This window comes from Equus quagga, chromosome 13 (assembly GCF_021613505.1).
Source record: "Equus quagga isolate Etosha38 chromosome 13, UCLA_HA_Equagga_1.0, whole genome shotgun sequence".
Lineage (NCBI taxonomy): Eukaryota > Metazoa > Chordata > Mammalia > Perissodactyla > Equidae > Equus > Equus quagga.
This window is the reverse complement of record NC_060279.1, coordinates 54,235,017-54,379,195: the sequence shown is the minus strand read 5'-3', so window position 1 is coordinate 54,379,195 and position 144,179 is coordinate 54,235,017. Positions and strand designations below refer to the sequence as shown.

The window sequence follows — 144,179 nt, the reverse complement described above, 5'->3', positions numbered from 1 at the left end:
TAAGTGCGCACATTCTGCTTCAGCAGCCCGGGGTTCGCCAGCTCAGATCCCAGGTGCAGACATGGCACCGCTTGGCAAGCCATGCTGTAGCAGGCGTCCCACATATAAAGTAGAGGAAGATGGGCACGGATGTTAGCTCAGGGCCAGTCTTCCTCAGCAAAAAGAGGAGGATGAGCAGCAGATGTTAGCTCAGGGCTAATCTTCCTCAAAAAAAAAAAAAAGCTATCTGAAAATAATGAATCCAACAATTAAATAATATGCTTTTCTCACTCTGACTATGAACTGCCTCCGGGGGCCCTGGCCATATGTCAATGCTGGGACAGCAGCAACGGAAGTCCCACTGTTCTGGGACACAGAGCATTCCTACAGAGAATGAACCTCATATTTATGAGTAGTGTGCAAACAAAAGAGCAGCTGCTAAACATGGATTTATTTGGGCATTATTGTCAAATATGATCAAAACCAAAACTCTCTGATGCTTCACCTGACCTCTGTAGTACTCGAGCCAAGAAATAGTACTTGTACAGAATGTACTCATGTGCAAAGCGGGTCATTTATTTAGCACCACGATCAAATTTTAAAAACATCGATTCCATCTTAAAACAGGCATTTTAAAAGCATTTCTGACGTTCTAAGTTTGCCTGGAGACACGTGCACCACCTGGATGGCTGAGCCCCTCTGTAACTTCCATGGCAAAGGCAATCTTCCCTGATGGTGGGAAGGTGGGAGGGCAGCAGTGGGTGCGGAGCAAGATGCCCTTCGAACGGTCCTGGGCGGCCTGGCGAACGCCCTTTCCACGTAGCCTGACCTCGAGGAGAAGCGTTTTCTGCTTGTTTAAACAGATTCTCCAGAAACAGTCAGGAATCCTCTATGTAACGATGTTGCAAACTTTACTGAAGAGAGAGCAAGCATAATCAAGGTCTCTTGCCCACCGGCATCTGTCATGTTGAGTTTCTCAAACAGGGCCCTTCATAACCAGCAACCCAAAGCCCTGCTCTCCGGATGTAACAAGGGCTGGTTAACACCCTTTAATAACTACTTTGCAACTCCAAACGACTCGCTGACAGCTTTTCTAGGGTGGGAATGGAGTAACTGCGCAGGTGCTCCAAAGATCTCGGAGACAACAACAAGCTCAGTTTAACCATTTCCATCTAGGTTAACTGCAGAGTTATATGAATTCCAGCTCATTAAGCCGAGGATTACAGACGAGGAAAGCAACGTCTTCTCTTTAGGAAAACCATGCCATTCGGCTGCCTTTCCCTGTTCCTTCTTTACGCTTGATTGTTTTTGGGAAGTGGGGTTACTCCCCACAGGCAGGTGGCAGGAGGTATTTACAGGTAAGACCAGGATCCTGCGAACGCTGTCCTTTGTGCGACCACAAGGAAGGTAAGGCAATTAAGCTCAAGAGAACATTTTGTGAACAGGCTAAGACGGCCCAATTTGTCCCTGTCCCTTGGAGCTAGTGAAACTGGACATCTGAGGCTGTCCAAACTCCCAGGCACAAGGAATCCCAGTCCAACTCTCTTGCGACGTATGTGCTAATGATCCTTATCCAGGAAGGGCTTCGATTTATCCTCTGCTGTGGGTTCCTGGGTTACGAGGCCTGGGCTGTGGGTCAGCAGGGTGGGAGCATCCTGGAAGACTCACAGGGCCAGGGACACCTTCCGGCATGTCCTTTCCTAAGCAGATGGTACCACTCCTGAGACGGCTGCAGGAAATAAGCCTCGAGAGGGAACGGGATTCTGGCCCTCTGCACGGCCAACCAGGCTCTTATCAAGGGCGCACAGGGGAAAGTCTACAAACGGAAATTCTGTGCTCGTCGGGCCTTCAGTCTTCCATGTCAGTGAATTTTCTCTTCTTGTAGTTCTGAACGAGGCTGGAAGCTGTGATCTGAGAAGCCTGCCCCTTCTCCCAGCCCTGAAAGTCATTCAGTCCTTTCTGCCCTGTCTGAAACAAGCCCCTCTCCATCTCGTCGAGCCTGGCTACCAGGGCCGAGGTGTCTTCGTTGTAAGCATTCTGGGAGGAGTCCATGATGCGGCGAAAACGTCCAATAAATGTCTGAAGAAGAAGAGAGTGAGAGAAAGCAGATCCATTTTTATCCCTCAACATTTAAATGGCACAAAAGGAGAGAATTTGGTCTCAGGACTCCATCAGGAGGACATCTGAGTCTACTCTACCACTCGAATAAATCATTTCACACTGCCAAGGCTCGATTCCCTTGTCTGTGAAATGGACTATTGTGAAAATCTGAGCAAGTGATATGTGTCGATCACCTAGCAAATGGCTGGCACAGTAAGCTCCTCAGAAAGTGCTACCCATTATTGTTATTAGTAACAAAGGCCACAATAATGTGCTGTGGTCACATGCAGACAGGTTTCAACCGAAGACTCCTGGCTGAATTGAATGCAGTTTCTGTTTTTTTCAGTCTGAGAGCAGGATGGAGACACATATGATCTAGGGGTGTCCACAGGTCTCAGAGCCCAGGCCACAAACCCCTGCTTCAGTTTCTTCAACTATCTCACAGTAACGTCACCTCATATATAAGCAACCCTAATCTACAGCACTTCAAAACAGAGATGGAAAAAGAAAACATATAACTCATTAAAAAAGGGCAGTATTCCAACTCAAGAACACGTCCTGGCAACGTTATAAGACAAATGGATTTTCCTCAGTTTTAGCTTGCTGTCCAAAAGAGTTTCCTAAGCTCAGACTGCCTACAGTCTGTGTACTGACTTCTTTTTCTGAATGGATACGACAAAGTTTTTCTTTACTATCTACATTAAAAGCAGCAGTATGTGTTAGGCCAAACAACCCTTGAAGCTGATAGAGGGTGTTTGCAAGGTCTGGGGAGCAAATGGGTTTTAAGCCAAAAGTTCTTATAAAGCTAAAAATGAAGAAGTAAAACAAGAGGTGGAGAGGACAGTTTCTTCTCTTATCAACAGAATAAAAAATGATTACCAAAAGTTAAAATAAGGTTATACTGTAAGGGATGGTAATATATGCATAACATTGTTTGGTCCATGGAAAATAATAGTAATAGTTACCATTCATTAAATGGCACTACATAATCTCACTACGACTCTAGAGTCCGGCACTATTATCACTTCCAGTTTACAGGGGAAGATTGATGCAGAGTGAGGTCAAGGAGGTTGACCAAGTCACACAGCTACTGCCTGGCAGAGCCAGCTCTCAACCCCGCAGCAAGGGAAAGGAGGAAATAACACATATATTTCCAAGAGGAACCCTCAGACCAGTCCTGGGGCTGGGCTGAGACTGTGTATCTAAGCGCCTGACACCTGTAATCAACCATCACTCCTTTCTTACTTCCAGGACTTCCTGCTGGTCCCAGCTCTTCGCCAGAATATATGAAGAGCAGCAGACAAGTCATACTTAAGTCTACATATGATTGGCAAATACAGTGTGACTGTAGACTGCCTGGGAATAATCATAAAGTAATTGTATAAATTATACAATTCCCTGGTAAGAGTGACGTCTGTGGCTGCCACGGCAGGCTCCCGAGACACGTGCAGTCCCACAGGTTCTCACATCAACTACTTGCCTGCAGGAGAGACTGGGAAATATCAGCATTCTCCGGGCTGTCAAAATGCAGGAGCTGGGAGCCAAACCCGTAGAAATGTGGCCCCATTTTGTGGAGGTCCACCACGTTGGCATCTGCACTGAACACGGTCCGCCAACCCTCTTGGTAGATCTTGGGAAGTTCCACAGAAAGGATCCGCCGCTTGTTGTCAAAAAGTCCTTTAGCCAGCCACAAGGGGAGTTCAAGCTTTGAGCCCTGCATCAGACAAGAGTGTAGATTTTAAAAACAAATAACATAGGGGCCGGCCCCATGGCCGAGTGGTTAAGTTCATGCACTACGCTTTGGCGGCCCAGGGTTTCACCAGTTCGGATCCTGGGTACGGACATGGCATTGCTCATCAGGCCATGCTGAGGTGGCGTCCCACATAGCACAATCAGAAGGATCTCAACTAGAATATTACAACTATGTAATGGGGGGCTTTGGGGAGACAGAAAAGACCAAGAAAAAGAAGACTGGCAATAGATGTGCCAATCTTTAAAATAAATAAATAACATAGCATGTGTGTGACAAAACGGAAATACACCTCGCCTCAGCAACACTGCCTGTTCTCTTTGGGAGACTGACTGACAAAGGCAGGAGATGTGGTTGTGATCTGAAGAAATGAATAGCTAGTGGGCTGAAGTTTTGTGTCATGAGGGAATGAAGAGAGAAAATGGATTTGTACAACAAAAACATGGTAGACAACAAAAATGTAATATAATGGGAAAGTTTTCTAACTAACACAAATAAAAACTGTCCAACTGTAGATACTTCAGAGGTATAATAAACATTTCTACTTTCTTTGAATATTCGATATCTATTCCACATATACACTGAGTGCCCACTGTGTGCTAAGCACCACCCTGGGTGCTGGTGGAACATGAAGAAAAATAGGATCAGCCCGAGCTCAGGCTGCAGCCCCTCCCCATCCCCCTGCACAGCTTCAGAGATGACAGAAAAGCAAAATGTCTCTCTATATTTTTAAAGCCTTAATAGAACTGAAAAGATGAGATGGCCATGACACCAGAAATTAAAATATCCAAAAAAATAAAAGGTAAACATAACTGGGTTGGAGGAGAGAACAAAAGCATAAAACTCACAGGAGAGAATGGCTGCAAAAGGTGGGAATGGCTTTAGGATGTGTGTGAGCAGAGCTTTTGGAAAACTCACAGGACTGGGAAGATGAATGTTGAGTTCAAAGCTGCCAAAGCAGCCAGGACATGAAGGGCCAAGATCTGAGAAAGAAGAGAGGTAAGTCCAATATTTGGCACCAAATATCCATAGTAATTAGGCACCAACTTTAAAATAAATAAAAAACCAAATGGAAATTCCAGAACTGAAAAATACAATAATTGAACTTAAGAACTCAATAGAGTAAGTCAAATTTAACAGGTTTCCCAGATTTGACATAGATGAAGAGAGGGTCATGAACTGGAAAAAAGGTCAATAGAAAATATCCAGACTAAAGCATGGAGAGAAATACAGAAAAGAGCCTAAGAGACATACGGAATACAGTTAAAAGAAAAAAAAAGAAAGGTCTAACGTGGATTTAATTTAAATCTCAGAAGGGGAAGAGGGATAGATTGAGGCAAAGGAAATATCTGAAGAGATAAAGACCATGAATTTTCCAAAATTAAAAAGGAGTATCAAATTATAGACTCAAGGAACATTATGAACACCAAGTAGGATAAATATTAATAAAAGCACCACTAGGCACATCTTGTTCAAATTGCTGATAAATAAAGACATAAAGAAAAGCAGCTACTGGTGGGGAGAGGAGCACATGCCTTTAAAGAAGAAACAGTAAGAGTTAAATCCGACTTCTCAACAGAAACTATGGAAACCGTGAGACAGTGGAAATGGAACGACATCTTTCAAAAAGCGCTGAAAGAAAATAACTGCTAATCTAAAATTCTATACCCAGTGAAAATATCCCTTAAAGGCAGAGGTGAAATAAAGGCATCTGCAGATAGAAAATGTACAGATGAGAGTTAACACAGCAGGCCTGAGACTGCCGTCTTTAGAACGGCCTGCTTGCAAGGCTGGCCCTTGGCTGGCATCTGGGAACTTGGATTTCAGAAGGGTTCTTGCCACTCCCGGAACTGATCAGAGCGCCTCACTGTTCCCGCATTGTTTGTACAAACAACATGGTTTATGCTGAACCCCAGCCTTCCTTCTGGGAGTCTGGAATTTTGGTATGCGCTAGGTAGAGGGGGCCTCTGTGACCAGCCCCCAGTGAAACATTGGCCACTGAGGCTCTAATGAGCTTCCTTGGTAGACGATATTTCACACATGTTGTCACAGTTCATTATTGGAGAAATTAAGTGCGTCCTGTGTGACTCTGCTGGAGAGGACTCCTGGAGGCTTGTGTCTGGTTTCCTCCAAACGTCATCTCAGGCACTCTTTCCCTTTGCTGATTTCGCTCTGTATCCTTTCATTGTAATAAATCTTAACTCTGTGTATGACTACATGCCAAGTCCTCTGAGTACTCTTAGTGAATCAGCAAACCTGGGACTGGTCGTGGGGACTCCTTATAGAGACAGAAACAGAAATCTTATCCCCAGAAGACCCAGAGTAAAGAAATCGTGGAGGGAGAATGAAAACTATCCCAGAAAGAAATATGGAAAGGGAAGAAGGAAAAAAAGAGTAATGGAAAGAGCAAATAAGTGGGTAAATATAACAATAACAATAATAATATAATAATACCAACAACAATGTTTTATAGGGTTTAAAATGAGTCAAATTAGAATACATAACAACAAGAATACCAAAGAAAGGAGGGAAAAAACAGAGTTAAACTGTTCAAAGATTCTAGCACTGTCTGTGAAGAGGTGAAAGTAGTAATTCACAAAACATTCCTATTAGTCAAAAGTGATTATGTAATATTTAAGGTAGCCACTAAAATAATAGAAGAATAAATGACTAACTAAGCTAATAAAAAGGTAAACGGACAACAAAAAATCTGATTAATCCAAAGGAAGTCAAGAAAGAAAACAGAACCTAAAAGAGATGGGATACAAAGAAAATATAGGAAGGTAAAAATAAACACAATTATATCAATAATTACATTAAATGTAAAGGAATTAAAATTACACCAATTAAAAAATTGTCAAACTGAATAAAAACAAAATCCAGCCATCTGCTGCTTAACAGAGACACATCTGAAATATAAAGACACAGACAGGTGGAAGACAGAGGATGGAGAAAATGGTATGCAAGCAGTAATCAAAAGAAAGAAGCATTATTAGAGCTAAAGAGGGACATCTGACAATAATAAAAGGGTCATTCTATCCACCAGAAAAATATAAATCTGTCTACACTGACAGAAGTAAAAGGAGAAACAGACAAATCTATAATCATAGTGGAGACTTTAACATATCTCTTCAGATAGATGAGAAGTAGCAAACAAAAAATCAGTAAGAATATGGATCTCAACAAAACAAATAAACTTGACCCAATTTACAGATATAGATTATTTATTGTACACTATGACTTCAAAATCCACATCTTTTCAAGTACATAAAGAATAGTTAAATTGGGGGCTGGCCCAGTGGCACAGCAGTTAAGTTTGTATGTTCTGCTTTGGTGTCCTGGGGTTCGCCGGTTCGGATCCCGGGTGCGGACATGGCACCGCTTATCAAGCCATGCTGTGGCAGACGTCCCACATAAAATAGAGAAAAATGGGCACAGATGTTAGCTCAGGGCCAGTCTTCCTCAGTGAAAAGAGGAGGATTGGCGGTAGATATTAGCTCAGGGTTAATCTTCCTCAAAAAAAAAAAAGAATAGTTAAATTGATCTTATGCTGGGGCTTAAAGCAAATGTTAACTTTCAAAAGACTGAAATCATTCAGACTATGTTCTTTGGCCACAGTGGAATTAAGCAAGAAATCAAAAAAAAATAAATAGCAAAATCACAAAATATTTGGACTTAAGCACTAATCTTCTAAATTATCCATAAGTCAAAGAAGAAATCACAATGAAAATCAAAATATTGTGAACTCATTTATAATGAAAACTTGTGAAATGCAACTGAAGCTATGCTTAGAGGAAATTTACAGCTAAAATGCACAAAGGAAGGTTGCAAAACCAATGACTTAGGTACCCACCTTAAAACGTAAGGGGGAAAGAACAACAGAAAATTAAGTCCAAAGAAACTAGAAAGAAAAAACTAACTTCAGAACTTCAATGACCTAAAAAACAAAAGTAGAAAAGAGAAAACTGACAGAGCCATAAGTTAATTCTTTTTTTTCTTTTTTAGATTTTTTTATTTTTTCCTTTTTCTGCCCAAAGCCCCCCGGTACATAGCTGTACATTCTTCGCTGTGGGTCCTTCTAGTTGTGGCATGTGGGACGCTGCCCCAGTGTGGCTTGATGAGCAGTGCCATGTCCGCGCCCAGGATTCGAACCAACGAAACACCGGCCTGCCTGCAGCGGAGTGCACGAACTTAACCACTCGGCCACGGGCCAGCCCCCATAAGTTAATTCTTTTAAAAGACTAATAAAAAGGATAAATGCATAGCAGGACTAATTAAGAAAGAGAGCATAATTTCTTAATATCAAGAATAAAAATCAGGACACTGCTATAATCCTACAGATGTAAAAAGATGGTAAACAGATATGTTGAACGTTATACCACTAAATTTGAAAATTTAGATGAAATAGTCAAATTCCTAGGGGGGGAAATCCAATCTACCAAGTGTAACACAAGAAGAAATAGAAAATCTGAATAGTCCTGTATCTATGAATGAAATTAAATACGTCATTAAAACCTTCCTACACGGGGTCAGCCCGTGGCCGAGTGGTTAAGTTTACACGCTCTGCTTTGGTGGCCCAGGGTTTCACTGGTTCAGGTCCTAGATGTGGACCTAGCAACGCTCATCAAGCCACGCTGAGGCTTGCCACAACCAGAAGGACCCACAACTAGAATATACAACTATGTACTGAGGAGCTTGGGGGAGAGGAAGAAAAAAAAAGAAGATTGGCAACAGATGTTAGCTCAGGTGCCAATCTTTAAAAAAAAAAAACAAGGCCCAGTATCTTTAAAAAAAAAAAAAAAAAAAAACCAAAAAGACCCCTTCCTACACAAATCTCCCATCAGAAGAATTCCAAATAACTTAGGTAGACACTCCACCCTCAAAGAAGTGGAGCATAACTCCCATTCCTTTAGTGCGGCTGAGTATAATGACTTCCTTCCAAAGAGCACAGCATGGAAGGGTGGAAGAAAGAGTAACGTTATAATGAAGAATCCTGACAAATGCTACCTCAGCCAGGTGATCAAGGGTCACATCCCCGCAATAAGCTGCGTTGGCAGCACGTACCCTTGATCTGACGTGATGTAAAAGGCACTTTACTTCTGTGATCTTCCTCCCCAAAACTCATAACTGTAGTCAAGTCACGAGAAAAACAGGAGACAGACCCCCACCGAGGAACACACTTCAAAATATGTGAGCAGCACTCCACAAAACTGTCACAGTCATTACAAACAAGGGAAGTCTGAGAAACTGTCACAGCCAACAGGTGCCTAATGAGACACGACCGCTAAATGCAATGTGGTATCTTGATGGGATCCTGGAACAGAAAAGGACGGCAGGGAAAAACGAAGGAAAGACCAATCAAGTATGGGCAGCAGGTCTCTTGTTTCCCACTGTGTGAGAGAACCAAATCCTTACCCACTATACTGGAAAGTCGTAAATAATGTCTCCATTTGTAAAAAAATCAAGAAGACAAGTTTAAGAGTATTATTTCGAAACAAGAAGATGAATCTTCAAGAAACTACTGAAAAGGTAGACAGCCCCTGTGGAGCTGGAAAGGGACGTTGGAGAAAGCGAGGCAGGGCCTGCTATTTTTCGTTATAAATCTTTTTGGCACTATTTGACTTTTAAAACTTTGTATATGTATTACTTTGATAAAAATGAGCTTAAGCAGATCAAACAAAAACACCCTTCCAAATAAAATTCAGGCTAAACAGGAAATAAAAAATACAAGCCGTGCTCCTGGGACAAACTTGTATTTGAAGCCACACAGCCCTAAGTTCGAATCCCAGCTCACCACTTCACAGTGGGACCCTGTCAAGTTACACTGGGCTTCAGTTTCCTTGTATGTCACAATCCCTAACTATGGGGTTGTTGAAGGATTACAGGGGTAATCCACGGAAACGTTTACTCCCCCCACCCCATCCGTGCGGGCACTAAACTCTCTGTAAGTGGTTGCTGATACCGTCACACTATGCAGGGTGAACTTGGCAATTGGTGGTTCCCAGACTTATCACAAGCTCGTAGAACAAAAGCTGCTGTTCTGTTTTAAGGCAAACGTGATCAGAACCCAGATCCTGAAGTATTCAGTAGGAGCCAATCCTTAAGCATTCAACACATGGGGGAGGGGGAAGACAATGCGGATCTGGACAGTTTCACATATGAAGTCAGTGTTGAGGGGAGCCTGACGACCCAGGACACATTTACCTCCTCTCTCCAGCGGGCTAAGGACAGGCAGCGAACCCGCTTCGCGCTGAGCCCCGCGGGTACAACTCGGCAGCGCACGTGGCTCCGCCTCCTGGAAAACGACCAATCGCAGAGGACAGCGCGCCCGGTGACGCGGCGCCCCGAGGCCGCGGGGCCCACTGGGAGTTGTAGTCTTTCTGGCGGGAATCCGCGCCAAAAGGCTCACCTCAGGGATAGCGTTGTCACTCTCAGCCCCTCCGCTCCGGTCCAGGAAGAAAGTGCCGAGGCGAGGTATGGGGGTCTCGGTGCGCACCGGGAGCTTCTCGTGAGACATCAGGATGTCGTCCAAGGAAAGGAAGTTCTCCTCAGGCCCCAGCGCACCCGACTCCACCCGGAAATAAGCCTCGGACATGGTGGCGGCTTGAGCTTCTCCGCATCCGCTCGGGTGAATCGGGCGACCTCGGGGAGTCAGGGATGTAAAAGGAGGAGGCAGCACAGGCTGCTTAGGATTGTAGGGTCGTTGCGGCCGCCAGACTGGATTGAAACGCTTTTCCCGCGCTGGGGGACGGGCCAGACGGGAGCAGTTGATCCAGGAGGGGCTGCCCAGGCAGAAGCAATCGATAAAGTCGGCGGACTTGGTCCAGCGCAACCTGGGGCGCGGGAGCAGTAGGTGGGGCCACAGGAAGTTTTCCTCCCGCAGAGTGTAGCCCAGTGTAGCCCGCCAGCATTAAAAAGAGCCTGGAAATGCCCGTTGAAGCTGCAGGATGCATTGCACTGGATTGTGTTTGTGTGGTCCTTTAAATGTACATATGTGAAATGAAAAACTTCTCAACACGTTTGGGGGCTTCAGAAAAGGCATCATTGTGCCCTCCATCGCAGGCCTGAGCAAGGCAGACCTATTTACTAGACTTTTGTCACTGTGCGTCTCTGTTAATCTTAGTACTTGAAAGAAGCATTGAAAAACAACAACACTCCACCACTAGCTCCAGATAGTGGACTCTAGCACTTTGGAGGAGGAATGGGGTGAAACGGGACAAAGCGTGGAGTGCTAGACTGCACGTGGCTTGCAAAGGTCCTGAGTCTAATTCAGGAACCTCCAGCTCACTTTACCATCAACTGGCAATCTCCTTTTGTGGCTATTAATTTAAATCCTTAAAAGAGGAAAGGAAATCTGATTGGTCCAGTTCATCTTTTGAGGCAGGCCACAAGGGTCATAGGTGGCCAGCCACCCTATAGATTGGGTACCTGTGTCTAGGTGCCATCAGTGGTCTGGTGGGGTGGGAGGGGAGAGAAGGGATCATGGTTAGTGATACTGGAGTTGGGGGTGCTACCCTATCAGGGCTATGGGTGATGGCAGAGTGTTGAGAGAGACGCTACACAACATTTTTTATATAAAAGGGCATTTTGGGGGGCTCCTAGAGCTGTGAGCAAAGAGTTCATGGGAAGGGAGATGTATATTAATCATGTTTTTTATTTTCTGTATTTTATGATACTTTGACATCTTGGGGCCTAGGAGCCCCGGGGAGGAACTGCCCCTCCCAGGTGAGCTCATTCCTAGAGATAACAAACAACTCTGCCAACACTTTCCATATACAAACCAAGCAAAGCACAGCCCATGTTCCCAACCACTTCCTTTATCTAACTCTCACAGCCAGCCAACAGTTCCGCCCTAAATCACCCCCGGGCCCAGTATTGGACAATTAGGGACCACTCTTAGAGCCCAGAGCCCACCAGCGATACTCAGACTGTCCAGTCCCAAGCTTGTTCCGACTTGCCTATTCTGCCTCACCCATTCCTTCCCACAGAAACCGCAGTGAAGGCTCTGGGCCATGTTTTCCCCTCACTCCTGCCTCCTGACTGACCCTGGTCCTGCCCATGTGGCCCTGCATGACATGACATGGCTTCTTCTCTTGGGAACTGTGAGCAATAAAACTTCTTTTAATGGCACTGACCACTCTGTGTCATCACTCAGTCACCTCTATAAATTAAATCCTGGGTATAATCAAAACAAGAGGCAGTTGGGGAGTCAGGGCCAAATTGTGGAAAGCCTTGGGTGCTGGTCTAAGGAGTGTAGGCTATTCCATAGGAAATGAGAGAAAAAGGGTAAGGTTTCTGAGCAAATGATAACAAACCTGAGCTTTAAGAAGAGAATTCTGGCAGTGGGGTGAGAAGGGAGACACTAGATGCAGGGAACCCAGCTTGGAAGCTGTGCAGTGGGCAGGACCTGGCAACTGATTGGATGGAGGAAGTGAAGGATGGAGAAGGGGCAAGGATGATTCAAGTTCTTAACCTGGTTGACCAGGAGGATGGAGATGTCACTAGCAGATACACAGAGCACAGGAATATGGGCAGTTTGCGGTGAAAGATGAGTTTGGTGTGGCGATCATGGAGTCCAGGAGCTGCTAGACAGGCTGGTCTGCAGCCCAGTGGAGACACCAGCTTCAAACCTTTACTTAGGCATCTATAGATACATGAGCATCTTTTCCTTTATCATATTTTAAATGTTCAGTTTGCTATACTATCCAATACAAAAGTAAACATAATTCACAGCCAAAATTTATAATTCCTCTGATGAAATGGACGTAGGGTACTGGATATAGTTTGGAGCAGAAATATAAGTTAATTTGTCTAATGGAAGGCAAGGCAGGTTATTTACTGACAAGGATAGTAAGCTATTTTTTATGTTGAAACAGTTAAGATGAATGCTTAATGATTTATCAGTGCCAAAGAAAGGCATTATTTTTGTACAGAGATCAGAATATTGGCTCTGAATGCAAATACCACAGTTATTTTAATACTAAAGTAAAAAGCCAGTGTTTAAGATAAAATCAGATTACCTTGTTTTTCTTATTTAATGTCTTGGCTCACCATGAAACTATTATTCACTGCTTGCATATTTTTACTCCATTTAAATCTATCCTCTCCTTGAACTAATAAATGGATACACCAGCAAAAGTGAAGCTAGTTAAAATTTGAGCTTATGATGTTAAACAGTTGACATTAATTCATTTGACAAAAATGGCACATAATTTATCACATATAGATCTGTTTATCGCCCAAATTTTAAGAGCCAGGGATGCCGCTTTTCTCTGAGAAAGCTTGTGTCCCTTAGTACCCTGCCAATCCAATCAAGCTATTTACCAGAATTACACTAAACAGAATTTCAGCATCTTTATGACATTCAGAGTATGTTTGATATATTTGTAATATACAGAATTTCGGCATTCTGAAAGGAGTCTGCTGGATCTCTGAAAAATGGAGTGATTTTTCCACTGTAATCATTTCAAGATTGCAGAATCATAGGTCTGTGTAGCACACACAGACTTTAGATAAGTAAAACCACAAGCAGCTTTAAATCTGTTCTTTTGAATACTAGTGCTTTCTAAATTTCTCCCATTGAGTGGGGAGGCTGTGACGCAAGACACAGAAATCCGGATCGGGGGATGGGGAGGACCTATAGAGGGAAAAAAGAAAGAAAAAAAGAAATGTATTGGACTGCATCGTTCTCGTTGCTTGCTTAGCCAAAAGTTTTAGGGTTTCCCTTGGTCCCTCTCCCCTTACACTCTGTAACTGGTCCATCAGCAAATGTTGGATCTACCTTCATCGTAGTTCCAGAATCTGACCACTTATCACCGTGGTCCAGGCCACCATCATCTCTTGCCTGGATTTTTGCAGTAGCTTCCTATGTAGTCTTGCTTCTTCCCATGACCTCCTCCTTGTTCCTTGAACACCCAGGCACTGGTAGCTCGGGGCCTCACACTGTCTGTTCTCACTGCCTGTCCCCGTTGCCGCTCTCTTGGATGTCCACATGGCTGGCCCTTTTCACGTCTTTACTCAAAGGTCACCTTCTCAACGAGGGCTTCCCTAGCCACCTTATCTAAAATTTTAACCCTCTCCCACTGATACTTGATCTCCCTCTCCCCTTTGTTCCCTCGGCACTGACTACTCTCTGGTGTACTGTATATTTGATTTATTTATCGTGTTTATGTCTGTCACCCCTTGGAGAACATTAACTCCATGAGGGCAGGAATTCTCTTTGATGTCTTTTTCACTGCTGTATCCTCACTGCCTGGTGCTCATTAGCCATCTCATAAATATTTGTTGAAGGAATTAGTGGCTCTTTATTTATAGTAGTGATATAGTTTTACTTTAAAACATTAAGTAAAAACAGTCAATTTTAAGTAAATGATAGTACCAGTGCTGTGCAGATATTACAAGAGTCACAAAGGGTAGCAGTGAAACATTGAAAACACTGAATTTAGTGGTTAAAAATAGTGTGCCAAGGTACAGGTTAGGTCACATGTAATTTTCTAGATCCATGGCCTTAACTCACTAATAATGCCATGATGAAAGCTCATTGGTTGTGCTCCACCAATTTAAATTTGTTGACATTTTGGCAGAACTATACTGAATTTTACCTTTACTCCAGCTGTAAAAATGGAATGCTTAAGCAAAAAGAGTGAATAGGATTGAAAATCGCCCTACCTATGAAACGTTTCCAGCAGCCATTTATACTCAGTTGCTGTGTTACTTCTGGAATCCGAAAGGCCTGGGTGGAATCCAGCTTCCACCGTTTTAATTGGCTTTGTGACCTTGGGTGAGTTACCTCTTGGAAGCTTAGTTTCTGCGTCTGTAAAATGGGGATAATGTGATAGTGGCTGAAGTGTTGTGGTGAGAGTGGAATGAACGAGTCAATAAACGTAGGATACTTAGCTCCAGGCGGGCTCAGTTAACATCCTTCTTGTCATCATCATTCATGTGTGTTTGTTCACTGCTGGATCCTCAGGACCTCAAACAATGCCTGGCACATAGCAGGCACTCCCTGAACATTAGTTAAATCACTCTCATCATTCATTTCCATCATCACTGGTCCAGGCTTGGCTACACTTTTCTCCCCCCAATTCAAGTCCTAACTGTACTTGAAGGTGATAAGTTATTATTCTTCAATTCAACTTTTTCCTATGAAAAGTCAGGTAGAATTTATCTCCTCTGAGTTCAAACTATTAAAGGGTGGGGTTTTTTTGGTATTTTGAAATGACAGTACTGTGTTTGAAATCTTATTATGTAAGGTTAATGGATTGAAATCATTGCAATTCATTTTTACATAAATTAACTGTTCTTTTGGTTGAGCTATATCTTGAGCACTGCGCCAAACGCCTTCAATGAGATCAAAATAAATTGATGGGCATGTTGCGACCTTCTGTGTGGGCAGTGCCGATTTTAGATTCTTCCCACAGTCTTCGACAGTATGAACAGGAATTGTAAACCCGTCTTATATATTCTGAGAGATTCTGTACGTGTGTGTGTCACCCTCAGAATTTGGCAAAGGAGCAGCTATCGCATCATTATAATGGATAATATATAATTCAGCTTTTTTTTGTGTGTGTTCCCAGATCCATAACAGTACCCTTTCCTCTCATTCTATATTTTCATCTTTTTCTGGTACTCTATAATATAATTTAATCTATGATCTGATAGCCAGAGTTTCTCTCAGTCCAAAGTGGGTGGAGTGGCAGGGAAATTCATGAGTTTGAGGAGAATATGGGGGAAGAAACACTGTCATTTATTCATCGAGATGTGCAGATGCCTATTAGATGCCCTGGGGCTGCAGACGTGGACTCAAAGAAGACGACTTGTCTGGACTGTTCAGGAGGTTGGCACCCAGTGGAGGAAATAGTAACATGAGATACGATTGAGCCAAGTCCAGAATGTGATAGAAACTCAGAAGGAATGGTGACTTCTGACCTGGAGAGAAGAGGGGTGTACAAAGGCTTTCCAGAGGAAAAGGCATCAGCATGGGGCCTTTGAGTGTGAGGTGGACATTTTCATCAGGCCCACAAATGTGAGGAGGGATCATTCCAGACCCAAGGATCAACTTCAAGCAAAGATGTGGGACTGTGACAGTTCAGGAAGAAACTTATTTCCTTTCAGACCAGCCCCTCCTTTTGCCTTGCATACTCTGGCTAAAGGCTCCAGCATCCACCTGAACACCTGTATCTTTCTATGGCAAATACCAGGAAATCCAATTCAAACCACTTAAATGACAACACGATTTCTAGACTCCATAACTGGAGAGTCCAGGACTTCATGGTCAGTTGACCCAGCAGCCCAAGGATGTCACTGAGGATCTATCTTTGCTTTGCTCTGCACATGGTCAGCTCCAGTCTATGGTCCATTCCCCTGGGCTCACAAGATGTGTGCCGATTAAGTCAAGTCTACAAGCTTCCTTGTTCTTTTGCAGTGGGGGAGAGCCTTCAGTCCCAGCATTCCAATCTAGAGTTCTGACATTCACCTTCTTGGCAGGTTTGGGTCACGTGCTCACCCCTGACCCAAAATCTATAGCCAGAGCAATGGAATGTGCTGGTTAGTGTAAGTCAGTCAAGACCCACCTTTAAGGCTGGGAGAGCAGTCAGCTTCTGTAAAGCACCTGGGCTGCACAACAGGGAAGATTGGGGGTCAATTCTTGACCAACAATCTAGGTGCTTTCAAGAAGGAAGCTGGGTAGAAAACCAATAGATGTCCACTACAATCACTACCCAATTCGGGAACCCGGGAAGAATTCAGTATTGCCTCCTCTCTCACCTCCCCATATCCAACTGGTCAATAAATTCTGCTGATTTGACCTTCTCATTGTTCTTTTGTCTGTCCAACTGCCTTTGTTCAAGCCTCATCATTTCTCACCATACTCTGAAAATGTGTCCAGACTGGTTTTCTCCGCCTCTCTCCCTCCTCGCTCCACAGTTCCTTTGTGCTTCTCTCAAAGTGATCATCCTACCCAAAAGATCCAATCCTGTTACTCCTCTGCTTATAACCCAGATGGCTCCCCATTGGTTACAGAATAAATTCTATGCTCCTTGGTAAGTCACGTGTGTCTTCCGAGATCTATGTATTAGTTTGCTAGGGTGCCATAACAAAACGCCACAGACTGGGTGGCTTAAACAGTAGAAATTTTCTCACCGTTCTAGAGGCGGAAAGACCAGGATGAAGGTGTCTGCAGGGTTGGTTTCTCCTGAGGCCTCTCTTTGGCACACACCTTCTTGCTGTGTCCTCACATGGCCGTTCCTCTGCTCATGCCCATCTCTGGTGTTTCTCTCTCTTTGTATAAGGACTTCAGTTGTATTGGATTAGAGCCCACCCTTATGAACTCATTTCATCTTAATTACCTTTTTAACGGCCCTATTTCCAAATACAGTCACGTCACGGGTTAGGGCTTCAGCGTAGGAATTTGGGGGGGACACAATCCAGTCCATGGTAATCTGATTTCCATCTTCATCCTCTGACACTTGCTCATGGTTACCCTACAGTAGTTTCGCATGAGCAAAGATTGGCTAGCGATGTCTGACGGAACACAACCACACACACCAGCCTTCCTACTTCCTGCCTCAAATCTCCTGAAACTACACATTCTGTCTCTTCCTGGGTACTTCATATGTATACATGAAACCCATAAAAATGCAGGAAGACAAGGAAGAGTGCCACTGAAGCCCAGAAATAGACAGGAATTCCTGTAAGATAGAAGGCAGATGGGGTCAGATTGATAGAAAAACTGGAGCAAAGAAGAACACAATTTAAACAGATAGGAAAAAACCACTGCTAAGGAAAGTTGAGCAGTTCAGGGACAGTCTAAGCTCACTCGGCAGATCCCTGGAGCAGGAGGAGGCGCTGGGGCAAGAGGAAGAAGAGATGCAAAAGATTCATGAGAGCCACATCAGGGCTTGCTCCCATAGCACAGAGAAAATTGGGAGGGTGTCAGAAAGATTAGCATGGCCCCTGCACAAGGATGATGTGAATTTGTGAAGCATTCCATTTTTTTATAGTATCACCCCACAGATAACATGCTAATCACAAAGAAGAATGGAGAGAGCTGGAGGTCAGCTCCCTAAGGAAGTGATCCAACCTAACACACTAATGGTGGGACAACCTGCTATTAGGTGCCGAATCACCTATGAAGTATTCTTCAAAATATTTAACCTAAATCCGATCAAGCCTCTAGACTTAACTTTACAGGAAATACAGGAGTGAGGGAGGGAGGTTTGAGAAAAAGTTAAATGACACCAAGAGGAAACAAGCAGACAAAATCAGAATGTGGAACATTCTACAAGGGCACCGCTCGTAAAATATCGTCTAAGGAAGTCCGGTGCGTGACTGTAAGACATATGTTTATGACTTCAGAGAGACTTAAGATGGTGCTTCACAACCCCCTCAGGTATACAAAAAGCTCTCTAAGAATCTTAAGGGCATGCCTCATAGCTCCTCTCAGCTGGACAGTAGTGCTCCTAATATTCTTAAGGGTGTGGTCCAACAGCAGCTTCATGGGAGCCCAAGATGGAGAAAGGGTATCTCAAAGAGCCTGATCCTGGTGTCACAATGGGATGAGACTTTGGAGGAGTCTTGGAAAAGGGTGTGTGTATCTTGCATGTGAGAGAAAGGCAAATAATTTGTGGCCAGAGAGCAGACCATGGCAGTTTTTAAAACATAGCTTCAAATTCTTTGAATCTGGTGGGCTTTGTGACTAGTACAAACAGTAGAGCATGATGGAAATGACACTATGTGACTTCTGAGGCTAGGTCACAAAAGGCAGTGCAGCTTCTGTCCTGTTCACCAGAACCTCATTCTCAGATCCCTGAGCAATTATACAAGAAAACTGACTACTCTGAGGCCGCCGTGCTGGCGAGGCTGCATGGACACGCCCAGCCCAGCCCAGCCTTCTAGCTATTCCAACCAAGGGCCAGACATGAGAGAGATGCCATCGTGAACCCTCCAGACCAGTCCGTTTGAATCTAGGCACTAGATATATATGTTCTTTATCCAATTATTTTAACTTTTCTATATGTGAAAATTTTGTAATAAAAAGCTTAGAAAAAAGATCAGAGAAAATTAGCTTATGAAAATATTCCCAACTTTATTAGTCATCAAGGAAATGCAAATTAAAACCAAAATGCAATACCATCCACCAGAACAGCCACAATGAAAAGTACAGAAAAGTGTTAGCAAGGCTGTGAAGCAGCGGAACTCCCTCACAGACCACTGGTGGAAGTGTGACATGGTACAACCACTCTGGAAAACCATTGGCAGTATCTACTAAAGCCAACATATATCTACCCCATGACTCAGCATTTCAAAAGAAATCCATATACATGTTCACCAAAGATATACACATGCACTATTGATAATAGCCTCAAACTGAAAACTACCCAAATACAGAGCAACAGGAGAACAAATAGATAAATATATACTCATGAAATGAAATGTTATACATCAACAAGAATGAACAAACCACAATCACACAGGACAATGTGGACGAATCTCGCTGACATGCTACGGGAAACAAGGCAGACACAAAAAAGTATGTTTTGTATGATTCCATTGATATAACACTTTAATAAAGATAACAGAAATCTAAAATGATAGAAGTCAGGATAGTGATACTGTTGGAGGTATAGTGATTAGAAGGGGACACAAGGCTCCTGGAATTTGGTAATGTTCTCTTTCTTGATCTGGGTGCTGTTTACAAGGATTGTTAAGTTTGAGCAATTTTCTGAATATATGTTCCATTTTGATAAAAAGTTAAAGAAAGGAAGGGAAGAAGGGAAGAAAGGAAGGAAGAAAAGGAAAGAAGGAAGCAAGAAAGGAAAAAAAAAAAGAGCCAGGCCAGTCAGGCCTCTTCTCCTGCAAATATTGAACACTCAGCAGCTACGTCATTTGTCCCCAGGATAAAGCCTTGACTGGAGCTCTCTGAAGCAGGACTTCTGAAACTGGGACTAAGGAAGGAGGGCAGCGTTCCACACGAGTTATGACCCTGACAACTCCTCTCACTCAGAAGACACACTGCTTGCATATCATCCTACCCTGTCCCAGTTGATGGTCTGTGATTAGGAGGCCCAACATTTACTTTTGAGCTACAAAACTAGATAGATAGATAAGATATTCAATTCTGACTCCCAATTGTAAGTATGGACAGATAGCTAAGAATCACCAACAGTTGGAAAAAAGCAATACAAAAAAAAAAGCACCAAACTCAACAAACAGAAAAACTAATACCCAAAGAAACAGAATTAATAAAGCAATCAGAAGACTTTAAAATAATTCCCAGAGAGAAGAAGCTGCTAAGGAAAAAAAACACTCAGTTTTTGGAATTAAAAATATTATTACCGCACACAGACACACACACCTTAATAGGTAGGCTGTGTAGCAGACTAGACTCCGGTGACGGTGAGCCAGAAGAGCAAGCTGAGCTGTTCTCCCAGAGGGTCTCATCAAGGTGCAGCAAGATGGGACCTAGGAAAGAAATGCTGAGATGTGTAGGATAGATCTAGAAGTATCCATACCCAACTAACAGGAATTCTAGAAAGAGATCAGAGAGAATGGAGAAGAAGTAATAAAATAAGTAATAAAAGAAAATTTCCCTTGACTGAAGGAAAGAACCCTTAGGTTGAAAGGTCTCACTCAGCCCCAAGCAGGGTAAATGATAAGATTATCAACACCCAGACACATGAGCTGACAACTGGTAAACCCGAGGGTAAAAAGAAAACCCAAAACGTTTCCAGAGAGGACATATAGGTTCCTGACAAAGGAACTCCCTGGAACTGGACCGATCGCAGACTTCTCACCAGGAACCGGACGTTGGAAGACAGAGCAATGCATCCGAAGTTCTGAGGGAAAATCATTTCGAACTTAGGATACTATACCTGGTCAAAATAGCATTCAAGTGTGAGGCCAAAATATAGGAACCTCTAGATAGTCTAGGCCTCACAGAGTTGGCTACCCATGGACTCTCTATGAATAATTACTCAAGGCTGTACTTTATCAAAAAGCCTAATTAAAATGGATCCAAGAAAGAGGTAGATGTAGGATACAAATAATGAAGCTCAAACTAAAGTCTATGCTAAGACCCCAAACAGTACTCGACACACACAATAAGCCCACAGCAGCTGGAAAGGTGGTCTCAAGTCCTGACGGCGCAGGACTGTGCAGGTGTGAAAGGAGCTGGGGCTGAGAGCTGGAGGCAAAGAGGAGACACTACGTGCTTAAGTCTACCTATTTTTTCCTGCCTTGATAGAATTTTTTGACTAGGAACCATGTCTTTTTTTCATCTTTGGTTCCCTAGTTCATGACAGGATAATTAGCACATAGTAAATATTCAATAAATGTTGGCTGAAATACTTAGAATAGTCAAATTCATACAGACAGAAAATAAAATGGTGGTTGCCAAGGGCTGGCGGGAGGGGAAGCATGGGGAGCTATTATTTAATGTACATGATACTGAGCAGTGGGCTGGCTCTGCTCATTGTGATCCGAGCCAATTAATCACAACGAGATAGAGATTGAGAAAGGAAACGTAATCAGATTAGCCGGCAAACGGAAGACGGGTGACTAATGTCTCAAAAACACATCTTCAAGGATTACAGAGTCTTGAGGCAGTCACATAGGGAAAATGGGCAGTAAGGAGATGTCCAGGGATGTTGGTCTCCAGGCGTGACGGGCTCCAGGCATCACATTGTTCCATTCTCCTGTCAGCTGTGATGGATGCCTTGTGGGTGTGTTTCCCACCTGTAGTCAGCCTTTTCCTGGAGAGAAACTCGTAGAACAAAGCGTTAATTTAGCAAGCTATCGGGGAGTACATACATAAGCAGAGGCCATAGATCAGGAGAGCACGTGAATGTTTTAGAGGACGTGCAGAGCAGCAAGCAGTCACCCAGAGGAGAGGTTGAGGCCATTTAGCAAAACAAGATGGCCTCACTTATGCTCACTTACATACAGAGTCTCAGTTTGGGAAGATGAAAAAGTTCTGGAGACGGATGATAGTAATGGTTTCACAACAATGTGAATGTACTTAATGCCACTAAACCGCACTCTTAAAAATGGTTAAAATGGTAAATTTTATGTTACATATCATTTATCACAATTTGAAAAAAAAATTTTTAATGTTGGATGAATGGTATGGTAAGCAGAATAATGGACCCCCGAAAGATGTCCAAGTTCTAATTCCTGGAACCTGGAAATATGTTACACTACATGGAAAGGGAGAATTAAGGTTGTAGATGGAATTAAGCTTGCTAATCAGCTGACCTTGAGATGGGGAGATTATGCTGGATTATTTGGGTTAGCCCAGTGTAATCACAAGGATCTTTATAAGGGAAAGGGGGAGTCAAGAGAGGGAGTCAGAGAGGGATTTGAAGATGCTGCATTGCTGGCCTTGAAGATGGAGGAAGGGGCGGTAAGTCAAAGAGTCCAGAAACTGGAAAAGGCAAGGAAATGGATTCTCCTCCCCTGGAGGCTTCAGAAGTAATGCTGACATCTTGATTCCAGCCCAGCGAGACCCATTTCAGACTTCTGGCCTCCAGAACTGTAAGATAATTAATTTATGTACTTGTAAGCCACTAATTTTGTGGTAATTTGTTACAGCAGTAATAGGAAATGGACACAAATAGCAATGACATGATTGGAAAAAATTTTAATGTATAACCAACATTCAGTTTTTATCACTCTGAACTATTTCAGGTACATCAAAAAGGCATAATTATCTGATTACTAATATATCCAGGCCTGCACAACATGGAAAGAGTAAGCAATTAAAATGCAAATCTGATCATTTTCTCCTTAAACCATCAATGGTTCCCATAGCCTGCAGGAGCAAGCCTAAATCTTTGCTTGTGTCTGGGCTCCGGCTTGCAGCTTTGGCCTAATGCTCTGCCTGTCCCCCTGGAAATGCTGAATTTCTGGCATTCTCATTCCTCAAGTTCGTTCATGCCTCAAGGTCTTTGTCCATGCTGTTCCCTCTGCTTGGGTTGCCTTTTCCTCCTCTCTCCACGTGGCTAGCCTCTACTTCTCAGCTCAGATGTTCTCTCTCTCTCCCCGACAAAGCCTTCCCCAACCTCCAGATTCAACTAAGTGCCTTTTTCATCTGTACTATAGAGACAGCATCCACTCGAGACAGTTATACTAATACTGTATTACAATGAAATTAACTGGACTCCCCGAGAGACCACAAGCTCCTTGAAGACAGTAGCTTTATTCATTGCCATATACGGGTGTCTGGTGACTGTTAGCTGAAGCCTCAAAAAAGCTGGCCCGATACACACGAAGGAAATGTGTAACCAGCCCTACGTTGTTTTAAAAATACAGCCTGGAGAATCGGACTGAATAAAAAATAGCCATTGTATCTACTTTGATATATGAAAAGGCAATGTACTCTTCTATTTTTAGAAAGTCACTTTTTAGTTTTATAAATTTTATTGCATTTTAAGCAAAGTTTAGCCTTTTCACCTTGAAATTCAGCAACTGTAACAAAAAGATATCCTTTTTTTCACCTATCAGATTGACAAATATTTAACAAATTTAAGAAGACACTATGTTGGATAAGACCATAAATTGGTTCAATCTCTTTGGAGGGCAATTCAGCTGCTCTCAAAATATAAAGTGAACATACTTTTTGCTGCAGTAATTCTATTTTAGGTGATAGATTAAGTACAATTAGTGATTAAAGCCAAATGATACAGCAATCAAATTCAATGTGTATAATGCTCTTGATGGCATCAAAAGAACTAAGAAATTCTTTGAAGAAAACCAGTGATTATGTTTACTAAACATCTGTCACTAATGCTAAACAAACTGTAGACTCTCTTGATTTTGACACCAACTTTTCCACCATTAAAAAATAAATTAAAAGAAGGAAGATCTTCAACTGAAAATCCCATGATCAGAAAGTTATATTCTTAAGTGAAAAGCATCCACTGCAATAAGGCAAGAAAAGATATAAAGGAAAGAAATAAAAGGACAGGAAGAAATAAAACTGCCCCTATTTGCAGAAAAAATAATGACAACAACAAATGCTGGTGAAGATGCAAATAAACTGGATTGCTCGTGGTAAATGGTAATTTAAAAAAATCTTTGACAGTTTCTTATAAAATTAAACATACAATTACCAATTGTACTCTTTGGCATTTTATCCAAGAGAAATGAAAACTTATGTTGACACAAAAACTTGTACATGAATATTCATAGTAGCTTTATTCATAATAGCCCCAAACTGGAAACAACCCAGGGGTCCTTCAACAGGTTAATGGCTAAACAAACTGTAGTACATCCATACTATGCAATACGACTCAGCAATAAAAAGGAATGAAGTGGGGCTGGCCTGGTGGCACAGTGGTTAAGTTTGTGCACTCCTTTTTGGCAGCCCATGGTTTGCCGTTTCACTGATCCTGGGCATGGACCTATGCATCGCATATCAAACCATGCTGTGGTGGCATCCCACATATAAAGTAGAGGAAGATGGGGATGGATGTTGGCTCAGGACCAATCTTCCTCAGCAAGAAGAGGAGGATTGGTGGTGGATGTTAGCTCAGGGCTAGTCTTCCTAAAAAAAAAAGGAATGAACCATTTGATACATGCAACAACTTGGAGGAATCGCCAGGAAATTATGCTTAGAGAAAAAAGCCAATACCAAAAGGTTGCATACTGCTTTTTTCCATTTATATAACATTTTTTAAAAGACAAAATTTTAGAAATTAATAATAGATTAGTGGTTGCCAGGGGTTCAGGACTGGAGAGCAGATAGAAGGGAGTTGGGTATGATTATAAAAGGGCAACGTGAGAGGTCCTTGCAGTGATGGAACTGTTCTGTATCCTGACTGTGGTGTCGGATACATGAACCTACACATGATAAAATTGTATGAAGCTAAATCACATAAAGGAGTGCAAGGAAAAGTGGAGAAATCTGAATAAGGTGGGTGGAGTGTATCAATGTCAATATCCTGGTTGGGACATTGCACAACAGTTTTGTAAGATGTTACCATCGGGGGAAACTGGGTACTGGGTACATGGATCTCTCTGTATCATTTCTTATAATTGCATGTGAACCTGCAATTATCTAAAAAAGTTTAATTAAAAAAAAGCAAGATGAAAAACAATGTATGTAGCATGCTACCATTTTTGTAAAAATGGGAGCTATCTGTTTATAGATATGCTTGTCTTTGCATAGAATATTCTAGGAAGATATTACTAAAAATGGTAACTGGTTTCCTCCAGGAAGGAGGACTAGGGGACCGAGGGCCAAGGGGAGGAGGGAGACTTATTTTTCACTGTCTAATCTTTTGCACAGTTTGACATTTTAAACCTGTGCATGTATTACTTTTATGTTAAAAACTCCAAGAAATTTAAAAATAAAGCAAATGTGAAATTTAAATAAATATATATTTTTGTAATGAAAGTAAAGATGAGCCCTTCTAAACCATCACCTTTTTTTTTTTTTTTTTGAGGAAGATTAGCCCTGAGCTAACATCTGCCACCAATCCTCTTCTTTTTGCTGAGGAAGACTGGCCCTGAGCTAACATCCTTGCCCATCTTCCTCTACTTTACATGTGGGACACCTGCCACAGCATAGCTTGACAAGCTGTGTGTAGGTCCACACCCCGGATCCAATCCGGTGAACCCAGGCCACTGAAGTGGAAGGTGCAATCTTAACCGCTGCACCACCGGGCCGGCCCCTAAACCATGACTTTTTACACTGTAAAGATCCTATATCCCCTTTCAATGGGGGAAATCAGGACTTCTGCGAGGAGAGGGATCCTGGGCAACTTCCAGCAGCACGCACCCCCTCAGAAGGCCACCGGCGGCTCCTAGCTTAGAAGTTCCGGGTGGGGAAGGGTGTCACTGCATCCCGCGGACTGACAAAGGCACTATTTGCCAACATTCTGCTGCTGGCTGTGTAGACAGCCCCGTGACTCTGCTGCAAGCCACACGGCTCAGCCCTAGAGGATGCTTTTATGGTCTGAAATATCGCTACACACAACTTAAAATTTAAAATCAATCGTCACTCACTCCCAGCCACATAGATGTTCTTAGGATTAACATATCTAGTCGGGGGTGCGGTGCGCGCGCAGGAGGAAGGCCCGCGCTGCCGGCGGACCCAGGCACGCCTCTCGCGATGCTGATCCCCAGAGTGAAGCTGTAGTGGCTGCCGGATCCTTAGAAATGGGTTCAGTTGGCTGTTTACTCAGTTTAACATGACCGGTGTCATTTCATCTTTACTGAGTTCTTTTAACTTTCTTACACATGATCCTGTTCACCTACTATTTGTTGGTGAAACCTCTTTTTAGGAGATAAAGATTTTTATTTAACAAAAATAGGCAAACTAACTGAAGCATCTATAAAAATACACTTAAAAAAATCCTGCGTCCCACACTACGAAGAGACAAAAGACAGCATCACACAGTTGAAATTTAAAAGGTAAGATTTAAAGTACAAAAAGTGTGGTTTGATTCCATGACGAACAGATCCAAGTACTTATTTTTAAAAAACATTCTCTTTGCCTCCCCCCATCTCCAACCAAAAATCTAGAATATTTCAGACCCAAAAGATGCTCAAATCTGTCAGTGCTGTGCAGTTGGGAAGCCAGTGCAAATAGAACAGTACGCCTCCCCAAACCTACTGTTCCTGATCTTACCCCACAACAAGCCGCGTTACAGACCGTGAAAAACAAGCCTTGTTGGTTATATTGACAGTAATAGCAGAAAACGTGTTTAATAGCAGAAACGGAGTGTTCAGTTTTCTTGCAAGCAATGCAGTGTGAAAAAAGTATAGAGAAAAGCGATACCTTTGGCAGCTAGCATGTTTAAGAAAGAATGCACAAAAACACAAAGAAAGAAATAGATCTCAGAGTTCCTGAGAATGCGTGATGTCTATAAAGTTTCTTGTTAGTGGAATACCCTCCTGGCTTTGTAGAGTTAGATCTTTGATCCGCTTTGGTATTTACAATGAAGGCCAGGCTTAGGCACAAGCGAATCCTGTGGAGTGTGGGTGTGAGAGAGTTATCTTCAGTGTCCCCTTTGGGCATGGATTCTGTCACTGAGAACTGGGCACTCCCCTTGGGACCTCTCTTTAGACTGCTCAGTCCTCAGAGGCTGGGCGGGAAGGGCCACCTTTCCTGGAACAACAAAATCACACTCTGAGCAGACAGAGCTCCACTGGTGGCGATGCCCTTGCCTGGTGGTGCTGGTGCCCCGGCCATTAGCTGGGTTTACATCTAGGGTGATCAACTGTCCCCTTGTGGGGGACTGAGGGGTTTCTTGGGACATAGGACTTTTAGTGTTAAAACTGAGCCAGTCCCACATTAAAGACTTAAATGTAAGACCTAAAACTGTAAAACTCCTGGTAGAAAAGCTTCATGACATTGGTCTTGGCAACGACTTCATGGATATGACACCAAAAACTCAGGCAACAAAAGCAAAAGTAGGTGAGTGGGGCTACATCAAACGAAAAAGCTTCTGCACAGCAAAGGAAGCAACCAACAGAATGAGATGACAACCTCTGGAATAAGAGAAAATACTTGCAAACCATATATCTGATAAGGGGTTAATTTCTAAAATATATGAGGAACTCATACAACTAAATAGCAAAAGAACTAATAACCTGATTTAAAAGCGGGCAAAGGACTTGAATAGACATTTCTCCAAAGAAGACACACAAATGGCCAACAGGCACATGAAAAAGTGCTCAACATCACTAGTCATCAGGGAAATGCAAATAAATGAGTTATCACCTCACACCTGTTAGGATGGCTGTTATCAAAAAATCAAAAGATGGTGCTGGCCCCGTGGCCGAGTGGTTAAGTTCATGCACTCTGCTGCAGGCAGCCCAGTGTTTGGTTGGTTCGAATCCTGGGCACGGACATGGCACTGCTCATCAAACCATGCTGAGGCGGCATCCCACATGCCACAACTAGAAGGACCCATAATGAAGAATGTACAACTATGTACTGGGGGACTTTGGGGAGAAAAAGGAAAAAAAATAAAATCTAAAAAAATATATATCAAAAGATAACAAGTATTGGCAAGGATGTGGAGAAATGGGAACCCTTGTGCACTCTTGGTAGGGAATGCAAAATGGTGCAGCCACTATGGAAAACAGCATGGAGGTTCCTCAAAAAATAAAAATTAGCACTACTGTGTGATCCAGCAATTCCATTCCCGGGTATATAGCCAAAAGAATTGAAATCAGGATCTTGAAGAGATAATCTGCACTCTCATTTTCATTGCAGCATTATTCACGATAGCTGAGATGTGGAAACAGCTCACATGTCCATGGACAGAAGAATGGACAAAGAAAATGTGGTATATTTAACATAACGGAATATTATTCAGCCTTAAAAAAAGAAGGAAATCCTACCATTTGTGACAATATGGATGGACCTGGGAGACATTTTAGTCTAAGTGAAGTAAGTCAGTCACAGAAAGACAAACACTCCTTGACGCCACTTATATGAGGTATCTAAAACAGTCAAACTTATGGAAGCAGAAGATAGAACAGTGATAGATAGATAGTGAAGATAGAACAGGAGATAGGGGAAGGGGGATATAAAGAGTTGTTCAATGGGTATAAAGAGGGTTAGTTATACAAGATGAATAAATTCTAGAGATCTACAGTATGACATAGTGCCTATGATTAACAATATGACTGAGTTAGTCCCATTCACAAAAGCCAAAAGGTGGAAGCAACCTGAGTGTCCACTGGCGAATAAATGGATAAACAAAATGTGGTATATCCATACAATGGAATATCACACAGCCTTCAAAGGAAGGAAATTCTGACACGTGCCACAACATGGATGAAACTTGAGGACAATATGCTGAGTGAAATAAGCGAGTCACAAAATGACAAATACTGTGTGATCCCCTTCTATGCGGTACCTAGATTACAGATTTATAGAGACAGAGAGTAGAATGGTGATTGCCAGGGGCTGGGGGGCTGGGGAGTTAACAGGGGCAGAGTTTCAGTTGAGGAAGATGAAAATGTTCTGGAGATGGACCGTGGTGATGGTTGCACAACAATATGAATGTACTTAATGCCACATTTTGTACTTAATGTAATACTGTATACAGTATGTATTTAATGTAATAGTGTATACAAAATGTTCTTAATATCGCTGTACACTTAAACTGGTTAAAACGACTAATTTTATGTACATTTTACTACTATATAAATTGTTTTTAATTTAAAAATTTAAAAAAAATACTGTCAGTGGCAGGCAAACCACGTCTTACACCTTTGTGCCTTTCCCCCTCTGCCACTCCGTCATATGGTAGACGTATTCTGATTCGCCTGCTCACTCAAACCAAGGTCCCGGATGGGGAGGAGTCCCCGTTCTCAGCTCCTGTCATTGGAAAGGGCGGGTTGTGAAGCCCCGGACCCCACTTTCCCTCCAGCCCTGATACAGCTGACTGGATGGGCAGAGCCCTGATCCAAGCAGAGCACGACTTGTGGGCGTGGCTTGAAAGGATGAGACCAATCAGATTCCTCCCTTGACTGTTTGCACTAATTGACACGAAGTGCAGCTGCAGTTGTCACTGAACACGGGAGTGGAGAAATAGAGAAACAGAGCGAGGCGGAGAAGGGGCTGGGAGGGGCCCTCCCTTGAGGCTTCCCGAGGCAGCCTTCTTTGGATGGCATGACGCCTCTTTTCTCATGATACCCTCCTTTCACCTGAGCTACTTGGACAGGATTTCTTCCCTCAACTCCCCTAGAGCCAGTCGTACTCACTGAGAAACCCTCTGTGGTTAGAATCGCTTGATAAAATTGGATTTTATTTACACAATTATAATAAAAATAAACCTGGGGAAAACACATAGCCTAGAGCAGTGGCGCTCAACCGGAAGTGATGTTGCTTCCCGAGGGATGTTTGCTAACCTCCAGAGACGTTTCTGGTTGTCAGAACAGGAGGGAGGAGGTAGGTAGGTAGGTGCGCTGGCTTCCAGTGGGTAGAGGCCAGGGATGCTGCTAAAGATCCTACACAATATATATATTATATACGTATACTATATATATATATATATATATTATTGATACTATCTGAAGTCTGCTTTATTGTTTTTCCCAACAGAAGACCCACATCTCCTACTCCCACCATGCTCACCACATTCCCTGTAGGTTTCCTCCCCACATCCTCTCCTTTTCTGGCTGAGTCGCCATCATCGTTGCCTTCAGCCCTTAGTGCCTGCACCTCCTTTGTACCAGTGTCCACCTGCCAGCCCCTGTGAACCAAGTGTCAGCTTGTGCTTACTGAGCGCCTACTGGGTGCCATATGCTGTGGCAATCGCTGCACATGCATGGCCTCATTTGACCTGCACAACAACCCTCTGTATAAGGTACTATTATTCTTTGCATTTTACAAATTAGGAATTTGCTCCAGCTCTCACGGCTCAGGAGAGGCTGACCTGGGACTCAAACTCAAGCCAGCTGGGTTCCGTTGCCTGCGTTCTTACCCACTATGCCACACTGCCATCTATGTTTCTAGAAAAATTAATTCCTTGATCCAGAGAAACATATTCTATGGAATTGAATCAATACATTTCTGAGTCATTTTTTTCCTACCGAGGCTTCGATATGAAGAAAGCTGCAACTTTGCTGTATCTACCAATTGGCTTTCATAATCACAAGGCATTTTCTAATTAAATACAGGTTCCCACAATTTCCACAAAAGGAAATGTAACGTCCATAGTTCTGGGCTGGTTTGCCAGCTGTATGCCACTGTGCAAGCTTTTAAATCACTATTTGACAATGCATAGGCAATGCTTATTAATATATGGTGCCACGTGGCTCTGTGTCAGCATCTCTGAGTCATGGCCGGGTACCTATAACAGCCAAGTGACATATGCTCTAATGGGTCTGACTCACTACGATAAGCTCCATTAACTTGACAGAGTTTGATTTTATAAAATTGAAGAGGACTCTCTGAACTTTGATATTTTTAATCTCTATATATAACAATGATATGAGTTCAAAATTATTCCCGTGGCCTCATGTGACTTTGTTTTAGTCATTGCTTAACTGCTCTCCTTTCATCTTGAGTGAAATTGCTCAAAAGTGCAGTCTACTCTTGCTGGGCCCACCTTTTGCCCCATCCTCACTTCTCCACCCCTGCAGCCTGGCTCTGGCTTCTGCTCCCTCCATGTCACTGAACTTGCCCACCATCTCCTAGATCCAATGGACCCTTTTTGGATCTTATCTGGCTTGGCTTCTCTGCAGCATACTATTTGCCACTCCATTCTTCTTGACGTTTTCTCTTCTCTTGCATTTCAGGATAGCATTCTCCCTTCGTACTTCTATTGGCTTTCAGCACGAATTTTTAGTTTCTCTTGCTGGCTGCATTTTTTCTCTCTCTCTTTCCATGGAGATATTCTGTCCTTACTCCTCTTTCCCTTTCTAGTCTAAACTATCTTCCACGAATCTATCCTCCACCCCATTGCCTTGGGGATCTTTCTAATGTAACCTGAATAAATCTTAGGGTCCCCAGTACCCATCTCATTGGTGTGGCATTCAAAGAAACACACCCCAGTGACGAAAGGTAATTAAAAATACTTCCGGTATTCACTTCTACATTTAAAGAACATCAGAAGTGGTCCTATTCCTTATCCTAGACACTGCCTCCCCAAATCCTCTTTCCCTATTATGCAATCATTTAAAGAGTAGGGTAAATTGACATGCACTGGCCTGGAAAGCTAAGATCATTAGTATACTCTTAAGTAAAAAAACAAAAGTTGCAGACAACACTGTGTACCACAATTCCTTTTATTTCCTTTTTCAAAAATATGTGAGTATACATAGGAAAAATTTCAGTATGAAATGCACAAAACTATTAATAAGTGGTGACCTCAGGGCAAGGTGATAGCAGATGGAGGGAGGAAGGTAAGAGGAATGGAAGAGTTTTGTACACACACATGCACACACAGAGGTATCATGAATCATTTTCAATTTTTTGCATTGTTCAATATTTTTCAAATAAAAAAAATTTTCTGAGAGACTAGAAGCTTTTCCCCAAGGAAAAAAGCAAGGATGTCCCCTCTCACCATTTCTTTTCAGCGTCATACTGGAAATTCTAGCTAATGCAATAAGACAAGGTAAGTAAGTAAAAGGTATACTGACTAGAAAGGGAGAAATAAGACTGTCTCTGTTTGTAGATGACACGATTGTCTATGTAGAAAATCCAAAAGATTTCACACACACACACACACAAATCCTGGGACTAACAAGCAATTTGTCACAAGGTTGTAGGAGACAGGCTAATATACAAAAATCAATTGCTTTCTTATATACCAGCAATAAACAAGAGGAATCCAAAATTAAAAGCATAATATATCCCATTTACATTAGCAGCTCCAAAAATTAAATACTTATGTATAAATCTAACAAAATATGTATAAAATCTACAAGAGAAAAACAATGAAACTCTGATGAAAGGAATCAAGAAGCTAAATAAATGGAGACATATTCCATGTTCATGGATAGGAAGATCAATAGTGTCAAGATGACACTTATTCCCAACTTGACATACAGATTCAATGCAATCCCAATCAAAATCCCAGCAAGTTATTTTGTAGGTATTGACTAACTGATTCTAAAGTTTAGATGAAGAGTCAAGAGACCCCAAAGAGCAAACACGATATTGAAGGAGAGGAACAAAGTTGGAGGACAGACACTACCTGATTTCAAGACTTACTAAAAAGTTACAGTAATCAAGAGTGTAGTACTGGCAAAAGAATAGATAGATAGGTCAATGGGGCAGAATGGAGAGCCCAGAAACAGACCCACATAAAGATCTTCAACTGGTCTTTGACAAAGCAGCAAAGACAATGTAATGGAGCGAAGATAGTCTTTGCAAGAAATGGTGCTGGAACAACTGGACATCTATATGCAAAAAATATGAATCTAGACACAGACCGTATACGTCTCACAAAAATTAACTCAAAATATCAGACCCAAATTTAAAATGCAAAACTATAAAACTACAAAACTTCTAGCAGATAATGGAAGAGAAAACCTAGATGACCTTGGGAATGGTGATGGCTTTTTGGGATGTGACAACAATGCACGATCCATGAAAGAAAGAAATGATAAGCTGGACTTAATCAAAATTAAAAACTTCTGTTCTGTAAGAGACATGAAAATTAGAAGACATGCCAGAGACTTGGAGAAAATATTTTCAAAAGACATATCTGATAAAGGACTGTTATCCAAAACATATAAAGAACTCTTAAAACTCAATAATAAGAAAACAAACAACCCAGTTAAAAAATGGCCAAAGACCTGACATCTCACCAAAGAAGATACATAGATGGCAAATAAGCATGTGAAAAGATGCTCAACATCACGTGTGATTAGGGAAGTGCAAATTAACACAACAAGATACCACTACAAGCCTATTAGAATGGCCCAAATCCAGAACATTGAAAACACCAAATGCTGGTGAGGATGTGGAGAAGAGGAACTCTCATTCATTGCTGGTGGGAATGCACAATGATGCACCTGCTTTGGAAAACAATTTGACAGTTTCTTACAAAACTAAACATACTCTTACCACATGACCCAGCAATTGCACTCCTCAGTGTTTACCCAAAGGAGGTGAAAGCTTATGTCCATCCCAAAACCAGCACACAGGTGCTTACAGCAGCTTTATTCATAACTGCCCAAACTGGGAAGCAAACAAGATGCCCTGCGGATCAACCGTGGTGAATCCAGACGATGGAATATTATTCAGTGCTAAAAAGAAATGAGCTACGAAGATATGAAAAGGTATGGAGGAACTTAAGTGCATGTTGCTAACTGAAAGAAGCCAATCTGAAAAGGCTGCGTACCGTATGGTTTCAGTTACTGACATTCCGGAGAAGGCAAAACTGTGGAGACAGTAAAAGGATCAGTGGTTGCCCTGGATTCAGGGAGGGGAAGGACGAACAGGCAGAGCCCAGAGGATTTCTAGGGCAGTGAAACTACTTTGTATGATTCTGTATCAGTGGATATATTTGTCCAAAAACATAAAATATACAACACCAAGAATGAACCTATGTAAGCTAGGGGCTTTGGGTGATTATGATGCGTCAATGTAGGTTCATCAGTTATAACAAACGTACCATCTGGTGTGGGATTTTGATAGCGGGGGAGGCTGTGCATACAGGGGGCAGATGGTATGGCAAATCTGCACCTTCCATTCAGTTTTGCTGTGAACCTAAAACTGTTTGAAAAAAATAAAGTCGGGAGGGCCGCATGGCATAGTGGTTAAGTTTGTGTGCTCTGCTTTGGTGACCCATGGTTTGTGGGTTTGGATCCTGGGTGTGGACCTATACCACTCATCAAGCCATGCTGTGGTGGCGACCCGCATACAAAATAGAGGAAAACTGGCACAGATGTTAGCTCAGGAACAATCTTCCTCAAGCAAAAAGAAGATGATTGGCAACAGATGTTAGCTCAGGGCCAATCTTCCTCACCAAAAAAATAAAAATAAAGTAAAAAAAATTCCCTATGTACCATTTGTATTGTTCTCCACCAAAAATTCCCACTTGTAGGAGCTCTTCCCCATCTTCTCCTTCTTCTACCTCTATTCTTTTGGTCTTTATAAGTAAATTGCAAGTCTGTAAATTTCACCACTCTAATACTCTGATCTGGGGCATCAGCCCAGGAATGGGGTGAGGGAATGGAAAGGCAGCTGGGCACATTCCTACATTAACGTTGTTGTCCTGGTTATACCACAATATTGCTCCCTGCTTTAGTGCCCTCGGTGGCCACAGGAAAACACTCATGCCATTCAAGTTCCTCCTTGATCTCGCCCCTCTCCATCTAACTTTCCTTTAGACCATGCTGCCAGTCTGCCAGGCTCCCAGAGCATCTCCTCCCGCCTTCTGTAACCCATACGGAATGCAACTTGCTGCCTCCCTCACTCAGTGGTGAACTCAGCAAGGTAGGGATTTAATCTTTTCCATCAGCATCTCTTCAATGGCCAACGCAGTGGCTGGAACACAGTACAGGGATGTTCTAAGGATAAGACCGAACATGTTTTGAGTGCCTATTCTATATGTGGGCTTTGAACTAAGTCAAGATGGTACTTGTCATAATCTCGGTCCTCCTCTCCTCAAAAGAAGCTCTGCTTTAGTCCTGTGCAGAGGGAGCAGCCACAGGTGGCCACTGTCTACACCATGAAACCCCACTCCTGGAGCACAGATGCCCAGACCAGAGATGAGGAAGTGGCTCAGACCAGCCCATCCACAGAGGATCAACAACCTGTGAGGACCCCACTGAAAAAGCTCCACCCAATCAGAGCAATGACAATGAGCGGTGCCCATCAGATTCTCTCCTGGGAATTTCAGCTGGGAAATACAAAGGGAGACTGGGTTAGCAGCAAAAGCAGAAGCTGAAAAGACGTATGGCCAGAGATCATCAGGCACTGAGTGTCAGGAACAAAGAGAAGCAATCACCTAGAGAAGGTGCAGAGTGGAGGAGGGTGCTTGGCTGGGAGCAGCCGAGTGACCTGAGCTAGGACACTGAGAGGGAGGAGCAAGTGATGCTGAGGATGAAGAAACACCCGCAGCAGAGGGTGGCAAAATAATCTGGTCCTCAGAGCCGGCCACAGTCTTCCTACCACCATCTACGTCAGTCTCTCAGGCTGGCTGGTGGCGGTTTCTGCGAGGTCCTGCAGGGGCGCCCTGCCTGGGGGACAGTCTGACTCCCCTCATGCCGATGCCTTCGTCATAGGCCTCAATTACTTGCCTGCATCTTTGTTCTTCCAAAGCCTGTCTAGGTTAATTTGCACAAGGACATGGAGGCTCCCGGAGACGAAGCAACCCCTCCCAGGTGGAGCTGGGCTGTGAACTCAGGCTCATCGACTCCAACGCCCATGGTGGTGCAGCTCTATCTGTGACATTCTGATGTCTAATGCCTTGATTGATAAAGCAATGAGTGAAGCTAACTGGAGATTGGTTACACAACAATGTGATGCAATGCAGGCTCTTATTCAGTAGAGGCTTAATTTTTATAAGTCATATGTTTCCCTTTGCAGAAGCAACTCTTCATTCATTTTCATAGCGACTACACCAGGTGGTCTCCCAAGGCCAGCAGCCTGGGAAAAGCATGGTGCCCCATCCTATCCACTTTGATTGGTCCACACGTGGGCATTTCCAAAGCCAGACCAATCAGAGCCCTTCTCTGGGTGTATCTACGAAGAGGGATGTTTAAATGGGTGGGGAATGTTCCTCTGTGTCCACTATAAAAGAGGTGAACTCCATAATTTTTTTTTATGGCAGAAAATACACATAACGTAAATTTTAGCATCTTAACCATTTTAAGTGCACAGTTCAGTAGTGTGAAGTACATTCACATTGTTGTGCAACGGATCTCGAGAACTCTCTCCATCTTGCAAAATGGAAACTCTGTACCCATTAAACAAAAGCTCCCCATCTCCCGCTTCCCTCAATTCCTGGAAACCCGCCCCCCTACTTTCTGTCTCTGTGAGTTTGACTACTCTAGGCGCCTCGCAGGAGTGGAGTCATACAAACTCTAGAGTTGCGTAGTTGTCATTGACACTAAAATAATGATTTAAAGAAAAGGAACTTACTGAACCAAAACTGCTCACGGTTTATAAACGCTCTAAATATATTATAGTCTGATTATTTAACCACTGTAGGATTATCGTCCCATATTTTACTTTTCAGAATTTCCCAAATGAGCCGAGGTAGTCAGCTTCTTCCTTACGTGTCAGAATGACTATCTGATGCCATCGCGAGCCTTGTGTGCAGGGAACCAGCTCAGTTTCACTCCAGTGACAGTTCTGTTTCAGTGGCTGAACCTGTACACCAGGGGTCCTTCATGGGGGGCAGTTTGCCCCCCAAGAGACATTTGCAATGTCTGGAGACATGTTTGGTTGTCACAACTGGGGGACGAGTGCCCCTGGCATCTGGTGGCTAGAGGCCAAGAATGCTCTAAACATTGTCCGGTGCACAGGACGGCCCTCCACAACAAGCACTTATCTGGCCCAAAATGTTCATGGTATCAGAGTTGAGAAATCCTGATCTACACCGAGCTCCACGCTGACCACACTTTTCCAATCACAGAGTCAGCACGAACATCCCGGAATTGAAAAGCGCCTGCTTCCCTGAGGAGGTTCTGACAGCTTCAGGCTACTACCAACAAAAGTATTCTGAGCAGTAAGTTATGTTAAAAAAAAAAGTTTCCCCTGTTTAATGATTCCAAAACTTGGCCTTACATGTGCTTCTATAACGTCTTCCTACATTTACTTTACATTTTTGGCATTTTACAGTGGAAACCGTAAATTGTACCAATATTTCAGCATTTTGAAGAGGTGATGGTCAGGACTCCTTCCTTTAGTTACTATGCAAGAGCAATTTCAAATTCCTGGCTTTTAAGTGGCCTGGAAAATCGACGTAATCCACAAATTTATTTCTTTGCAGCAAATATTTCCCCATTAGTACCATCATGTAGCAATTAGTCTGAAACATACAGGACCCAGATAATTCTCTCCACTTGGCAGCCAATGTCCTATGAGACAAATCCTCAAAATTCCAAGCAATGATGTTTCCCTGATTTCTTGAGAGTATAAGAGGAAGTGAAACTAGGCACTTTAGACATGATTTAAGAGTTCTAATTTAGAAGTAATCAAGATCAGCCCCAGGATCTGTGGGCTAGTCAGTGGCTGAATGAATCCCTGAGTTTACATTAGCTACTTTCTGAGGTAGGTAACTTCCCAGTACGATGCTGTTAGGGACCTTACACCAAGTTACCTAGTGAGTGTCTTGTCAGTTAGGATTTTTGTTATTGTAAGTTTCAGAAGACCCAATCCCAAGTGGCTTAAACAAAATGGGAATGTAGTGACATGACTGAGCAGTCCCAGGGGGAGCTGGATTCGGGACCTTAAAGTGATGAGCTCAGGCCTCCATCTCTTGGCCTACTGGCTCTGTTCTCCTCTGGGCATTGACTTCATTCTCAGGCTTCACATGGAGGTATGGTGGCCGCAGCTCCACCCTCCCATCCTTCCAGGTTCAAGTCCAGCAAGAAAAGACGAGAAACGACACTTGTCACCCACCTAGGACCCCATCCAAAGCCACAGGGCCCCATACAGGGCACACGCCATCCCCTGGTGGGAGGGTAGGGTCAACAGCCCCCAGCACAGGACTGAGAGTAGGGAGGGGCGGCCCTGGGGGCAGGTTTGCTAATTGTTACCAGCAGAAGGGCAAATTGACACTGGGCCGTCAAAATAGCAAATGCCCACCACTAGTGCAAAAAAATACATAACCAATAATGGAACAAAGCAAAAGAAACCCTTGGGCCAGCTAACATTTTAGATTTAAAAATTTTCAAAGCGTGTTCACGATAGTTCACTTGGTCATCCCTAGCGATATTTCCGTGGCTTAGCTGTGGCAAGCACAGCTCCTCCCTCCTCTTGGGGGAGGAAACTAAAGCCCCACATGGCTTGTGTGATGTCCCCCGTCACAGTGCGGCAGTGGCCCGACTAGAAATCAGGTCTTGGGCTTTCTATTCATCCTGAGTTGCTTTGTTTACAGATCATTATGTGGGATTTTTTTTTTTTAATTAAAAAAAAAAGGTTGGCAGCCTTGGCTAAGTTCCTACTTTAGGTGGGCCAAAGAATCTACATCCAGAGGCTAGAGGTGTCCATGGTCCCCATGATGCAACTAGAGTGCTTCAGGGAATCATTTTATTTCCAGAGTCTGGGCTGGAAGAACTCAAAGAGCGTGACGAAGATGTAAGTAATATGTGCTGGACTCTCAGATTGTCTGTGAAAGTCGTAGAAAACACGAAAGTCTTTAAAGACGTGTGCGCTCTCTGCCCTTGGTTTTGGTTGGAGCCATCATTCAAGGGCAGCCCTCTGCAGAGAAATGGCCCTGGACTCAGGGAGCATCAAGGTTTGGGAAGTGAACAGCCACCAGGCAGGCAATCCCCTGGCAGCGGCTATCTGCCTTGCATCCTTGTAGGGGGAAAATCTCTCTGAAACGTGCTGGGTGGATGAAGCCTTTGTGATTTGCTTGGCGGTGCTCTGAAACTTTCTTGTCTGCTCCTAATTTTACAGCTAGCAGCTGTCACTGCTTTGTTCTAACCAGTCGGTAATTTTCCATTCTCCTTGCTCACTCGTATTCCCTTTATATCTCTCATCCCTCGCTCTGCAAAAACTTCTTCCTTGTTCTTACCGCTTTTTTAACCCCAGGGAAGGATGTGCATGTCACGTATTCTCTCATTTAGTATTTTGTCACTTCTGTAACTTAGTCATTGCTTTAAAAAAAATCAAATTTTAAAATTTTAATTCTCTCCTTCAAGCATAAGGTGTGCCCTTTCATTTCCCCTGCACACGCTCTGCGTATAATACAAACATTCTTACAGTATCTGACAGACACAGAGTGTTGTCACTCCACGTTTTATAGGATTTGGCATTCAGAGCTTCTCATCTTCCTCACAGGAAGATTGCTTTTTGTTTGTTTTTATTTGTCCGTTCATTTATTTTGTAGGACCCTAGGGGTGCTACTAGAATTCCTTGGAGGTGTTTTACAAGTGGTACCACAACTTTATTTTTCTATTTTGATTTTGCATCATCTGGGATTTGCTTCACAATAATCCAGACGGAGGGGAGGGGGCCACGGTGACTGTGGGAGTGGGTGGGGAGCACACGGTGGCTCATATACTGTTCTCTCTACTTTCGTGCATGCTGGAAATTTTCCGAAATAAAAACATTTTAACAATTTTTGCAGAAAGATTATTTCTAACAATCTCCCTTTAATAAAGATGATGCTGATGGTACAAATATTGCCACCTATAGGTGGAAAATATGTTACAGCTGTTTTTCTTTGACTTGGATGGGTTGCAACCTCAAAAAGATAGGAGAAACATTATAAGCTTCACCTCCGGCCTAGTGAGTACTAACTCTAAAATGTTATTGACTATTATTTTCTCAGAACTCTCTGTTAATACGAACTTCTAGTTACCACTCACATAAATTGTATTACAATCTGTCTTCTATATAAGACGAATGTTTGAAAAAGGTCAACTTACATTTTAATATAAAGACTCACGATTTTTAAAAGTTTGAAAATCCCAAACCAGAATAGAATAAAAAATGTCTTTTTGACACTTCAAATGTTTTTGGTGACTTGAGAATGTGTCTATATTTTAAGTTCTCATGTTCGTGTGAGCTGGACATTTTCATGTGAGCCCACAAAAAAGAAAAGTGCTGTTTTCAGGGGCTGCCCCGTAGCCTTTCACATAAAATTTATAATACTATTTGGCCTATTAAAGTTCCAAGAGTAACAGTCTTTTCTGAGATGGCCTTGCCTGACATTTTTTCTTCATTAATTGTTTCTGTAGGACCACGTCTGCACCCTGCTGCCTCTCATGGGGTATTCTAAGAAGGACGGAGGTTCACTCAGTGATGAACCGTGTCACACTGATCTGCAGGTCAAGCCCACTGAGAAGAGAGTTAGCACACATACTGTTACATCTTCCGGGAAGACCTTATCCCTGGCCGGCTCAGGTTATCCTATTGCTCATCAGGGGACAGCACAAAGACAGCATTCCCAATAATGGCAGCACAATTCCTAATCAAACACTTCGCAATTCACCTGCAATTCAGAAAAATGAAATGGTGACATTTCCTGCCTGAAGATGATGTCGAATTTCTAATATTTTAGGGTTAGAGACCATTTTGTGGGGCTGCATTGCACTATTAAGTTGTGAGGTGGTTCTTGAATGTGACACCAAAAGCACAGGGAACAAAAGGAAAACAGATAAATTGGTCTATAACAAAATTAAAACTTTCGTGTCAGGGACACTATCAACAGAGTGGAAAGGCAACCCATGAAATGGGAGAAAATATTCGCAAATCATATACCTGATAAGGGGTTAATATCCACATTATTTAAAGAACTTCTATAAATCAACAACAAAAGCAAATAACGATTAAAAAATGGGCAAAGGACTTGAATAGACATTTCTTCAAGGAAGATATAAAAATGGCTAGTTTGTACATGAAAAGATGCTCTATGTCACTAATCATTGGGGAAATGCAAATCAAACTCACAATGACATACTTCTTCACACTCACTAGGATGACAATTATAAACAAAAATAAAAACAAAACAACAGAAAACTAGAAGTGTCAGCGAGCATGTGGAGAAACTGGAAGCCTTGTGTGCTGCTGGGGGGAATGTAGAACGCCATAGCTGCTGTGGAAAACAGCATGGCGGTTCCTCGAAAAATTAAACATGGCATTGCCATATGATCCAGCAATGCACTTCTGGGCATACGCCTAAATGAATTACAAGCTACGGACGGGGACAGATATTGGTATACCCCTGTTTATAGCAGCATAAATCACAATAGCCAAGAGGTGCAAACAATTCAACTGTTCATCCACAGATGAACAGATAAACAAAATGTGGTACGTACATACAATGGAATATTATTCAGCCTTAAAAAGGAAGGAAATTCTGACATATGGTATAACATGGAAACTTAAGGACATTATGTTAAGTAAAATAAGCCAGTTACAAAAATACAAATACCGTACAATTCCACTCACACAAGGTACCCAGAGTAGTCAAATTTATAGAGACACAGAAAGTAGAATGGTGGTTACCAGGAGCTGGCGGAAGGGGAGAGTAGGGAGTTATTGGTTTTTTTTCAGATTGGGACCTGAGTTGACATCTGTTACCAATCTTATTTTTCTTCTTCCTCTTCTTCCTCTCCCCAAAGCCCCCCGTGTACATAGTTGTGTATTTTAGTTGTGGGTCCTTCCAGTTGTGGCATGTGGGACGCCGCCTCAGCATGGCCTGATGAGCGGTGCCATGTCCACGCCCAGGATCCGAACCTGCGAAACCCTGGGCCACCAAAGCGGAGCACATGAACTTAACCACTCGGCCACGGGGCCGTGCCTGGAGAATTATTGTTTAATGGGGACAGACTTTCAGTTTTGCAAGATGAGAAAAGTTCTAGAGATGGATGGTGGTGATGGTTTCACAACAACGTGAATGTACTTAATGCCTCTGAACTGTACACTTAAAAATGATTAAAATGGTAAATTTTATGTTATGTAAATTTCACCACAATTAAAAAATAAATAAATAAAAATTCAAAACATTAATTTGAACAAAATTTGCAAATTAAAAAAATTGTTAGTTTCTTAAAAAAGGAATAATTTTTGAGAGAGAAACTTAAAAAATAAAATGCAGGGGCTGGCAGAAGATTAGCAACAGATGTTAGCTCAGATGCCAATCTTTGAAAAAAGAAATGTGTTTAAAAAAATAAAATAAAATGCAGGGGCCAGCCTGGTGGCATGGTGATACGCCTAAATGAATTACAAGCTACGGACGGGGACAGATATTGGTATACCCCTGTTTATAGCAGCATAAATCACAATAGCCAAGAGGTGCAAACAATTCGTATGCTCTACTTCAGCGGCCCGGGGTTCACAGGTTCTGATCCCAGGCGCGGACCCATGTAAAATAGAGGAAGATTGGCACAGATGTTAGCTCAGGGCCAATCTTCCTCACACACCCAAAAATAAATAAAATAAAATAAAATAAAATGCTATTTAAAAGCATCATGGGGCCAGCCCTGTGGCGCAGCGGTTAAGTTCGCACATTCTGCTTCTCGGCGGCCCGGGGTTCGCTGGTTCGGATCCCGGGTGCGGACATGGCACTGCTTGGCAGCCATGCTGTGGTAGGCGTCCCACGTATAAACTAGAGGAAGATGGGCATGGATGTTAGCTCAGAGCCAGGCTTCCTCAGCAAAAAAGAGGAGGACTGGCAGTAGTTAGCTAAGGGCTAATCTTCCTCAAAAAAAAAAAAATAAAAATAAATAAATAAATAAATAAAAGCATCATGTTAATGCTTACCAATTCTGAAAGATAGTATTCTCAATAGTATTTTCAGAATTTCTCTGGGGGCGAGCACTGTACCAGATACTGACTAGGATATTGTAGATGCATAAAGCACTACCTAGGAGAGGACGATGCCAATGGGAACATAAGACATTGTGTGTGCAACGAGGGAGAAACAGGAAAAGGCTGGATGAGATTGAATTCAACTGAGAGTCACGGAGAATCATGCAAGAGAAGAGAAAAGTCCCAGGAGGGAGGCCTGGGCTAGGGGCGTAAAGGCCTGAAGATGAGAGGCAGGAAAAGTCGTGACATTGCTTTGAATCTATGAATTCAGTCTTCAATTTGGAGCCATCTCTATTTATTCAATCAAACAACAAAATCTTATTAAACATCAACTGCGAGTAAAGAGGGGATTACAGAATTTACAAAAATGAATATAACATTTTCTCTGCCCTCAAAGAATTTATAATCTAATAAAGGAGCTAGGGTATACATACAGAGAGTTATTTTTTTTTCATATATATATATTTTTTATTAATGTTATGATAGATTACAACCTTGTGAGATTTCAGTTGTACATTTTTGTTAGTCATGCTGTGGGTACACCACTTCCCCCTTTGTGCCCTCCCCCCACCCCCCGTTTTCCCTGGTAACCACCAATCAGATCTCCTTGTCAATATATTAACTTCCACCTATGAGTGGAGTCATATAGAGTTCGTCTTTCTCTGACTGGCTTATTTCACTTAACATAATATCCTCGAGGTCCATCCACGTTGCTGCGAATGGGCCAATTTTGTCTTTTTTTATGGCTGAGTAGTATTCCATTGTGTATATATACCATATCTTCTTTATCCAATCATCAGTTTCTGGGCACGTAGGTTGGTTCCACGTCTTGGCTATTGTAAATAATGCTGTGATGAACATACGGGTGCAAGGAACTCTTGGGATTTCTGATTTCAGGTTCTTAGGATAGATACCCAGTAATGGGATGGCTGGGTCATAGGGTATTTCTATTTTTAACTTTTTGAGAAATCTCCATACTGTTTTCCATAGTGGGTGTACCAGTTTGCATTCCCACCAGCAGTGTATGAGGGTTCCTTTTCCTCCACAACCTCTCCAACATTTGTCGCTCTTGGTTTTGGATGTTTTTGCCAATCTAACGGGTGTAAGGTGATATCTTAGTGTAGTTTTGATTTGCATTTCCCTGACGATTAGTGATGATGAACATCTTTTCATGTGTCTATTGGCCATATTTATATCTTCTTTTGAGAAATGTCTGTTCATGTCCTCCGCCCATTTTTTGATGGGGTTGTTATACAGAGAGTTATTTTTAAAAGCTCTTTTATCAAACAGATTATGGCTATTAAAAAAAATCCCAGAATATTCTGAAAACTCACCATTCCTTTGGTTTTCACATCAGAGGAACTAAGTTCCGTCAGTGTCCCAAAGAGCTCTCTCTGGGGCCCTGGTCGTAAGAGGTTCCAAGGCAATTTCCGATGTGCACAGTCCACGGAGCTGGTCTGAGTCACTCGGGATGCAACGGAAAAAATCCCTAAGGCAACATGAAATCCGCTGCCTCTAGCCCAGCTGTGTTACCCAAGGTGACCCAGGCAAGTCGCTAACCCCTGCTTCTGTCAACCGAGGGAGCTGGACCTTCTGAGTTCTTCCTTTCCAACTCCAACCGTACCACAGCCACTGTGGTTTTCCTCGAGGCAACAAAATAGAGCTCAATGTTTGAGGAAGGCAAACAAAGGGGAGAAGGGGCCCCCAGCAGTGGGGAGGTGCCCCACCCTGCCAGCGAGGGGAGGACAGAATTCTCTCCCAGGAGAAGGGTATGAATGAGACCAGCAGACGCTCCATCCAGGTGTTTCCTCCTGCCCAATACTTTCCCCTAACTTCACGGATGTTATACAATCACGTTTCCAGGTGTGCTCCTGGAAAACGTCATCCGTGCTCAAAGTAGAGATGCCTATTTGCATCTTCCCAAACAAAAGAGTGTGCCGTAATTCTGACTTGTGCAAACCTGAAAGGGCTGTGTGTTGATCATCTTTCAAAAAATCATTTTGGTTATAGTTTTCCACTTTGAAGTGTGGATTCTTGCACTTTCATTTACAATTCAAGCTTACAAACACTACCTTTTGAGAATCTACTCGAATTGACCACGACGAGGTTTAAACACCATTTTTGTAAAGGGCTTGTCTTTGCCAACCTCGTTTATTTCTCCAGTCGAGAGATTTGAAATATTATCCCCAGTTTCCTCTCTATGCCACGTGACTCCCCCCCGACCTCTGTGAAATAGAGGTTTTGGAGGCTGTTTTGTTTGTTGTGACAGCAGCAGAGAGTTTCTATCAATAGAACCTCACCTTTGATCTCCAATACAAAAACAGATGCTCCGGCTAAAGTCACTTCTCAGTCTCTTGGGTCTGTGGCACGTCCATAAGATGCTGCAAGGGACACCGAAGAGCAGCTCGAACCCCATGTTTCAGTGACACAGAAACAATGTTCCACATGCTGGCCCCAGTGAGGGTGACGGCTGCAGACATTTTCCCGCAGGGCCAGGCGGCCGGCTCAGCCTCTACTTGGAGAGCTTGTTTCAAAGAAAGTCCGGGTGCTAAGTCGTCTTGGAAAATGAGGCAAATGGACTTTTGGTGGTGAAACAATGCATTTTATACAGAAATCGAAATATAATGATGTACATCTGAAATTTATATAATGGTATAAACCAATGTACCCTCAATAAATAAAAAGAAAAATATGAAGCAAATGAAAAAGCCACCTGATGTCAACGAAAAAAACCACCAAAATTGTCATTAAAGTTTTAATAAGTTGAATTTCGTAATCAATTAAATCTTCAATAAGTTGACAAAAGCTAGCAGTTTTCTTTCTTTTTTAAAAAAAAGCACTTCCTTCTAAAACCAGTGATCAGAAACCAAGGAAAGCGCGTTTGCTTGGGAGCATTTTTCTCCAGCTGTTTGCAAATAGCAGCTTCTCGGCCAAAGAATCCTCGGGGTAAAAACCTTTTTATATTCATTTTCTCGAGCCCCACGTCTGGCGGCCCTTTTGAGGAATTTGAAGGCAGAATGCTGCGAGCAAGATTGCCCCCTGCCGGCCGGAATGGTCACCGCACATAAGCTCCCCCGTGGCATCTGGTTGGCCGGGTGGCTTCGGGAGGGAAATATTTAACTCCACGTGCTCACCGGCTGGACTTTGTTGCACAGTGGAGGAGAGCGAATGTGTATGTGATCGCCCCGGGAGAGAATGAGCGCTGCCAACTTGCCCGCTCGAGGAGAGAATGTTCCCATTTCTGTTGCAACTCTCCTGGAGTCCTCTAAGCCTCTGGAACAACTTGTCCAGAACAAATAATGTTTCACAAACTCATCTTGTGAAACAGAAGCTCCAAAAAGATGTACTTTTATTGATTTATGAGTTATTAAATTTTAAAGATCAACCTAACCCATAACTTCTTCACAAATCACGTAGCTCTGGGGGCCATAGGAATAACTAGACCCCTCGTCACAGGAAGTGGGACATCGCCAGTGGCCAGTTTCTACCCAGCACTGTTTGCACCCAGTCCTGGGCTAGATGTCATGAGCCACGAGGTCCCCCCGGGTCCTTCGCCTCAAAGACTGCACAGTCTAGCAGTTAGCTTGCATCATGTTCTATTTTTTAAACACACCCAGTGAATATCTTTTTTAGATCCTTCTTGCCACTCTGGGTGGGTACAGCATCTGTGCAGATTACAGGTCATTTCTTTCCCGACATAGATTTTTCATGAGAATATTTGTAATTTAGAGCACACACTCTGAAGTCAGTGAGATCTGCGTTTGCATCCCAGCTCCGCTACCTACTAGCTGTGTGCCTTGGGTGAGTTGTTTAACCTCTCTGGGTCTCAGTCTTCTCATTTTTAAAATGTGGATAATAAATTCTGCCTCACATGGTAGCTGCGAGGATTAGATAAGATAATAATATGCGTCAACACATTGAGCAGAAAGTTTGGCCCATAGTAAAAATAAATAAGTGTTAGAAGTATTTCTGTATCCAGATGAAATGTATTAAACTGGCTTTGCTCCCTGACTTGTGGAGACAAGAGTATTTCTGAAAGTTTTGCCTTTTATTTTAAAGTGTTTGAGCACTTTAGCGCCACTTCAAAGTCTTTGCTTCTCCGGTTTTCCAGGTCTCGGGGAGGGACGTGGCTGCTGTCCCTGTGTAAGAGGTCACACCAGGTAAGTTTGTGAACGCTCACAGAGCTCCCGCGATGTCCTTGAATTTGACACTGGTGCCAGAATTGATACAATTTTGGTCTCCCTGAATAGCCAGTGCCTGAGGACTTTAATGTTTTGAAGGTGGAGAAGTGCCGTTTGAAAGCTGTTGGCAGTTGTCTGTCTCTGGAGGGTGAGGGGTCACGTTTGGCATAGTCTCTGCTTGGGGAAATCACCAGGATGGGCCTTCAGTCATGCACAGGACGGACAACTGTGTGGTCGCTTGTAACCAGGATATACCAACACCTCAGACCAGCATGTCCTGTGGAGCCAGGTGGATGGAGGGGGCATCTATAGCCCAAATATGTCCTCACAGAGTTAGAGGGCTTTGGGCCTTACATGTCGGTTTGGACTGCACTGTCTCTAGACGTGATGATTTGTTCTTAGGGGATGTGGGTGCCCAAGAATCACCCCCAGGAGATGGGGAGCAGAGGCTGGCCGAGGCAGGAAGGAGGAGGAGCATCTCGGCCTCACCTAGAGTGGGCTCCAGAAGAACCAGCGAGGGTCCTGGGGCCCTGAGCTGGGGAAGGGAGGGGCCTCTCTCAGAGGGGAAGGGGGTTCCTGGACGTTAGAAGCACAGATTGTCAGAGGCACTCCTGAGCCGACAGGTAGGCTGGCCTGTCGATCCAGAGGGAGGAGACACCAAGGAGGAGAGAGGGCCAGAGAAAGACTCCTTGAGTCTAAATCAGACTGTCCTGAGCAAGGCCTGGGAATCTGCTAAACCAGAACCACTGCCTGGGGACCACCGTTCCAGTTCTGTGGTTTGCAACCTTGGCTGCATGTTAGAATCATTGGGGGAGCTTTTCAAAAATATAGATGTCCAGTATATACCCAAAGGATTGAAAATAGATGTTAAACAAACACTTGTGTGTCTGAATGTTCATAGCAGCACTATTCACGTTAGCCAAAAGGTGGAAACAACTCATATGTCATTGACAGATGAAGAGATAAACAAATTATGGTATATCCATACAATGGAATATTATTCAGCCTTAAAAAGGAGTGAAGTCCTGATACATGCTACGACATGGATGAACTTTGAAAATATTACGCTATGTGAAAGAAGGTAGGCACACAAGGTCCCATTGTCTATGACTCCTTTTGTATGAAATATCCAGAATAGTTAAATCCACACAGACAGAAAGCTGAGTTGTGGGTGCCAGGGGCTGGGGTAAGTGGGGATGGGGAGTGACTGTTTAATGCATGTAGGGTTTTATTTAGGGTGATAAAGATGTTTTGGAACCGAATAGTGGTGGTGGTTGCACGACACTGTGAATGTATTAAATGCTACTTTAAAATGGTTAATTTTATGTTATGTGAATTTCATGTCAATAAAAAAATTATAATTATAATGATACTTAAAGAGTATATAAATGCCTAGGCCCCACGGCAGACCAACTAGACCTGAGCCTCTGGGGGTGGGACCAGACGCGGATGTGTTTCGAAGCTCCCAGGCGATCCCAGGCTGCAGCCCAGGCTGAGAACCACATTCGCAGGGGATTTGCCACCAATTTCTCAGACTGGTAGCACTTGGCTCACACCCGGTCTCTCTCTAGGTCTCAATCAGGTGTCCCTTCCTGCAGAAAGTCGTCTTCCAGGGTGCTCCCTCCTCCCGCCCCTGACCAGCAAGATGACAAGCTCTTTCCCCTGATGCTGCATGACACCCAGGACACATTTCTTCCAGAGCACTTTCTGGACTCGGTTGCTAGACTTCGAGCTTTCTGGGGGCAGGCACCAGGCTTTCCTTCTAGCTCAGTTTCCCCAGGGCCCAGCACAGGGTCTGGTACAGACAGGAGCCTAAGAGCTGTTGAGTGAATGAAGGAATGAGTGAGTGAACGAATGAACACTGAGTGGGTGAGTGAGGGAATGGGAGCCTGCTCACCTGTCGCTTGTGTTTCTTCCATGCACTTAGCTTGCCCAGAGCATTCGTGACAGGACCTCTGAGGGGTTCCTTTGGGAGCAGGACTTCCATCTCTCCTACAGGTTTATTCCGGCAACACTGAGTAGCTTCGATGCTGGAGGCTGGAAGATGTTTCGAACTTCTTGATTGTCAGCCTTCTCCGCCACGACATCCCGCACACTGGACTCACCTGGGGAACTTTAACCAGTGATTGAAGCTGATGCCTGAGTCCCACACCCAGCATCTGATTCAGCTGCCCTGGGTGGGACCAGGGCGTGGAGGTTTTTAAAGCCCCCAGATGCTTCTAATGTGCAGCCGAGGTCACAAACCACTGCACAAATGCTTGGTTGCAGCATTCCTGAGTAATTTTATTTCTAAAACTCACAAACCACTCAGACACTGACCATACTATTTCCTTACATGGAAACAGAAGGATGTTTAGCAATACCGTGATAGACCCCTTGACTTTGCTCTAGAATTTGAGGCCATCTCCTTGAGCGTTAGTGGCTCCAGGATCAGAGTGCCTCCGGGGGAGATGACTCGCCCCCATCCACTGACTGACCCAGGCCGTCCTGCGGGTGAGGGAGGAGGCTGGGCAGCAGCTACTGAAGCAGCAGCTTGTTCTGTCACGTAGCTTAACGCTGCTGAGGGGAGAAATCTTGAGGGACTTGAAAAAGCTGGAGGATTATCTTTCTTTCCTAGCCTGTAAGTAAACAGCGAGAACAAGGTGAAGGCAGCCTCATAACCTGACGTTCGAAGCGTTTCATGTTCGCTCAGGTGGCATAGTCTATTAAGATGCGACAAAAGCACATTTCATATTTACAGCAAAAACATTTTTAACTCCATATGCTTGTTTTGTTAAGATGATTACACCTTGCTGTTGAAGAAACAAAATGCCTAAACTCCTTGTTTTAATTAAATAAGCTTAAATATTTGTTTTGGGTGATAATTTGCTGGTAGTGTTTGTTTCTCTTAATACAATGCGACAACAAATAATTCACTTAAATATTCATGACTCATTCTCAAGTTAGATATGATCCTGTCCAATGACTTCACAAATACTAGTTTCCCTTAGTTCAGATTTTTTCTATTATTATGGTAAAGTACACAACCAAATTGGCCATTTAAACCATTTTAAAGTGTCCAGTTCAGTGGTGTTCAATAGATTCACAATGTTGTGCAACCATCTAGTCCCAGAACTTTGTCATCAGCCGCAAATCCATTAAGCATTCTCCATTCTCCCTCTCCACATATTGCAGGATTCCATTTATATGAAATGTCCGGAACAGAACAATCCAGAGAGACGGAAAGCAGATTAGTGGTTGCCAGGGGCTGAGGGTGGGGTGTTGGGGAGAAATGGGGAGCTCCCAACGGAAAACCATGCTCCCCAGCCCCGCTTCCTGGGTAAACTGGGTTGATGGCTGCGTTTTGTTTCTCTTTCTCATCCAGGAAAGCGCGTTGTAAGAGCAGGCATTTTCCTCTGAGTGCAGCTCTAGCTCTGTTCATTTTGATATGTAGTGTTTTCATCAGTATTATTTCCCACATAGTTTACAAATTTATTTTTTGTCCCACGGTAGTTTGATAGCACGTCTGGACATTCTCAAAGGGTCGACGTTTCGCTTCTACTTGATAGTTTATTTCTAGGTTTATTGTGTTCTGACCAGAGAATGTGACTTGTACTATTTCTAACTTGTTATGTATAATGGGTTTTCCTTTGGCTTCATTTTTTGTTTTTTTTGAAAGATTGGCACCTGACCTAACGACAGTTGCCAATCTTCTTTTTTTTTTGTTTTTCCCGAATCCCCCCAGTACATAGTTGCATATTTTTTCGTTGTGGATCCTTCTAATTGTGGCACGTGGGATGCCACCTCAGCCTGACCTAACAAGCTGTGCAAGGTCCGCACCCAGGATCTGAACCAGGGAAACCCTGGGCCACCAAAGGGGAGCATGTGAACTTAACCACTCGGCCACGGGGCCAGCCCCTGGGTTCATTTTTATAACTTCTTCTATTCGTGCTTGAAAAGAAGTCTACCCTTTTCAAAAGAGAGTTTAGAATATTGAGTTTATTGTTAATTATATTATTCTTTCAGTTTATTAATAAATATATTATTAATATATAATCTTTACATATTAAAATACTCTAATTATTTAAATAATTATAATATTAATTATATTATTGTTATCTTTAACATTCTTACTTTTTCCCCCCTACCTAGCCCCACAAAGACTGAAATCAGCGAGGAGAATCTGCCAGCACTGTTTTACTCCTGTTGGTTTCCCTTAGTTATTGCTGCAGTTTGTCTTTTTTTCTTTTTGAGGAAGATTAGCCCTGAGCTAACTACTGCCAATCCTCCTCTTTTTGCTGAGGAAGACTGGCCCTGAGCTAACATCCATGCCCATCTTCCTTTACTTTACATGTGGGGCACCTACCACAGCATGGCTTTTGCCAAGCGGTGCCGCGTCTGCACCCAGGATCCAAACTGGCAAACCTCAGGCTGCCGAAGCAGAGCACGTGAACTTAACCGCTGCACCACGGGCCGGCCCCTGCAGTTTGTCTTTATATATGTAACAGGATGCTAGAATGAGACTCTCATTTCAGCTTCAGCAGAGGCACCAAAGTCGGGTGAGATCAAGGCAACATAAGCCAAGAACCCCACATCCTAAAGTGAGGGGCAAGATTGCCTACGCAGGACAGGCTAAGAGGCTGTAAAAATGTACGGTGTAGAAATTACACTTTAATTAATCTTACAATTAGGAATAGATGAGGTAAAGTATTAAAATAATTTATAGTACATTTATATTATTTTTTTTTTAAAGATTGGCACCTGAGCTAACATCTGTTACCAGTCTTCTTTTCTTCTTCTTCTTCTTCCCAAAGCCCCCCGGTACATAGTTGTATATTTTAGTTGTGGGTTCTTCTGGTTGTGGCATAGGGGACGCCACCTCAGCATGGCCTGATGAGCGGTGCCATGTCCGCGCCCAGGATCCAAACCGGCGAAACCCTGGGCCGCCGAAGCAGAGTGCGCAAACTTAACCACTCGGTCATGGGGATGGGCCCTGTATATGATATAACTTTATGCTATTGTTAGGATACTAACATATTTAAAATATTTTGATGAATAATGATATGGAAAAGATCATAACATGTTATTAATTCTAACTTTATGAAATAAACACATATACAGAAAAAAGATGGGAAAGAAACACCCTGAGATTCTAGGTACTTTTTCTTTTCTTGACATTTGCCTGAATTTTAGAAATTTTTTACAATGGATATATATTAGTTTCTTTTTTAATCCTTATTTTATTATTGGGAAAAAACAGTTGGTTTTTTTTTAAAGGATAATTCAAATGCCCAAGTAATCACCTTCTATGCTATTGCTCTCCAGCTTAAGACCAACACATGACTGAAAAGCACTTGATTTGGGGGTCCATCTTCCTGTCACTCAAGGCCCCAGAGGAGGGCGGGGCCATGGCCCGGCTTCACTAGCTGGCAGTTTTCAGAGCAGGTTCTGTGGCTTGTTTTCCCAGGAAACGGCCGGAACATCCCAAGAGGATGTGGAAAGTTTGCCTACTTTCTCATGTATTTATCTGGGCCTGATGCTGGGACTAATGCACTAGCTCTAGCTTTATGTTTAATCATGGCTCAGAAATCCAGTTACCATGGATACAGAGGGCCAAGATGATGTCACTGTTGCCATTTGTCTCATGAGCTGGTTTAAACTAACCTTTAAAACTTATGCTTAATTATCGTTACTGCTAAAATAGGCCCCGAGGGGACGTGCCTTAATCAATTCATATTTTGACGATCGTTTCCTACTGTCCTTATCAGGAAAACTGATTTCCTGGGTCTGCTACTGAATCCACACTGGGCCTCTCGGACTTGCACATTTTCCCAATCCACGTAAGACAAAAATCCTTATTTGCATCCTGCCTTCTCCCTGGAGGGACGGAGTGAGAGGAGGTGCAGGAAGAGGTGGCCTAGTTCCTTCTCTTGGTCCTTCCACTCTCCCCTTCAGTGGATCACCGTCTGGAGCAAAAGAGGGGGAGAGACGGAGACTGTGATGATTCACGGCACGCCCCACTTCTTTCTGTTTCTCTCCTTAACACAGCAATATCTTTTTAAATAAATGCTCTGGAAAGTAAATTCTATAATGAAATTACATCTGGTTTAATTTTTTAAAAAGTAAATCCTCACAAATCACGCAAAGTGTCAGCCATGCGCCACGCTGCATGCCCACAGGCACAGCTGCGAAGCCTGCAGCCCACAGCTTCAGCTGGACACACATCTTTGTTATTCCTTCTTGAACAAATGTCCTAGAAATTGAGGAACCAGCAGTGAACAAAAGAGACAAGGAAACAGCCTCATGGAGCTTTGAATGGGAAGGCCACAAGGAAACGAATACTCTCAGAAGTACCTCTACCATCCCCTGGTGTCAGGTGCCATGGGGGAGGACACGGGGTGCTATGAGAGCCTACTTCTGATCTACAGGGTGGAGTTGGGGACGGGAGGTTCAGGCAAAGTTTCCCTGAGGAAGTGACATTTGAACTAAGACCTGAACATTGGCCCTCCAGATTTTCCATAGACAGATGATTTGGGACAGTATTCATGTTAGAGAAAATGACAATTGCTCATGTCAGAGAAGAGGAGGTGATGAACAGTGCTCCTCCAAACACTCCTTTATCACCAATACTGGACATGATGAATGAGGTAGTCAATGGGAGCAAGTGCAAAGGCCCTGAGGTCAGTCTGCTAGTGGGGCATGCAGATAAAAGATCTAAGCACAGATTATTATCATTGTAAACCAGTGGTTCTCAAACTTCTTGGCCTCAAAACCCTTTTACTCTATCAAAATTACTGGGGACTCCGAAGAGCTTTTGTTTATGTAGAGTCTACCTATCAAAATTAAACTACTATTAGAAATTAAAACAGAAGATTTAAAACTATTATTTAAATGTTAATTCTTCAAAAAATAATAAACCAATTACATGTTGACATAACACATTTTTGTGAAAAATAACTATATTTTCCAGAACAAACACATTTGGGAGAAGAGTGGCATTATTGTACATTTTTGTAAATCTCTTTAAATATCTGGCTTAATAGAAGACAGCTGAATTCTCATATCTGCTTGTGTTCAAGCTGTTGCAATGTTATTTTTGTTGAAGTAGATGAAGAAAATTTGACCTCCCACAGATAAGCAGTTGGAAAAAGTAGGATATTGTAATGGCCTTTTTAGATAATTGTAGGCATCCTTCTTTGATACTATACCAAAACTTAACAATTGATAGTTTTCCCTTAAAGGTTAGTTGCAGTGTGGAATCTGAAACTGTAACGATGAATTTTCTGTACTTTGTTATATTTCAATACATTTAAACATAAATGGATTGCTTTTTGCATGGATCTTTCACCCATCCATGATTTTGTAACACCATGTTTTGGTCGTTTGGAAAATATTCTTTTTTTGCTTTTAGCAGAGTTTCCAAGTGTTTTCGTTATATAAGATTTAAAAATCATGTTCGTTAATATCACCACCAATGTCGTCAGAAAAGTATTCAAGTGTTGGGAAGCTGTCAAGCTCACAGTGCTCGATACAAGTTTTCCAATTGCTAATTTTCACTCGAAAGCTCAAATTTTATGATTGCCAACAAATATTTCAGCAGTTTTCCTTGAAGGGACAGGCTCCCTTCTTTTATTTTCAAGAAAATGTCTGCCAAACACTCAAGTCTGAATTACCACAGTCAGCAAGTTATTCTTCCAAGTAAAAATGATGCTCCATAATACACACAGGGGCTAGTTTGGCTGGTAACTCAACCATGAAGTGCTTTTCCTTGCGATAACCATGGTCCTCAGGTTTGCAGGAGAAATGTTGCATGCTGACTTCCTATTTCATCAGGCAGAATATTTTAAAAAGCATGTACTCAAAGGCCAAGATTTAATATAATTGATAATTGTAATGGCTTCATCAAAGACATTATTAAATGAAAAAGAAATCTTTTTTTCCCCTAGGAGTGTGTGATGGTGAAGAACCAGGCCAAGTTCGTTTTTAGGTCCCTTTTGCTGTGTTACTTTCAAAACATATCTCAAATCCCACCACTTCTCACTAAACCCCCTCCCTCCTTGCTCTGAGCCCTGCCATCTCCCTAGGGTTGCCGCAGCAGCTCCTAACTGGGACCCCGCTGCCAGCCGGCAGCCCACAGCCTCCGCTCCGCACAGCAGCCTCCTGTCCTGACGCCCATCCAGAGGGAAGGCGCACCCCGCATCCCGCAACGGCCACGTGCGTTCTTCCTGGCACTTGTGGTGGACACTGTATCTCGCCCCTCGTGGTTTTCTTTTTTGTCTTCACTGCCAGAAGGTGCGCTCAGCAGGCAGGGACTTGGCTTGGTCGGTGCATCTAGAGCTGCGTCCAGCACAGAGCAGGTGCTCAAGAAGCATTTGGCGGATGAACGAAAAAATGCATGCTCAGAGACGCCAGAGCCCAACCCTCCCTGACGACGCCCCCAGACCCTCGCCCTCCTTGCCCCTCCTCTCCCTCCCCGCCTTGTGCTTGAGCACCAGGCCCTGTGCTTGACCCTAGAACATAAGGGCAAATGAGACACAGTCTCTCCCTCGGGAATCTCACGTTTCCATGCAGAGGACACACATGTCCACAGATGATTCTCACGTCCCTGAGCGGATAAGAGCCCAGGACTCAAAGTAACAGAGACCTGGGTCAGGGTCTTGGTCTTAAGCTTCCTGAGCCTCAGTTTCCTCATCTGTAAAATGGCAACAACAATAGTACCTAATGCTTAGGTTTGTTGTGAGAATTAAATGAGCTAATAATATAACAATGTCTCACATATTATTAATAGTAGATGTTTTAAGTGGTGAAGGTGGAATTTGAGTCTTAAGGCCTATGTATTAAAAAAATACAGAATTCACCAGAATCGGGGACAGGGGTCGGAGTATGTGGGGGGAACTTCCAGGAGGAGGGCAAGTGGGACAGTGCCTGGGGCAGAGCTGACGTGGTGAGAGGTGGTGAGGTGGGTGTCCCAGGTGGGGGGTCATGGGATGATGCTGGAGGGGCATGCAGGAGCCTGAGGGCAGAGGAGTTTGCGACCCCTGCTGCAGCGCTGGGCTCCTTGCCTTGGGCGGGGAGGGGAGGCCTCGACAAAGCTGCCTGATGCAGGACGGCTGGCGCCCGAGGAGGGGGGATTGGAGGAGGCAGGGAGCCCAGTGAGGGGGCAGGACCCACAGGATGCGGTGGCAGGGGTGGGGGCAGAGGTGAGAGGGGCAGAGAGGAGGCTGCGAGGAGGAAAGCCTGCACTGGGGAGGACCTCAAGTGCTGGGCTGAGGGCTCGGGCCACAATTACCACACACTGCTTACTTCTTCCCCATCCGCCAACTGCCAGTTGGGTTTTCTGAGTTGACAATTTCCTGTCCTTCTGTCCGTCTCAGTGAGGTGACAGGGATGAATCCACGGTGTCTGTTTCTGCAGTGAGGAGAATATCTTAACAGCCAGTCTCACAGATGGGTCGCCTGAGTCTTAAATTGTTTTATTTTATACTGAGGGACACTTGGGGTCCTTCCTTAGTTAGTTAGCTGGTGGTTTAGACACATCACATGTTGTTCCCAAAAAGAGCTTCTCATTCTAACTCTTATTCAGTAAGTGCTTGCTGGCCAATGTTAAAGATATGATGAATTTTTTGAAGTACAATAATTTTTGTTGATAACTACTTATAAGAGAATTTTTTAAAAATCACTTCTGCTCCTTTGAGCTCCACAGTTGGGCCGGAAGGACTGGCGCCTGCATTCGGTAAACGTTCCTTACTGCATAAGAGTAACGCGCTTATTCAAGAGAAAGTACACAATTAAATGAAGCCCAGAGCCACCGATTCCCACCTCCTCACCACCCTTACGTTCGTAATCTACTCCTCAGGGGTGTGGACGTGGTCTGCCAGGCATTTCCCGCACCTCTCTTTTTATAACAGACTTAAAAAACCCAAAACAAGAAGTGAGCTGGCAGTCTACAGCGTGTTTTGTAGCTTGCTTTTCTCCCTCGACAACAGACAGTCAAGGCCTTTTGGAGGCCCAGGCGCTGAGCTGCCTCCTTCTGTGCACTGGCTGGAGAGTCCTGTCCATCAGCATTTGTTCTTAAAGGCATCGGCAGCCTTGAGCACGGCCATCCTTAACAGGAAAAGCAGATCTTGAAGCAGATCTCAATGCAATGTGCAAGGACTCTTTGGGGAAAAAAGGCAGTTTTGTCCTTTGGAAAGTGCCAGCCTGTGGTTGGACGCCATGTGCCTCGCACTCATGCAAACTCCAAACCTCCCGCAGGAGAGGGTCTGGGGTGGAGCTGGGCAATGGCTGGCCCCAGAGAGCAGGGGAAGGCGGAGGCGAGATGCGCGGGTTTGCTGCTAGATCAGATTCTTGCTGTCAGGCATCCCAGTGCCCCAACACGGTGTGTGTAGGTCTCATTTTCCGTTTCCTTCAGGGCTTTGGTTATTGACATTGAGAACTATCATGACAAGTTGATTTATTTTATGTCCAGGAAAACTAATTGTAAAGTTCACTGAGCAAGTCAAGCAATGAGGTTTCTTTACTGTGGTGCATTAATTCTACGGAACACACAGAAAATCCTTTATGTTTGCACATGGAGACCTGTACAAAAACATTTTCAGCGGGGTTATTTGTTAATATTTACAAAATTGGAAACAATTCAGATGTCCATGAGCAGAGGAAAGAATAAAGAAATTGAGGCATATTTATAGGATAGAATACTTGACGGCAATTAATACGAATGGACTAAACCTTAAAACAATGGCGGTGAAAGAGCAAGCAGCAGAATGCCAGATAAGGAGTGAGACTGTTTAAAAACACACAAGATGCTGCGTGTTGTTTATGGACGTTTGTAATCTGTGCTCCAAGTGGAAAGAACGCCAGAGGTCCTGGTAGCGAAGACCTGGGTGGAGGGGGAGAGACTGCCTGGCTGGGCCACATAGGGACTTCACGTGCACCGGTGAGCTTAATTTCTTTTTTTTTTTTTTGCCTATTGTGGTAAAAAATGTCTAACAAAATACACCATCTGAACCATTTCTAAGTGGACAGTTCAGGTGTATTGAGTGTATTCACACTGGTGTGCAACAGATCTCCAGAACTTTTTCACCTTACAAATCTGAAACTCTGTCCCCATTAAACAGTAACTCTCCGTACCCCCACCCGCCCAGCTCCTGGCAACCCGTAGGCTTTCTGCCTCTATGATTGTGATTACTCAAGCTACTTCTGGTGGAATCACACAGGAATTATCTTTTTGTGACTGGCTTATTTCACGTAACACAATGTATGCAAGGTTTATCCATGTTGTAATGTGTGACACGATTTCCTCCCCTTTGAAGGCTGAAAAATTTTCCATTGTATGTATATATACCACATTTTCTTTATCCATTAATCCATCGATGGACATTTGGGTTGCTTCTACCTCTTGGCTATTGTAAATAGTGCTATGAATATGGATGTGCATGGCTCTCTTCAAGACCTTGCTTTCAGATCTTTCGGATATATACCCAGAAATAGGATTGCTGGGTCACATGGTGGTTCTATTTTTAATTTTTTGAGGCACATCCATACTGTTATCTATAGCAGCTGCATCGTTTTACATTCCCACCAATAGTGCACAAAGGTTCCAATTTTTCCATATCCTTGCCAACACTTGTTATTTTCTGGGGTTTTTTGATAGTGGCCAACCTAATGGTGCAAGGTAGTATCTCCTTGTGGTTTTGATTTGCATTTCCCTAATGATTAGTGATGTTGAACATCTTTTAATATGCTTTTTGGCCATTTGTATATCATCTTTGGAGAAATGTCTGTGCAGTTCTTTGCCCATTTTTTAATTGGGTTACTTGATTCTTTATTGTTGAGTTGTAGGAGTTCTTCATATATTCTGGATATTAATCCCTTATCAGATATCTGATTTGCTAACATTTCTCCCAATTCTGTAGGTTGCCTTTTCACTCTGTGTGTTCATTTCTAAAAAGAAACAAATATGAAAAAAAAAGAAATACGAAAAAGATTAACTTTTGCTCATGAGTGCTTGTTATATTATCCTTTGTGTTTTCATTTTATTATTTATTTATTTATTGAGGAAGATTAGCCCTGAGCTAACATCCGCCACCAATCCTCCTTTTTTCTCTTTCTTTTCTTTCTTTCTTTTTTTTTTTTTGCTGAGGAAGATTGGCCCTGAGCTAACATCTGTGCCCATCTTTCTCTACTTTATATGTGGGATGCCTGCCACAGCATGGCTTGATAAGTGGTGCATAGGGTTGCACCTGGGATCCGAACCGGCAAACCCCGGGCCACAGAAGTGGAGCATGCGAACTTAACTGCTGTGCCACCAGGCCAGCCCTGTGTTTCCATTTTAAATATTTTTTACATTTAAAAAAGGTGTTGAGAAGCCTTGAGGGTCAGACAGGTTTGGATTAAAGTCTTGGCTCAAGTTACTTATCTCCTGAGTCTGTTTCCTCATTTATAAAATGGATAATAGAATCCATTCAGCAGGAACATTGTAAGAAAATAATATATGTAAACCCCAGCAGACTGCTCTGCTGTCCAATAAATGGTGATTATGATTTCACTGATGCTTGAGGCAGATGAAGGAAGTCTTCTCAAGCCACTTCCTACCCTCCTGTAAGATTGAGGCATCCATTCCACCTTACCCTTCTTTTCCTCTCTCCTCCTATTCCTGTTTCTGACCTCTGCCCCTATCTTCTTCTCTTCCTGTTCCCCTTTACCTCAAAGCTCTGCACACAGGCCCACCATAATGAGCCAAGCTGGTGTAAGATAATAGGGAGTGGTGGGGCCTGTGGCAGTCTGAGAACTCAGCTGGTATGGAAGGGGCAGCCACCCCTGAGCCAAACAGCTGTGCTGGAATGTGGGCCTAATATTGCCAGATCTTCTGGGTTGTATTTTGTGGAGTTTTTTTGAGAGGGAAGTCAGAAATCCATATTTTCATGGGAAATCTTTGGATTTTTTTTTTATCATTGGAAATGACTCCAATTTTACCTATCACTATGGGATCCAAACTGAATTCTCAAATGGGCCAAATCAGCAGAGTGCCAGGTGGTCACCTCTGAGTGTGAAGGGGGCATGTACATAGTGGTGGTGGAGGGGAGAGGATTAGGAACGGGAGCTCTGCTGGGTCTGTGTATATGTGTAACGTGTGTCTGTATCTGTGCACCTGCAAGTGTATGCAGGTGTGTATGCCTGCATGTGCATGTGCACACGTGTATGTGTGTGTATGTGTATTTCACTGCCACCTCCAGTCCTAAGCAATGAGAGAAGAGTTGGTCATCCTGGAACATTTGGTTTTCATCCTCCTGATTCTCAGTGGCTGATGAAGCATTGGTTGTATGGGACCTGGGCCACTAAACATTTGCCATATGGGGTCACTGCTCTGCTCTGGGAGACCCAAAGCTGCATCAGAGACCCTAACCTGGTCGGGGAGGTCTCCAGGTCCAACACTCAGAGTAAGTCCGTCTGCCCTACAAATCTTTAAAGCCTGTGTGCACACAAACTCATGTCTGCCTTGGACTTTTCTGTCCTTCTGGGTAGTAGGCAAGATTTTCTTTCCCACACACACTGCAAGCTGGGGGTCACTGATGGAATCTGGCCATGATTGCCCCATTTAAATAGGGTCCCTGCTCTCCAGTCCCTCCAGATCCCATTGGTCCTAATTTATCTCCTCTACAAAGCTGACCAGCACCAGTGGTGTTTTATCATCACACCTGTTTTGTTGTTTTCTCATAGCAGTATTAAGAGGAACATGAAATAGTTTTTGTACACAAGTCTCTCTTAAAAATTAGGAAATGGAAGATCAATGGACAAATTTGCATATTTCATGAAAAATGTGAGGGCATATTTCTTCGTGGAAGTGAAGAAGATTCCTTTCTGTTTAACATGCAGAGCGTATCTGCATCAGAAGAATGCGATTTAAGATTTCACTACAAAAATAAACCATAGTAAGAACTATGACCACCATCTATAGAAGATGAGTGATGAAGAATTAATGAAAATAAATAAATACTGTAATTCAGAAAAAGAGTGGCTAGGACTCAAGCATGATTTACTTACTGGGATAAGTGAATATGAGAGTATGATGAATTTGAATAAGCAGCCAAAAATCTAAGTGAATAAAACAAAACAACAGAAACAATAAAAAGAAAGCCAAAAGTGAAATAGGAAGTACAACAATGACTACCTGGAAATTACATTTTTCTCTACTGGGAATCCATGGGTCCAGTTTCTAATGTGTGGTCTGTTGTAAAGCTCGGTCCCTTTCAGCTCTTTGAGCATCACCGCAGACTAGGTGGTCTGAAAGCCTTCTCAATGCAAAACAGTGCAGAGGACACACCCTTTGAGTTATCTTTGCTCTCAGTAACTTTAGGAGGAGATTCCAGGAAAAGTGAGCTGAGGCCAGAGCGGCCAACAGCTGGGAGAGGAAGGGCTGCCTCAGGGCAGGTGCTCTCAGCAGCACAGCTGTTAAAATACTTAACTAGTGGAGAGGGAGGGAACCAAGCCACAGTCCCGGGTAGTGGTGCCCTCTGGTGACCAAAGGCAGAAGGAAACTCTCAGGAAGAAATGTATCCAATTTAGACCCAAAGGATACCCATAGATTAAGAACAAGATACTAACTCACAACCATTAGAAAGGCACATGGGAAGGCAAGCCGCTGTGTGTAAGAGTTAGTGGATAAAACAAAAAACATATTTAGAGTTCCTCTACCCTTCAAATAGCAGATCTTGGAACTGTCAGGTACCAAATATAGAACAGATATATATGAAATGGTTGAAGAAATAAAGGATGAAATGACAAAGATGAGGACCAATAAAATACAATCAGAAGCAAACAGGGAGACTTTAAAAAATGGATCTTCTAGAAATAAAAATATTTCTTTGTTGAATTAAAAAAACCAAACAAACCTCTAGAGGATGGTTGAACAGCAAATTAGAGAAAGATGAAGAGAGAATTAGTAAACTGAAAGTTATATACACAGTAATCACCCAGAATGCAGCACACAGTGACAAAAAGATAAAAATATGAAAGTGATAAGAAGAAATATAAAGGCTAGAATGAGGAAGTCTATTATATGTCTATTTGAAGTCCCAAAGCAAAGAATAGAGAGACTGAAGAAGAGGCAATATTTGAAAAGATAATGGCTGAGATAGTTCCAGAATCTATAAAAAAATATATAAATATACAAAGCCAGAAAGCACATCCTAAACAGAATAAATAAAAAGTACACCAAAAACAAAAAGGCCTTAAAAAGGGCAGAGAAGAGTAAACTAGAAAACAAGATACAAAGTAATAAACTATTACTAGTAATTAAAAAACTAGATTCAAAAAAGCAAACAAACAAAGATCAACAAAGATTATCCTGAAAACACAGATAAAATGGAACTCTGGAGAAGCTGATAAAGAATAGACGGAGGGATGAATAAACAATATTAGGAATGAAATAAGTAACTTTTTCAATGCATATTTTAAAAGATAGTGAGTACTACAGTTCTTATGCTAACACATTTGAAAACAAACTGAATGGAAAAGTTCCTAGAAAACGTAATTTACCAAAGCTGCCTCAAGCTGAATAGTCTGTATAGTCCTAGAAGCACTAAAAAAATTACGCAGCAGTCAGAAATCTCCCCATGAAGTAAATCCCAGGCCCGGACAGTTTTCAAACGAGTTCTGCAAACTTTCAGAGAACAGACCATTTCCATCTCCCCAACTAGGTCCAGGAGGGCAGTAAAACTAAGGATAGTACAAGAAAGGAAAAAACAGAGATGCCAAATATCCTACATAAAACATCGGTGAATAGCAGTGTACAAAAAGACAAAACATTAATCCTGGAAATTCAAAGTGGCTTACTTGGAGAAAGTCTGTAAGTTTCCTTAATCACATAAACAAATTAAAGAAGAAAAACCATAAGATTATCTTATTTGATGCCAAAAAATTATTTGACAAAATTCAATCCAAGATTTTGATTAAACAAAACAAAATCTAGAAATGAAAGGGGAGTTCCTTAACCTAATTAAGTAAATCTAATTAGCATCTGTGTCATGCATTATTCCGAATGGGGAAGTGTAAGAAGCCTTCCCTCTGACCAAGACAAGGATGCCCACTATTTCTGATTCTGTTCTTTGTACTGGAGGGCCTAGGCCTCAAGACAAGAAAAGGACATGAAAAGGCCTAACAACTGCAAAGGAAGAAACAAAACTGTCATTATTTGCAGGTAAATATGATTCTTTACACGGAAAACCCCAAAGAACCTAAAGATAAATTATTAGAAATAACAAGTGGTTTTGTAAGAAATGACTTAAAGCATAATAGAAGACATCATTTCATTGCAACCAAAACGTATAAGATACTTAGAAACAAATTATATCAAAAGATGTACAAGACCTTTATGCAGAAAATCATAAAATTTCATTGAAAAGTCTTAAAGGAGACCTAATTAAATTGAGAGATACGTTGTACTCATGAATAAGGAAACTCAATATTGTAAAAATGTTAATTTAGCCACAATTGACCTAGTGATGCAATGCAGTTCTAATCCAAATCTTAGGAAATTGTTTTATCATGTGTGTGTAAGTTGCCAAGTTGATTCTAAAGTATATGAAAGTACAATGAGCCAAGAATAGTCAAGACGTTCCTAAAGAAAAAGAATTAGGTGGGAGCATGTGACTCACTAGTTACTAAGACTTGTACAAAGCTGTAATACTTAAGATTATCTCGAATTGGCACAGACAGACAGAAAGACCAGGGTAACAGAAGAGAGATCTCAGAAACAGTCCCAGACACTTACAGAACTTTGATATATGTCTGAGGTCACATTGGAGACCTGTGAAGAAATGATGCTGGCACAACTGGGTATTCACGGGGGAAAAAGTAGATCCATGCACAAAAAAATTCCAGACAGATTCACAACTTACGTGTGAAGAACACTTTAAAGATTCGAGAAGATAATACAGTGGAATAGATTTCTGATGTTGAGCTAGGGAAAGCGTTCTTGAACAAGACACAAAGAGCCTTAACTGTATAATATTAATATATTTGACTTCATTAAAACTAAAATTAAGACCTCTGTTTATTCAAAAACACCATAAAGAAATCAAAATTGAAAACATAAGCCATAAACTGGTAGAAGATATTCACCACACATATAGTGAACAATATTCAGAATATATTAAGAATTCCTACATATCAATAAGAAAAAGGCAAGCAACCCTACAGAAAAAAAAAAAAAACAAACGGCAAAAGACACAAGCATTAACTCGTACAGTCAACAAACATGTGGGAAAATATCCTCCACCTTATTGGTAATTAGGGAAATGCAAATTAGCAATGAAATAGCATTTTATACCCATTGGATTGGCCAAAAATTAAGGCTGACAGTAGCAAGTGCTGGAGAGGACAAGGATCAGCAGAGACAAATGTAGGTCGCTGGCACAAGGGCAAATTGATACAACCGCCCTAGAAAACAATTTAGCATTATCTTGCAGAGTTAGGCATATCCTAATATATCCTCTGACCTAGAGATCCTACTCCCAGGTACACACGCCCGAGAGAAACTCTTGCCCATGTACTCAATACATAGTTTAGGCATACACCCCTATGGGTAAACTTATCAAAGAGCAAGAGAATGACAGAGAGGGTGGAACACGTAGGTAGGTGTGGGATAATGGTAATGTTCTAGCTCTTGTGTTGTGCGATAAGCTTGATATGAAGAAATAATTTTGGGGGGCTGGCCTGGTGGCGTAGTGGTTAAGCTCACACGTCCTACTTCGGTAGCCCAGGGTTCGCAGGTTCGGATCCTGGGTATGGACCTAGCACCGCTCGTCAAGTCGCATGAAAGAGAGGAAGATTGGCACAGATGTTAGCTCTATGACAATCGTCCTCAAGCAAAAAGAGGAAGATTGGCAACAGATGTTGGCTCAGAGCCAATCTTCCTCACACACTAAAAAAAATAATTTTTTAAATGTTCCTTTTAAAGTAAGTAACTTAAAATAGAAAGTTTTCATTAGGGAGCTTTATCTTGATAGACACGGCTACACGTGGTACAAATGTTCTAAAAGATTGCTGATAGGGTAATTTGACCTTCAGGGGGCAGTGGCCAACACAATGCATTTCATTTTGATAAAAATGGTAAAGCTCTTGCACACAAGTTCTTTCTTTAGGGATTAAGAATACGGTAAACATGGTATTCTGTTTTAAACACCTTTAGAAAAATTAAAACATTTTATGGATGATCTACTTCCTGAAAAACTTGCAAATCCAACACAGATATATGAAAATAAATTTCCAAATAATGGCATGAAACAAAGCATTTGGGTCATTTTCAAACAAGTACAACGACCTCTTTGGTAAATAAATTACCGATTTTTCTTTCTAAAATGAGTGCATTTTAATGCTTTCCAAGAAATTATTGAATTTTTTTGCTAAGTGAAGAAAATATCTAAATGGAAAAGAGGAGGCAGCATGAGCTATTGAGAAATTTCTTGTTCAAAAGACTCTGTAGGACGTTGCATCAATATCAAAGTCGTACCACGCAGAGGAGCGATAACTACGCCATATTTGAGCCAGCAGATATTTTGCCTAACAATTCAACAAACCAGTGATGAATTGGAAGCAAGGCTTGGAAATGCGTAGTACACAAACGGAGAAGTACTTGATGATTTTTTGTTCCGTTAATTTTGCAAGAGAAGAGATTTTGAAATGTAGTAAAGCTCTTATTGGCATGTTTAAAAACCATCTTCCAAAACGGAACACGAAGAAATATTTCCAGAGGGAAAAGCAATCAAGTGGACGAGAAATCCAACCGTCACTTCTCCCAGGACGAAACTCTCAACTTCCTGGGTTTGGGGACGGTGGGCAGGCCCACGAGCACCTGAGCGCAGCCATCAGTGAAGAAAATCTCTCCGTGATTTTGGAGACCACGTTCAATTTGAATATCCAGAACTCTCTGACAGGGCCTCCAGAACTTGCTGTGATTTCAAACGTCCTTTAATTGAGAGTTAGGATTTTCTAACTTAATGAAAATAAAGAGTGAAAATTGAAAGTGACAGGTCGAGAAACATACGTTTCATGCTGTCACAATCCTAGATATGGAGCCCTTGGTGAAAGACGGTAAATAAATTTCCACTCAAAGTATAAAACTATTATTTACTGTTATTATTAACCTGAAAGAATTAAATGATTATTTACAAAATTGTGATGAATCTTTAAAAAATTTACCTAAAGTTGATGGTCTGAGTTAAGTAGCCCAGAGAGGCTGAAAATTTGAGGCCCACCGTTCATGAGGTCTGCTGGGCCCCTGCAGGATTCTGAGCTTTTCTTATTGTGGGTTATGCTAGATCGTTCCTGTGAGGAGACAGTGTTTCTGGTGGCCTGCATGTAGCTTCTTTTCATGCAGGACTATAAGGAGGAATCTGGAGAGAGCTGGGGTCTTGTGCACTAACCTCAGCATCCCCACTCTTAACGAGCAGCCCCGTGGCCTTGCCCCAGTCATCATTTCTGCTTCTACCCCCTATAAAGGCAGCATGAGGTCCAGGCTGAGAAACGCACACTTGGAGATGGTTCACCACCCTGGAGTTGGAAGGATCTGTGTTGGAGTCCTGCCCCTGCCGCTTTCGAGGTGTGTGGCTTTAGGGAAGTGACTTTCCCACTCTGAGCCACCACATTTCCATCTGGATCTCTCAGGTAGTTCCTTCATCCTGGCAGTGTGATTGCAAATCGTGAATGAGAACAGGTATGTGAAAGCTCTTTGAGGCCTGTGACGTGGAACAAATTGAAGCATCAACTCCCATTTCTCCCACTGCCAAAAATCTTTCCCATTCCGTTCTCCCAGCAGAAGCCAAGCCCTGCTCAGTGTTGGAGGTGATGGAGGATGTGAGGCACGCAGGACGTCAGGGGAACTGAGAACAGAAGGAGATAGCAGCTCCCTCCTGAGTCAGGTCTCACTTTCCACCCAGCTGTCCTGCCCTCCATCAGCCATTCTCCTGTCCAATAAATATTTTTTATGCGCCTGAGCCCGCAGACTGCGAGCCCTCTGGTTCCATGGAGATACGTCTTACCATGACGTTGTGAACACTTTTCTCGAGTCCTGGCATTTGTGCTGAAAACAAAGCTGCTTGCAGTGCCTGGAGTGCAGGTCCCATCTGGCGTACGGTTTGGAAGAGCTGGTCTGGTAGCTTCGCTTGGACCTGCAAGTCGAGGGGCTAAAGAAAACTGGGCTTAGCCTCCAAGAAACCACACTGGGAGTATAAGAATGCTGACAGGGATTGGAAAAACCCAGCCCACCCTGGCTGTGGGCTTCTTCTGTCCAGTCTGACAAATTCGTGTAGACACAGGGCAGGTGCTGAGGGGTAGACGGACCACGGCCACAACGGGACAGGACTTTATGATCTAGTGAGAGGAATGTCTTCTCAGCCAGACAGGGGGAGAGCCAGGCTTCCAGAATAGCCCTGCCAAGTTTAGGGAACAGGCAAGCTTTTCATCCTGGCTCCTCCTAAGTCCCCATGTCCAGACGTTTGCTTGGCAACACCATGGTAACCATGATGCCACAATGGAATATTCTTCCCAAGGTGATAGAAGGAATCCCTCTGTTGAGCTCTGCTGTGTAAGGCCAGAGTGAGCTCATTTCTCCTTTGGCAGGAGCAGTTCACAGAAGAATTACGAGAACCGTCCTGACGACAAGAAACATCTGGTGTCATGAACAGAACGTGATGACTGAGAATGGCATGCATGGCTTCCTTAGGCTATTGTGCATTGTTTGAGGCAAGGGTGGGCCTGGTGGAATGGCGGATGGTGAAACACACATGGGCTTTGGATTCAGACACACCTGAGCTCGAATTCCAGCTCCGCAACTTGGCAGCTGTATGACCTTGGGCAGGCTTCTCAATGCCTGAGTGTCAGTCTCTGAATCTGTAAAATGGGCATAACGATAGTGTCTATCCCATAGGGTTACTGTGTGAATTATTGCTGAGGCTGTCACTATGTAAAAGTACAAGCTGTCATCACTTAAAAGAAATCCCAGCATTCGAGCCAGCAGAGTTTGGCAGGAGGGGCAAAACCAGGGTGGGCTTGCACTAAACCCCTGCTTTTTCTTTCAGCAGCATTTTATGGCTACAGAGTTAAGGCAAGGGTTGAATTCCACAAGTCAAAAAACAACCCTTTTCTGAGCCCCAACTCTCTGAGAAGTCCGGGGACCCTGGCTGGATTGAGGAGAAAACCGACCAGTGTGGGCTGCCTCCTCTCCTTGGGCCACATTACGAATCCTAACTGAATACCTGTGTCAGGCAGCTGGTCCATCTCTTTACTGCACAGAACCAAGCACTAGGGATGTGACAGGTCTGTTCCCATGTCTTGGAAACTTTGTCAGTCGAAAGGAAAGAGGCAGGGCCTCTGACACTGGGGGAAATGACCACTTTGGGGAGGAGAGGAAAAAGCCTGTGCATCTGGCTGTTCTGTTTCCACAGCTGCCCATGGTGTCTGCGGCGGCTCTCTCTGGGGATGGCCGAGATGAGAGGGATGCTCTTATTACTGCTCTGCGTCTCCCACTCTTCTGCCAGTGAGTGCCCTTCTTTCCTGTGTAATGACTTCAGCTGGTCACGTAACACGGCAGGGGGAAGCGTCCTGGAAACGTAAATGGTCGGGAGAGGGACCCAGGGGAAGATGACCCAGCGCTTTGCCTGGGCAGCATGTGTTTGTGGTGGGAACCAGGCAAAGGAGTGGAAAGTGGGGCAGGCATGGATGCAGGGAACTGTGGCTTCCGCAGCCTGATGTCAGGGTGAATTCTTAGGTGAGAGTGCCATTAGGAAAATAAGCCTTAGGCTAGGGAGAGGCCCACTGGACAGAGGGGTCGGAGTGAGGCCTGGCTCCCCACTCACAGCCCCTGCCCTGCTCTTCCTGGGGCACATCCCTCCCCCAGGCACTGTCAGGTGGGGGATGTCCTCCCGGCGCCTGGGTGGGGGCCTGTGACGCGTCTGCTCCACCTGGGAACCAGGCCCTGCCTGAGTTTCAGCATTGTGGTTCCAATGATGCCTTATCATTAGACCAAAAGAGTATATGGCTAAACTGCCCCCCAGTTGCAGGGATGGTCCTGGGAGCAGGGAGGTGCCTTGGAGGCTGTCAGGGCCTCAGTCAGCAGAAGCAGCAGCTGCAACCCCCTCCCTCCCTGACATCCAGGTTGTCCAGGTCTAAAAGTACAGCCCAGAAAGGGGCAGATGGAGAGGGAGCATCTGACTGAAGCAGACTCTGCCCCCACCTTGCTGCCACCCCAGCTAGCTCTGTCCTGTCTTCCTGGAGTTAGATGGGAGGTATGAGAGCTCCCCCCAGTACACACACACATATACTTACCACACACACACACATCAAGAAGAGAACCCCCTACCTTCCTAGCCTATTCTCCTCCTCACAGCCCCAAGGAGACCCAGGGATGCCCAAAAAACACAGAAAGGGCTTCTCCCCTCTTAAAAGGCCTTGGGCAAGTGACCCAGGGCCAACATCTCATCTCGGGGGCAGAATTCCTCATTACACGCTGCCCTTCCAAGGGTTTATAGGGTCCAATGATCCAGCCATCTAGAGCTTTGAAAAAGCAAAAGTCATCACACACCTCTAAGCTCTTGTTGGGTGAGGAAGGATTGGTTAATGCCTTGTTCACCATAGACTGCTGATGTCCCATGAGAAAACCAATATTCCTGTCTTTGGTGATTCAGAAGCACCTGGAGGCCTTATAGACATCATCTTTCTAACAACCAGCTTTGTCACTGTCCCAGCAAAGTCTCTAACTGTCAATTCATAGAGATGTTTGGTCACACGATGCCCTATCATGGAGAGGTCTGCTGTGGTCCTTTAATGATGATACTGAACGTTACAATCAACTCTAGCCTCATGGTTTGGAAACTGTATTTGGTGCTTGCTCACCTCAAAGGTCACCCCCTGGGAGAAGCCGTCCTAGACTTCAGGCTCTGGGCAGAACCCATGCCCCCTCCTCTGTATCCTCTAGGCACATTCCTGGTGTCACGAGTCTCTCTGTATGGCTATCACTCTTCAGCGTGTCCGCCTCCTCTGTGCACTGTGACCTCCCCCAGGGCGGGGACAGCCTCCTGAAATCCTTCCTTGGAAGCCCAGCCCCTAGCTCAGCGCCTGGCAGGGCTGTGTGTACAGCTGGATGAAGGGTGAAAAAGTAGCCACCGGGGGCCGGCCCCGTGGCTAAGTGATTACCTTCATGCCTTCCGTTTTGGCGCCCCAGGGTTTTGCCGGTTCAGATCCTTGGCACGGACATGGCACCGCTCATCCAGCCATGCTGAGGCGGTGTCCCACATGCCACAACTAGAAGGACCCACAATTAAAATATACAACTGTGTGCTGGGGGGATTTGGGGAGACAAGGCAAAAAAAATCCCACAAAAAACAGCCACCAATGATCTGACCTAGTCGGCTGTTGGCACCCATCACATGACACCCAGGACTCAGGGCCACCAATTTAGAAACAAGCACTGGGGACTCGTGGTTTGGGATTTACAAACAGCAACCAGAGCAGTGGTTTACACTCCAAAAAAAAAAAAGGAATCATCCATTCTGCCTTGGCTTTAGCATTATCAGTCATGGGGAAACAGCTTGCAAAGCACCGGCCCGTAACCTCACCTCACATGATCTTTACAACTCCAAGGGGTGCGTTACCCCACATTTCAAAAGAGGAAATTGAGGCCCAGAGAAGTGAAGTAGCTCACCCCAAGTCTCACAGCTCAGGGGCCAACTGGACTTGGGACACTGCATCCAGTGCCTTCCTGAAACACTAGTGGTTCTGAACCCTGAATACACATTAGAATCTACCCAGGGAGCTTTTGAAAAATGCCAGTGCCCAGGCGCCATTGCAGGGGCTGGGCGGCAGGTGGAGGAAATGTGGAGGCAGGTTGAGAATCCTTGCACTCCACTCTGTGTAGATGAGTGGACTCATCAGGACAGGGCATACCTGCGGGCGAGAGCAACATGGGGCGGCGCGGGGTGTCAGCAGCCAGGGAGAGCAGAACACCCCATGTGGACGCCATCCTATAAGGGTGCCTGGGAAGTAGGAGGCTCAGCTCCCCCACACCGGGGTCTTGACTTTGAAGGGTCTTTCCCATCCTATCATTCTAAGATTCTCCATGATTCCGTGAATATGGAACTTTGAAAAAAATATGGGGCAATACAGCCATCTTTGGCCAACCCAGGATTGGCAAAGGGAGAGTATTATTTAAAACTTTAGTCAACATTTAACTGTCATTTGAAACAAAGTCCTTACTGCCCAAGAGACTGTCCAGTTGGAGGTGACCCACTCAAGGGCTTGGGAAGGCAAAGGCCAAGCAGGCCTGGTGGGGGCCAGAGGCAGCCTCCACCTGGCAGGACCTCTGAGCCCCTTGACAAGATGTCAGGGAGTGCTGGCGGGCAGAAGGCTGCTGTTCATTTACCAGGGAGCGTACGGGTACCTACTGCGTGGCAGGCCCCAGGCTAACCCCCGGGGATACATCGGCAGGCAAACAGACACAGCGGGGGAGCTGCGCACACCAACAGTCTGAGCCAGGAGGAGCAAGGGCAAATCTGAGCATGTGAAATGCGGCTGGAACACGGACCGTGAGGGGTTCAGAGTGTACGGAGTTTGGATTCATCTGGACGGGCCCCAAATCCTACCAGCTGTGTGACTTGGACAAGCGCTTACCCACTCTCCAATTCAACTTTCTCATCTGGAAACTGAGAACGACAATGCCCACCTCTCATTCTGCTGGAGGAATTGCACGAAGTAGTGTTTATCAGCAGTTCTCAAATTTTTTGATCTTCGAACCCCTTTATACTCTTAAAAACTAGTGAGCACCCCAAAAGAGTTTTTGCATATGGAGCTATATCTTTCCATATTTACCATATTAGAAAGTAAAACTGGGAAAAATTTAAAACACAAGAATACACAGGTTCACACACTCTATTAGCCATGAAAGTGACGACATCATGCGGCATCTGGAAAATTCCACTCTTCACTAGTGAGAGAATGAGTGAAAAAAACAAATTCTGTCTTAGTATTCTTATGACAAGAGCTTTAACCTTGCAGACCTTGGGAAGGGTCTTGAGGACTCCCAGAGTCCCAGACTGCACTTGGACCACTGACGTATGTGAAAGGTTTCAGATACCGCCTAGTGTGCACTGCTGAGTGCTAATGGATGTGAGTGATTATTCGTAGCCTGATGTTATTTTGAGATTCAAAATGCCACCTGGAGTCTCTTATGGGGAAGACGACCCACTAGGAAAAGAAATGGGGGTGGTAGAGTTAGTGGTGACCAAGATGGGGAGCCAAGAGGAGGGGGCAGCCAGCAGGAGAGGGGGTCCTGAGGTCTGGTGCTGTGGCAGCCACAGGCCACCAACTCCTTGCCCCAACAGTGAGGCCTCCACACCCCACCTGCAGGTTGTGGCATCCAGGATATCAACGTTATGGAAACTTCCGAGGAGGGTTTGGTCAACAACAACGAGTTCCCGTGGGTGGTGTCACTGCAGGATTCCCTGTATACCCACCTGGCTTTCGGCAGCATCCTCAGTGAGTTCTGGATCCTCAGCATCGCATCCGTCTTTCAGAACAGGCCAGTACTCCTGTCTTTGGGGCCCCAACAGCCCCCCTGGGTGGGGGTCTCTGCTTCCTGCTTAACTTGTGAAGGCTGGGAAGGTGGATTCCTGGTGACAGGGCAAGAGGGCTTTTTACCAGATCAGCCCTTGCTCTGCCATGTCTAAGGGTCCTAAAATCACCAACTGCCAAGGTTGGCGCAGTCTGGTGTCTTTGCTGTGAGGACTGCCAGCTGCGCAACTGCAAAGTGAAACAATTGTTCCTCCATCCTCTACAGGAAAGATATTCGTTCTCATTTTACTGCAATCACAAAGGCACCGACTCCTGATACTAGAGGTCTCTACTGTTTATCTTAAGTGAATCAATAGGAGCCCTTATCTTAAAACACTCACCTGGGGCCTTAAGAATGTGACTGCACAAATATATGTACATAGAGAAAAGACTTGAAGGAAATACACACATTTTAAGAGCAGTTGTCTCTGGATGCTCAGAACGCACAGGATTTCTGTTTTCTTCTTTGAATCTCTCTATATTCTCCAAACTCTTTATAATAAATGTGCATCTGGGGCCATCCCTGTGGCCGAGCAGTTAAGTTCGGGCGCTTTGCTTCGTCAGCCCAGGGTTTCGCCAGTTTGGATCCTGGGTGCGAACCTAGCACCTCTCATCAAGCCATGCTGAGGCAGTGTGGACCACATAGCAGAGCCAAAAGGACCTCAACTAGAATAAACAACTATGTACTGGGGGGCTTTGGGGAGAAGAAGAAAACAAAAAAGATTGGCAAAGATTGGCAACAGGTGTTCACTTGGGGTCAATCTTTAAAAAAAAATAAATAGAAGAAACACTAACTTAAAAAAAAAAAGAAAAAAGTGCATTCTTTCAAACCAGAAAAAAAGAAACAATAAATGTTATTAAAGGAATAACGTTTTTTGTAAAACATCTCATTTTTTGACCCAATGATTTCACTTTTGGGAATCAACATTCAGGAAATAATTTCAACCACTGGAAAAGTTTTATGCACAAAGTTGTTCATAGGATAGTTAATAATACACAAAACACTGGAAACATAATGCCCAATTATCATGGATAAATATAATATAGTATATTACTCTTTTATATATATAACATATAATATATACCACACATAATACATATTATATACAATATGTAGTCTATAAATAGTATACATAATAGTATTTATATTGTATATTATATATTAACTATTACATATAGTATATTATATATTATTTATACACTATATATTATATTTATATACACACAGAGTATGGGGAGAGAGTATAATTACTACAATTGGATAAACAAATTATAGGATAAATTCTATATAATATTTGGCAGCTGCTGAATTTTTTAACATATGATTTGTATTTTTAAACTGAAAACACATGAATTTAAATGAAAATGCATGTACATAGTACAATGTTCATGAGAAACCAAAGAGTATACGACGAACAGCAGCTCCTTCCTTCCCCCGCCCTTCAGTCACCAGTCTCCCTCCCTCGAGCCATACTCTGCACCAGTTTCTTGAGTAGTCTTCCTTAAATATTCAACACGTTTATGGATATCTATGTACCTGTAGATCATCTATATTGATTCTTCTATCGACAGAATTTTCTTTCCCCCTGCATTGATCTGCTAGGGCTGCCCTAACAAAATGCAGACAGGGTGGTTTAGACAACAGAAATTTATTTCTCACCAACTGGGAGGCTAGAAGTCCAAGATCAAGGTGTCTGCAGGGCTGGTTTCTCTTGAGGCTCTCTCCTTGGCCTGCAGACCACCACCTGCTTGCTGTGTCCTCCCATGGCCTTTCCTCTGTGTGCATACACTCCTGGTGTCTCTTCCTCCTCTTATAAGGACACTAGTCCTATCGGATTAGGGCTCACCCTTGTGACCTCATTGAATCTTAATTACCTCCTTAAGGGCGATATCTACAAACAGTCACATTGGGGTTTTGGGCTTCTCCTATGAATTTTGGGGGGCACAATTCAGTCTATAACTCCCCCATTACAACTGGTAGCACACCATAGACAGCATTCCACTCTTAGCTTTTTTCACTCTGTCATGAATGTTGAGAGATCTTTTCTTATCAATACATAGAGAGCTACGACATTCTTCTCATCAGCTGCACAGTATCCCATGACAGATGTACCATAATTACACAGTCTTCTAACAACGGAAATTTGGGTCACTTCCAACCTTTTACTAGAACCAAAAAACACTTCAGCAGATATCCTTTTACATATGTTATTTCGCACACATGCAAGTAAACTGTACCATGCATAATCAAGGAGTGGAAAGACTGGGCAGAATCTTGGGAGCTATTGCCAACTAGCCCTCCAGAGAAGTTCTGCTTTTGGGGTGGCGTTTTCATGACGGCTGTTTTCTATTTGGTCTGCTGTCTTGGTTTTGATTTCCTCTTTGACTCTGGGTTTTATTAAAGACAGAGTTTTCAAATATCCAGGTGGTAGGGTGTTTCGTTTGTTTTGTTTTCTGGCATGATTTAACTTTCAGTTATATGACGTGGTAATCTATTAGGAATGTGTTGAGGCTGTCCTTGTGGTCTACCATGTGTGGTCCATGTGAATATTTTCCACAGGTAAATTTAAAAGTTCATTCTCTGTCCTTGGTGTAATTTAACATATAAAATTGGGGGAGGGAGTCTACTTGATCTGTCCTAGGCTGACCGGGGAGAATTAAAATCTCCTGTCATGAACAGGCTTTTGGCTTTTTCTCCTTCTATTTCCTGGAGTTTTTGCTTTGGGAACATTGTGTTGCTTGCTGCAGATATTTATAACTGAGGTCTTCAGTGTAGACTGAATTCTTTCTCATCATTAAACAGCCTTTCTATGTCTTATTTCATGCTCTTTTGCTCTGAATCGATGTTCAGAATGAAACTCCTGCCTCTTGTTTTTATTTTAGGTTTTCTGTTTTTATTGATTCTTGTTTTTCTTTTTATTATATGGCCTTTGTTTTGTTTTGTATGTCTCTTCTGACAAATTTGAAAAGTTTGAGTTTTCATTCTGGTGTTCATCTTAGAGCTATAATTTCACGGAAAACACCTAAATCTTCTGTCTCATTCTGGGCAGTCCTCTCTAGCCCCACTACTGTGCCCAATGCCAGAATTCCTGTCCAGTCACTTCTTCCCTCCTCCTCCTCCACCACCCCCAATTTTAATAGATTATGTGCTTTAATGTTTACAATTCATATACATATTTGCACACCCTATTTCTTCATACATCAGCTATGAATAAATATGTTTAGATTCCTATAAAAGATGAGAAAATTGGTGTATATACCCACCTCTGACTTTCTTTCAGCTTTAGTTACACCATTTGATTATTGCCAGGGTTTACATTATTACTCCAACCTAAACTTTAAGAATTTTTTCTTTTTAGTCCAATATTATAATGAATTCCATACTTACCAACAGTCCTTTTGCTGGATTTTCTCCATTCAGCTCTAGAATTGGCTAAAATTTGTCTTCAAGTAATTTCTTAAAGGGGTCCCAAGAACTGTGTTTCCTTACGTACAGAATTCATGGTTCACATCGTCTTTCCTTTTGAAGACTTCATAGACATTACCTCCTGGCTTCTGATATTAAATCTTGCTGTGAAGTCAGAAGCCAGTCTGGATTTTTCCTCTATAGGTGGGTGACCCACATTCTAGTATGCCTGAGAGAGACCTGGTTCACACCTATTATCCTAGTATCCTGCTGGCAGTGTCCCCTTTCACTTTCACAAGTTCCCTGGGTTAGACATACGTTAGATGGCCAAAGTTAAGATGACAATCTGTTTTTGTCTGGATGTCCAAGGGTTCCCTCTTTGTCAATGAAGTCCAGCAACTTTACTAGCTATACTTGACCTCTCCCATTTGCCCCTCCAGATCCTCTCTCTACCCTTTTCTACTCTGCTGGCTCCCAGGAGGCTGACCTGTGTGGGTTACACCAGTGGGTGCTCTTGCCTTCTGGGTCCAGTTGGGCTTGGCCAAAGGGAGCACAGGCAAGAGATCAGAGGGAGGGAGGAGAGTGAGGTCAGGGTCCTTATTCCTCTGAGGGATACTGCAGACTGCTTGCCTCCTCCAGCCAAATGACCCACTCCCCACAGCTCTGTCTGACCACTCCCTCCCCTCACCTAGAGCCTAGAGTGGTGCCAGCACCCTGTTATTACATCAGCAGGGAGGTGCATATGCCAACCAGTACCCAGCATACTGCACTATCCCTCGTGATTTCCACACATCCGGCCGAGACCTGTGTAAAGAATGCCTTTATTAAACTTTCCTCAATCTACCTTATTTGAGTATGCCATCTGTCTCCTGCTGGGAGATGACAAGGACATGTCTCGGTGTTGATCATTCTGTATTGCTACTTCCCTAGGATGTGCAGTACCCTTCCACTGGAAATTCAAGTCTTATTTCCAGAAAACTTTCTTAAATTATATCTTGAAATATTTTTCCTGTGTTGTTATTTTGGTTACCTTCCTTGTGGTCTGCTGACTCTCCATTGACTGCCATATTTGTCATTTTCCTCTCCAACCTTTAAAAATCTTCATTAAGGTCTATTGCACTGTAGTCACTTTTCTCAGTCCTACTTTCTGTGTCCCTTAGTGTGTTTTCTGTGGTCTCTATTCTCCTTTATGCTGCTTCCATATTGGCCTTCATTTTGGTGATGGTTTTACTTCTTTTCTCTCCACTTCCTTGCTGAGCAGCATGTTGGACCAGCTTTTTCTGACTTTGTGGCACCGGTGTCATCCCAACTCCCTGCACTCCTGCTGTCCTTCACTGCTTTTGTCAGCCCTTCCTCTGGTTCTGAGGTTTGGGTTCTCCAGTTTCTCTTAGTTTCGTGGTGTTTGCATCTGTTTCTTCTTCTCGTGGGTTTTTGGGTGATTCTCAAGAGGAGAAAGGGAAAACACCCAACTGAATTGCATCATTATTAAAATTAGAATTTCTCAGAAGTGTATTTACAGAGTATACAACATGGAAAGATGCTTGTATTAAATGTTAACTGCTAAAATCAAGAGTCGAGATTGCATCTTTGGTATGACTACAACTATGTAAAAAAAGAGAAAACTATGCATAGAAAAAAAGATAATCAGCCATAACATAACAAATTATCTTTGGGTGGTGGGACAAATGATGTTATACAAAAGAAACCCCTAGATTCTATGGGCTCACAAAGGAGGTCACAAGCCCAGAGGTTCAGAGATTTCCTGGGGACTGGATCCAAAGGGGTGAGTAAAAATTAGCTCAGGAAGTTGAGTTAGATGAATGTTCCAGGCCAAAAAATAGTAAATATGAAAACAGCAATGTGTGAAGCTTCCTTGGTAGCTTGGCTTCTCAAGATTCCCCTGCTCTCTTTCTAGGAAGGATGCTGTTGTTATAGTTGGAATAGCTAATATGGATTCCAAAGTGATTGCTCACCAAGAGTATCCAATCAGTACCATCATCATCCATGAGGACTTTGATAATAAAACAATGAGCAATAACATAGCCCTCCTGAAGACAGACACGGCGATGGAGTTCAACAACCTGGTCCAGTCCATCTGCTTCCTGAGCAGCGAGATGCATGAGCCACCAGCCTTGTGGAACTGCTGGGTGGCAGGATGGAATCCCACATCTGCAGTTAATGCCTTCCTCCTTCTAGTGGAGGCTGTGTGTGTGCTAGCAGTGGGGGTGACCTACATGAACCGTTTTAGGCGTTAATAATTCAGGTTGCTCGAGGTTCTAGAGTTGGGCTGGAACTCTCACCTAATTAGTCAAGATTCCCAGTGCTTGCCCTTTCTTTGGCCATTCTTATATTTGGTCCTTTTTCTTCTAGTCCTACATCAAAATTGGAAGTACACAGGCAGCAGACAGCCTGAAATGAGTGCAAGGTTATGGAGGGGCCAGGGGACATTATTCCCTGAACTAGAGCTGACTATCCTGTTGTCCAAGCCTTCCTTGTGTTCTTTTATGCCTGGGTAATTAACAAGGAAATGTATTCTCTATAGATGTGGAGGAAAGGTAAATATGTTCTCTGCCTATTTTCACATTTAAGTTCAAAGCGAAGGTAGTTTTCAGTAAGAACTCAGACACAGGATCTGATTTGTATGGGGAAAAGGGGTTTATCAGAACATTTTCTACTCAATCCCATCTGTACACATGAGTAGTCGTTGAGTTGACTCAGGGGATGTCGTCTTGTTAATAATTCTTGGGCTCTCTGTTGCATGGTCCAGACAGGAAAACACATGACGATGAGTATCCTGAGGAAAATCTCTGTGAAAGACACCTACCCATGTCCCTTACAGAAACTCCAGAAAACAGGATGTGGCATTCACATGGAACAGGAAACAGACGACGTCTGCTTGGTAAGAACATGATGGAGTAGAAGCTAAATGCTGGGAGTAAGCAAGCAGTGGTCACTTCAAGGGGATCATGAACTCCATGAGGGCAAGGACTGTCACTTGGGATTCATGGCAGTCTCCAGGGTGAATAGCACTTGGCAGATAGCAAGTGCTCAATAAAATGGGACTAACCAGCCCCATTTTCAGTGTAACATGATTAAGCATGGCTAAGTCACAGATGTTTTTTCACTAGCTGACAGTTTGAAAGTGTGAGTCCAAACCAGGCATGCAGATACACTTTGAGCATGTCTACAGTGTGGGATCACTGTTTTCAGCTTCTATGGAACCTGGACTCTGATGCTATCGCTCATCAGTTACTGAGGGTTTTTTTTTTTCCCCCTGTAAGAAGCCCTGCCCTCCACCTGGATGAGGACTGTGCAGATGTGGTTATCCTACCGCCTCAGGAAAATGTGTAGAACTCACAAACACCTGTCCAGGCCCCCTCATATCCACACCTGGAGAGAGCGTGGCTTACCAGGGTCACACAGTTATTTAAAGTTAACAAAGACGAGAGAACCCAGGTCTATAGATTTCCAGGCAGAGTTTCTCTCCTCTGCTCTAAAATTGTCTTTCCAAGATGCTGATCACCCACTCTCTTCTGAGTAACCCTGAGGATTCTCTGACGGGGAAATATTTTTTCCAGAGGATCTAGGGAAAGTGTTTCCAGAGAAAAAGAAAAGGAATACATATAGGCAGACAATTCTTTCTAAAAGTCATTTTATTCTGAAAGCATGAAGTACTGCCTTTCATTAAGCAATAAGCCTGCCCTTCCAAAGCTGGTTCAAATTTACGGAGCACCTACTGTGTCCCGGGCTCTCTGCCAGGTGGAGGACTGTACAACTTCTTAAATTAGACAGTGTGTTAAAACACAGAAGATGTCGCTATTTAACAAAATCCTGCCATCAGCCATTCCAACCATCTATTATCATACTATACCAAATCTAAAATGCTGTCAGTTGTAGAAGCCACCATATTTTATGTAATACCAAGAAAGAAAAAAAACTCTGCTAGTTAAACTCTGATATCAACCAATTAAAAGACACATCACATCTCAAAGATGTTAATTTTTTAAGAGCGTCTTAGATTCAGTGGAATATGGTGAGCTGCTTATACTTAAAATGATCACCTCTTTAAATCCACCTGCAAAGTTCAGATTGGTTTTTAACTTTTTAGCACACATGTAGACAGTCCTTTCTTTTGAAATGTGCTTGCAAACTGTCTCAGACAAATAAACGGAGACTAGTCTAGCTAGGATCCTTCCCTCTCCCAGTAAAGGTGTTCTCATGTCCAGAGGTCCCCAAAGCCACACGCCTAACACATGGAATAAACCTCCCAGGTTCAGTATCTGCCTAAAGGGTCCCCAGAAACCCAAGAGCAGAATCGCTCTGGACTCACCCCTTTTTTCCCCCGACAACTGTTAGGGCTTTTGCTGAATGAAAGGTTGAGGATCACACAACAAAAGAGCCCCTCTCTGCTGAGGCTGCTCCCCTGGGAGACAAGACAGGGCTGCTCCAGAGGAGCATCTGGGACTTTTTGTCTCAGCTGCTTGTGCTTCAGAAGTTGTAGCCCCACAGGTTATGGGGAAGAGGAAAAGCAACATATTCTGCACGGCATGGAATGGCAACTTGCAAAACCATGCAACAGCCGGAGACATCTACCACACAATCATTCATCAAAATATTTGTCCTGAATTGCATTCTTTTTCTTCCTCAAGCTTATAAAACCACAGTTAAACTGGGAATGGGACTGGTGAAAGGAAGGGAGATCATGCCATTCTTGGCCAAGGAGCCTCTCTGCCCCAGGCAGACATAGTGGGGTGCAGACAAGAGCCTGTTCATCAGGCCTAGGATAACCAGCCAGAACTCTGGGGTGAAATCTACCCTCTGCCATGTGGGAGCACTGGGGTGAAAACAGTAGATTGTGAAAAACTGAAAAATCAAGAGTTCTACACTAAAACATTCCTTTCCATCTAATGAGAAGCACAGAGCAAAGTCCAGAATGTCATCCTCCTGGGTCTGGCCACGGGACTACCAGGGAATTATGGCAGCCTTGCAGAGCAGGCTTTCCTGCTGCCCTGCTCGCAGAGTCGCTCCTTTCTTCTCTCATTCACCTGCATTTCTGTTCTTGTGTGGCTCCTTCTGAAAAAGGCAGGCTTAGAGAAAGAGGATGGGAATGGGCAGGGGCCGAGGCGGCCACTCCTTCGCCTCTCTGCTTCTCATTGTGGAGTCTGTTCAGATTCTTTCCCATTGTCAGGTGCAACCCCCACACACACCCCCCCATACCCCAGTCCAAACAGTGAGAGAAACTAGGTCTTCTAGCCAGGCAGCCACACAGGTCAAAGGCGGCTGGCCAGCATTTGAATGACAACCCCCCTCTTGGACCAAGATGGACCATGGGATGGGGGTATTCCTTTAAGAAAAGACCTGAGGGACGAGGAAGGTAAGGTAAAATTATACCTAGTAGTTGTCTTGTTGCTTTTCCCATATTTCTCAACTTTTCATATAAAAATGATGGCCTGTTCTAGAAACCAAGATAATAATAGCTAAATCTTTATTGCGTGCATACAGTGTGCCAGGCACTGTGCTGGCAGCTCTGCCTGTGTTACAGGAACTAACTGTATCCCCACTTTAGCTCAGAGAGAATTAGGTAAATTGCTAGGGTCACAAATCTAGCTTAGTGTGCCAAGCTTCTATGCACTCACTGGAAGGGAGAGAAGGTCTGTGTGGCAGAGGTCCCGAGTCCCAGAGGACCACTCCTATGGATGCAGGGAAGGCCGAGAGCCTGGGCAGGGGCTGGCGAGCAGGCACACTCACAGGCAGCTGCTGGGGTGGAAAAGCTGTGAAGCGCCCGTGTGCCCCCAGGGAAGTGTGACTCTGACTCTAGCAGGACTGTGAGTGGGAAGGAGCAGCTTAAAGAAAGGATGGAAGCAAAATAGAGAAGAGAATGAAAAATGTGAGCATTCCAGGCCAGAAAGGAAAGACATATCAACATTTGAGGAGTGACAAACCAAAAGAGAGGGAGGATTTAGTCAAAGTACTGGGAAGAAAATGAAAGGTGAACCAGGAAGTTACAGGCAAACTCCAGAAGCCTACAAATGATCTGTATAATAAAAGGAAAAGTCATCTCCTTGGAATTTGTGGTGGTGGCTGCCTAGATTGGAAAACAGTATCCTATAATTTACCCTATTTTCTGTGAGAACCAGTGTAAAACATTTCTAGAACAAACAGTAAATTGCACAAGGATATATTAAAAAAGAAAAGTTTTTCTGAGACCTCAAGCCTTCTGTCCTCTGTCACAGGGAGACCCAGGAAACCCAATGATGTGCCAGCTCCAGCATTTGAATCTGTGGGTGCTGACAGGAATCCTGACCCAAGGTGGGGAGCAATGCCCTGGCCTCTTTCTGTACATCAGAGTGGAAGACTACAGCGACTGGATCACGACCAAGACTTGGGGGACCAGCCTTCCCCTGTCTTCCCTCAACCCCCGGGAGAATTTGATTCCTTTTTCCAGCCACTCCTCACGTGCCGCTGTGACACAGGAAAAACATTCTGGGCAGGAGCAGGTTGGATGGTCCCAGGCAAACTCCCCAGGACAAGAAAGTACCACCATATATTCATGGCCAGCAAACAGCTCTGGAGAGAGTCTAGACTTTAGGGAAAAGGGCCTAAGGGAATCAGTTGGCTCTCCTGACACGGCCGGACAATCCATGTACTATGACTATTACGGTGGGGAGATTGGGTCTATTTCAGGTCAGAATAGCTTATATCAGCCCCAAGAAATTATCTTGTTTTTCTTTGTGCTTGTTTTCTTTTGCAATGCTATCTACCCTAGGAGCTAACTCTCCAAACTGAGGAATAAGCTCAGAATGCTGAGTGCCAGGCATTCACCGTGCTGTTTGGTGTCTGTTTTTGACAGTTATATAACGGGGCTGCCACAGACTGGCCCAGGGCACATACTGGGCTGGCTCTCCCTCCTCTGTCCCACTCCCCCATGCAGGAAGGTCACTTTCATTTGTGCTTGTGAACTAAATGTGGGCTAACAAGTGTCAAACCATGAGAGTGCCCTGTGGTTCTTTGAGTATTACCCGTTCCAGGGGCCAGGCTGTGAAAACACTCCGCATGGGCAGACATGGCCTGGGAGGTGACTGCCTGCCTAGCTGGAGAGTTGGGGATACCAGCAAGCAAAGGAAACAGTGAGAGGACCCCTTGACTAGAGAGAGTTAATTACTTTAATGGATCATTTTTTGGTCTGCAGCTGTGGCCTCCCTCTGGCTATTTCCCAGGGAGGCAAATTGCCTGCAACTGCTCATTGGTTGTTTTCATTTTATTCCAAGCCTTGCGGTAGCCTTTTAAGGACATCTGAAAAAGGGAAAAGGGGCAGGGGGAGGGGAAGACAGTCATTTGGGAAGAACCGATAGTGACTCTTCAGAATGCAACCCACATCTAGCCCCATGATGGTAACCCTGTGTGGGGCAGTGCCCGCCATGTGTGCTACGGGGCCAGGCCACCTAGGGGCATCCAGAAGATTCTTCTGAGGAGCTTGTTTCTGTTTAATGAAGTTCAAAGGTGCAGGTTCCTGCTGTGATTTCTACTTCTCAGCTCCAGATCTGACCGGCCCAAATTTGGATCCTAATTTACTCCCTGCCATCAAGGGACCACGGGAAAGGCAGGAGGAAGTTCCGTGGGATGTGGAGCAGGGGTCTAGATGTGAAAATGCCAAGCTTCCCAGGTAACCTGACTGGGTTTTGAAGCTACTGTAGTGACGTCTTAGTGCCCTCATGATGCCACCCAGCCTGTGGCCGTCCCGGAGCTTTCTTTTCTTCTGATGCCAGTGGATCATTGGCACATTTCCCATTCCTTTTCCACAGCTCACAGCGGGCCAGGGTGCTTCTGTGCACCCTGCGTCATATGAAAAGGCTGTGGGGTTAGTCAAAAACAAAAAGGCCCATGGCAACTATGTGAACACATGGAATCGGGTTGTGAGTAATATTAAAAATCTGGGATTATCTCATTTTTTAAAAAACTGGCTTCTCCATGTATAAAGCAGCAATCACTAAATTATCAATGGTCGGGGGAGGCATTCGGGAGCTTCTAGAATTCATTAAGACAAGCAACTAAAAACACACTATTACTACAAAATCTCTTCCTGATAACCTGAAAAGAGCTTGTCCCTAACAAGGAAAAAGAAGCTTTAAAAAAAAAAAAAAGCAAGCCATCCTTCATTTTCGTATAAGAGATGAAGCAACCACTGAGATTTCTCACAGACGTTAATGTCCAAACACCTGTATTCTTAGCTCAAAGAACAAAATCCTAGACCAAGATGTGAAGGGCATAAAAGACGGCCGGCCTCGGGCTTCTCGGTGGCTTACCTCTGCAATCTCCACTTTCCTTTCCCACATCTTGATGGACTTCTCCAGGTCCCCATTTAGGATCTTCTCGCGGACGTACCCCATCACCTGCGGCGCTCGGAACTCGGCCAGCTGCTTCCGCAGCTTCTTGTTCAAAGCCTCGGCTTTAGCCCGGTCCTGGGTCGGGAGGGACCGATGAAACGGGAATGCTGCAGTTCTGGCTTACCGGGACTCACTGGCCCTGGCATCGCTCCCCTGTTTCAGTGAAGTTCTAAAACTAATGTTTAAATCTTGAAAGGAGTGGAGGAATCACAAGATTCTGATTTTTACAGATTGTGATTTTTTTTAATCCAGTTCAGAAACTCTAAGTGCAGTCTAAACTAGTCTTTTCCCTTTCCTTCCAGCCTCTTTACTTCCTTCCTTTATTAAGGAATATATTTTACTTATTTTGATTTCTTAGGCTTTTTTTTTGTGGAAAATCTATGAATTTAAGCACACTTTGATTTAATCAGTCTCGATTCAGCTTCCGGTCTTTTTTTCCCATAAAATTTCCCATCTTAACCATTTTTAAGTGTACAGTTCTGTGGCATTCAGTACATTTACATTGTTGTGTAACCTTCGCCACCACTCGCCTCCAGAACTTTTCCATCTTCCCCAACTTAATCTCTGTATCTGTTAAACATTAACTCCCCAGACCCCCTTCTCCACAGCCCCTGGCAATCCCTGTTCCACTTTCTGTCTCTATGGATTTGACTAGGAGCCTTATATAAGTGGAAACACATAATATTTGTCCTTTTGTGACCAGCTTATTTCACTTAGCATAATGTCTTCAAGGTTCCTCCATGTGTCAAAATTTCCTTCCTTTTAGGAATGAATAATATTCCATTGTATACATATATCACACTCTGTTTATCCATCATCTGTCAATGGACACTCGGGTGGCTTCCACCTTTTGGCTGTTGTGAATAATGCTGCTATGAACATGGGTGCACAAATACCTGTTCAAGTTCATGCTTTCGATTATTCTGGGTATATATTCAGAAGTAGAATTGCTGAATCATAGTTATCCAATTTTTTGAGGACTCTCTTTTTAAATTTTATTTCTTAAATTATCATACAGTAAAATTAACTAGCCCTTTTCTTTTGAGTGGATTTCTTGAATTAGCATTGTCCTTTTTAATTTTTATTTTAACAATTGTTTTGAGTAGGCAATACATGCAACTCAAATGGTATAAAAGCACAAAGCTCCCATCCCATCTCTTCCCCCAGCCACACAGGTCCCCTTCTCAGAAGCATACACTATTTTTAGGTTTTGTGCATCCTTCTAGAAATCTATGGCCATACAAACATGTTTCTTTTTTGCCTGAAACAGTAGCAAATTCTATTACTTTTATTCATCCAGCTTTGTTTTCACTCAACAAATCTTGAAGATCCTTCTGTATCAGCACATAAAGAATTTACTCATTCTTTCTAATGGTTGCATACTTTTTCCACTGTATGGATGTACCATAATTTGACAAGTCCCCACAAACAGTCACTTAGCTTTCCAATTTCTTGCAATTTACACCAAACAATGCTGTAATTACTTTTCTTCTGGGTATACATCCTATAGTAAATACATACGTGTATCAGTAGGATAAGCTATTGAAAGCGAAATTGCTTGTTCTAAGGCAGTGGTTCTCAAATGGAGGTTATTTTGCACCCTGGAAACATTTGGCACTGTGTGGAGACATTTTAATTTGTCACAACTAGGGTGGTGCCACCAGCATCTAGCAGGTTGAGGCCAGGGATGCTACAAAACACCCTATGATGTACAGGACAGCCCCCATGGCAAGAAGTATCTGACCCACAATGTCAGTAGTGCCTAGGTTGGGACACCCTCCCTGAAGCACGAGCATGTTTGGCGCATATGCTGACTTGCCGTCTATCGATCAAGCTGATCCCGCCAGCGCAGCAGTGCCTGAGACTGCCTGCTCTCCCATTCTCAACACAGTCTTACCGACTTACTCATCTCTGTCAATGGGAGAGAGGAAGAATGCTATTTCATTAGAGCTTTATTTTGCATTCCTTATAAGTGAGGTAGAACATTTTTCCCATGTTTGAGAATTTTCAGCTTTTCTGTAAACTGTTTAAACCTTTTGCCCATTTTGTCTATTTTCTATTAGATTTTTAAAAATTAATTTATAAAAGTCATTTATGTTTTAAGAAAATTAGCTCCTTGTGATGTTAGATACAACTTTTTTCCAGTTATTTATCATTTGGCTTTGCTTGTGATGGTTTTTGCTATGAGGAAAAATTTTCATTTTTATATAACTGACTTTATTGATTTCATGGTTTCTCAGTTTTATATTTTAAAAGTCCTTCCCATTCCAAAATTATAATAAAAATGTTCCCACTATTTTATTTTAGGACTTTAAGGGTTTTATAATTTCCATTTAAATCTCTGATACACCTAGATTAATTTCACTGTAACATTTAGTTCCAACTTAATTCTTTCCTAAATGGCTACTCAATCATCCACAATCATTTATGTAATAATCCAGTTGTCCCTCACTGCAATGCCACCTTTATCATAAACTAAAAGTATCAATATCAAAACTTTGTCAGATTCTTGATCATATGTGTATCATATACCATCTGTATTGGGGCTCATTACAGGATTTATGTGTTTTTCTTTGGTCTCCTAGTCTATTCATGAGCTTATTTTAAATACTGTAACTTCATAACATGTTTCAATATCAGGTATGTCTAGTCCCCTCATTTACTTATTAAGAATTTTGAAGATACTCTTATTTATCTTTCCAAAAGAACTTTTGAGTCAGTTTATTGAAATCCTTAAAAAAAAACCTCGTTATTTTAATTGGAATATTATTTCACAGATAAACTTAAAAAGAAAATTTTTACGATGTTGAATCTTCCTAACCTGGTATTGTCTTTTAATTCCTTGCTTCACAAAGTATCATCTCTGGCACTGGCATCACCTGGGAGCTGGGTAGAAATGCTGGGTCTCAGGCCACCCTAGACCTACCCAATCAGAATCGGCATTTTAACAAGATCCCCAGGTAACTGGTTTGCACCTTCCAGTTTGAGAAGTGCTATTTTAGTTCACTTTGAAGCAATCCAACAAAATTATTTTTTTATTAACTTGTTATCAGAATGCAATAAAAACCTGTCAAGAAGCATTCAGTGAATATCTACTATGTCTAGCATAGACATACACCTGAGGGGAGACCTAAAGATGTACCCAGAACCATCAGTGGACACTCTTGTGAGGATGACAATTAGAGAATACCTACGATAAAATAATGAGCAAGAATCGAAGCATTAAAAAATAAGTACCACGGGGCTGGCCCCATGGCCGAGTGGTTAAGTTCGCCCGCTCCGCTGCAGGCGGCCCAGTGTTTCGTTGGTTCGAATCCTGGGTGCGGACACAGCACTGCTCATCAAACCACACTCAGGCGGCGTCCCACATGCCACAACTAGAAGGACCCACAACAAAGAATATACAACTATGTACCAGGGGGCTTTGGGGAGAAAAAGGAAAAAAATAAAATCTTTAAAAAAATAATAAGTACCACAACTATGAGGGACATGCTGAGAAGACCAGAGACTGCAATCCCTACCCAGCCCTCGACTTGGAGAGCAGGGGTAAAACTACAGGACAGGCAGGCCACAACCCACCCCAGCTCCAGTGCAGCGGTGCAGAAGAGAGGCTGTAAAAACAGAGAGCTCTGGAATGCTGCCTGAAGGGACTGACTTTATTTGTAACAAAGTGTGGGGAGTTCATGCCTCAGGAACTGTGGAAAACAATGGAGATCTTTGGGCTGAGCAATTAAGAGGAAGCTGGTAGCTCTATGCTATTAGTAGCAACAAGCAAAACAGTACACCAGCTACATGTTTAACAGAACCAGAGAAAGACCATTAAGAAGAGTGCTTTCTTAGGGTTGGAACAAGCCTCAAAGACTGGCAACACTTTGCCTATGCAAAGGGGCCTTACTTTAATTGGATCAGAAAGTGGAGCAATTAATGGCTCAGGATGTCCTTGAAAGCAAGATAGCAATCAGCTAGCAATTAATGGAGGCTAATGCCTGAATGGGATACCAATAGAGGTAGACCAGCCAGAGGCTTAGCTGGAAGATGAAACAAAGAGAACTCAGCTGAAACACTCACTAATCATCCTTGGCTGTCAGGGAGATTGCATCCACGATCAAGGCTGCACCCTCTGAGGGGCAACATCAGAGGCTACTAACAGCAGGAGAAATAGTCTGAATTATTCCAGCCAAATCACTAAACAAGCAACAAGCCAAAACAATGACAAGTCCAAGAAAGGGGCGGATGGATTAGTGTCCAGAGTTGCTACAATATATTACTCAAAATGTCCAGTTTTCAACAAATATGAGATAGGTAAAGAAACAGGAAAGTGTGTCCTGCACAGGGAAAAAAAAGGTAACATAAACTGCCTTTGAGGGAATCCAGATGGTGGACTTAGCAGACAAAATCTTCAAAGCAGCTATTATAAATATGTTCAAAGAACCAAAGGAAACCATGTTTAAAGAATTGAAGGAATATATGATGATGATGATTGTCTCCTCAAATAGAGAATATCAATAAAGAGGTAGAAATTATTTTTTTAAAAAACCGAATGGAAAATCTAGAGTCTTTTCAATACAATAACCAAAATGAAAAATTCAATAGAGGGGATCAACAATATATTTAAGCCAGCAGAAGAAAGAATCAGTAAACTTGAAGGTAGATTGATAAAGATTATACAATATGAAAAAGACTGAGGAGAAAAGAACAAAGAAAAATTAAATCTCAGAGAAATGTGGAACACCACTAAATATACCAACATGCATGTAATAGAAGTGACAGAAGGAGAGGAGAAAGAGAAAGGAGCAGAGAAAATATTCAAGGAAATAATGGCTGAAAACTCCCCAAAATTGATGAAATATATTAAAGTATACATCTAAGAAGCTCAACAAACTCCAAGTAGAATAAGTGCAAAGAAATCCATAGCTAGACACATGATACTCAAAATGTTGAATGACAAGGCAAAGAGAAAATACTGAACGCAGCAAAAGAAAACAATTCATCACATACAAGAGAAGCTAAATAAGATCAACAGCTGACCTCTCATCAGAAACAATGGAAGCCAGAAGGCAGTGGGGCGACATTCTAAGTGCTGAGTGACAAAAACTGTCAACCAAGAATCTTATATCCAGCAAAACTATCTTTCAAAAATGAAAGCAAGCAATGAGCACATTCAGATCTTGGTTTCAAATGCTATTCTCAAATAAAAGGGATCAGGACTACTTGGAGAAATGGCTGATTCTGGGATTGGGGTAGGAAATAAGATGAGCCTGGAGCATCTTCTAGTGACAGAAGTGCTTAAAAAAAAAAAAAAAGAATAGGGATATGTCCCAGGGACACGGAAGCCAACTGAAAGAGCTCCCAATGGCCAAGCTGGAACAATGTGAGCAACAAATAAATAATATTAGATTATAACCCAACATAGAAAATAAATATCCATGAGTTGATACTGCTATAAATAAGTGATTTTAAAAATAAAAAATAAGTGGAGGAGAATTGACAAATCATCATATAGAAGAATTCCAAATAATTTATAACTCCTCACTTCTTAGGTGTGGGCTGCACATAGTAACTTCCTTCCAAAGAATACAGTGTGCAAAGTGTGAGAAAGAGTAACTTTCCAATGGAGAAACCTGTAGAACACCACCTTAGCCAGGGGATCAAGGTTAACGTCAGCAGGGATAAGTCATGTTGACAGTATGCTCCCTTGATATGATGTAATGAAAATGGCACTTTACCTCTGTGGTCTTTATCCAAAAACCACATAACCCCAGTCTCATCATGAGAAAAACATCAGACAAACCCCAGTGGAGGAACATTCTACAAAACACCTGACCAGAATTCCACAAAACTGTCAAGGTCATCAACAAGTACAGTCTAAGAAACTGTCACAGCCAAGAGGAACCTAAGGAGACATGACACTGAATGTAATGTGTTATCCTGGATGGGATCCTGAAATAGAAAAAAAGGACACCAGGAAAAAACTAAGGAAATATGAGTAATATTAACTATAAATATTAATAATAATGTATCAGTATTGGTTCATTAATTTTAACAAATGTATTCCACTAATTTAAGATGTTAATAATAAGGGAAATTGGGTGTGGGGTATTTGGAAACACTCTGTACTATCTTCACGATTTTCCTTTAAGTCTAAAATAGTTCTAAACACAAAGTTAATTTTTTTAAATGAAGGAAAAATAAAGACATTCTCAGATAAACAAAAACTGAGAGAATTCATTCCTAGCAGACCTGCCTTACAAGAAATACTAAAGGAAGAGATTGCTGGGAAGATGGTGGCTTAGGCAAACTCTGAACTCACCTCTTCCCACGGACACAAAAAATTTACAACTACCCTGGGAACAATTACCCCTGAGAGAGAACCAGAAACTGGACTAAAAGAATCCCCATGACAAGGGACAGTGCTGATTGAGGTGGAAGAGGCAGAAATTCCTTTCTGGAGAGGAAAAAACCACATTCTAGCAGCGGTGCTTCATGGCCAGGAACAATCTTAAGATACAAAGCTTTTCCTGGGGAAGTGGGGATCTGAACAGGAGAGCTTTGCCACAACAAGCAGCTTTTGGACTCAGCAGAACTGAGACAAGTGTCATAATATCCGGCTTTGCTGGCTATTAACAACAGGGAATACCCCCAGAAAAGTTATCAAACATAATATAAAGAAAAGCCTGCTCTTAAAGGGCCCATGCATGAATTCACCCATTTTGGAAAGCAACACATAATCACCAGAAAGAAAGGTGCACAATCCTTTGATGAAAAGAGACTCACTTGATAGGTTCTGGGCACATCTCGCGGAGGCAGGAAGTGGCAGGAACCACCTCCCCAGGGACTGAGATATTGGAGGCAGCCATTATTGTGACCTAGTACAGGCATGCTGATACAGATGCTGGCAGACACCATTGGAGTTCTTCCCCTGGCCTGTTAGCACAGGGGTCTGCTCCACCCACTAGAGCACTGATTTAATCCAGCTCAGCCAGGGCAGGCAGCCTGCCACAGAGAGAGGCCCCACCCACCAGCAAGCCCTCAGGCAACTTGTGGACCGGCACAGGTGGAGTGTGTGGGACCTCTGCAGAAGGATGTAGCAAGTGGGTCCACCTTTGCAGGGCAGGACATGTGTAAGAGGTGGATGTATGGAGTGTGTGGGACCTCTTCAGCAGGGCAAGTAGGTCCACTTTAGTGGGGCAGGGCATGCGCTCAGGGCAGGACTAGTGGATGGGTGTGTGGGCCTGCAAGCAGTGTGTCTTGTCAGCTATAACAGACTAGTGCTTCTCAAATAGTCACATAGGGGATCTGCCCCACCTTCCAATGCCTGAAACAATTGTGTGCTGCACACTTGGGGCCAGCCCCACCCAGCTGCTTTATTAAGAGAGCTGACAAGAGCCTTGCAGGCTGGAGGACTAAAGCAATTGTGAGCCCTGAGCCTAGCATCCAGCCACACTGGAGGCCTACTCACTTCACAGAAAAACTGCAGCAGGAATGTACTATTACACTTTGCAGCCAACTGTGCTGGGTCTCCCCCTGCCCAATAAACTGACTGAAGGGATGATAGCAGCCGCACACAGATGAGCCTCACAACCAGCTGGCCCGGGGGACAGCCTAGTCTTCCAATGCACCTGCAGTAAGAACAACCCCACCACAACAGAAGGACATGCGTAGCTCACAGAGGGACTCTCCTGGAACATTTGGAATTGGTGATGAGAAGGAAGTACATTACTGGGCCTCATAAGGCATCTCTTACATAAGGCCCCTTCTCCAAGATCAGCAGACACAGCTGATCTACCTAAAACATAGTTATAAGCACAGAGAAACATGAGCAGAGAAAGGAATATGTTCCAAATAAGGGAACAGGACAAATCCTCAGAAAAAGAACTAAATGAAACAGATAATCTACCTGATAAAGAGTACAAACTAATAGTTATAAGGATGCTCACTGATCTTGGGGAAAGAATAGATGAATACAGTGAGAACTTCAACAAAGAACTGGAAAATACAAAAAAGAACCAATCAGAACTGAAGAATGTAATAATGGAAATGAAAAATTCACTAGAGGGAATCAATAACAGAGTAGATGATACAGAAGAACAGATCAGGGGTCCAGCCCCATGGCAGAGTGGTTAAGTTCACGCATTCCGCTTCAGCAGCCCAGGGTTTTGTCAGTTCGGATCCTGGGTGCGGACATGGCACTGCTCATTAGGCCACATTAAGGCGGTGTCCCACATACCACAACTACAAGGACCCACAACTAAAATATACAACTATGTACTTGGGGGATTTGGGGAGAAAAGGCAGGAAAAAAAAAGAAGAAGAACAGATCAGCGAGTTGGACGAAAGTCTAGAGGAAATCACCCAAGCTGAACAGAAAAAAGAAAAAAATTAAAAAGAATAAGGACAGTCTAAGGGAGTTCTGAGACAACATCAAGTGCACTAACATCCATATTATAGGTGTCCCAGAAGGAGAAGAGAGAGACAATGGGGCAGAGAATCTATTCAAAGAAATAATAGCTGAAAACTTTCCTAACCTAAGGAAGGAACAGACATCCAGGTACAGGAAGCACAGAGAGCACCAAACAAGATGAACCCAAAGAGGCCCACACCAAGACACATTATAATTAAAGTGTCAGCAACTAAAGACAAAGAGAGAATCCTAAAAGCTGCAAGAGAAAGGCAACAAGTTACATACATAGGCTATCAGCTGACTTCTCAGCAGAAACCTTACAGGCTAGGAGGAAGTGGCACAATCTATTTAAAGTGCTGAAAGGAAAAAACCTACAGCCAAGAATACTCTACTCAGCAAGGTTCTCATTCAGAAGGAAAGGAGAGAGAAAGAGTTTTCCAGACAAGCAAAAACTAAAGGAGTTTATCACCAAGAAACAAGCCTTACAAGAAATGTTAAAGGGACTTATTTTAGTGGAAAAGAGAAGACCAAAAATAGTAATAAGAAAATTATAAATAATAATAATAAAATCACTGGTAAAGGCAAATTATAGAAAAGGTAGGAGATCAACCACCTATGAAGCTAATACGAAGGTCAAAAGACAAAAGTACTAAAATTATCTATTTCCAAGATAAGATGTTAACAGATACACATACACAAAAGAAATACTAAAGGAAGTTCTTCAGGCTGAAAAGAAGTGACACCAGACAGTAACTTGAAGCCACATGAAGAAAATAAATAGCACAAGTAAAGGTAATTATGCAGGTAATTATAAAAGCATAACTGCATATTCTCCTTCTCTTAATTGATTTAAAAAACAATTTCAGGGGCTAGCCCGGTGGCACAGTGGTCAAGTTCGCATGCTCTGCTTCAGTGGCCCAGGGTTTGCCAGTTTGGATCCTGGGTACGTACCTAGCACCACTTATCAAGCCATGCTGAGGTGGCATCTCACATATAAAAGAGAGAAAGATGGGCACAGATGTTAGATCAGGGCCAATCTTCCTCAAAAGATAAATAAAAAAATTTTAAAAACAATTTCATAAAATGGTATGTATATAATTGTATTTTGGGCCTACAACATATAAAAATGTAATATATTTGACAATAGCAGCACAAAGGAGGCAGGCTGAAATGAAGCTGTATTTAAGCAAGGAAATAACACCAGATGGTAACTCAGATCCACAGGAAGAAATGGAGAGAACCACACAAATGGTAAATAGGAAGGTTAATATAAGAAGCTCTATGAATATACTTCATCTACTTTCTTCTTTCAGTTTTTGGACCCCTTCCTCACACCATTTACAAAATTAAGTCAAAATGGGTCATAAACCTAAATGTAAGACCTATAAAGCTCTTTAAAGAAGACAGGAGTAAATCTTTATGACACTGGGTTAGGTAATGGTTTCTTAGCTACAATGCCAAAAGCACAAGCACAAAAGAAAAAATAGATAAGTTAAACTTCATCAAAATGAAAAACTTCTGTGCTGCAAAAAATACCATCAAGAAAGTGAAAAGAAAACCCACAGGATGAGAGAAAATATCTGCAAGTCATAAATCTGATAAGAGATTTGAATCCAAAATACATAAAGAATTCTTACCACTCAATGATAAAAGATAATTCAATTAAAAACTGGCTGAAGGACGTCTATAGACATTTCTCTGAAAAAGATAGCTATGTAGCCAATAAGCACATGAAAAGATGCTCAGTGTCAGTCATCAGGGAAATTCAAATCAAAACCACAATGAATATCACTGCATGCCCATTAGGATGGCCATTAAAAAAACACACCTGAAAATAACAGGTGTTGGTGAAAACATACAGAAATTGGAACCCTCACATATACGTTGTTGGTGGAAATTTAAAATAGTGCAGCCACTCGGCAAAGAGTTTGGCAGTTTCTGTAAATGTTAAACACAGAGTTACCATATATATAGCCCACAATTCCACTTTTAGCTATATGTCCAAGAGAAAAGAAAACATACATTCACACAAAAACTTGTATATGAATGTTCATAGCAACATTATTCGTAATAGCCAAAAAGTAGAAACAACCCAAATATCCATCAACTGATGGATGGATAAATAAAATGAAGTATATCCATACAAGGAAACAGTATTCAGCTATAAAAAGAAACAAAGGACTGATACATGCTACATGAATCTTGAAAATATTAAAATTAAAGAAGCCAGTCACAAAAGACCAGATATTGTGTGATCTCTTTTGTATGAAATGTCCAGAACAGGCAAATTCACAGAAGACGGTAGAACAGTGGTTGCCGAGGGCTGGAGGGTGGGAGTGGGGTGAGGTGGGGAATGGAGAAGGATTCCTAATGGGTATAGGGTTTCCTTCTGGGTTGACGAGAATTTTCTCAAATTATTGTGCCAACGGTTACACAACTCCGTGAATATACTATAAACCATTAAAATGTACACTTCAAATGGGTGAATTATATAGTGTGTGAATTATATCCCAATAGAGCTGTTAAAAAAATTAACAAGAAAACTAAAATATACTAAGTAGTGAATGCTGGACTTTTAAAAATTGATTTCATGTTTTACTTTTAATCTAATGAATATCAACACAAACAAATAAGAGCCACAGAAATTCTGCAGGGAGAGAGCACATGGACTTTTTGCTGTAACTTTCTTCCTGGCCACCCTGTACTGAGACAGGCTGTTTTGCAGAGCCCGTTGGCTCTCCATCAAGGATACGATGCAGAAGCCAGAACAAAACTGAGTTGAATGTAACAATCCTCTGGCTTTTGGGCCATTGTAGGTAGGTTTGGGGCCACACACACTGCCAGGCATATGTCAGGCCCATTCAACACAATGACACTAATAACTGTGCTAGTGGCTTTAGAGGTTGACAAAGTATTGCTCTACGCGGTCCTATCTGATCACCACAACAAGGGCTGTGACGTCTGGTTCACAGATGTAGAAACTGAGTCCTGTCTAATTAAAAGGCTTGTTCAAGGCTAGAAACTGGAAACACCAAACCTGATGCCAGGGCTTCTGACTACAAGCCCAGTGCTCTTTTTCCCCTACCTTCCAAAAAACGTTCCCTTTGAGTCACATCCTAGGTGCATTTAACTTGCGGAAATTCAACAAAATTCTCCGAAAGGACAAGAATGTTAAATCGCAACGTAGATGTAAGGAACTCAGATGACGCCATACATCTTTTCACACAGTGACCACAGGCCCTGGAGTGGGCCCAGGACAGAGGTCACAGGTCACAGGTCTGCCATGCCAGCATCAGGGTACCAAGTTAGAGTTACCCCTGTAAAGAGCTCTCTCTCCTTTACAGAGAAGATTATATTTTGGCGTGCGTACTTTTTCTCATATCAGTTAAGTTACTACATTCATTATGCATTTTTTGTGAGGTTATACAACCAACACTTTAAATATTGTACTTTATGGGTCACTTAAGGAATTACTGAGGGTGATTTGGACTCTGCATGCCTTCTCTTATGAGCTGACTCTAGAAGCTAACCCAGCAGTGAAAGGCAGCACCGCTGGATCTGAGTCTCCAGGCGCCACTTCCTCCTTTGGTGGCCCAGAGCTATTTTTGGTTTTTATGGTCTAAGCTTTTCTAGATAAAAACTAAGGTGGCTTAGATCTTGGTGAACATTCACTCAAGCCCTTGCAGACAGAAAGAGACACCAGAAACACCATGTTTTACCCTCTCCTACCTCCTCCACTTGTATGGTTTCTCTCTCAATTTTTTCAAGTAACTCATTTCTCAGCAAGATCTCTTTGTTCAGACTGCTGGACATTTCCATTGCTCGTTGTAGCTTGCTCTGAAATAGAACAACACGGCAAGTCTTAAGCAAAGATGATTGCTCAGGACTACAAGGAGGATAGATAGTTCTTTATCAAGCAGGAGAAACGTGGGACCGTCCAGGAACTTGGGCCTGCCCTTCTCACAGCTGCCCAGATTTTCAGAATTCTGGTGCCTAACTTGCCCGGGGGGAGAGGACCTCAGGAGTCTTGTCCTCACCTACGGAGTGGCCAGACACACCAGGACCCAAATCCTGCCCCGCCACTTACTGGGAGAAACTCTGGACAAGTCCCAGGGTCACCTCAGAGGGTGGTGGAGAGGCTTAAAGGAGATAATGCTGGTAAGGTGCTGAGCACAGTGCCTGACACATGGAAAAAGTGCAAACAGCTGCCATTACTACCTCCCTCAGATGACAAGAGAGGAACAGTTCCCAGGAGGCAGGTGCTACTGCCATCCCCACTTTACAGGGAAGGGAACTGACTCTCACAGAGATGAAGCAATTTGCCCAAGGTCATAGAGACAAGGGGGAGCCAGGATTTGAATCCAGGCAGTGTGATTTCATCGCCCACAGGCTCCACCACCGTCTGCAGTGCCCATCAGGGCTGGGCCCATTGGTGTGGGAGGGATCCTCCAGGAGGTGCCCTGCCGTTTCCTGTTGCATCATTTGCTGCTGCCCTTCACCAGCTCTCCCCGGATCCCTGCTTCTTAGACTTGCCCCCTTTGGACCTCTGTCTCCCAGTGGGGAAGAGTCAGCCTAGAGGAGCTGGGATATGCTCTGCTTGGCTGAGGAGTGGGCCGAGGCACAGGAGTCTGACTTCAGGGAGCTTGTTCAACAAACCCTGACAACCCAACCACCCTAAACCAAGCACTGGTCAGTGAAACAATGCAGGTCCTGTCACCAAGAGGCTGGCTCACAGCCAGGATGGAGGTGCAAGAAGAAATGTAAAACTGCCTTTGTGCCACGCACTAAGAATGCAAGGACGTCGTCGAGAGGGTTTCCTTGGGGCAAGGGATGCAGGAAAGAGCTGAAAGGTTAAGTCAAGTATGTCTAGGTGAGAGGGAAGGGAAGAACATTCCAAGCTAACGAAAGGCCTAGGAGAGCAGGGTCCAAAAGGAGTTGGGGGAGGAGGGTGCTGGCAATGCCCCAGGGTATTAAATCTTAGACCAGCAGAAAAGCCTGGAGGCACCTGCCTGGGGGACCTTAGGGTACCTGGGGCCCATCCCCTCCCCAACCCCCTTCTCTCCAATCCTCCCTGTTTTAAGGCTCATGTCCTGCTCCACGTCCTGTGTGAAACTGCTCTGCTTAGGAAAGCAAAAGCAGATAAGAGACCAGACTGAGACGTTGGCTGCGGGGAAGGGAGGTGGGCAGGACTTCACTGCAAACCAGCAGCTCAGGTGGGAGCAAAGGAGGACAGAGAGAAGACATTCACCCACAACTTCAGAGAGTCGGGGCAGGAAAGACGGGAACTGCTAGGGCAACCTCGAGATGTCACTGGCTTTGCGGGGGCTGGGCCTTCGCGAAGGTGTGATGGGCACTATCTGTGATTCTGAACAGGACGTCGGTCACTTGAGGCGGCTACTTCTGAAAAGGGAAGTATTAGCTTTCTCTTGCATAATAAATTACCACAGATTTTGTAGCTTAAAGCACACACATTTATTCTCGCACAGTTTCTATAGGCCAGAAGTCCAGGCACAATGTGGCTGGATTCTCTGCCCAGGGTCCCACAGGGCTGGAATCAAGGTGTTGGCCAGGATGGTTGGTCTCATCTGGAGTCCTCTTCCAAGCTCACGAGTTGTTAGCAGAATGCGTTTCCTTGAAGCTGTAAGACTGAGGTCCCCGTTTTCTTTCTGGCTGTCAGCAGAAGTTGGCCCTCAGGTCTTCAAGGCCACCCTCAGACCCCTCTCATGTGGTCCCTCTCTCTTTCTCTCTCTCAATATATACTTTTTTAGTATGCTTTTGGTGAGGAAGATTGGCCCTGAGCTAATATCTCTTGCCAATCTTCCCCTTTCTATTTTTTTCTCCTCAAAGCCCCAGTTTGTAGTTGTATATCCCAGTTGTACATCATTCTAGTTCTTCTATGTGGGATGCTGCCACAGCATGGCTTGATGAGTGGCATGTAGGTCCACACCCAGGATCCAAACTGGCAAATGCTGGGCCACTGAAGCAGAATGCCGAACTTAACCACCTAGCCATGGAGCCAGCCCCTGGTCCCTCTATCTTAAAGCCAGCAATGGAGAACTAGCCCAGAGAATTCCCATCATGCTTCAGATCCCTGACTTCTTCCAGCGAAAACTCTCTGCTTTCAAAGGGCTCATGTGGTGTACAGCTATACCACCCTGAATGTGCCCGATCTCACTGAAGGGCTCATGTGATTAGGTCAGGCCCACCCAGATAATCTCCCTCTCTTAAGGTCAACTGTGCCATTTAATGGAACACAACCCAGTAACAGAACCTGTCCTATCCACAGTCCTGGGGATTGTACACGGTCTCACCAGGGGCAGAGAGACTTTGGGGACATCTTAGAATTCTGCCAACCACAAGGCACAAGATCACCAGTCTAAAGTCAGCTAAGAGTGACACATCACAGCTGTGGTCACATGCTTGTATTCTACCAGACTCCACCAGGCAGGGCTTGAGGGAAAAAGGTCAGAGAAAAAGGTGCCCCCTGGACTGAGGTTTACTCACAAAACTCACAGAAAAGAGGCCGGTCTGTCTCCTTCACGGCTGTACCCTCAGCACTCAGCCGTGTGCCTGGCACGCAGTAGCTACTTGGTATGTTTGGTAGTGGAGGAAGTTACACTGCATGCTTTTCACAAGGTCTCACACTTGGGTGTTTGATGGTTATATGAAAGCGGCCCCTCCTGCTGCCCTCATCCCCTAAGCACACACCTGAATCGCTAGCAGTTCAGTCAACAATAGTGGCTGAGCACCTGCTTTAGCCAGGCACCGTCCTCAGTGCTGGGGACACAGCACACACCAGCCAGATCTCCATCCTGGTGGCAAGTCACAAAAACCTGCCTCCGAGGGGTGAAGCATCATGCCCAGGGGCCCCAGTGCAGCCCCCATTCAAACCCAAGTGAGGCCTGACTCCACAGCTCACAGTTGTTCTGCCTCCATTTCCCCCAGGAGACCCGAGAACTGAGACATGCAAGAAGCGAGTCTGCTTCTCCCTCAAGCCCTCACCGCGTCCACCCTGAAACTCTGCGGGCATCTCCTCCCCATCTGCTTACTACTATTCGAAACAGGCCTACAGGCATGAGGGCCCCCAAGACTCCGACTGGAATGGCTCCTGTTCTGCCTGCTGTGGCGTGTGTCACTGCTGCTCGGGTATCGCAAATAATCTGCACTATGCATTCAGACCTGTCCTAAGGAGCTCAAGCCGTGAACCTGGCAGTTTCATTTTATAAACCACTAGCTCCACTCCAAACCCCTGGCTTTTCCCCCAGAAGACCAGACAGGCCCCGTGCTACTTAGTTGATTCCTCAGGGTAAGATTAAGGTCCAATGTGATGTAACCGTGCGGTGCCCAGCTCTCCGGGCAGCAAGGGCCTGGGAGTCACGGGCCTTGGCTTCATCTTGAAATAACAGTGATCAGATAGGCTAACTACTGATGACGTAAGATCAAAGTGGACGATCTGTTGGACGTTTACGACTCATGAATTTCAGACTGCCAACACAATATTGTCTACATGCTTCACTGTGGGGAAGGCCATTGGGTTAGGGGGACACATACTGGACTAGGAGTCCCAGCTCAGTCACAAACTTGTTGCTTTGAATCTGGCAATTACTCTGCCTCCTTGGGCCTCAGGTTTTTCATTTGTAAGAGGAAAATGTTAGACAAACATGAGCCTAGTCTAAACACATTCACATTTCTAAATGACACTGTGTGGGCCAAAAGAAGCCCACCTGTGACCTACCTCAGCCCACTGCCCCCTGGGCACTAGGCCACAGGTCAGGGACCTTGCTCCGTAAAAGGCCAGATGGCAAATATTTTAGGCTTTGCAGGCCAAGAGGCAAAATTGAGAATATTATGTAGTTACTTATATTAACAAGAAAAAAACAAATTTCTGCAAATGTTTTATTGATGAAATTCAAAATATGATAATTAAGCACAATATTTTGGAATACAGGTCTACTAATGAGAAGAATGAAATTTCTGGAGGAAAAACCAATTTTGCTTAATTTGGTTTCAAAGGTAATGTAGTCTTATCAAATTGGTTGCAAATGTTCTTCTGTAAAAGCCATTCTTAGCGCACCGGCTAGTGGGCAGCTACACTGGCCCAGTTTGCTGACTATCGCATTAGATGGTTGCTAGCAGGGGGACCGGACAGCCTGGTCTGCTGGGGACAGGTCCTGCTCATGCCTACAGTCCTGCTTAATTGCTAATAGTGTCTCTTTCTCTCCTGAAAGGGTTCTGAGTAGATGAGGCATTGGCAGTAGTTTTCTCACTTACAGCTGAGACGGTTTTCCCTTGCAGGGTTCTAAGCAGGGAAGTGCTTATTATATGCCTGAATTAAACAGGGCCCTAAGTGTCATTAGTTCTCAAGCTCATTGTGCATAAAAATCATCTGGGGAGTTAAAAAAAACCCTATGCATAACCATCACCCCCTAATTCAATTGCTCAGGATGGGACTAGGGTGTCTGTATATCTATGAAAGAACAAAAAGCTCCTGCGTGGATCTGATGCACAGCCAGGGTTGTGGGAACATTCAGGGAATTTTAGGAGACATGGCTTTGTCAAGAGAAATCGGGGGGCAGTGGAAGAGTGAAGGACAACTAAGCTCTCTGTGAAACTGCAGTGGTGCACGGGAACCTCCCTGTGGCCAGGAGGGTGGGTGCACGAAGCCTCAGGGACTTGGACATCGGGGTGGACCTTACTTTGTATGTGTTGAGGACTTGCAGGGTATTTCCAGATGCCAACTTTAGCTGGATCAGTTCTTGATTCCTTGTTTCAATCGCCTCTAAAAACTGAGCATTCTCGATCTTCAGCTGCTGAAAATCAACATCGTGTAGGGCCTCACCCACCTCTTCCTTCTACAGCTCAGAAAGAAGACAGAAAGGATGTGAGGTTGTGACTTTGGAATGTATGGCTCACACCTTGCAACTCATCATTCAGTCATTCAATGAACATGACTGGTGCCAGGCATGGTGCTAGGCACTAGGGATAGAGATTTGTATAAAAGCAATACTCCTTGGCCTCAGGGAGCACACACTCAATGAGTGTCCACAGACAGGTCACAGGTATTTACTCAACAGTGTGACGTAGCGGGACGTGCAGGGGCGGGGGGCACAAGGAAGCCCCTCAGCTAGGCCAGGGGAGAATGGAAGGTTGGGCCAAGGGAGGCTTCCCACAGGAGGGCGTGCCTGAACAAGGCTGTGAAAGAAGAGTAGGAAGAAGGCCATTTAAAAGTGGTTTTAACCTGGAAAGCCCAGGACAAGCAGCCCATAAATTCCCCTCCTTTGATCACATGCCACTTCTGCACTGCAGGTGTACGTGTTAGTATGGAAGGTGCTCTCCCTGACCCGGCCCCACGTTACCTGCACCACCAGTTCTGTGCCAACTTACATTCGTAGTAGGCAACAGCCAAACTTGGGAACTTTTCCCCAGCCCCACTCTGCTCACGCTGTACTACCTCCTGGGAGCCATCTTCTTCCCACAATTTCCTTAAGCCCAATATGACCCATTCTCCAGCTCAAATGCTCCCAACCCGTCTCCCACTCGGGGGGGTACTCCCTCCCTCCACTGAGCCTCTGCTGGCTGTAGCTCCGTGGTCCTTGTTGCTGTCACCTTTGCAGAGCAGTTACACATCCGTGCCTTTTCTCACCATCACCACTCCCCGCTAGTCTAGAGCTCGTGAGGGCGGGACCATGTCAGTGTCATCTCGATGCAGCAAGGGCTTTTGGGTTAAAAGTCATCCATCTACCCCACATCTCACGCTTAAACCTCCTCTTTGGGATGCCTCAGCTTATGTGATGCCCGGAAGACCAGGAATTCACTATCTGGAGGCAGCTCATCCCTATCTCTGGCAGCTCCACTGGGGCCATGTTCTTTCTTACACTGAACTCAAATCTCCTTCACTGACACGTCCACATTTGGCCCTAGCTCCACCCTTGGGGCTCTCTCTCAGAGACAGCAGCCATGGCCCTCCTGGGCCCATCGGTTCCAGGTCCTCTGATGTACTTTCTGCTCCCCTTGCTCTTGGCTCCCTCTCCTATCTGGCTTCTGGTTTACCAATTCTTTCAAGTGTGGAGCTCTCACTCAGACACAGTGCTCCAGGTCGACCTACTCAGAACAGAGCAGAGCAGGACTATCCCCTTCTTGGTGGTGCACTGTGGTTCTCCGAGTACAGCCTAGGCCACAGCATCACCTCCAGCTGAGCTGACTTTATCAGGTAGTCTACAGCTAAGCCATGTGGTACCTGTGCAGATATTTTGGGAGATCCAAGTGGATGATCTTACATTTGTCCTTAGTCACTTCATGTTGTTAGAGCTATCCCAGCTTGTTGAGTCTTTCAGGATCCCAGGTCAATTGAGCAATAGTCGCCAGACATGTTACTGCTCCTGCCCAACTTTGTGTCATTGTCAGTGGCCACCTCTGATGCACATGGCATCATTGCGCATACTCAAGTTAATAATAAAAATATTGAGTTAGGAAAGGATGGCGCCATGTAACCAATTCTAGAGGACCTGTGCCATGTCTGCCTGACTGCCTTTAATCAAGAGACTTTAGGGTCAGCTGTTCAAAGAGTCACCAAAGCATACTATAACTGTGCCACGCAGGTCACATTCCCCAAGAGGGTCAACAAGGATGTCATGAGGGTCTTTTAAATTCAAGCCAACTCCATCTACAGATTTGCCAGCACAGTAACTATATCAGTTTCCTACTGTTGTAACAAATCACCACAAACTCAGTGGCTTAAAACACCACAAATCTATTATCTTACAGCTCATGAGATCAGAAATCTGAAATGGTTCTTTAGGCTAAAATCAAGGTGTTGGCAGGGCTGCATTCCTTCTGGAGGTGCTAGAGGAGAATCTGTTTCCTTGCCATTTCCAGCTTCTACAGGTGGCCTGCATTCCTTGGTTCATGACCTCTTCTTCTGTCTTAAAAGCACATCCATCAGATCTGATCTCTGCTTCTTTTATCACGTCTTCTCTGACTCTCACTCTCCTGCTTCCCTCTTATAAGGACCCCTGTGATTACACTGGACCTACTCAGATAATCCAAGATAATCTCCCCATCTCAAGATCCTGACTTAATCACACCTGCAAAATTCTTTTGCCATGTGAAGTAACATAGTCACAGATTCAGAAATTAGGATGAGGATGTCTCTGGGAGGACATTGTTCCACCTACCCCAGTAACCTTAAAAAAAAAAAAAAAGCCACATACCTGCCTCAATTGTGAAAGCACCTTTTTCCTCTGGACTTTGAGGGAAACGTTTTTCAAACGTAATTTATCCTTTATACTATCCTAAAAAAATAAAAGCAAATTTTAATACATTTCTCTTCATCTTGCTTGTTGGTTTGAAAACTTGGTAGATCTGGGGCTGCAAACCAAACCTTGAGCCTTAAGATTCAGTCGTTTATTTTTAGTTCATTTTACATCTAGCCAAGCTAGTGTTGCTATAGCACCTCACTCATGACCAAGAAGCAGAGAAAATTGGGTCTGCTCCATGTAAATTTTCTATTGCTTTTAAGTTCAAAATAATTTCAGTAACGGGGCCTTTCCTGACAAAATGATCTTAGGATTCCTTGGTATTTTATTCTCTTGGTAGTTTACATAATTTTTATTACTTATAACACATTAGGATCAGTAACCCTACCTATCTCCAAGATCCAAAGCTTGACATGCTATAAAATCTTTAAAAGTGAAGGACCATTTTATGTCTCCCTCTTATAATAATGGCACTCAAAGAGCCTGAGATTTACCTGTCCCACTCCATGAAGTCTTTGACTAGACAGACTCACATCTCTCTCAAGAAAATGCATCAGATCTTGAAACAAATAACAATAAGAAATAAGTCGATCTAAGATACTATTAATATTCACTCTGCCGATTGATTTTAGCCTTGATAAACCTGAATTTTAAGACACACATTATGGGGGGTGCAAAAGATCTATATATCTAGGCAACACTTATGGTGGACCAAACGGAGTTAGGCTGACTCACCTGGATCATCTTCATGTCATCATTCTATGAATCTATTCTCCCTTCCTAAGTTCTAAGCTCCTGCCAACTCACCCTCCGGCGGTTCATATCCTCAATGTACTTCATCACCTTCTGAGTGGCCAAAATACTCCCTTTCTTCTTGGATATGGTTTTTACAACATCTTTTTCAAACTCATGCACCTCTCGCTGAACTTCAGCCCATCGAATTTCTGCTTCCTCAATGATAGCCTGGGGGAGTCAGCACAAAGAGAGAACAGAGTTTCCAAAAATTCTCAAGGATATATCCCTCTAAGGAAATCTAAGTTCTCAGGCCTCTTTGTGTCCCAATGCATAATGGTTGTTCTTAGTCTTTGAAAGACATCCTTAAGATACAAACTTGACTATATGAACGTTATTTTTAAGAAGCATGCCTCCCAGGGCCCACTGTGCCATGTGAGCCCTGTCCGTGGGAATTATCACACTGGTGGCAGCTGAACACTCACAAGGAGCCCCACCCACCAAGCACAGCAGCTTGGCCCATCTGCCCGTGAGCACACAGCCAGCCAGCTCATGAAAGAAAGCGGCCCTGCCATCTAGTGCAGCAGCTCAGCTGGTCCCCCACTGAGTGTAGTGGCCCCACCTGCATGAGAGCAACATGCCATCAGAGCACAGAGGCCCCACCTGAATGTGCATGTGTGACCCACCAAGCAGCTGCAGACAGCCCTCATGAACGTGGAGCAGCCCTACCCACAAAACTTCCAGCAGACGGGGTGGGATCACAAAACACAGCTCCTGCTCTCTCCCAGTGGCAGCAGGTAGAATCTGCAACCTGATACTACCACAAAGGCACCAACAAAGGATCACTCATCAGACAGCATGAAGAACTACAGTAACAGCTCAGAGCAGAATGAAAATGAAAAGTTGCCAGAAACCAATCCTGAAGTCACAGAAATTTACAATCTATATAGTAGAGAATTTAAAACAGTTGTCATAAAGAAATTCAACAAGTTACAAGAAAATTCAGAAAGACAGTTCAGTAAGCTCAGGAATAAAATTAATGAGCAGAAGGAATACTTTGCCAAAGAGACTGAAACTCTAAAAAAAAAACCCCAAACAAACGCTGGAGATAAAGGACACAATTATTGAGATAACAAATAATCTAGAAACCATAAAAAATAGAGCTGATGTTATGGAGGACAGAATTAGTGAATCAGAGAATAAAAATATAGAAATGCTCCAGGTAGAGAAGGAAAGAGAATTAAAATTTTTTAAAAATGAAGAAATTCTTTGAGAAATATCTGGCTCAATTAGGAAAGGCAACATAAGGATTACAGGTATTCAAGAGGGAGAAAGAAGCAGAGAGCTTATCCAAAGAAATAATAGCTGAGAACTTCCCAAACCTGGGGAAAGAAGTGGACTTACAAGTACATGAAGTGAACAGAACTCCTAATTATATCAATACAGAAAGACCTTCTCCAAGGCATATAATATTAAAACTAGCAAAAGTCAATGACAAAGAAAAAATATTAACGGCAGTAAGGCAGAAGAGAATAATCTACAAAGGGACGCCTATCAGGCTTTCAGCGGATTTCACAGCAGAACTCTTACAGGCTATGAGAGTATGGAATGATATATTCAAAATACTGAAAGACAAGCACTTTCAGCCAAGAACACTCTATCCAGTGAAACTATCCGTCAGATACAATGGAAAAATAAAAGCTTTCACAGATAAACAAAAGCTGAGGGAGTTCATCACCATTAGGCCTGCCTTACAAGAAAAGTTGAAAGGAGCCCTCCCATCTGAAACTAAAAAGCAAATTTTTACAAAACTTCAAGCAAGAACATAAAGAGAATCATAAAATTGCAGCTCTATATCAGAAAAGGTTAGTAAACACTTAATTATAAAATAAAAGATAAAGGAAAGGAAAGCATCAAAAATAACTTAAAACACTTCAATTTAGTCACGAACTCACAACACAAAAAAGAATAGTTTGTGACAATAACTCAGAAGAGGAAGATGGAAGAGATGGAATCTGCTTAGGCTAACGGAGAAAAGAGGCTACCAGAAAACGGACTATCTCATCTATGAAATCTTTCATACAAACCTCATGATAACCACTAAAAAAAAATCGGAGCAGAGCCACAAATCATAAATAAGGAGACAACTAAGAAAACCATCACAGAAAACCATCAAACTGAAATGGCAGTCAGAAATACAAGGAAAAAAACTGTGTAAATAGAGAATAACTGGAAAACAAGTGATAAAATGGCAGTATTAAGCCCTCATATATCAATAATCACTCTAAATATAAATAGATTGAATTCTCCAATCAAAAGACACAGAGTGGCTGGATGGATTAAAAAACATGACCCAACAATACGCTGCCTCCAGGAAATACATCTCAGCTGTAAAGACAAATACAGGCTCAGAGTGAAGGGATAGAAGACAATACTCCAAGCAAATGGCAAACAGAAGAAATCAGGTGTTGCCATAGACAAAGCAGACTTCAAGATAAAAAGCACAATGAGAGACAAAGAAGGGTAATATGTAGTGATAAAAGGGACATTCCACCAAGAGAACATAACGCTTTTGAATATATATGCATCTAACACAGGAGCACCAAAGTATATAAAGCAATTATTAATAGACGTAAAGGTAGAAATTGATAGAAACACAATAATAGCAGGGGACCTCAACACCCCACTACATCGATTGTTACATCATCCAGACAGAAAGTCAACAAGGAAAGAGTGGCCTTAAATGAAACACTAGGCCACACAGACTGAATAGATACATAGAGAATACTCCATCCAAAAACAGAAGAACACACACTCTTCTCAAGTTCACATGGAACATTCTCAAAGACAGATCATATGTTGGGAAACAAGGCAAGGCTCAATAAATTTAATAAGACTGAAATCATATCAAGCATCTTTTCCAACCATAATACTATGAAACTAGAAATCAACTACAAGAAAAAAGCTGGGAAAGCCACAAATATGTGAAACTAAATAACATGCTACTGAACAACCAATGGATCAATGAAGAAATCAAAGGAGAAATTAAAAAATATCTGTAGACAAAGGAAAATCAAAGTACATCATACAAACTCATGAGATGCAGCAAAAGTGGTCTCTAGAGGGAAACTCATAGCAATACAGGCCCACCTTAACAAACAAGAAAAATCTCAAATAAGTAATCTTTAACTACACCCAACAGAATTAGAAAAAGAAGAACAAACAAAGCCCAAAGCCAGCAGAAGGAGGGAAAAAATAAAAATTAGAGCAGAATAAATGAAACAGAGACTGAAAAAAAAAATAGAAACGATCAATGAAACAAAGAGCTGGTTTTTTGAGAAGATAAACAAAACTGACAAACCCTCAGCCAGACTCAATAGGGAAAAAATAGAGAAGGCTCAAATAAACAAAATTAGAATTGAGAGAGGAAAATTACAATGGATACCACAGAAATACAAAGGATTATAGGAGAAGACTATTAAAAACTATATGCCAACAAATTGGACAATCTAGAAGAAACGGATAAATTCTTAGATTGACACAATCTCCCAAAACTGAATCAAGAAGAAATAAAGAATCTGGAATAGACCAATCATAGTACAGAGATTGAAACAATAATCAAAAACCTCCCAAAAAATAAAAGCCCAGGGTCAGATGGCTTCTCTGGAGAATTCTACTAATCATTAAAAGAAGAGTTAATATCTATCCTTCTCAAACTGTTCCAAAAAACTGAAGAAGATGGAATACTTCCTACCACATTCTACAAAGACAATATTACCCTGATCCCAAAGCCAGACAAGGACAACACAAAGAAGGAAAACTACAGGCCAATATACCTGATGAATATAGATGCAAAAATCCTCAACAAAATATTGGCAAACCAAATTCAGCAATACATTAAAAGAATTGTACACCGTAATCAAGTGAGATTTATATCAGGGATGCAGGGATGGTTCAACATCTGCAAATCAATCAAGGTGATACACCACATTAACAAAATAAGGAATAAAAATGACATGATCATCAACAGACAGAGAGAAAGCACTTGACAAGATCCAACATCCATTTATGATAAAAACTCTCAATAAAATGGATACAGAAGGAAAGTACCTCAACATAATAAAGGCCATATATGACAAACCCACAGCCAACATCATACTCAATGGTAGAAAATGAGAACAAGAACAGACAAGGGTGCCCACTTTCACCACTCCTATTCAATATAGTACTGGAGGTTTTGGCCAGAGTAATTAGGCAAGAAAAAGAAATAAAAGGTATCCAAATTGGAAAAGAAGAAGTAAAACTCTCGCTATTTGCAGACGACATGATTCTATATATAGAAAACCCTGAAGAATCCATCAGAAAACAATTAGAAATAATCAACAACTACAGCAAAGATGCAGGGTACAAAATAACTTATGAAAATCAGTTGCATTTCTATACTCTAATAACAAACTAACAGAAAGAGAACTCAATAATACAATCCCATTTACAATCATAACAAAAAGAATAAAATATGTACGAATAAGTTTAACCAAGGAGGGAAAAAGACCTATACACTGAAAAGTATAAGACATTATTGAAAGAAATCAAAGAAGACAGAAAGAAATGGAAAGACATTCCATGTTCATGGATTGGAAGAATAACATAGTTAAAATGTCCATATTACCTCAAGCAATCTACAGATTCAATGCAATCCCAATCAGAATCCCAATGACATTCTTCACAGAAACAGAACAAAGAATCCTAAAATTTATATGGAACAAGAAAAGACCCCAAATAGCCAAAGCAATCCTGAGAAAAAAAGAACAAAGCTGGAGGCATCACAATCCCTGACTTCAAAATATACTACAAAGCTACAATAATCAAAACAGCATGGTACTGGTATAAAAAGGGACACACAGATTAATAGAACAAAACTGAAAGCCCAGAAATAAAACCACACATCTATGGACAACTAATCTTCGACAAAGGAGCCAAGAACAAACAATAGAGAAAGGAAAGTCTCTCCAATAAATGTGTTGGGAAAACTGGACAGCCACACACAAAAGAATGAAAGTAGACCATTATCTTATACCATACACTCGAAGTGGATTAAAGATTTGAATGCAAAATCATAAAACTCATAGAGGAAAATATAGGCAGTACACTCTTTGACATCGGTCTTAGCAGCATCTTTTTGAATACGATCTCTACTCAGGCAAGGGAAACAAAAGAAAAAATAAACAAATGAGACTACATCAGACTAAAGAGCTTCTGCAAGGCAAAGGAAACCAGGAATAAAATGAAAAGACAATCCACCAACTGGGAGAAAATATTTGTGAATCATATATCTGACAAGGGATTAATCTCCAAAATATAGAAAGAACTCATACAACTCAATAACAAAAAAAAACAACCCAATCAAAAACAGGCAGAGGATATGAACAGACATTTTTCCAAAGGAGATATACAGATGGCCAACAGGTACACGAAAAAATGTTCAACATCACTAATTATTAGGGAAACGCAAGTTGAAAATGCAATGTGATATCACCTCACACGCATCAGAATGGCTATAATTAACAAGACAAAAAATAACAAATGTTGGAGAAGATGTGGAGAAAAGGGAACCCTCATATACTGCTGGTGAGAAGGCAAACTGGCGCAGCCACTATGGAAAATAGTATGGAGATTTCTCAAAAAACTAAAAATAGAAATACCACATAATCCAGCTATCCCACTACTGGATATTTATCCAAAGAACATGAAACCAACAATACAAAGAGATTTATGCACCCCTATGTTCACTGCAGCATTATTCACAATAGCCAAGATGTGGAAGCAACCCAAGTGCCCATCAACTGATGAATGGATAAAGAAGATGTGATATATATACAATGAAATACTACTCAACCATAAAAAAAAGACAAAATCATCCCCATTTGCAACAAGATGGATGGACCTTGAGGGTATTATCTTAAGTGAAATAAGCCAGACAGAGAAAGACAAACACCGTATGATTTCACTCATATAAGGAAGATAAACAAACACATAGACAAAGAGAACAGATTAGTGGCTACAGAGAGGACGGGGGTAGAAGAGTGGGCAAAAAGCGTAAAAGGGCACATATGTATGGAGATGCATAAAAACTAGACTATTGGTGGTGAGCACGACAAAGCCTATACAGAAACTGATATATGATAATGGACACCTGAAATTACACAATGTTACAAACCAATACGACCTCAATAAAATACTTAAAAAAGAAGCATGCCTCAAAAAAGTTATAGTATCGGGGCCGGCCCAGTGACGCAGTGGTTAAGTTCACACGCTCTGCTTCTCAGCGGCCCGGGGTTTGCTGGTTCAGATCCCAGGTGTGGACATGGCACTGCTTGGCACGTCATGCTGTGGTAGGCGTCCCACATATAAAGTAGAGGAAGATGGGCACGGATGTTAGCTCAGGGCCAGGCTTCCTCAGCAAAAAGAGGAGGACTGGCAGTAGTTAGCTCAGGGCTAATCTTCCTCAAAAAAACATAAATAAATTTAAAAAATTTTTAAGAAAAGTTATAGTATCCATAAAAAGGGGGAAAATAAACAAAAACAGGGCCTCAGGTATTTCTATAAATATGTATTTCCATATCTGAAACACTGTTTACTTAAAATTATGTTATAACATATATAGTATAATATAATATAAAAAATATCTGGAAGGATATTTCACCAAAACATCAACCAGTCACATCTGGAGAGATGGCTTAGTGAGGAGACAAAGAGACACTCTTACTATACACTTCTTTAATTTGAAAAAAGATGTTATAAATGAATATATGTATTGACATAGAAACATTCTATTAAGTGAAATATATAATTTACAAAATAATATCTTTTTATAAAGAAATTCATATACGCCTAGAAAATAATCTAAACTCTAGAAGGAGCTAAATGCAAGAGTCAACAGTAATTACCTCTAGGTGGCAAGATTGTGGATGTTTTCAAATGTTCTTCTTTTAGCTTACCTGTATGTTTAAATTTTGCTAGAACAAACTTAGATTGCCTTTCAATAGGAAAACACACACACACACATTATTTTAAAGAATAAAATGAGAAGGTAGCCATAGCTGCAGAGCAAATCACTCTTGTTCAGGCTTTTTCACTGGGCACCAAGAAGCAAAAGTGTCCTCCTTCACTGGCTGGCCTCTTCCTTCCCCATCACATCCACATGCTGGAACATCAATCTGCCTGAAATGCCACGGGCAACACGCCGCTCTCCTGCTCAGTTACCCTCACTGGGGTCCTGCTTTCCAAAACATCAAAGAAAAACTCCTCCGCCTGGCTTTCAAGGTCTCATGGACCTATGCAACCTGATCTCCTAACAAAGCCCCCCAAAGCACCCTCTTCTTTAATCTCACTGGCCCCCTCAATGTCGTGAACTTGCCATGTTCATTCCCACCTCCACTTCCTTGCTCATGTCATTCACCTCACCTAGGATGCCCTTTTTTCCCTGTTCCTTAAACAAACGCCACCATTCTTCAAGGCCATGCCACGGCCTATATCCAGCCCCACCTCCTCAACAAAGTCTTCTCTGACCACTCTCGCCTACACTGTGATTTTCACATCACACGGTCTAGCATGTCAGGACAACGCTACCACATCCTGAGCTCCTTTAACATGTTAGAATTCAACAATGCATTTTTGGAAAGAGAGGGAAGGAGGAGCAGGGCAAGGGGAAAAGAGACATGGAAGGAAGGATAGGTTTATGCAGTACAGATGGTTCCATCAATGGAGACACGAGTCCACTGATTTGTCCTCTCGACGCAATGAGCGTGATTCTGTGTGTGCCCACATTTGGAAATAGAAAAATTTAGAAACGCAACAGAAATATCTATTTTTCTTTTTTTTTTAAGATTTTATTTTATTTTTTCCTTTTTCTCCCCAAAGCCCTCCGGTACATAGTTGTATATTCTTCGTTGTGAGTCCTTCTAGTTGTGGCATATGCGACGCTGCCTCAGCGTGGCTGGATGTGCAGTGCCATGTCCGCGCCCAGGATTCGAACCAACGAAACACTGGGCCGCCTGCAGTGGAGCACAGGAACTTAACCACTTGGCCACAGGGCCAGCCCCAGAAATATCTATTTTTCATACAACATGGCTCTCAACTGCAAGCCAACAACTTCAGCCCACAGGCAACCGAATTAACAGTGATTTCCTTCTCTGGAAGAAAACTGACCATGTTGGTTTCCAACAAGACACGGACCATGATCATGCACGCTGTGGATGGAGGGTGACTTACGGGATTTTTCACCCACTCACTGACTTAAACCTCAAACCCCTGGTATTAAGGAATTACTGAATTTTTAAGGGCATTTATGGTTATTATGGTTATACCTTTTTTTAGAAGAATCCATGTCTTAGAGACATATACTGAAATATTTACAGATGAACAATATGTCTAGGATTCACCTCATAACAGCCCAGTGGCCTATTATGAGGAGGGAGTTGGTAGAGATATAGAGAAAACAAGAGTAGCCATATGTTGATGATTGTTGCATGCGGGTGTTGAGTACATAAGTGTTCAATGTGCTAGCCTCTCTAAATTTGCATATTTTTGAAATTTTCCATTTAAAAAAGATTAAAATTTGCTGTCTCCTCAAGCAGGTGGTAAGTTCCTTAAAGGCAGGCCCTCACTTTGTCTTGTCCCACTTGTGTTTCTTTCAAAGTACCAACAATTATATGAACATACTATAGGTACTTCCTGACACGGCAGAAGTGGGGACCCAGGTAGGACGGCCTGCAGAGAGAAAGGCATACCTCATGATGCTGCATATCCCGTTCAGCATTCGCTCTCATGTGCCGTATTTCTTCCTTTGTGTCTTCCAGCTCCTTCTGTACAAGCTCACATTTTTGGTCGACACTGAGGCCTAGCGCACGGTCTATACCTATGCGGGATTTGGACCTACGCCTGCCTCGTAACTGTAACGCAAGAAAAACAAAGCCATTGTAACATAGGAATTGGTAATAAAGCAGCCCAACGTGGGCATCAAAATGACCACTCAGACCTGCTAGAAGTTACTCTGGATGACGGGCAGGAGAACAAACTCAAAGCGAAAGGATTCTGGATGTCAGGCCTGAGGTGATGTTTATTTCACAAATCAACCTAAGGCCCTGTGCTAAATACTTCAAAGGGAGGGCTAGGCTTGACAATAAACTGAAAATATATAAGGGAAAGCGTCTCAAGGTGGAAAGACAGTGACCCTGCTATAGACTAGCATTCAAGTCAGTGTCAGGGAAGGCCCGGGGCTCAGTGCTTTCCGAGCTGAACACAGAAGAGAAATAGCATCTTGGGCACAGTGTTCAGCAACAAACAGTCAAAAATTTTCTATTTCCCATGCATTTAAGCAAAAGGTCACAAGCAGGTGACCTAGGGAATGCGTGGGCCTGAAATGGGATTGTTTGGCCCTCAAAGACAGACCTATACACAGTTTTAAATTTAAAAAACTTAATTACTCATATTTGGAAATCAGGAGATTCCACCAAAATAATCCAGATTTCCAGCTTCTCTTGAAAAATCAGCTGCTCTGGCAACACCAGGCCGCCTGGCTGGCCCTTTTAGACGAGGGAGGAACTCTGCAGTGCCCACAACAGGCCCACTTCACTCCTTTATGTGGCTGGCTGGGCCTTGTAAACGTCTGAGTCCTCCAATTTAAGAATTTATGAATTGAAATAACTCATTTCAAACAAACAAAGATATTCTGGGAGAGTCGCTCCATTATTAATTGAACCTAATTCCCTTCATATTCACTTGAAAGAGAAACCTTGAAGGGGAAGAAAGAATCAAAATAGAAAGAAGGTCATACGCTACTTGGCCAAAGAGGGCACGCCACAGGCAGATACATAAAGACCACTTCCACCTAAAGGGACAAACAGAATAGAAGAATTCTTACATCTCCATTGTGTACCTGTGCAAATTCTGCTCCTGATATTTTAATTTCTGATAATGGTGGAAGTCGCTGATCCCTGGGCTCCAGTTTATTGTAATATTTCTCAAACATCTCTGTCTCAGTTTTGAGAGCAGAGTTTCCATAGCTGCAAGACAGAGGGTACCTGAGTGAGTTCTACTAACAGGAGTTTAAACCCCAAATAACTAGTACTTAACACTTACTAGCTATGTACAACCTTCTGCAAGACACTTAACCTTTTGGTACCTCAGTTCCCTCATCTGTAAAATCGGAATAACAGCACCTATCCTTTAGCATTGCGATAAAGAATGCAAAGCCTTGAGGACTTTGCATTTAGCCCGGCACACAGTAAGTGCTACTTAAGTATTTAATATTTTTTAATACATCTAATCAACCACAAAATTCAGAACACTGGGATTATATTGAAAATTGTTGCTGAGCTGAAGCTACGATTTCATCTTCAAGTATCTTCTAACCCATTTGTGAAATTCCTTCTGGATTACTACATTCTTGAAGTCACACACATCCACAATCTTCAGTTCTTTCCTCTGGGTTATGTTTCTCAAGTTCTTTTATTTCCAGCACCCAATAAATGAAGCATCCACCATAAGTTTATTATAAATAGTGAAAAACCTTTGACCAGATGGTTTTTAAACAACTAGAAACGAAAAACCTAGTTTATCCTGTATATGCCAAGATTAAGACCTTTTTAACTTCATCTATATATAACAAACATGTTATATACGTGTGTCTATAACACACACATACGTCTGCGTGTATATATATATATATATATATATATATATGAGCGAGAGAACAGCTTTGATATTTTCATATATTACTGAGCTAATTCTTGTTTGGTGGAATTTTAAGATTAGTGGAAAAAGCTCAATGGAAAACCCAATAAATTACAGCGTCTTTCTTTTTCAGCATATTCAAATGTTCTGTGTGAGACCAATAAATTGTACAACTAACCTCAAGTACATCATGGACTCTTGATACCCAATTTATTTGCTATAGTAGATGCAGAATATTGGGCCAGTCACTCTTTGCTGTCCACCTCCATGCTTACACTCTGGTTCAGGCATAGATTGCCTCATACTAAAAGCATCTCAATTGCCTCCTTTCTATCCAGCTGCCACATTAATTTGGGAGGCGGGGTGGGGTGAGGAAGATTGGCCCTGAGCCAACATCTGTGCCAGTCTTCCTCTATTTTGTATGTGGGACACTGCCACAGCATGGCGTGATGAGCCGTGTGTAGGTCTGCGCCGGGGATCCGGGCCCAGAACCCCGGCCGCCAAAGAAGAGCCCGCACACTTAATCAGTATGCCACGGGGCGGCCCCTGGCTGCCACATTAATTTTATCATAGAATGTTAGCATTGGAAAGGGGCTTGGAGGTCACCTGGTCCAACCTGCCGCCACAGAGGAGAGGAGCGACCAACCACACAGTCTGGCCCCAGACGGGCCCACCGGGCTCCAGCTCCGGCTTCACCGGCTCGCCTCTGGGCTTCCGGCCAGCGGCCCCGCCCCCTCGCCCCTCCACCCTGCTCCGACTCCATTAACGGCTTCTTAGCTCAGCGGCGGCGGACACACGTGGGGTAGAGCAAAGGCAAGTTCCGTCCCCGCTTTGGGGGTCTCAGTTTCCTCAACGTTCAGCGCGGACTTGGACGGCCTCCACGCGGAAGCAAGGTCCGAGCGCACAGCGGGCGGAGGGCCGCCCCCAGCAGCCGGCCGGCCGGTACCTGAGCTCTTCCACCAGCCCGCACAGCTGGATAACAGGCAGCTCGTTCTCGTCCTCGACCTGCAACTCGGACACCGGGGTCTCACAGGCTTCCCCCGCCATCACCCTGCCCAAGCGGCCCCTGCCAACGCCGAGCGCGGCCAAGAGCGCCGGGTACCAGCGGCCGCGCGTCACTCGAGCAGCGACCTAGCGGCGCGTTGCTGGGGCGACCCGACGCGTGCGTGGGGGCGGGGCTTCGGGAGGCCCCGCCCAGCGCTCCCACGCGCCCCCCTCCTCCCCGCCCACCGCTCCCACGCCCTCCCATTCTGCCCGGCCACCTCCGGGCTGACCGGAACGAGGTGGCTGTCCTTGACCAGAACCGAAGCGCGTTCACTTTCACTTTTTCAACAATAGTTCTTAAAATGATAGTAATAGCGGCTGTTGTTTGTTCAGCACTTACACTTGGCACCGTGGTAAGCATGGTTTATGAACATCCTTGCAATAACCTTGTAATAATATCGATTATTCTCTTTATTCTCCAAATGAGGAAACTGAGGCCTGGAAAGTTAATTCGATTTGTCTGATTGTCCTCCTTCCCCTACCTCACTGTGAGGGCTCTACTCTGTGCACCACCTGGTGCTTCATACACGCTAACTGCAGTTTCTCTCAGATACCAATATCCTGCTTTCCTGGAAGAAAAAAACCTGGCTGATTATTAAATGGGTGTAAATTCAGGAGGCATTCCTAAATAGACGCTGAACATCTACTGTGTCCTGAGTATCCTGGGGGGATGTATGGAGCAGGTCATTCTGGCCCTCAAGGAGCTTGCAGTTAAATGAGGGAAATAACCCCTAAACCAGCTGTTGCAACCTGGAGTGATGATAGTCACGTCATGCCTCACACTGTTTCATAGTCATCATCTCATTTGATCCTCAAACAGTCTTATGAAATTAGTATTATTGTTTTCATCTTACAGATCAGGAAGCTGAGGAATAGGGTAGCTAGGGTGAGTCACCTGTGGCCACATAGGAATGGAGTCAAGCTCTAGGGGAACCCAAATCCACGCTGTTAACTTCTACACTAATGTGTGTCATGGCAGGGATCCTCGAGGCAGCAGGGTAGCTGTCTGTCTGTTCCCATCAGGATGGGGGAGGGCAAAGGGCAGGATGGGAAACTTCTCTGAGGAAGAGTGGCCGCTGGATGTGGTTAGAAAGCAAGCTATAATAAATTGCTTGGGGTGAGGGTCAGCCACCGCCTCTGCGCCCAAGGGACGTGCGTTAGTATCAATGTATAGTCACTAAACTCCAAAGAAGGACTTTTGTTTTACTGCTGAGGGTGCACAAGTTTGAGGCCAAAGAGGAATTACTGGAGATGGTAGCAGAGAGCCCAGGCTCTGCCACCACTTTCTTCTCTCTGCTGGTGTGCCTCTGTGGGCTCCGGGAGCAACATAGACCATATTTAGAACTATTTAATAAGCTTGTATACCAGGTGATACTATATGTATGCTAGCCCCAGGAGGGCCCACAGCAAGAAGTGGCTCTGCAGCATGTCCAGGCTATGGTGCAAACAGCCCTGTCAAGTAGGTTATGTGATACAGGAGACCCTATGTTGTTGGAAATATCAGTGGTGGGAAAAGATGCAATGTGAAGCGTGAAGCAAGATCCAGTGGGAGAACCACAATGTAGGACCTGGGGCTTGGAAGAAGACCATGCAATCCACAGCAGGTAATGTCATGCCTTTTGAGAAACAGCTCCTGGACTCTTACTAGACCCTGGTAGAGACAGAACTCTTGACCATGTAACCAGTCGTAACCATGGTGAGCTGGGTTCTGTTGGACCCACCAACTCATAAAGTTGGACAGGCCCAGCTTCAGTCCATTGTAAAATGGAATTGGTTCATCCAGGATTGAATCCCAGCAAGACCAGAGAGCATGAGTGAGCTGCAGGAGCAGGCAGCCAGACCAACATATCATCCACCACACTTGTACCAGTACCCCTCCTCCAGTTCACACTTATAACCATATTAGAGGAGGGGACAGGATCATGAGCAGCTGAAAGAGGAGGAAAGAGCCTGAGCTTGGTTTAGAGAAGCGCTGGCTTGGAATGTGGGTACAAACCAAAATGGACGGTGGCAGCATTACAACCGCATTCACAGGAGGTGCAGAAAGACAATGGAGAGGGAAAATCTTCTGCCTGGGCAGAGCTGTGAGGCGTGCACCTGGTCACCTATTTTGTGTGGAAGGAGAAGTGATCTCAAGTGAAAAGTGGCCACAGGGGACTCATCTAATGGGCAACTTTGGCTCAAGGACTCCCCATTGGCCTGGCTGAAATGTTTTTAGAATGGTGCTATAGTCTAAGAAATTTCCTCCCTCCTTTCTTTCCCAAGTATGAGACCAGCATCGTGGCCTGAAGGGTCTCCCTGTCTACTCCTGCTGCATCTACTATGTAGTCATAGGCATTTTCCCCATTAATTAAATCTCTTCATGTCTAAATCCATCCTACTTGGAGGACCCAAACTAACACAAATAATAAATTTCAATCTTAAAGATGTTATTCAAATTTAGTAACATATGACACGTATGAATTAAGATTTGCACTTATGAAACAAAAATATTATACTTTGCTGTCTGCACTCTTTCGCTGCTTTACAATTTTTTAAATTGTGGGGAAAAAACACGTAACATAAATTTACCATCTTAACCATTTCTAAGTGTACAATTCAGTAACTTTCAGTATATTCACATTATTTTGCAACCAATCTCCAGAGCTTTTTCATGTTGTAAAACTGAAACTCTGTCCCCATTAGACCATAATTCTCAATTCCCCCTTCTCCCTAGCCTCTGCCAACCACCATTCTTTCTGTCTCTATGCATTTGACTGCTCTAAATTCCTCATATAAATGGAATCAGACAGTATTTGTCTTTTTGTGACTGGCTTTTTCACTTAGCATGATGTTCTCAGGGTTCATCCATATGTAGCATGTGTCAGAATTCCCTTCCTTTTGAAGGCTGAACAATATTCCATTGGATGTATGTACCACATTTTGCTTATCCATTCATCTGTCGATGGACACTTGAGTTGCTTTCATCAGTGCTTTAAATTTTAAACACGAATAAAAATTTCAAAACTTATCAAGTAGTACACTGTTCAATATTTAAATATGTGCAGTTTGTCTATTATACTTTAATAAAGTTGAACGAACAAGTAAACAAACATGCTCTCTTCTCTACTCCAGCCTTGTACATCAAAGCACATACTCAGCATCTGCTCTTGGATGTGTAATGGGCATGTCAAACTTAACATACTCCCACCAAACTCATCATTTTCCTCCTCTCTTCAGCTCTATTCTTTACCCATTCTTCCCCATCTCAGTAACTGGCAACTCCATCCTCCGAAGGACTCAGGCCGAAAAACCTGCGAGTAATCCTTGACTCCCCTCTTTTTCTCATCTGATCTGCCAGTAGATCTCATTGGCTCTCCCGTCAGAATAAATCCAGAACTTGACCTCTTCTCATTACTACAACAACCCTGGTCCCAGCTACTATCATCTATTGCCTTAATTGTTATAGTTGATTCCTCACTGTGTAATTTGTTACATGTCAATTACACCCCAATAAACCCTGGGGGAGGGTGGGGAGAAAACAGCCAAGTCACCAAATTTCCACCTCCTTTTGTAACTCCTTCAATTCTTTGCTTAAATTAATACCTTTGCAATGACCCTTCCTTAATCACCTTAGATAGATTTGAACCTCCTTCCTACCCTCTCCCCATGCCACTCTTGGTATTCCCTATGCTTTATTTTTTCCCATAATGCTTATCATAAATAAAATACCATATATTTTAATTATTCATTTCTTTTTCTTTCTCCCCCAGCCACACCCCACCCCCTGCCAACTAAACTATGAGCTCCGTGAAGGCAAGAACTTTGTTTTGCACACAGCTTTATCCCCAGCACTTAAAACAGCATCTGGCATATAGTAAATGCTCCATAAATATTTGTTGAATAAATGAAAGAATGTGAAGGCAGAATTGTGAGGGGCTTAAGAGCTCGGGCTCTGTGATCAAACAGACTCAGGTTATAATCTGGGCATCGTCACTCTTTTGTTGTATGAGTGGCTCTGGGCAAATCCCTCAATACCTCTCTCTCCTAAGGTTTCTTCCTCCAGAAAAAGGTGGATGCATGTGATAAATACCTATCTTGTGGGTGGCTGGGAAGATTCACTAAGACAGAGAGGAGCTGTAGAAGAGAGGTAACAGGAGATGTTGTTCTTGGTCTAGTTCTGACACTGAATTGCCACTCTCTTCCCTCCACTCCCACCTGGAGAGGACAGTAAACCTGGGGACGAGCAAGGAGGCCATCGAGCTGGCAGCTGAGAATTCTCAGACTCTAGGGAGGAAGGCCAAGTCAGCTGGCCCAGCCTCCTTCTTCTACGCTTAAATCAGACATTGGATACTCCCCCTGAGGTGGGCTGGGAAGGAAGGAAAGACGCAGACTGTTCCGAAGACAACCTTCCATGCTCTGCTTCATTTACCTCCTTCCATTTGTAATCCAGAATCCAGTTTTGCCTGGTAGATGGCAGCAGGTTCCTCTCCCCGGGATGGATGGGTGTAGGTGGTCTCACAAGAGTACAGCCAGCTTGGGTCAGCTGATGCCACGTTCACCGGCTCTCTCTGCACATCCCCCCCCCCCCCCCCCCGTCCCGCCCCCAACATCGATGCCCTTTAAAAAGCCAATTAAATCACATCAACTCTGCTTTCATCACACCTCTTTGTGAGCACCAGTTATCTGGACAGCTCATTTTCAGAGAACATGAATTACTAGATTCAATTATCTTTCAAGGCTATCTCCTCTTCCCACCCCCTCCTCAGTCCTGGCAGTTTAGCAAAGTTGGTTTGTTTTGAAACAAGCACAGGGAATACAAAGGGCACAGTCAAGCTGTTCAAGCTTCCTGCTGATGGCAGAAGAGTTCACACGAGTGTAGTCCATCATCACATCAACTCCTCTCCTGTGCTGCTTGCTGATTCTCCCTCCGCCCCCTTCACATCACCATCCCTCCATCTTTGTGCTAACGGCACTCCTCCCACAACTTTATCCCTCTCTTCTCTATGTCCTGGGAGGCGGGTTCCTACGGACTCCATTTCCCAGGCTCCCTTGCTGGTTGACTTCCGGCTGCTTTCAGCCAATAAGAGGCGCCCACAGGAGGGCTGGACGAGAGAGTGCTCAAGGTATTTCTTCCCTGCTCCTTCGCTGCTTTGGCAGCAAGCTTCCGGTGGGGTGTAACTCCTCTACGACCGCACCACCTGTCTGGCGTCCCCTCACTCACAGCGCCAGCCCTCTCTGGACGCTGGTTTCACCATCCCTCCCCTTCCCCTTCATACCTAGAATGCTGCTGGCCCCGGACGTCTCACCCTCCTTGTTGGTTCCCTTAGCTCTACCCATGTGAGTGTATATAGTCCCTTCACTCCAGTCCCTCCAATTGAACTGGGTGGAATTCTGTTTCCTGCAGGACTCTGACTAATAAACACGTTTGGAGTCCTCCTAGCTGAGGAGTTCATCTCAGCTCCAAAAACGATCTGCCCACTAGCAGAGAGGTTTGCTGTGCAGATATCCCTGGGAGAAAGAACTGCTGAACATAAAGACACTCTGACCTGTAGACTGTCAGCTCCTTTTCTTAGAGTCAGGCTTTGTTAGGGAGGCAGGACCGGGTGTCTAAAAGAAGTGGGGAAGGGGGTGCCTTGGAGGTGAGGCAATTCGGAGCAGAGGGTTTTAATGGCCCGGGGTTCCAGCCCTGGCTTGGCTACTGGCTGCTTAACTTGGATAAGTCATTCAATGTTTTTGTCCCTCAATTTCCACCTCTGTAAAATGAGGATGACTCATTTTAAGTGGCTATCCTATGCATCTTGCAAGCTTACTCTCAGGCTTAAATGGGATGAAGTGAGAGAAAGAAGTAGTTTGGAAAGTGTGACGCCAAGGCGGGCACCCCAGCACCTCCCCCACCTGGAAGGAGCCACTGCCCGGGTTTGTCAGGAGTCCATAGTAGATTATTATGAAATCTACTAGGTGAAAAACTGACTCAGCTTGCAGGCTTTAAATAACAATAATGATCCTTGCCACTGTTATTTCTTAATATATTTATTACCAATTAGGTAATATTATGATTGCTTAATAAAAACACAATTATTGTTTCAGTTACTATCTATTGCATGCTAGCTATGTGACAGACACTGTGCTGAGCACGTTCTATACATTATTTCATTGCATCAGCGTGATGGTTCTTGAGATTCAGGTACCATCTTAACCCCCATTTTACTCAAGAGGAGACTGAGGTTCAGAGAAGTTTAGCAACTTTCCCAAGGTCACATAGCTGTTCTAAGTGGGGCTGAAGTTTAAACCTAGGCTCATACCTCTCTGTTCTGTCCTCTCATCATATGTACTCAGTCAGAGCAGTGGTTCTCAGTGGCGGAGAAAGGGGTACTATTTTGCTCTCCCCATCTGGGGTCATTTGGCAATATCTGGAGACATTTTTGTTTGTTATAACTGAGGTGCTATTGGCTTCCAGAGGGTAGAAGCCAGAGATGGTGCTTGTATTCATTTCCTAGGGCTGCTGTAACAAATTACCACAAATGGAGTGGCTTAAAACAACAGAAATTTATTGCCTCACAATTTTGGAGGCTACAAGTCCAAAATCAATGTGTTGGCAAGGCTACACTCCCTCTGAAGGCCCTGGGGAAGAATTCCTAGTTTCTGATGGCTCCCTGCAATCCTTGGCATTCCTTGGCTTGCAGCTCTGTCACTTCAATCCCTTCCTCCGTCTTCACATGGACTTCTTCCTTGCATCGCTGTGTCCTCTCCTCTTCATATAAGAACAGCAGTCATTAAATTCAGGGCCAACTCTTAATCCAAGATGATTTCCTCTCAAGATCCTTAACTAATTACATCTGCAAAGATCCTTCTTTCTTTCTTTCTTTTGCTGGGGAAGATTTGCCCTGAGCTAACATCTATTCCAGTCTTCCTGTATGTTGTATATGGGTCACAGCCACAGCATGGCCGCCAATGAGTGGTGTACATCCGTGCCTGGGAACCCAACCCAGGCCGCCAAAGGGGAGCATGATGAACTTAACCACTATGCCATGGGCCAGCCCCAAGATCCTTATTTCAAGCAAGGTCAAATTCTGAGATTCTAGGCGGACATGAATTTTGGGGAACACTGTTCAACACACTACACTGTTAAACACTTTTCAGTGCACAGGGCATCCCCCACAACAAAGAATTATATCAAAATATCATAGTGCTAAGGTTGAGAATGCTCGAGAGAGGCATTTCTTCTCTGGGAAGCAAGGAGAATGTGCCTCTGCTAATCTAGACAGCTACAAACAGAAAGGGTCTCAGAGCAGCTTAGAGTCCAGAGGTCACCCACTCCCTCCACTACTCTGGGACCACTTCTCCTGACAGCCTCCAGTATGTCCATGTGGATGCTGCCCCCTGCCTGGCATTTTTGTAGTGCTGTGTATTTTGACTTAAGGATGATACGGTCAGATCCACCCAAAGTATTAAGCTTCTTCAATAAGTAAGAAGTGGCTGGCCTCTCCTTCCCCAAAAGGGAAGATGCTCAAAAATCAGATGAAAGAACTCAGGCTCATGGGAAAGTGACTATTCGCACGTTATGGGAAAGGTACCAGCCCTGTGAGGTAGGCCATCATCTGATGGCTGCCAGAGCATTTTCCTCCATTGCTTCAACAAATATTTGTTGAGCACCTGCTGTGTGCTTGGCCCTGGGGATGCAGCAGTGTGCAGCAAGGCCAGTGTACCTGCCCACATGGAGCTTCCAGACTGATGCAAACAATTATAATCCAATGTGTAAGTGCTATAACAGATCCCCAGGTGTAAGGTGCCCAGATTTTGAGGGATCATGGAAGGCTTCCTGGAGCAAATGAGGTTTAAGCTGAGATTAGAAGACTGAGTAGGATTCAAATCCAGGTGAGTCAGACTCATTAGTCCAGGCTCAACCACAACCTTAGCCCCCAAGCAAAGCCCAAGGGAAGAGTGATATTGGGGGAGGAGAGAGCTTGTGCAAAGGCCAAGGGGAGAGCCAGTACATTTGGGGAATTGAAGGAAGGTCAGTCTATGCTTCACCCCTTTAGAAGAGAAAAGCAGGGAAGGCTGTTACTAACATCCACCTTCTGGTTTTCCTCCCTGTCCTCTAGGGGCTCCCTTTGACCTCCCTTTCTCACGTGAGTTGTTTGGATGTCTTCTCTTGGCATCCATGTTCAACTCAAGTCCCGTCTTCTCAGATTCAGGGGTCTCCATCTAGATCTGATCCCCAGGTCAGGGCAAAAGCCTTTGATCTCATCCCAAAGCAGAGGGGGACATCAGACATGGCCAGATGTCTTTGGTGTCTCATAAAACGTCTAGAAATTGCTTTGTGCTGGCCAAGGTGAGGCAGAGGCAGAAAGCCCTGGGAAAGCGTCAGAGCTGAGGCCTATTCACTGACGAGCCCCCACTTTGAAAATCTGAATCAGAAGCACGTAGCTGGGGGCCAGGAGCCGTGGTCAGCATTACTCGTGTCTCCTGCTCTCTGGATCATAGAGGGGTAAAAGGGCAAAGAGCCTGGGCTCTGGAGCCAGCGACCTGGGTTCAAATCCTGCCCCAGCCACTTACGAATTGTGTGACTTGGAGCAAGTCACCTCATTCCTCATAACTGTAGCGCTGCCCCCTAGAGGTGTGTGTCTGCATGTCTGCAGCTGAGGGGGAGCTCAGCACAGGGCTTGGCACCCAAAAAGGACCCAGATGTTGGGGCCTGTTTCTTTCTCATCTTTAGCCATGAACCCAGGCCCAGCCTCCTCCTTCATCCAGTTTCTAGGGAAGCTCTCTGGCCTGAGATGGAGAAAGCAGGAAGTGGGAAAAGAAAACGGTTCCTCTATAAGGATAGTCACTTATTTTTTAAAGTAAACTTTATTAAAGAATAACATAGAAAAAATGAGTAAAAATCATAAATGTACAACTTAACACAATTTCAAAAGCTGAACACACTTGTGTAACCAGCACGCAAAGAAACGGAATATTTCCAGCACCCCAGAAGCCCCCCCACACACTCCTTCACTGTCAGCATCACCTCCAAGGGGAACCACTACCCTGGCTTCTGACGCAGACGTTGGTGTCACCTGTTTTTCTATTTATACAAATGAAATCATGCAGCACATACTGCTTCGTGTCTGGCTTCTTTCACTCACCATCGTGTTGACGAGTCATCCACATTGATGTGGGTAATTATAGATCACTCATTACCATGGCTGTACAGTGTTCTATTGTGTTTATCCATCCCTCTGTTGATGAGCTTTGGGGACGTTTCCAGTAAGAGGCTAGTGTAATGAGCACTGCTATGAACATTCTAGTAATGTCTTCTGGTGAACATATGTAGACATTTCTGTTAAGTATAAAGTTAGAGGTGCAATTGTTAGGTCATCGTATGCTCCACTTTAGTAAATACTGCCAAACAGTTTTCCAGAGGGATTATACCAGGTGTTTACTTCTTAAGACAATCAGTGACATGGGGCACTGTGCCCTCCTTCCCCAACAGTCAGTTATTTCTTCACACACATTTAAGAAGTCCTGGTCTGTGCCGGGCACTGGATGAGATATTGGAATGCCGAGGTGGAAAGGCCATGGGTTAGTCCCGGCCTTGGTGCCCTCAGATCCATTCCTTCCCCTTTCTTGTGTGTGTGAAGGGGGAGGGGTGGGTTGGGGTTGTGATAAGCTCTTCCTGCTGTGTCTCCCAGGCTCCTGGGTCAGCTGGAGGGCACTCGCTGGAGGCCCGGGGGCAGGAGAAAGGAAGAAGCTTTGGTGGGGGGGGGGTCCCCTCTCTCTCTGCCTTGGGCAGCACCTCTGGTTGTGGCTGCATCACTTCCATGGCTCCAGCTCCCACAAGACACACCTGTTGTGGTTCCAGCTTCTGCAGGTGACCCTGGCCCCTGGGCTCCAGTGACATCACCTGCTCCCTTGCCCCTCCACCTGAGGGGTGGCAGTGGCTTCCTACTCTTGGTGGCTGTTTGGCTTCCCCACTCTTCCACCACATGTGTTCCCAATTCCCTGTAATCATGCACTCCTTTGATGCTTAGAATGGTTTCTCTTTTCCAGGTTGGACCCTGACTGATTCTGGCAGAGACCTCCAGGGCCAGAGGGGAGATCTCCAGCCAAAAGGACAAGTCTCATTCACCAAGACTTTTGCACCGGTAGCGTCAGATGAGAGGTGTTGGGGGCAGGAGCAGTTGGACATGCTCTAGGTTACCTGGGGTGTCACCAGGAGGACTGCTGCCAAATTGGGATAGTCACTCCTCCCAGACCAAGGATCAGTGTTGGGAGGCCCACTTCAGTGTCCCGCCAGCTGAGGCTGCTCCCTCCAAGGCATCCCTCTGTCTGGTTCTATGGACCAGAGATCTGCAGGCTGGTCCTCAGCATGAACTGCCTGTGGTAGCTGTTTACCTTTGTGGGGAGTAGACCCTGGAGAGGAGAGTGGCATTTTGGATCTCATGGTGTTCTCGGTGCCTTATGCACAGTAGGTAATAATAACAATTCACACGTGAGCATTCACCATGTGTGGGCACAGTTCTCAGCACCTGACGTGTCTTAACACAGTAAGCATTGTTATTATGATCCCATTTTTCAGATGAGGAAACTGAGGCATGGGGATCTGAAATGACTGGGACCCAACTGACGTTTGTTGGTGATGATAGCTTCAATAATTAGTGTAGCAGAGTGCTCAAAAACACTGGCTTTGGAATTCAAAAGACAATGATTTGAATTTGGTTTCTGCCCCTTGCTGGTGTGCGACCTTCCTCAGTTCCCTTCTCTGCAAAGTGAAGATAATGATGCCCACCTGGCCAGGTTCCTGAGAGGATTAAATAATGGGTGAGCATCAAGGTAGTAGAGCTTGCAAGGTTTAAATGTATTTATATATATACATTCACATATACGTACATATATAATATATAATGCAAAATTGTACTTTACTGCACGTATGCTACACTTGTTTTTCAATCATGAACTTATTTATTTATGATTAGTAATGGCCTGAAAACAAGCTATAACCTTCAGATTTAACAAACTAATTAACTTCTTTTATCTGATAAAATAACGTTTATGATGAACGAGCCTATGTTATCCCAGACACTAGTCTCAGATCATAAATTACTCCTTTGGGGATCACATTAATAATCCAAGCCTATGAGGTATATTTTTAATACTGCACTGTTTTTAACTTTTTATTTTGAAATAATCTCAGTTGCAAAATATAATAAAGAATTGCAATACACCCTTTAAGCAGATTTTCTACATTCCTTGAATGTTAACTACGTGTGCTTTCTCATCCTCTCTGTCTCTCTCTCTCTCTATATATACAACAAAATAGATATTCATCGATATTTCCCTTATCCAAATATTTCTTTTTTCTGAAACATTTGAGAGTACTAGTTGCAGACCTGAGGTACGCCTTTATCTCTGAATATTTCAGTGTGTATTTCCTAAAAGCAAGAACATTTTCTAATAAGATTATAAAAATCAAGACATTAACATTGATTTGACAGTTATCTAATACAGAGATCTCATTTAACTTTTGTCAGTTGTCCCCCTAATGTCTTTTATAGTAAAATAAATACATGCATTTTTCTGGTCCAGAATTGCCTTTCGTGATCATGTGTCTTTAGTTTCCTTTGATCTAAAACAGTTCCTTAGTCTTTCTTTGTCTTTCGTGACCTTGACATTTGTGAAGAGTAAAGGCCGGTTATTTTGATCAGTGCTTCTCAGTGTGGGTTTGTCTGATGTTTCCTCATGATTAGATTCGGTTTCTGCATCCTGGGTAGGAATATCACAGAAGTGATATGTCATTCTCAGAGCAACATGTCAGGAAGTATTTGATATCATATGATTTTAACTTTGATCACTTGGTTAAGTGGTGCCTGCCAGATTTCTCTGTCATAAAGTTTCTGTTTTTCTTTGTCTTTCATAAGTATCTTAGGGAGAGATACTTTGTATAAATACACTGTTTCTCATCATACTTTCACCCACCAGTTTTAGCATTCATTGGCGATTCCTGCCTGAATAAACTGTTACTATGACAGCTGCCAAATGGTGATTTTTCTAATTCCATCATTCCTTTTACATTTATCAGTTGGGATGTTACTTTATTTATTTAGATCAGTATGGACTCATGCATTCTTTATCCTTTACTATCACTATTTAATTCAATGCTCAAATTATCCCATATTTGGCCAGCGGGAGCCTCTTCGAGCTGGCTCCTTCATCCTTTTGACGTGTCCCCACAATTTTTCATGTGGTGGCTTACTTTCTGGCCAATTAGATGTTCATCTATATTTCCCTTATCCAAATCAGGAATCAGCCATTTCTCCAAATAGCCCTGGATCCTTTTAGTAGAGAATTTATACCTCAACTTTTAAAAAGGAGAAAGGAGAAGAAGAAGGAAAGGGAGGAGGAAAAGAAGGAAGAGAAGTGCTGAAGGAGGGGGGAGTTACAAATATTGTAGTATGTGTTTTAAGTGTTACATTTAACAAATCAATGGCTTTACAACAAAAATATGATGCAATTATAATTGTGTTCCCCATAAGATAGTTACACCAAGAGTTTACATTTGAGATTCTTCCTGAATGTGGGCCCAAATCACCCCTCTGCCTCCCCAGCACATTCCATAATAGCCCTGAACTAGTAGTGCTGAAATGGGGAGTGGAGGAAATTCCACAGTGTGATGGTGAATCTCAGAGAGCTCAGCTCTGGCTTCTCTGAACCCTGACCTTGACCTCTACCCCCCAGAGCTGCTTTGCCAATATCTGTTTTATACGTTGGGATTTCACTCAGTTTTATTTGGGAAAGTTTTAGGGCAGTGGGGTGGGGAAGGTGGTTAAGAAGAACCAGATTGTCTGTTTTCAAATGCTGGCTCTGGCAAGTGACTTAACATCTCTGTGCCTCAGTTTCCTCATCTGTAAAATGGGGGTGTATCGCCAGTTGAGGATTTTGGAGGGTGACACTATTTGATATGTGTCAAGCACAGGGAGCAGCAGCTGGCATGTGAGAGTAGTACACATGATGTTGGTAGTTGTCCTGATGTCACATGGAGGCTGCTGCCTTTAGAGACGTCTTCCCATTCTTGGATTCATCACTTAAACTGAGCCCTCAGGACTCCTCCTGCCCTCAAGGATTAGTACCCACAAACTATGTCTCATGGCCCAAGACTGGAAGATCTCTTCTCTGGCTTGTCTTCACCCCTTGGCACCTGCAGGCACCCGTGCATCAGGCACCAGCATCAGTCACGACCCTTTCCAGTGTGAGTGACAGAATCCCAACTCCTACCAGTTTACACACAACAAAGATCCATTGGCTCCAAGGGTGCTTCCTCAAACTTCAGGTATGGCTGGATCCAGAGACACAATTATGCCACTAGGATACCAAATCCCTCCACCTTTTCTGGACTCAGTTTTCCTCTGTGTTGGCTTTGCTCTGAGGTAGGCACTTCTTATGTGGCAGCAATATGATCAATGGCTCCAGGCTCACATCCTACTGGCTGACCAACTTCAGCAAGGAAAGAGAGGGGGTCTCCCAGTAGCTCCAGCAAAGGTTCTATGTCTGATGCCTATTGGTCTGCGTGGGTCACATGCCATCTCTGAACCAATCCCAGGCTGTGCTACATCTCTCCTATTTGCCCCTTCATAGCCACTCTCCATCATTTCCACCCCACTCTGTGCCTTGGGAGGCTGACCCATGTCAACTATAAAAGCAGGCTCCTCTGCCTTCTGGGTTTAGGTTGGGCTCAGCAAATGGGAGGCACAGGCAGCAGACTGGAGGGCAGGAAGATGGTACAGTCAGAGTGTGTATTTTCTAGCTCCTTCCCTTTCAGGTTGCCATGGGCTGGCTGTGTGTCTCCACTGAAGGTCCCAGCTCCTGCCAGGATGCCTTCTCCATGCAGCACCATTTCTCCTGAGCAGTAATCACTCTCTCTCTCGCCCCTTCAGGCCAGGGAGTGATGGCTCCCTGTCAGCGCAGGCCCCAGGGTACTGCACCAGCTCTGTTGGTTTCCCGAGATCCTGCCTTAACCTTTGTAAAGAGATGCTTTATTACGCTCTCCTCGGTGACCCAGTTGAGTATGCCACCTATGTCCTGCTGATGCGCATGCTCACCTCTGGAGCACAGGTGAGGTCTGTCCTAATCAACCACAACAGAAGGAACAGACAGTGCAACAAAGATGGGAATGCCAAAATGCTTTGTCAACCTCAAAGCATCAGACCATGTTGGGAGTGTCAGACACTAAGTCAGGGTCCTCTTAGCCTTGGTTTCATCTTCCTTCCTCTGAGTTCCACTGAATGACAGGGTGAGGAAGGGAACTAGATTTGGAGCCCAAACCGCCACCCCCTTCCCTCTTGTATTTCCTACTAGCAGTGTGACCTGAACAAGTTACTCAGCTTCTCTGAGCCTCCCTTAAATGAAGATACATCACCTGCCTCCCCCAAAGGGTTGCTAGCAGAATTAAATAAAATGATGGCTGTGGGGAGGGATCGCTGACATCTGGAGTTCTACACTCACTGCACTGTGGGGCCTCAGGACTTCGGGGGCACCCTCAGGTGCCCCCTTCCTTCTCTCTTGTGGTTCTATTTGTTTCCATTTTGGCCACAGAAGATCCCAGTCCTCTGTCAGCCAGTGTCCGCATAACCTTGGAGGTAACCTCCGTCCCCCTGTCACCAGCATGCTGTGAGATCGAGTGAGAACATCTGTTTATGGTCTCTCTGTGCCACCCCGCCCGCAGGAGACTGTAAGCTCCTCGAGGGCAGGGATGCCATCAGTTCCGTCCGCTGTTGCATCCCTGTGTCTGGGGGGGACCAGCACAGACCAAGTGCTCAGTAAGTACGTGTTCAGTGAACAGAGCCAAAGAGGAATGAAGAAAGACCAACTGTTGTAGCTATTGTTTTACTCCTACTTGTTAAAAAACAAAATGAAAAATGTAAAAGCAAGGTTACAAAAATTGATGATAACATCACCTACATTATAGGATGGTTGTGAGACTGACACGAGATTGTGTATATAAAGCACCCAGCACAGAACCCAGCCACGAGCAAGTGCCCCACTAACATTGTGTGGATTCATGAGCAAGTACCCACTCAGAGACCAGAGCTTGGCTGAGGGTCCCTCTGCTCCTGCCAGCCTGGCACCAGCTGCTAAGCTAACATTGGATCCCAAGGAGGGAGACCATTGTCTTGGGGACAAAGGTGTCACAAAAAAGCAAAGAGAGCCTGTAGGCCGGGCTGAGAGGACACTGCACTCAGCTACCGCCTTGCCCCTCAGATAAACGGTCTGATCTTTCCAGGCCTCAGTCTTCTCATCTGGAAAATGGGGATATTTGCACCAGTTCCATCCACCTCACAGGTGGTCTTGAGAATCAGATAAAAAAAAATGGCTATAACTTAAAGCTCTTGGAAAATGAAGGGTCGCTAATGAAGCCCAAGGGATGATGAAAACCTTTCACTATCCCCAACCCCCCCACACCCAAGGGTCCGCAGATCCCCACTCCCACCCCTGGGCTGGCTCCAAGAGAGCTTTGTGCGAAGGCCCAGATTGAAATGGTCCCTTGTTTCTATTGCTTTGGAAAGGAGTCCTCCTCTAGGATTGCTGGAACAGGGCACTCTGCTGGCTCCAGCCCCAGGGGCACCTCACGGGAACCAGAGGAGGCAGCTATCTCCACCCATCCTGCAAAGTGAGTCACCCTGTCAATGTGCCCTTCTGATGTCACAGCTGGTTCTACCAGATCCCCTGGAGCTGGGCCCCGCCCTTGCCACGCTGCAACCCGCACCCTCCTCCGTGTCAAATTCAGGAGACACATGCCAGCCAGAACTACCTGGGCCCCAGAACCTTATTATATTTGAAAGTGTTTCAGCCTATCAGTCTTTGTAAAACAATGATTACTGAATGATATGGAGTAAAAAGAGCAAGTTTTCCCTTTCTCCCTGCCCTCCATCTCAATCTACACCCCAAAGGAAACCATTATTAACAGCTTGGTGTGGAACATTACAGATTCTGTATAATGCATATTCCATTTTCTTTATTAGGACTTTATTTTTTTAGAGCAGTTTAGGTTCACAACGAAATTGAGGGGAAGGTCCAGAGATTTCCCACATACTTCCAGCTCCTGCAAATGTATAGCCTCCCTTATTATCAACATCTCCCACCAGAGTGGTTCACTCATTACAACCGATGAACCTACACTGACACATCGTATTCACCCAGAGTCCATAGTCTACTCTATGGTTCATTCTTGGTGTTGTATGTTCTATGGGTTTGGACAAAATGTATAATGACATGCATCCATCCTTATGGTATCAAAAAGAGCGTTTTCACTGCCCTAAAACTCCTCTGTGCTCTGCCTATTGGTCTCTCTCTCTGCTCCCACCCCCGGCCACCACTGATCGTCTCACTGACTTCATAGTTTTTCCTTTTCCAGAATGTCATATAATTGGAATCATACAGTATATAAACTTTTCAGATTGGCTCTTTTTCCCTTAGCAATATTCATTTAAGGTTCTTCCATATCTTTTCATGGCTTCATGGCTCGTTTCTTTTTAGCGCTGAATAATATTCCATTGTCTGGAAGTATCATAATCGATTCACCGGCTGAAGGACATCTTGATTGCTTCCAAGTTTGGGCAATTATGAATAAAGTTGCTATAGACATCCATGTGCAGGTTTTGGTGTGGACGTAAGTTTCCTTTGGATAAATACCAAGGAGTGTGATTTTTGGAGTGTATGGTAAGAGTATGCTTTGTTCTGTAAGAAACTGCCAAACTGCCTTCCAAAGTGGCTGTACCATTTTGCATTCCCCCCAGCAATGAATGAGAGTTTCCTACTGCTCTACATCCTCACCAGCATTTGGTGGTGTCAGTGTTCCGGATTTGGGCCATTCTAATAGGTGTGTAGTGGTATCCCATTGTTGTTTTAATTTGAGCTTCCTTGATGACGTGATGTGGAGCATCTTTTCATATGCTTATTTGCCATCTGTCTGTCTTCTTTGGTGAGGTGTCCGCTAAGGTCTTTGTCCCATTTTTTAACTAGGTTGTTTTCTCACTGTTTTATGAGTTTTAAGAGTTCTTTTCATATTTTGGATAACAGTGGTTTATCAGACGTGTCCTTTGCAAATATTTTCTCCCAGTCTATGGCTTGTCTTCTCATTCTTTTGACGTATATTCAATTGTTTAAATTTAATTTAATTTTACAAGTAATGAAAAATTTTACCTTCTTTGGGGAAAAAATGAAACAGAACAAAATCTCCCCATCTGAGTCTGCTCTCACCACAGCCTGTGGGTTATGTCTGTTATTTCTCTTCTTTTCTTTTTTTTAAGGTACACTTTTTGGTGAGGAAGATTGGCCCTGAGCTAACATCTGTCCCAATCTTCCTCTATTTTTGTATGTGGGATGCCGCCACAGCATGGCTTGATGAGTGGCGCATAGGTCCACACCCAGGATCTGAATTGGCGAACCCCAGGCTGCCGAAGTGGAGTGAGTAAACTTAACTACTATGTCACCGGGCCAGCCCCATGTTATTTCTTCTGAGTGCATTTGTCCTCACCTTTCTCCATGTGTTTTTGTTTATACATATTTCTATTTCCATGGGAAACATCTAGCTCTATTTTGTGTGCACATGTTTTACATAAATTCTGGTATAGCATACCTATTATTCCCAGTCACAGCCATGCTGAGTCTTGAAGATGCATGCATGTTAAGACGTACACAGCTACCTCGCTCTAAGCATAGCATTGTCTTCCATTAAGTGAATACCTCACAATTTATTTAGCCTTTTCCTGTTGATGGATCCTTGGGTTGCTCCCATTTTTTTTTCTTTTGTTCTTTTATAAAATTTATTTTCAAAAATTTTGACCAAATTCATGCATGTTCCTGGTATTAAAAAATCAAGGTTTATAGCAAAAATCAGCAAGTCATCACACACACGCCTGAGACCTGCTTCTCTGAGAAATGATTTACTACTCTTTCAGCTGTTTCTTCTGGCATTTACTTCCAGATTTCTGAAAAAGATGCCTATATGCTATTTCTTGATTTATCAACCTGAGACTCGATCTACTGCCTTCCCATTGTGTTAGATGTGGGTTTGATGTTTTATACCCACCACACCTGCCCAATTTGCTCCATTCTTCCCATACAGTTACGGGACAATTTGGTGAAATCAGTATTCTCTGTTTATGTTATTGTGACTGTAGAAGTATTTTTTTCCTGCCATGCAATGGTTCTCAAATTTAACTGCACCCAGGAAGCTTTAAATAATCCAGAAGCCCAGCCTGCTCCCCAAATCGATTATGTCCAGCTATCTTCAACTTTTTCCTTCTCAACCTTCCATTGAATGTCTTATTTCTGCTCTCACATTTTTAATTTACAAGACTCCTTCTTGTTTTCTGATTGCTTCCTGTAGCAGACACTGTTGGCATTAGCCCTCGGCACTCACCCCTGCCAGCTGCCCGAGGCTGTTTGCTGCAAGCCTCTGTGCCGTTCTGCCCAAGGGCTGTTTTATTCCAAGTGGCATCCTCAGCCTGAGTGCAGGACCAGCTGGAAGTGATGAAGGTCATTTCCCTTGGAAGCACCTGGTGGGTCCCTGCGCACCGGTCAGGATTCCTCTAAGGTGTGTTCTGTTCTGTCTCCGGGGGTTCTCCAGAAAGATCAAGCTCCAGGTCCCCACAGTAGAACTGGCTAAAATAACACATCTTTCATTATCTTCCTTCCCTTCCCTGTCTCCCTTCCCTCTTCCTCAACCAGTATTTTCTGGGATTACCTGCCCCAAATCACTTGCACTGGAATCATTGTCTCAGAGTCTACTTATGGTGACACCCAAACCAAGATGCTTTTTTTTTTTTTCCTTTTTCTCCCCAAAGCCCCCCGGTACATAGTTGTATATTCTTCGTTGTGGATCCTTCTAGTTGTGGCATGTGGGATGCTGCCTCAGCGTGGTTTGATGAGCAGTGCCATGTCCGCGCCCAGGATTCGAACCAACGAAACACTGGGCCGCCTGCAGCGGAGTGCGCGAACTTAACCACTCGGCCACGGGGCCAGCCCCGCTCCTTTTTTTTTTTAATAGAATCTTATTCTTGTTTCGTGAATGCAACACCTTGTTATCTGAGGATATTAATTACAGTGAGATCTAACATTTGTTTAAAAAGTTTCACTCTTGCTGGTCCATGGAGACTTACCTTGGCCCATAATACCTACAATTTAATTTTCTGGGGTTTCTCCAGAGACAACTCTCCAGTCTCCCACTGTGATGAGGCTATGTGCCTGGCTGGCAGCATCCTTAGAGCCAAGCAATAGGGGGGACCAGGGTTCTTCCTAGTCAGCATACAGACTTTCCCATGACATCCCTAGTTTTAGCATAATGCCTCTCCCTGCCTTCTGCTGTGCCTGGTCTCCCTAGGTCTGGAGATTCCCTGGTTTCATTTTTTCCACAGAATAAACTTCTGCTGAGATCAGGAGGGGGTAGTGGCCTGGATGCAGCAGTTCTGAAAAGGGCTCCTAGGTGGTTATTCCAGGTACAATTGCTAAGTAAAAAATCACCCAAAACTAATCCAAACAAGAACATTCATTTTATTATGTCTCATAGTTTCTGTGGCTGAAGAATTTGGGAAAGGTTCAGCTGGGTGCTTCTGGCTTGGGATCTCTCATGACGTTGCAACCAGAAGGTGATTTGAAGCTGGGCTAGCAGGGGGCCAGGCATTATCCATCTCTCCCTCTCTCTCTCCTTAGTCTCAGGTCCACTCCATGGGGTTTTTCCATATGGGCAACTTTGAGCTTCCTCATAACAATGTGGTCTCAGGACAGTCACACTGCTTACACGAAGGCTTAGATTCCAGCACAAGAGTTCCAGCCTCGGAAATACGGCATCACTTCCACTGCATTCAGTTGTGCAAGCCTGCCCTAATTCGAGGGAGGGGACATAGTCTCTATCAACAGGAGGAGTGTCCCCATCACATTGTGGAATACTGCTGTGGCCATGTGTGGAAAATGCAGTCTGCTGCAGAGGTCCCACTGCTTCTCATACAGGGTTCCTAGCTGTGCTTTTGTTGGAGATCCCGCTCCGACTCTGACACATCATTCTGTCTCAATTCCTGGCATTTTGGGGTTTTAGTTCATGAATCGTCCTGCTTCCTGTGAGGCCCTCCTTGCACAGATGTGCAAGCTGGGCAGTACACAATGGAACCACATCTTAAGGGAGACATTCACCTTGTAAACATTGTCACTTTGTCTATCTACTTTGATCATTTTCCAGCAGACGGCAGTAAGGCGGGGGGTGGGGTGAGAAACAGCACTTTGTGTCAATTTCCCACCAGATGGAAGTCAAGTATCTAGCGCCACTTCCTCTTCATAGGAAGAGGCTGGAAGGGCTAGCAGGTAGCTGGCTGCTTGGTGGCACCTCCTTCTGCAGGCATGTTCAGCTCCACTAACTCACCTGCTCTCCATCTGTCAAAATTTTAATACCTCTTATTTACTATTGTCCTCTCTCCTATTATTTTTGGTTCTTTTGTGAGTTTATACCTTTTTGGTTCATTTATTCTGATGTTGGTAGGGCTTTGGGAGGAGGCAGAGGAAAATACACACTCTCAATCTATTATTTTAACTGAAAGCTCCTTGCTTCCAATTTTTTCCCAAATGTAAATCACCGCAATAATGCCTCACTGTGCACAGATGCAAGTGTTAATACCTCTTTGTATAGTTTACTTTTGCAAAAATGGATCATGCTATACATATTGTTGGGCAATTTGCTTTTTTCACTTAATATATTCTGAGCATCTTTCAAAATCAGTTTATACAGATCTTCCTTCTTTATGACAGCTGCTGGATCTTCCATGGTAGGGAAAGGAATTCTATTCCAGAGGAGAAAAAACGAGGGAAAAAGCACCTTTTCATCATTCCTTGTCCGGAGGGGGAGGGATGGCTCCCGGGGGGTCGGGGTGTGGTTGGAGTGTACGTAGTTTTAACTATATCCTTGACTCTATGTACATAATCATGATTGTTGTGTGAACACTTCAGATTCTGCTTTTTTCCCCTTGGCTTTATTGCTAAAAACCAAGATTTCTCAATTTTGGCACTATTGACATTTTGTACCAGAGAATTCTTTGTTTGGGGGCTGTTCAGTGCATTGTAGGATGTTTCACAGCACTCCTGGCCTCTATTCACTAGGGGCCAGCAGTATTTCTCCCCCATTCCCCGGTTCCCCCACACTCCCAAGTCATGACAAATAAAAACGTCTCCAGACTTTGCTTGATGTCCCCTGGGGCAAAATCACCCCCAGTTGAACACTGATCTGAAGTCCTCTTAGCAACGTGTAACCTAGTTAGCTATTTTTGCTTCCTGTGTTTCTGTTAAAACCAGCTATTTATGATTTTCTAGGAGAGGACACATATTCCCAACATGCCCTTCCCCAGCGTGCCCAAACAGGGGGTTCCTTTCTCTCAACTCATTCCCAGATTTCTGGTTTTTTCCATCAAGTTTATTTGCTGGCTTTCTTTTAAACAATTTCAAAAAGCTTTCAAATGTAAGACATGTTTATTGTTCAAAATTGGATAATACAGAAAAATACACAGAAGAAAATTAAAAATTTCCCTTTTGGCCCCCTCCAGATAATCACTGATGACATAGCTTTGGTGATTACACGTGTAGCCTTCCAGTCTTTTTCCTTTGTCTTCTTCTGTGTGGAACGTGTGTTTATACATATACACGTGTGTGTATATAAAATTTTAAGCAAACTCCCTCTTTTTCATAGGTAACATTGTAACGTCTCTTCTTGCCTTAAGCATCAGAGTCTTTTCCAATGACTCCTTATTTGTGTATCCAGAGGACTCCTCCTTACCGCTCAAGTTCTGACTGTCTATACTGATTATGGCAATTACTTGTCGGTACCATTTTTGAAATACAGCAAGTGACCTCTGTTCTCTGTCAAAGTATAACTTTAAGAATTTCTAAAGCAATCCTGAGAAAAAAGAACAAAACGGGAGGCATCACAATCCCTGACTTCAAAACATACTACAAAGCTACAGTAATCAAAACAGCATGGTACTGGTACAAAAACAGGTGCACAGATCAATGGAACAGAATTGAAAGCCCAGAAATAAAACCACACATCTATGGACAGCTTATCTTTGACAAAGGAGCTGAGGGCATACAATGGAGAAAAGAAAGTCTTTTCAACAAATGGTGCTGGGAAAACTGGAAAGCCACATGTAAAAGAATGAAAATTGACCATTCTTTTTCACCATTCACCAAAATAAACTCAAAATGGATTAAAGACCTAAAGGTGAGACCTGAAACCATAAGGCGTCTGGAAGAAAACGTAGGCAGTACACTCTTTGACATCAGTATTAAAAGGATCTTTTCGGACACCATGCCTTCTCAGACAAGGGAAACAATAGAAAGAATAAACAAATGGGACTTCATCAGATTAAAGAGCTTCTTCAAGGCAAATGAAAACAGGATTGAAACAAAAAAACAACCCACTAACTGGGAAAAAAATATTTGCAAGTCCTATATCTGACAAAGGCTTAATATCCATAATATATAAAGAACTCTCGCAACTCAACCACAAAACAGCAAACAACCCAATCAAAAAATGGGCTGGAGACATGAACAGACATTTCTCCAAAGATATACTGATGGTCAATAGGCACATGAAAAGATGCTCATCATCGCTGATCATCAGGGAAATGCAAATCAAAACTACACTAAGATATCACCTTACACCCGTTAGAATGACAAAAATATCTAAAACTAATAGCAACAAATATTGGAGAGGTTGCGGAGAAAAAGGAACCCTCATACACTGCTGGTGGGAATGCAAACTGGTGCAGCCACTATGGAAAACAGTATGGAGACTCCTCAAAAAATTAAAAATAGAACTACCATACGATCCAGCCATCCCACTACTGGGTATTTATCCAAAGAGCTTGAAGTCAGCAATCCCAAAAGTCCCATGCACCCCAATGTTTATTGCAGCACTGTTTACAATAGCCAAGACGTGGAAGCAACCTAAGTGCCCATCAACAGACGAATGGATAAAGAAGATGTGGTACATATATACAATGGAATACTACTCAGCTGCAAAAGAGAACAAAATCATTCCATTTGCAATAACATGGATGGACCTTGAGAGAATTATGTTAAGTGAAATAAGCCAGCGAGAGAAAGATAATCTGTGTATGACTCCTCTCATATGAGGAATTTAAAATTATGGACTAAGAACAGTTTAGTGGATACCAGGGGAAAGGTGGGGTGGGGGGTGGGCACAAAGGGTGAAGTGGTGCACTTACAACATGACTGACAAACATTAATGTACAATTGAAATTTCACAAGATTGTAACTTATCAATAACTCAACTAAAAAAAAGTATAACTTTAAGAACATTAAAATATGACTCGCATAGAAATGGGCATGCACCCAAGATGTATTTAATTTGTTAATGAGGGGACCAGGGTGGTGAAAGATGGTAGCAAAGGAGAAGTAGAAAAGGGATTTTATAACCTGTCTGGAAAGGCATACTAAAATCTGATTGCTAGGTTAGAGACAAAACTGCTTAACATCCTACAGGGAAATAAAACTGTAACCTTTGGGGTTATCTTTTCTACCAGACAAAAATCATTTGCATCTCTACCAAACAAAATTCTATAATTTAGCACACAACTTTATGGAATCTGGGCCCCAATCAAGAAGAAAGTTCGAGTCAAACAAAGGTAGCTCCCCTAGATAATGAAATAATCTGGGGGTGGTCTGTTAGTGTTGTGCAGATAGAACACACAGTCCTCCTTTTGCCTTATTTCCAAGGTTGGGATAATTTGTCTTTCTATTTCCATTCTTTTCCCTGGTTCCCCAAGCAAATTCTGCACAGCAGTTCCCTAATGGAAAGTGACCATGGTTTCTGTGGTCTCCTTGGCATCTCTCATCTTCTTCCCCTTTACACACATTCTAGGAAGGTAGGACCAGTCCCTGGGGACCTGGGTATTTTCAGTTAGGCACTGTACCTGGCCAGGTTTCCACTTCCATATGATCCTGCTCCTTCCTGCCTGCCTTCTTTCCTTCCTTCCTTTCTTCCATCCTCCTGCCTTCCTTCCATCCTTCCTTCCTTCCTTCCATCCTTCCTTCCTGCCTGCCTTTCTCTCTTTCTTTTCTTCTTCTTTTATTTCTTGCTTTCCTTGTTTTAAATATTTAACTGCTTTATTGAGATACAACTCATATACCATAGACTCATTTAAAGTGTACAATTCCATGGTTTTTGGCATATTCATAGAGTTATGCAATCAGTTTTAGAACATTTTCGTCACCCTCGAAAGAAACCCTATACACATTAGCAGTCACTCCCCACTTCCTTCCAGCCCCTGGCAACCAGTAATCTACTTTCTGTCTCTATGTATTGTCTATTCTGGACATTTTCTATAAATGGAATCATATGACATGTGGGTCTTTTGTATCTGATTTCTTTCACTTAGCATAACATTTTCAAGGTCCATCCACATCGTAGCACTTATCAGTAATTCATTGCTTTTTATTGCTAAATAATATCTCATTGGATATCTGTACTACATTTTCATTAGTTGATGAACATATGAGTTGTTTACAGTTTTTGGCTATTATTTAAAATGCTGCTACAAACATTAGTTCAAGTTTTTGTGTGGACATACATCTTCATTTCATCTTCATTTCTCTTGGGTGTATACCTAGGAGTGGAATTTCTGAGTCATATGGTAACTTTATATCTAACCTTTTTAGGAGCTGCCAAGCTGTTTTCCAAAGTGGGTGCACCATTTTACATTCCCACCAGCAGTGTAGGAGGGCTCCAATTTCTCCACATCCTTGTCAATACTTGCTATTATTTGTCTGTTTGATTATAGCCATCCTAGTGGGTGTGAAGTGATATCTCATTGTACTTTTGTCACCTTGCTTCTTAAACTAATCTTGCACAGAAACCAATTTTGCACACTATCAAAGCACTGAGCACACTGGCCTCAAGATTATAAGTCTCTTTTAGGGGGTTGAGTCTGATGGATGAGTGAAGACTGCCCTGCTGAACCATCCCACAGATGGGGGCTCCCAAAGGGGCAGGGCAGCTACACCAAGCCCTGCCTACCTTGGGAAAGCATCCAGAATATGTGATCTCCTGGCCAAACGTGGATTGTGCTTTTGTGGTAAATAGAGGTGGTAAATGCCCAAGGTTGCTGTGTAACGCAGGGAAGAAGAATGCAGCCTGGCCCTGAGCTGGACCCCTTTAAGGAGGTCCCAGGCCTCTGTAAATTGTCATTTGAGTGCTAGCCAGAACAAAATGACCTCCTTTACCACCCTGCCACACTGTCAGAGATTCCATCACATTCCCAGCTAAGTAAATAAGTTGCTGCCTTTTAAAAAATGTGAATACTTCTGGGAGGAGTAGGCATCCTGAAAGAAGTCAATACCTTATTGTGAATTAGCTTATCAGATGCCAGCTCACACCCTGCAGAGACAGGACTCAGAGGAAGTGGGAGTTTTGACTCATTGGGAAGGGTTGGGGAGGGAGAAGAGGGAGCTCTGATTGAAAAGGGGTAGCTTTGCCCAAGGGGTGACATTCCAGGATGCCAGGATGGGGCCAGAACTGGATAGATGGGGAGAGGAGCCTGTTGGGCAAGTTTTCACCTCCACCCATCAACTGATAAATGATGATCACGATGAGTTTATATATGCCATATGACCTGCTAAGTGCTTTACATACAATTTTTCCACTTTATTTATTCCTTTATTTAATGAACACTTATGTCGTATTATGTGCCGCCACCTATCTCTCACACTCCACATGCCGCATCTAACTCATCACGGATTCTGTTGGCTCCCTCTGAAAGATGGTTCCTGAATCTCTCCATTTCCCACCACCTTCCCAGCCACGCTCCTCACTCACTGGTTTACCGCAGGTCTCCCCACTGATCTCCCTGCTTCCATATTTGCAATCAGAGCAATCCTTTATAAAACAATGTCTCTTCTGCATTTGAAATGCTGCAGTGTCTTTCTATCTCAGTCCCTATAAAAACCAAAGTCCTTAAAATGGTCTACAAGTTGCCACCTGAACCATCCCCTCTTACGTGGCTGATCATCTGCCTGCTGGTTCAGCCACAGGACTCTTGCTGTTCCTCAGACACACCAGCGTGCTCCTGCTCAGGGCCATTGCAATGACTGCGTGTTCTGCCTAGAACACTCCTCTCCCAGAATCTGCATGGCTTATGCCCTCACTTCCTTCAATTCCCGCCTTAAATGTCACCTCCTCAGAGAGACCTTTCTTAACACTCTCTCCACCACCTAGAAGAGCTCTGCATGCACCAGATGCTCCCTGGCAGGAAAGAGGGTTACAAATATAGAAAGGGAGAAGACCAGAATGAATTCTATGGTGTTAGGCTGGAATTAGAGACATGGAGTGAACTCGTGGTTTTCAATATACACAGATATATATAGAAATAAATACAGATGGAAATGGTTGTGTGTGTACATACACATACTCTCTAGCTCGGTCCACTGGAGAAGGCCTGGGGAGCAGCAATAGTCCAATACCAGTGAGCAAACCTAGTGCCCAGATCTTGGCTTCTAAATACTATTCTTCATGAAAAGGAATCAAGACCCCCTTGAAGAAATGGTTGATTCCAGGCCTGGGGCAGAGAAAGAACAAGATGAGTGTGGAACGTCTTTTGTGCCAAAAAATAAAAAAGTCCTCAAAGGATGATGGGACACGTCAGAAAGATACAGAAGCCAGCTTGAGGGGCTCTCACTATCCAAATAAGGGACAGTTTGAACATCAACATAACTCTAATGACAGTAATTGATTATAACCCATTGAATAAAATAGGAATCCATGAGTGCATACAAATATGAATAAATAAATAGAAAGTTTGATGAGGACCAAGATAATTATACAGTTTTCAAAATACGTCCTTATAAAATACGTATTACTTAAAAAGATAAAAAGAGTAACTTTATAGTGGAGAAATCCATCAGATGCTACCTTGATAGTCAAGTGATTGAAGTTAATACCTCAAGTAATGTGACAATTGGAAATTGTATGTCACTTGATAGGATGGAATGAGAAGAACACAGCATTATTTCTGTGATATTTCTGCCGAAGATACATAATCTGAATCAAATCATGAAAGGATATCAGATAACCCCAAATGGAGGAACAGGTTACAAAAGAACTGGCCTATAATCTTGGAAAAGAAACTGAGGAACTGTTCCGAACTGAGAGAGACTGAAGAGACATGACAACTGTTACTATGTGTGGCGATGGACGCTAACCAGACTTAATGTGGTGATCATTTCACAATATATACATATATCAAATTATTATGTTGTACACCTGAAACTCATATAATGTTATGTGTCAATTATATCTCAATTTAAAAAAAAAGAAACGTGACAACTAAATGCCATGTCTGGTTCTAGAGGGGATCCTTTGGCTTTAAGGGACATTACTGGGGCAAATGGCAGAATTAGAATAGGGTCTAAGGATTACATACAATTTTTGTGGCAGAATGACACAATTCTTGTGCTAATTAGGGCCAGTCTCTGCTTGATTCCACCATGGTTCCAGCAATGCCACTGTGGGGACCTGAGGTTGGCCACCCCAAGATATGTCTCTTTGGCATCAGGATTATTTGAGGCTGATTACTTTTGATAAACTGGGACAGGGAAGGAGGCTCTGAGAAATGGAACTTGCTCTTCCTTAGGACACTTACATTTGTAAGGTAAATCTCTATCTGTAAAAGCTGCCTCCCTCTCTGTACCAGGAAGAAGAAAGGAGA

The 144,179-nt window shown here is 43.4% G+C and overlaps 3 protein-coding genes, 2 long non-coding RNA genes and 1 pseudogene across 7 annotated transcripts in view; 3 read left to right on the top strand and 3 right to left on the bottom strand.

The window, feature by feature from the left end:
* Nucleotides 1-534: 534 nt before the first annotated feature.
* Nucleotides 535-10,980, bottom strand: GINS3 (GINS complex subunit 3). The gene is made up of 3 exons (XM_046682641.1): nt 10,239-10,980; nt 3,560-3,793; nt 535-2,058 (listed from the first exon to the last, which is right to left on the bottom strand). Exons 1-3 carry the CDS (start codon nt 10,422-10,424, stop codon nt 1,828-1,830), a joined length of 651 nt encoding a protein of 216 aa, XP_046538597.1. The 5' UTR covers nt 10,425-10,980; the 3' UTR covers nt 535-1,827.
* A 6,745-nt stretch (nt 10,981-17,725) lies between these two features.
* On the top strand, nt 17,726-17,825 carry LOC124251615 (uncharacterized; annotated as a pseudogene).
* A 28,496-nt stretch (nt 17,826-46,321) lies between these two features.
* On the top strand, nt 46,322-53,102 carry LOC124251227 (uncharacterized). The gene is made up of 3 exons (XR_006891714.1): nt 46,322-46,538; nt 46,849-46,897; nt 52,666-53,102. It is a non-coding gene; the product is annotated as an uncharacterized LOC124251227 (long non-coding RNA).
* A 22,629-nt stretch (nt 53,103-75,731) lies between these two features.
* Nucleotides 75,732-116,533, bottom strand: CCDC113 (coiled-coil domain containing 113). 3 transcript variants are annotated; one of them, XM_046680191.1, is made up of 9 exons: nt 116,357-116,533; nt 114,614-114,740; nt 113,466-113,627; nt 104,752-104,907; nt 103,900-103,980; nt 101,386-101,541; nt 96,419-96,526; nt 84,208-84,363; nt 75,732-77,321 (listed from the first exon to the last, which is right to left on the bottom strand). In XM_046680191.1, exons 1-9 carry the CDS (start codon nt 116,455-116,457, stop codon nt 77,292-77,294), a joined length of 1,077 nt encoding a protein of 358 aa, XP_046536147.1. In that variant the 5' UTR covers nt 116,458-116,533; the 3' UTR covers nt 75,732-77,291. The 3 variants fall into 3 exon arrangements, with proteins under 3 accessions (XP_046536147.1, XP_046536145.1, XP_046536146.1); XM_046680189.1 differs by lacking the exon at nt 75,732-77,321 and adding an exon at nt 82,994-83,197; XM_046680190.1 differs by lacking the exon at nt 75,732-77,321 and adding an exon at nt 83,225-83,755.
* On the top strand, nt 77,795-82,806 carry PRSS54 (serine protease 54). Its single transcript, XM_046680192.1, has 3 exons — nt 77,795-78,078; nt 78,672-78,803; nt 82,138-82,806. The coding sequence occupies exons 1-3, from the start codon at nt 77,854-77,856 to the stop codon at nt 82,675-82,677; spliced, it is 897 nt and encodes a 298-aa protein (XP_046536148.1). The 5' UTR covers nt 77,795-77,853; the 3' UTR covers nt 82,678-82,806.
* A 21,454-nt stretch (nt 116,534-137,987) lies between the features above and the next one.
* The window catches only part of LOC124249342 (uncharacterized), an 11,480-nt gene continuing 5,288 nt past the window's right edge, over nt 137,988-144,179 (bottom strand). The window contains exon 3 of the long non-coding RNA XR_006891371.1: nt 137,988-138,349. This is a non-coding gene — a long non-coding RNA (uncharacterized LOC124249342). The remainder of the gene's footprint in view (nt 138,350-144,179) is intronic.

Bases quoted from the DNA above. Each gene is read 5' to 3' on its own strand.
- PRSS54 (XM_046680192.1), top strand. From the start codon at position 77,854: ATGGATTCCAAAGTGATTGCTCACCAAGAGTATCCAATCAGTACCATC. The intron at 78,079-78,671 runs GTTAATGCCTTC...TGCATGGTCCAG, and splicing joins GATGGAATCCCACATCTGCA to ACAGGAAAACACATGACGAT. The intron at 78,804-82,137 runs GTAAGAACATGA...CCTCTGTCACAG, and splicing joins AAACAGACGACGTCTGCTTG to GGAGACCCAGGAAACCCAAT.
- CCDC113 (XM_046680189.1), bottom strand. From the start codon at position 116,457: ATGGCGGGGGAAGCCTGTGAGACCCCGGTGTCCGAGTTGCAGGTCGAG. The intron at 113,628-114,613 runs GTACACAATGGA...CTTGCGTTACAG, and splicing joins CAGGAGCAGAATTTGCACAG to TTACGAGGCAGGCGTAGGTC. The intron at 96,527-101,385 runs GTAAGGTCCACC...GTTCTATTTCAG, and splicing joins AAGTCCTCAACACATACAAA to AGCAAGCTACAACGAGCAAT.
- GINS3 (XM_046682641.1), bottom strand. From the start codon at position 10,424: ATGTCCGAGGCTTATTTCCGGGTGGAGTCGGGTGCGCTGGGGCCTGAG. The intron at 3,794-10,238 runs GTGAGCCTTTTG...TGTCTGATGCAG, and splicing joins GTGACAACGCTATCCCTGAG to GGCTCAAAGCTTGAACTCCC. The intron at 2,059-3,559 runs GCAAGTAGTTGA...CTTCTTCTTCAG, and splicing joins TTTCCCAGTCTCTCCTGCAG to ACATTTATTGGACGTTTTCG.